General features: G+C 42.1%; 3 protein-coding genes across 3 annotated transcripts; 1 reads left to right on the top strand and 2 right to left on the bottom strand.

Moving 5' to 3' along the window:
• Window positions 1-39,192: 39,192 nt before the first annotated feature.
• On the bottom strand, window positions 39,193-46,077 carry LOC122921325 (embryonic protein UVS.2-like). Its single transcript, XM_044271302.1, has 10 exons — window positions 46,002-46,077; window positions 44,823-44,957; window positions 44,618-44,732; window positions 42,520-42,698; window positions 42,234-42,315; window positions 41,962-42,089; window positions 41,761-41,876; window positions 40,809-41,034; window positions 39,662-39,780; window positions 39,193-39,414 (listed from the first exon to the last, which is right to left on the bottom strand). Exons 1-10 carry the CDS (start codon window positions 46,075-46,077, stop codon window positions 39,193-39,195), a joined length of 1,398 nt encoding a protein of 465 aa, XP_044127237.1.
• Window positions 46,078-46,304: 227 nt separating this feature from the next.
• On the bottom strand, window positions 46,305-88,490 carry LOC122921324 (embryonic protein UVS.2-like). The gene is made up of 17 exons (XM_044271301.1): window positions 88,360-88,490; window positions 87,250-87,418; window positions 82,462-82,489; window positions 80,797-80,862; window positions 78,515-78,649; window positions 78,310-78,427; window positions 77,228-77,406; window positions 69,350-69,431; window positions 69,070-69,197; window positions 68,869-68,984; window positions 67,711-67,936; window positions 67,064-67,182; window positions 66,593-66,803; window positions 49,274-49,318; window positions 48,015-48,080; window positions 46,891-46,956; window positions 46,305-46,399 (listed from the first exon to the last, which is right to left on the bottom strand). The coding sequence occupies exons 1-17, from the start codon at window positions 88,488-88,490 to the stop codon at window positions 46,305-46,307; spliced, it is 1,980 nt and encodes a 659-aa protein (XP_044127236.1).
• A 6,617-nt stretch (window positions 88,491-95,107) lies between these two features.
• On the top strand, window positions 95,108-109,965 carry LOC122921323 (embryonic protein UVS.2-like). The gene is made up of 13 exons (XM_044271300.1): window positions 95,108-95,173; window positions 98,658-98,685; window positions 100,542-100,607; window positions 103,685-103,819; window positions 103,909-104,026; window positions 104,931-105,109; window positions 105,260-105,341; window positions 105,494-105,621; window positions 105,707-105,822; window positions 106,921-107,146; window positions 107,770-107,888; window positions 108,148-108,358; window positions 109,961-109,965. Exons 1-13 carry the CDS (start codon window positions 95,108-95,110, stop codon window positions 109,963-109,965), a joined length of 1,479 nt encoding a protein of 492 aa, XP_044127235.1.
• The last annotated feature ends 2,723 nt before the right edge of the window (window positions 109,966-112,688 follow it).

Below are 112,688 nucleotides of genomic sequence, written 5' to 3'. Positions count from 1 at the left end.
GTATACAAGTTATTCAGCACTAGTTTCTAAACAACCCAAAACACACTGAATGAGGAATGAATGATCACCACTATAAATGTTTGTCAGCTATTATGTTTCCACATTGTTGGCAGCAGATCCGCAGTGCACACAAGACCATGCCATGTACTTTCAGTTAAAGATGCGATCACCCAACAAACTATCTTTTTTAGTTCCTGATAGTTGACTTGCATAAAGGTGCCCTAGGAATGCAGGCAGTACGCTTATACAATTTGGAGCCAATGCTGGTACCTCCAAGAATTAGCTGTTAAATGTGAGATAATACAGCAGAAAAAGTTCCATTCTCTATACCACAACTGCTAAACAGCATTTAAGGGGTTAGCAACTGGATCCTCCAGAAGAATAGATTATATTTATACTGGTTTTCTGGCCAGAACAAGGTTCTGGTGACATCTCATTCCTCTCTTATTTCTGATTGTGTAAATCTATTCTTAATATACGTTGGGAAAACCCTAGAGTTAATCTCCTATAAATAAAAATGCTTCTCATTTGTCATTTTCTTATTACTCCATTGGTTTTCTAATCAGTATTTACAATGAATACGGTGAATTAAATGTTATATATCTGTTACTTTAATCCATCCTTTTGTCTCTCTGCAGTGTAAAAGGAGATCAGACCCCAAAATACAATGAAGTTCTACCAGTTTACTCTACATCATCATCATCATCATCAGTATTTGATATTCTTGATTTTTTTTTTACTTGCATTTATTTATAGTACACACAGAGATTCAGAGTCATTCCAATAAAGTTTCTAACTGCATCATCTAAAATGATTTATAGTCAATTATTTTGAGTGTATTTATATGTGTGTGATAATGTGAAGATACGGTATGTGACAATTTCTGCTGTATCAATGCCTGTCTGATAATGAATCCTGAGGAAAGCACCAGTCCAGTGCTACAAAACATCGTTTTTAATAAAAATAATTTGTTATAGGATCCATCTTTCCCTCATTATGGTATCTTGCTGTTGGGGACTGGGAGGAATAGTGGTACCACCAGGTTAGTTCCAAAGGGTTCTTGTTGAGCTGCATATCTACTGCCATTCATTACTTAGTTGATTGAATGGTTTATGAAAGAAAAATACTGACCTTCTCTATGGCTTCAACTAGTGTTGAGCTAATTGACCCAAATCTCCTGGACCTTCATGGTAACAAATCCATTTTTCCTGAAATGGTAGTAAATCAGGAAAAAAAAACAAAAGCATGCAAGCAAATGGGCAGGCCCATCACCTTCTGGAGTAGATAAGGGATATAAAAACTATTTATTCAAATATATATATAGACCATAAAACGGGATCATACACGTGGGAAAATACACCTAGTAAAATACAAGACTGAATGAACTAAGAAATAAAATCACGCAAATTAATCATCACATAAATCCACTGGTTGAGGATGTATAGAAAATGGCTGTTGCTTCTAGATAGAGGGTGATGAATGTTCACCAAAAAGCATAGATGTTATCCAGGAGACCTTAAAGACTCAATGTCACATGGAAAAAAAGTTCTCAATGTTGGAAACACAGCATTATGTATAGAGAACAAGTCACAATTTTAGAGACCCAGTAACTTGTGTAGGAACACAGCACAGTGTATATAAGTGCACAGTAATTCAGCAATTCAGAGTTGCCTCACTGAGGCTCTTACCGCTCTGTTGATATTACAGTGTCCATTCTGTGTAGGGGCATAAAAGCCAACTCACTGTCAAGGAACCATGAACCAGATGTACAACAGAGATGAGTGGAAATAAGAAGGCTTTATTGGAAATCAAGCCGTAGCAAAAGTCCAAACGGATGGCTAAACCGAAGCAGGGTCTTGCGTAGACAGTGGTCAGGAACCAGGAGGGTGGTCAGACGAAGCCAGGATCAGGAACCAACGGGGTAGTCAGACGAAGCCAGGATCAGGAACCAACGGGGTAGTCAGACGAAGCCAGGATCAGGAACCAACGGGGTAGTCAGACGAGGCCAGGATCAGGAACCAGAAGCAGCAGCAGTCTTAGAAGCATGTGAACACAGGAGGACCAAGCAAGGAACTGAAGCCACAGACCTTCTATATATATGAGCTAGGCATCCAGCTCCTCCCAGTGGGAAGGAGGAGCCGCAGGGCGGGAGGCTACAAGAAACCCAGAAACCAAGATGGCCGCCAGCACATGTCAAACGAAGGAGAACAGTGAGAAGGTAAGACCATGACAGTACCTCCCCCTCAAGGGCCCCTCCTCCGCGGAGTAAGGAACGGTTTCAGAGGGAAGCGTGCGTGGAAGGCTCGGAGCAACGCAGGAGCATGGACATCTGCGGAGGGAACCCAGGAACGCTCCTCTGGACCATAACCATGCCAATGGACCAAAAACTGCAACCGACCGCGGACCAGGCGTGAGTCCAGGATATTGCTCACCTCATATTCCTCACGATTGCCCACTTGGACCGGACGGGGCCGAGTAACCGAGGAAGTGAAACGATTACACACCAATGGCTTCAACAGGGAGACATGAAACACGTTGGAGATCCGCATGCCAGGAGGAAGCGCAAGGGCATAGGCTACCGGGTTTACCCTGTGAAGCACTCGGAAGGGACCAACAAAGCGAGGCGCCAGCTTGGGAGTGGGCACTCGAAGGTTGAGGTTGCGGGTGGACAACCATACACGGTCTCCGACCTGGTAGGAAGGAGCGGGCGCTCGTCTGCGATTAGCCTGGAGTCTCTGGCGTTGCGAAGAGACCTCAAGGGACCTCTGGATCTGTACCCAAGAAGTACGTAGGACGGAAAGGTGATCCTCCACAGCCGGAGTATCCTGGGGAGAGAATACCTCCGGTAACACGGCAGGTTGGAACCCATAATTGGCCATGAAGGGAGACGTCCCAGAGGAAGAGTTCACCGCCGTGTTCCTGGCAAACTCAGCCCAAGGCAGGAGGTCAACCCAATTGTCTTGGTGATCGGAGACATAGCAACGAAGGAATTGCTCCAAGGCCTGATTGGATCGTTCTGCGGCCCCATTGGACTGAGGGTGGTAGGCCGAGGAGAAAGAGAGATGAATCCCCAACTGGAAGCAAAAGGCGCGCCAGAACCTGGACACAAACTGACTCCCCCGATCCGACACAATCTCCTTGGGCAAACCGTGCAACCGGAAGACCTCCCTGGCAAAAATCGAGGCCAACTCTTGTGCAGAGGGTAACTTCTTGAGAGGAACACAGTGGCACATTTTGGAAAACCGATCCACAATCATGAGAATGACCGTATGGCCTCGGGATGCAGGGAGGTCCACAATGAAATCCATCCCCAGGTGTGACCATGGACGCTCCCCGGTGGCTATGGGTTGCAAAAGGCCCAACGGAAGGTGCCGAGGGGACTTACTCTGGGCACAAACAGAGCATGCCGCTACATATGCGGCGATGTCGGAACGTAGAGAAGGCCACCAGAACAGACGTGAAACCGCCCAGGACAGCTGATTCTTTCCAGGGTGCCCCGCGGCCTTGGAGTTATGGTAGGTTCGCAACAACCGAGTGCGCAACTCCTCAGGCACAAAACATCTGCCGTTGGGTCTCCCAGAGGGAGCACCAGATTGAGCCGCCAAAATCTGCTCACCCAGACGAGAGGTCAGGCTGGTGCGAATAGCGGCCAGGATCTGATTCGGGGGTATGACCGTAGTCGGAATCGACTCCTCCCCGGACAGCTCGGAGTACTGCCGTGATAAGGCATCCGCTCTGATGTTCTTGGAGCCGGGTAGGTAGGAGACCACGTAATTAAAACGTGACAAGAACAGAGCCCATCTGGCCTGACGTGGTGTCAATCTCTTGGCCTCAGAGAGGTAGGTCAGATTCTTGTGGTCCGTCAGGATGAGAACCGGAACCACCGAGCCCTCGAGCAAGTGCCTCCATTCTTTAAGGGCCTGCACGATGGCCAATAACTCCCTGTCACCAATCTGATAGTTGCACTCCGCGGAAGACAGTTTCCGGGAGTAAAACCCACAAGGAAGCAGAGGACCCTCTGGTGTTCTACGCTGAGACAGGAGGGCGCCTACTCCCGTCTCAGACGCGTCCACCTCGAGGGCAAAAGGCAACCCAGGGTTGGGATGCGACAGAATCGGAGCCGACACAAAGGCGGACTTTAGAGCCTCAAAAGCTCGGATGGCCTCGAGCGGCCAGACCTGAGGATTACTGCCCTTCCTGGTCAGATCCGTGAGAGGCTTGGCTAGCATGGAAAAGTCCCTGATGAACTTCCGATAATAATTGGCGAAGCCCAAAAAGCGCTGCAGGGCACGAAGCCCACTGGGCTGGGGCCACTGTAAGACAGCCGAAACCTTCTCAGGATCCATGGAGAACCCCTCAGCGGAAATGATGTAACCTAAGAAGGTTACCTGGGATCGGTGAAATTCGCATTTCTCAAGCTTACCGAACAGCTTGTTCTCTCGTAAGCGTTGCAACACTCGTCTGACATCCAGAATGTGGGCCTCCATGGATGCAGAATATACCAAGATGTCATCCAAATAGACCACCACACACTGCTGCAACAGGTCACGGAAAACATCGTTGATGAATTCCTGGAAGACTGCGGGCGCATTGCACAACCCAAAGGGCATAACCAAGGATTCATAATGACCGGTCCTGGTGTTAAACGCGGTCTTCCACTCATCGCCCGCCTTGATCCTTACCAGGTTATATGCCGCCCTCAGGTCGAGTTTGGTAAAGACCGTGGCTAGAGTTGAGCGAACACCTGGATGTTCGGGTTCGAGAAGTTCGGCCGAACATCCCGGAAATGTTCGGGTTCGGGATCCGAACCCGATCCGAACTTCGTCCCGAACCCGAACCCCATTGAAGTCAATGGGGACCCGAACTTTTCGGCACTAAAACGGCTGTAAAACAGCCCAGGAAAGGGCTAGAGGGCTGCAAAAGGCAGCAACATGTAGGTAAATCCCCTGCAAACAAATGTGGATAGGGAAATTAATTAAAATAAAAATTAAATAAATAAAAATTAACCAAAATCAATTGGAGAGAGGTTCCATAGCAGAGAATCTGGCTTCCCATCACCCACCACTGGAACAGTCCATTCTCAGATATTTAGGCCCCGGCACCCAGGCAGAGGAGAGAGGTCCCGTAACAGACAATCTGGCTTCATGTCAGCAGAGAATCAGTCTTCATGTCATAGCAGAGAATCAGGCTTCACGTCACCCACCACTGTAAGAGTCCATTTTCATAAATTTAGGCCCAGCACCCAGGCAGAGGAGAGAGGTCCCGTAACAGAGGATCTGGCTTCATGTCAGCAGAGAATCAGTCTGCATGTCATAGCAGAGAATGAGGCTTCACGTCACCCACCATGTCCGACCATGTCCACGACCATGTCCACGTCCGCGTCCCTTACTAGATGTTTTTCTCATTGTTATGGTTCACCACAACAACAAATATATTATTTGGCCCAATGTATTGTATTCAAATTCAGCGGGATATAAATTTGAGGCCTAGTATTTAGGCGCTGGGTGACCGGTATGGATTTAGTGACAGAATTAGACTTGGAAATGCACAGAAGCGTGTGTGTGTGAAGTTATTCTGAATGACCCAATGTGCACCTTGAATATTATATACCCTTTTAGGGATAGATTTCAAATAGCTCTGATATAGCAGAAACCACTAAATTATGAAATTGCTAAATTGGGAATTGTATTTCAACCCAGAACAAAAAATGTGCTTTGACGGACACTAAATAACTTTCCCAGCCACAACAGGACAGCGGTAACGAGAGATTTAGCAGGATATAAATTTGAGGCCTAGTATTTAGGCGCTGGGTGACAGGTATGGGTTTAGTGCCAGAATTAGACTTGGAAATACACAGTAGCGGGTGTGTGTGAAGTTATTCTGAATGACCCAATGTGCACCTTGAATATTATATACCCTTTTAGGGATAGATTTCAAATAGCTCTGATATAGCAGAAACCACTAAATTATGAAATTGCTAAATTGGGAATTGTATTTCAACCCAGAACAAGAAATGTGCTTGAACGGACACTAAATAACTCGCCCAGCTACAGCACTAGGGACAGATTTAGCGGGATATAAATTTGAGGCCTAGTATTTAGGCGCTGGGTGACAGGTATGGGTTTAGTGCCAGAATTAGACTTGGAAATACACAGTAGCGGGTGTGTGTGAAGTTATTCTGAATGACCCAATGTGCACCTTGAATATTATATACCCTTTTAGGGATAGATTTCAAATAGCTCTGATATAGCAGAAACCACTAAATTATGAAATTGCTAAATTGGGAATTGTATTTCAACCCAGAACAAGAAATGTGCTTTGACGGACACTAAATAACTTTCCCAGCCACAACAGGACAGCGGTAACGAGAGATTTAGCAGGATATAAATTTGAGGCCTAGTATTTAGGCGCTGGGTGACAGGTATGGGTTTAGTGCCAGAATTAGACTTGGAAATACACAGTAGCGGGTGTGTGTGAAGTTATTCTGAATGACCCAATGTGCACCTTGAATATTATATACCCTTTTAGGGATAGATTTCAAATAGCTCTGATATAGCAGAAACCACTAAATTATGAAATTGCTAAATTGGGAATTGTATTTCAACCCAGAACAAGAAATGTGCTTGAACGGACACTAAATAACTCGCCCAGCTACAGCACTAGGGACAGATTTAGCGGGATATAAATTTGAGGCCTAGTATTTAGGCGCTGGGTGACAGGTATGGGTTTAGTGCCAGAATTAGACTTGGAAATACACAGTAGCGGGTGTGTGTGAAGTTATTCTGAATGACCCAATGTGCACCTTGAATATTATATACCCTTTTAGGGATAGATTTCAAATAGCTCTGATATAGCAGAAACCACTAAATTATGAAATTGCTAAATTGGGAATTGTATTTCAACCCAGAACAAGAAATGTGCTTGAACGGACACTAAATAACTCGCCCAGCTACAGCACTAAGGACAGATTTAGCGGGATATAAATTTGAGGCCTAGTATTTAGGCGCTGGGTGACAGGTATGGGTTTAGTGCCAGAATTAGACTTGGAAATACACAGTAGCGGGTGTGTGTGAAGTTATTCTGAATGACCCAATGTGCACCTTGAATATTATATACCCTTTTAGGGATAGATTTCAAATAGCTCTGATATAGCAGAAACCACTAAATTATGAAATTGCTAAATTGGGAATTGTATTTCAACCCAGAACAAGAAATGTGCTTGAACGGACACTAAATAACTCGCCCAGCTACAGCACTAAGGACAGCTTTAGCGGGATATAAATTTGAGGCCTAGTATTTAGGCGCTGGGTGACCGGTATGGATTTAGTGACAGAATTAGACTGGGATATGGCCAAAAAATAAACAGACTATTGCTGGTTAAATGCACTTGGTGTGACAGCTTCACCCTGATGTAGGCTTTAGCCAAAAAACAACCACACCATTGAGGGTTAAATGCACTTGGTGACAGGCGCAGCTTGCCCCTGATTTAGTATATGGCCAAAAAATCAACAGACTATTGCTGGTTAAATGCACTTGGTGTGACAGCTTCACCCTGATGTAGGCTTTAGCCAAAAAACAACCACACCATTGAGGGTTAAATGCACTTGGTGACAGGCGCAGCTTGCCCCTGATTTTGTATATGGCCAAAAAATGAACAGACTATTGCTGGTTAAATGCACTTGGTGTGACAGCTTCACCCTGATGTAGGCTTTAGCCAAAAAACAACCACACCATTGAGGGTTAAATGCACTTGGTCGCAGCTTGTGCTGGCGCACCACAAGACACAAAATGGCCGCCGATCACCCCAGAAAAATGTGACTGACAAACGGTCTGGGCAGCCTAAAAACAGTGAGCAATTGAGGATCAGCAGCTCAATGATCCACAGCTGCAGATCGATCAGTTAATCAAGTCCTTTGGAGGAGTTAATCTGCCTAATCTCGCCCTACTGTCGCAGCCGCAACCTCTCCCTACGCTAATCAGAGCAGAGTGACGGGCGGCGCTATGTGACTCCAGCTTAAATAGAGACTGGGTCACATGGTGCTCTGGCCAATCACAGCCATGCCAATAGTAGGCATGGCTGTGATGGCCTCTTGGGGCAAGTAGTATGACGCTTGTTGATTGGCTGCTTTGCAGCCTTTCAAAAAGCGCCAAGAAAGCGTCACAAAAGCGCGAAGAAAGCGACGAACACCGAACCCGAACCCGGACTTTTACGAAAATGTCCGGGTTCGGGTCCGTGTCACGGACACCCCAAAATTCGGTACGAACCCGAACTATACAGTTCGAGTTCGCTCATCCCTAACCGTGGCCCCTTTGAGGCGATCGAACAGCTCGGAAATCAAGGGTATCGGGTAAGCGTTCTTGATCGTGATGCGATTGAGACCCCTGTAATCGATGCAAGGCCTCAACTCGCCGCCCTTCTTTTTCACAAAGAAAAATCCAGCCCCTGCCGGGGACGAGGATTTGCGAATGTGTCCGCGTGAAAGCGCCTCCCTCACGTACTCCTCCATGGCCTCATTCTCCGCTACCGACAGTGGATAGACTTTGCCACGAGGAGGAACGGCACCGTATTGTAACTCTATGGCACAATCGTATGGGCGGTGCGTAGGTAGGGCAACCGCGCGCACCTTATCGAATACATCCCGGTACTCTTCGTATTCAGGAGGCAACAGAGAGTCCGAGGAAGTACACAGCAACTTGACAGGCCCATGGATGCAACTAGCCCCACACTGCGGTGACCACGAGAGGATCTCGACCGATCTCCAATCGAAAGTCGGATTATGCTTCTGGAGCCAGGGGTACCCCAAGACCACCGAGTAGTGTGGAGACGAAATAACCTGGAGACAGACCGACTCTCTGTGAACGGCACCAATGGCTATCCCCACTGGAAGGGTCTCATGAGTCACGTGTGGCGGCAGAAGGGGTCTGCCGTCTATCGCCTCAAGAGCCAGTGGGGAACCTCGAGGCTGCAGAGGAATGGAATTGGCGGCAACGAACACTCTATCAATGAACAAACCACCAGCACCAGAGTCCACCAACGCCTGGGTCGTCACCGAGCCCCCGACCCAGGAGAGGACAACCGTGATCAGTGGTTTTTCAACACGGGAAACCGGGGACGAGGAGACTCCACCCAAGATCTGCCCCCGACAGGACCTCAGGTGCGAGCGTTCTCCCGGACGGTTCGGACATGCCAACCGAAAATGCCCACCGAGACCACAGTACATGCATCGGCCCTCGCGTCTCCGGAGTACCCTCTCCCCCTCAGACAGGCGAGCAAACCCCCGCTGCATGGGTTCACCCCCAGACAAGTCATCCCCAGGAGGCGTGGGAGGAGAGGGAGGCACGGGTGGGACAGCAAACGTAGGCGCCAATCTGTTAGGAGACCTCCGCAGGCTCTCCTTAAAGGAAGGTCTCTCCCTGAGTCTGGTGTCAATCAAAATCAGGAAAGAAATAAGAGACTCGAGCTCCACTGGTAGGTCCTTAGCTGCAACCTCATCCTTCAAGGCATCCGAGAGACCATGAGAGAAAGCAGCGACCAGAGCCTCATTATTCCAGCCCACCTCTGCTGCCAGGGTACGAAACTCAATGGCGTATTCAGCTACGGATCGTGAACCCTGTCTGATGGACATAAGGAGCTTCGCAGCAGAGGCAGCACGAGCCGGCACATCGAATACCTTCCGAAGAGAAGCAACAAAACCGGAAAACTTGGCAACCACCGGATTGTTGTTCTCCCATAAAGGGCTGGCCCAGGCCAAGGCCTTGTCCGAGAGCAGCGAGATCAAGAAGCCCACCTTTGATCTCTCAGTAGGAAAGGCATGTGGCAGCAACTCGAAATAAATGCCCACCTGGTTAAGGAAACCTCGGCACTGAGTTGGCTCTCCCCCAAAGCGCTGTGGAAGGGGGGCAGAACCGGTCATACCCCGAGACACCGCAGGCGCAGCAACAGGTGTCGGGGTAGACTCTGGCGCAACAACCGGAGCAGCAGTAGGAGCGGGCCCAGGAGCGACAACCGACCCATCGGCAACGGAAGCGAAATGAGCTGTGCGTTCAAGCAGGGTTTGCAACGCCACAGCGAACCGACCCAACAGGTGATCCTGCTGATCAAGTCTGGCAACCAGCGTAGGTAGCGAGGATGGCCCTGTACCGTCAGAATTCATGGCTTGGTCCTAATGTCAAGGAACCATGAACCAGATGTACAACAGAGATGAGTGGAAATAAGAAGGCTTTATTGGAAATCAAGCCGTAGCAAAAGTCCAAACGGATGGCTAAACCGAAGCAGGGTCTTGCGTAGACAGTGGTCAGGAACCAGGAGGGTGGTCAGACGAAGCCAGGATCAGGAACCAACGGGGTAGTCAGACGAAGCCAGGATCAGGAACCAACTGGGTAGTCAGACGAAGCCAGGATCAGGAACCAACGGGGTAGTCAGACGAGGCCAGGATCAGGAACCAGAAGCAGCAGCAGTCTTAGAAGCATGTGAACACAGGAGGACCAAGCAAGGAACTGAAGCCACAGACCTTCTATATATATGAGCTAGGCATCCAGCTCCTCCCAGTGGGAAGGAGGAGCCGCAGGGTGGGAGGCTACAAGAAACCCAGAAACCAAGATGGCCGCCAGCACATGTCAAACGAAGGAGAACAGTGAGAAGGTAAGACCATGACACTCACATGTAGGTTCGGGCACTAGTTCCAGGAGACGAAAGGTGAAAAGACTCTGTGTGAATAATTTGCTTAGAACGCTAACTCCACATGGTAGGAGCGCTTGTTTCCGACACTTAGTTGGCGTGTATAAATGTGACTTCACGCTGTTAAGGAGGTCAGATGATCCGGTCAGCTGGCATGTTCATCAGTTAGCTGCTGCGGTCATGTGACTCGCAGGTCCTGTCGGTCACAGGTCCTATATAGAGATTCTTGGAAAATGCTGTATTTAGATGAGAACAAAGGTAATAAAGTTTTTCTTCCTTCTGGTCCGGACCAGCAAAGAGTATGGAAAAAACACAGACTGTCAGATTAGTTTTGAGGTAACTTGCCTCTTCCTCAGTGGCTACAAGACTGCGTTCCTCCAGAGATCTTTTATAGGCCTCATAATTATGGAACAAATAAAACATGGATTGGATTTAGAGGTGTTGCCTATGAGTAGGAGAGCTCTCAGGAAATTTAAATGTGAATCCAATTAAAATGCACATGTGTTGTATTCATTTGAACAAAAACATAAACAAAGATAAAAAAAAATATACATTAGAATAATAAAAATATGCATGATATTAGCCCTTCAATTATACTTGTCAATATATTCGTAGGACAACTTTAAATCCCTACATGTACAGTTGATGTGTTATCCATTCATTATATACTAATGTTGTTAATGCGTTTTTATCTTTTTCTTTATTTTGCATTTCTTTTTCTCAGTTTTTCCTTACTATGGGAGAATATTTCAAGGATTTCAAGTGAGGGAGAATATTTAGGGCCTCACCTCAAAAACATACTCACCTCATCCATTTGAACATGGAGATGGCCATCTTGATTCAAGAAAATGCACCAATTATCGTGCACGCTGATGTGTGACGTCACCATGCTGGGCCGGTGTGGTGATGCTATCAGTGATGACATCACAGTGCCCGCCCAGCATGACAACGTGGTGACATGTCAGCGCTCGAGAATTTACATGTTTTCTTCAATCAAGATGCCGCGACAGCCTCTGTGCAATCGAATGGTTGAGGTAAGTATTTTTTTATTTTAACACCAAATTAACCATGATAGGCTGCATGTGACTCTCAGCTGCTACAATCAGCATAGAAAGCAGCATTTAAGGGATCATTGTGCCCTGTCCATAAAATGGAATACAATTTGCTACTAAGTATTTTGTAACGAGGCGTGTCGGCGTGATGACGTGAGCGACGCGTCTCGCTCTCCCTCTTCGCCAGCCTCCTCCCTCCTCGCCAGCGTCCTCCCTCCACGCTCCTCTGCCGAAACAGCTGATGAGCTGATGCCCTGTATGCGGTGACGCCGTGACTCGGTGCGGCTCACCTTCTTCTCTGCTGGCTCGGCTGTCGGCCGCTCCGTCTGCTGCTGGCTGGGACTGCTGTCGGTGTGTGATCTCCCGGTCTGTGGTTCTGGCCGGCCCTGAGGATCTCCGGGCTTTTTCCTCCAGCGATCTCTGCTTCTCTGCCCTGGTGTGCAGCGCTTGCCGGCGCTTGTTTCGAGTCAGCTGCTCCTTGGCATGCTCGTTGCCTGCCCTCTACTGGTGACTTTTGGGACTTCATTCCTTTCATCCTTCCCTGCTGCCTTCTCTTTGCTGGTCCGGGTCTTTACTCTGTGGCTAGAGGCAGGACCTGGATTCGTGGATTTTTTGGCCCATTTACTATCCGGGCGACCAGCAACTTACTATCCGGGTGACCAGCGAAAGATTCCTCGCCTCCTCTTTTTCGGCCGGCCCTGGACTTTCTGCCTGGTTCGTGGCGTATATTGGGACTGCGAGCATACTGGACACATGAGAACATTGTTACCCGTTATTTGTGACTTTATTTTTGCTTTGTTGAGCTTCCTGCTAAACTGGAGCAGAATTTTTCTGGTCTTGCCCCTTTCCTCTCGCGTAGCTTGGAAAGGAGGGGATAGAGGGTTGATAAAGAAAGGGAAGGGAGAAAAAGGGGAAGAAAGAGGATAAGAGGAGGGAAAAAATAAAGGAGGAAAGAGAAAGAAAGAAAAAGAGGAAAAAAAAGGGGGGAAGGAAAAAAGGGCATGGATGCATTAAAGAGATATCTTCCAGCAATCATTTGCATGGTAGAAACTCATCTCACTAAAGAAACCGTGTTCCGCCTGACAACGGGATGGTATTCTCAATCTTATCACTCCACTTTTAATAGTTCCTCTAGGGGCGTCTCAGTTCTGATTCATAATTCTGTGGACTTCACTCTCATAGAATCTTATATAGATGACCAGGGTAGGTTTGTCTTTTTGCATGTTAAGCTGCATGGTTGCAGCTACATTCTCGCTTTCTTTTATATACCTCCGCCTTTCTCAATGTACCCACTGATCCAGTTAACAAGTTTCTCTGAAGGGAGATCAGAATGCCGGCTAGTTGTGATGGGGGACTTTAATGCGGTCATGGACCCCAATAAAGATAGATTCACACTAGATGCAGAACGGGTGAGAAATGTATGTAATTCCCCGCTGTCACAGTTCTGCTCGGAGGTTGGACTGGTGGATATATGGGAATACAGTTAAGGGGGCCCTGACCAAATTCTTTAGTCCTCCCCCTCTTGGATGGACCCCTTCTTGGTCAGGGCCCCAATGCTGCCACTTCCCCTACTTCCCATATAGCTATGCCCCTGGTCTGAAATAATCTGAAGGTGACCATCATACAGCTCCACAGATTGTTTCCATCTGCATCGTTCTAAACAATCTGTGGCCCTAGTCTTTTATCCAGACTCAGTCATTGTGCCACTATGTGGCCTCCTTATGCTGCCACCTCCACAGTATGTCACCTTGCCACTCATTGTTATCACCATGCTGCTGCTGATGCTGCTTAAAAGGCCTTAAAGTGATCACCAGGACCACAATTTAATTAAAGGGGTTCTGCATTTTGTTTTAACTGATGATCTATCCTCTGGATAGATCATCAGCATCTGATCAGCGGGGGTCTGACACCTGGGACACCCGCCGATCAGCTGTTTGAGAAGGCAGCGACGCTCCAGCAGCGACGTGGCCTTCTCACTGTTTACCGCTGGCCCAGTAACGTCACGACTAGTATCAACTAGCGTGGGCGGGGCTAAGCTCTGTTCACTTGAATAAAGCTTAGCCCCGCCCAGGCTAGTTGATACCAGTCGTGACGTCACTGGGCCAGCGGTAAACAGTGAGAAGGCCGCGGCGCTACTGGATAGCCGCTGCCTTATCAAACAGCTGATCGGCGGGGGTCCCGGATGTCAGACCCCCGCCGATTGGATGCTGATGATCTATCCAGAGGATAGATCATCAGTTAAAACAAAGTGCAAAACCCCTTTAAGGTTTTGGAATTGATAAACCCAAATTGCTTTTGTCCGCTGCATCAGTGGCATAGCTAGAAATGACTGGGCCCCACAGCAAATATTTGAATGAGGCTCTATCCCACAGTAAATTTTTGTGACCGCTTCCATTCATGCCACCCGCATTCCTGTGGATAGTAAAGATCGCTCTCTCAGACCAGGGCCGGCAGCTGTTTAATCCATTTTATGCACTGTCTATACTGTCACTGTATATAATTTTCTTGTGAAATACTGTTGAAGGGGCCCTGACCAAATCTTTTAGTCCTCCTTACTCCTCGATAGGCCCCTGCTTCCCCTATAACTACGCCCCTGGTCAGCATTAATGTGTAGGTGACCATCATACAGCTCCACAAATTGTTTCCATCTGCATCTTTCTAAACAATATGTGGCCTTAGTCTTTTATCCAAACTAAGTCATTGTGCCACTATGTGGCCTCCTCATGCTGCCATCTCCACAGTATGTCACCTTGCCACTCATTTTTACCACCATGCTGCTGATGATGCTGCCTAAAAGGCCTTAAACTAATCTTTAGGCCCACATTCTAAATAAGGTTTTACGCACAAAACCAAAGTAAAAAAAATTATTGAAAACATTATTTCCTATATATTTACTTGTATATGAAGTGCAAGTGCTGCCAAAAATTACAAGGAAGAGGCACTCCAATACAAACTGTATATCACATAAAGGAGGGCCTCCTTTACATTGGGTTGCAGGTCTGCAGGTGAGCTGACCCTGTAAAATATTCGAGTTGCGGGCCTACAAGGGAGCTGACTCTGTAAAGGATTTGAGTTCTGGGCCTACTGGTGAGCTGACCCTGTAAAAGATTTGAGTTGAGGGCCTGTAGGTGAGCGGACCCTGTAAAAAATTAGATGTGAGGGCCTGCTGGTGAGCTGACCCTGTCAAAAATTAAATGTGAGGGCCTGCTGGTGAGTGGACCCTGTAAAAAATTTAATGTGAGGGCCTGCTGGTGAGCGGACCCTGTAAAAATTAGTTGTGAGGGCCTGCTGGTGAGTGGACCCTGTAAAAAATTATATGTGAGGGCCTGTTGGTGAGCGGACCCTCTAAAAAATTATATCCGAAGTCCATATATGAGAGGGCATTATATGTGACGAATAAGCAATGCATGTTGATAGGATGGAAGAGGAGAAGAAGGATGAGAAAAGAAAGATTAAACCATATACCCTTGTTTGTGGTGTAAGGGGTGTATAGGACTACAGTCTATTAACTACATTAAAAACAACACATATAAAGTGCCTTTATGTTCATCAGCATTCCTCTGGTGGAGTCGAGAAGTCATGGTAAATCCAGGCCTTGTTCATTTTTATATGAGTCATCCTGTCAGCATTTTCAGTTGACAGGCAGATATGCTTATCTCTTATAATGCCACCAGCAACACACTCAGACAAAACGCTGGCGGCAGGGCAGGCTAGTTTCTCCATAACACAGAGCACCAGTTCATTCCATGTGTCTAGCTTGGACACCCAGTAGTTGTAAGGCACTGAGGGATCATTGAGGATGCTGACATGGTCAGCTATGTACTCTTTCACCATCTTCCCAAAAATTTCTCTCCTTGTGGCAGTAGGCCGCACATCAGGGTGAGGGTGCTGGCGGGGTATTATGAAACTGTCCCAGGCTTTGAAGAGTGTTGCCCGGCCTCTCTTGGAACTGCTGTGTGTTCATCTTGTCTCCCCTCCTTGGTTGGCCAGGAAAGTACGTATTCTGCCACCAGCATTGTCAGATGGAAACTTTTGGAGCAATTTTCATAAAAAGATCTTCTGGCATTGCATCATTTTGCTCGTTCTCTCCACCAGAGGAATGAGAGATGAGAAGTTCTCTTTGTAGCGAGGGTCGAGAATGGTGAACAACCAGTAATTCGTGTAGCGGAAAAGGCAGCCTAACATGAAATCAGACACATGTGCCAGAATACCAAAACTTCGCTGTCGTCATCAGGAGGATCACTCCTAATCTCCTCTTCTGCCCACCCATACAGAACAGATGGAATTAAACTTCCATGGGTACTACCCTCCTTAGCTGAGGCAACTGTCTCCTGCTCCTCCTCTTCAGCCCCCAATTAGTGCTGAGATGGCGAACTGAGGGTGGTCTGGCTATCATCATCCTGTGTAATGTCTTCCCCCATTTCCACCTCTTCCACATGCACAGTGTCATCCTTAATTGTGAGCAGCAAGCATTTCAGAAGACACAGAAGTGGGACGGTGATGCTGATAATATAGTTATCGCCGCTCACCATCTGTGTTGCTTCCTCAAAGTTGTGTAAAACCTCACAGAGGTCAGACATCCCTGCCCACTCCTCACTTGTGAATAGTGGAAGCTGACTGAAAAGGCGACAACCATGTTGCAGCTGGTATTCCACAACTGCCCTCTTCTGCTCACAAATCCTGGCCAAAATGTGAAACGTGGAGTTCCAGTGCGTGCTCATGTCGCACAACAGATGGTGAGCTGGCAATTTAAAGGAATGCTGCATCGTTGACAGACCAGCTGCAGCTGTCGGTGACTTGCAGAAAGGTGCACACACGTGGCGGACCTTCACCAGTAGCTCAGGCAAATTGGGGTAGGTTTAGAGAAACCGCTAAACCACAAGGTAGATTATGTGGGCAAGGCATGAGTTGTGTCTAAGGTTTCCCAGCTCCAAAGCCGCCACCAAGTTACAGCCATTATCAGACACAACCATGCCTGGTTCTAGGTTGAGTGGCGAGAGCCACAGCTCAGTCTGGTCTCTAATCCCCTGCCACAGCTCTGCAGAGGTGTGCTGTTAGTCAACTAGGCAGATCAGCTTCAGCAAGGCCTGTGATGCTTCCCCACTGCAGTGCTACCCTACTTCCAGCTACCGACTGATGACTGACTGGTGCTGCACGAGGATAAATCGGAGGAGGAAGTGGAGGAGGAGAATTGGGGGTTGGAGCCACTAATGTAGGTGCTGGCGGAAACCCTGATGTAGGTAGGGCCCGAAATCCTTGGCGTCGGTAGCACCTGTTCCATTTCAGGGTACAAGTCACTCCCGGCCTCCACAACATTCACCAAGTGTGCCATCAGGGAAATGTAGCGTCCCCTGGCTGAAAGCACTTGTCCATGTGTCTGTGGTTAAGTGGACCTTCCCAGTAACTATGTTGGTCAGGGAACGTGTGATGTTAAGGCACACATGTTGGTGTAAGGCTGGTATGGCACACCTTTAAAAATAGTGGTGCCTGGGGACTGCGTAACGAGGGACGGCCGCCGACATAAGCCTTTGGAAGGCCCCAGTGTCCACAAGCCTAAATAGCAACATTTCCATGTCCAGAAATTTGGAAAGCTGTGCATTTAGTGCTATGGCCTTGTGGGTGGGTGGCTGGGTATTTGCTCTTGTGTTCAAATGCCTGGGGTACTGACAAATTTGACGCTGCACTGGGACAGGGAAGTGGATGTGGTCGCTGATGGTGCTTACGAAGAACCAGGTGCAGGGCGGGAGGCATGGCCTGTGCCTCGGACAGGGGATTGGCCAGCAAGTAACACAGGGGAAGAGGAGGCAGTGGTGTGACCTGCAGACACAGATTGTGGACCCAGGCATTAGGCCCACATATTAGGGTGCTTCGATGCCATGTGGCGGATCATGCTGGTGGTGGTGAGGTTGCTAGTGTTCAAGGCCCGGCTCTTTTTGGTGTGCCACAAGTGTGTTGCACAGGTTGCAAACTCTTATTCTTTTGTCATCCGCACTTTTCTCCAAAAAGCACCATACTGCTTGCCGTGCAGGTGTGACAATTCACTGCAGGCACCGTTTAAAGGGAAAGTGTGGATAAATTCTGCAAAAAATATATTTGTGGTCAATAATATTTTTTTCCCAATATCTGCCATGACACACGCACTCGCAGTGCAGATTTGACAGTTCACTGCAGGACCTGTTATAGGCAAAGTGTGGATAAATTATGGAAAATATATATTTGTTGTCAGTAATATTTTTCCCAATATCTGGCCCTGATACACGCTATTGCAGCGCAGATGTGACAATTCACTGCAGACACCGTTTATAGGCAAATTGTGGTTAAATTATTGAAAACATATATACAGTTGCAAGAAAAAGTATGTGAACCCTTTGGAATAATATGGATTTCTGCACAAATTGGTCATAAAATGTGATCTGATCTTCATCTAAGTCTCAACAATAGACAATCACAGTCTGCTTAAACTAATAACACACAAAGAATAAATGTTACCATGTTTTTATTGAACACACCATGTAAACATTCACAGTGCAGGTGAAAAAAGTATGTGAACCCTTGGATTTAATAACTGGTTGAACCTCTTTTGACAGCAATAACTTCAACCAAACGTTTCCTGTAGTTGCAGATCAGACATGCACAACGGTCAGGAGTAATTCTTGACCATTCCTCTTTACAGAACTGTTTCAGTTCAGCAATATTCTTGGGATGTCTGGTGTGAATTGCTTTCTTGAGGTCATGCCACAGCATCTCAATCGGGTGAGGTTAGGACTCTGACTGGGCCACTCCAGAAGGCGTATTTTCTTCTGTTTAAGCCATTCTGTTGTTGATTTACTTCTATGCTTTGGGTCGTTGTCCTGTTGCAACACCTATATTCTGTTGAGCTTCAGCTGGTGGACAGATGGCGTTAAGCTCTCCTGCAAAATGTCCTGATAAACTTGGGAATTGATTTTTCCTTTGATGATAGCAATTAGTCCAGGCCCTGGTGCAGCAAAGCAGCACCAAACCATGATGCCCCCACCACCATACTTCATGAGGTTTTGATGTTGGTGTGCTGTGCCTCTTTTTCTCCACACATAGTGTTGTGTGTTTCTTCCAAACAATTCAACTTTGGTTTCATATGTCCACAGAATATTTTGCCAGTACTGCTGTGGAACATCCAGGTGCTCTTGTGCAAACTGTAAACGTGCAGCAATGTTTTTTTTGGACAGCAGTGGCTTCCAAACCCAGAACTGGTGTGTTTTTTTATAGGGCAGGGCAGCTGTAACCAACACCTCCAATCTCATCTCATTGATTGGACTCCAGTTGGCTGACACCTCACTCCAATTAGCACATACTTTTTCGACCTGCACTGTGAATGTTTACATGGTGTGTTCAATAAAAACATGGTAACACTTAATTATTTGTGTGTTATTAGTTTAAGCAGACTGTGGTTGTCTATTGTTGTGACTTAGATGAAGATCAGATCACATTTTATGACCAATTTGTGCAGAAATCCATATCATTCCAAAGGGTTCACATACTTTTTCTTGCAACTGTATTTGTTGTCAGTAATATTTTTCAAGGTATTGCAGCACAGATGTCACAAGTCACTGCAGACACCCTTTATCGAAAAAGTATTGTAATGAATTGGAAAAAAAAATGCTGGCTAAATTATATTGCTGCCAGCCTGCCACCAAACACAATAGTCCTTAAGAGGACTTTAGGGTCTTTGAAAAGATTTTATATCAAATATTTTGCGGTCAGGCTCCCAAAACTATCTGTCACTTCCTACGCGCAGCACTCCCTGACTCACAATGAGCCGAATCCGTGTCATCGGATGCTTTATAGCACCCGATGACGCGTTTTGGCCAGCCAATCACTGCAATGCCAGTAGCCAGCATGGCTACTGGCATTACAGTGATGGCAGTACTTACCTGCACATTTATTGGCTGCTTAGCAGCCGCAAAACTTGCATGGAGGAGTCTCGAGCATGGTGCTCTAGCACATGCGGTACTTGGCCCAGTACCGCCATGTGCCGAGCATAGCAATGCTCGAGTCGAACAGGTATTTGACCGAACATGATTACTCAACACTAGAATATGAGCATCTCATGCCCCAGGCTGGAAGAGGCCTATGATGAGAATCTCCAGCAGGCCATAAACAACATTATTCCACAGCCATAATAAATAGGTATGTACTGTAAAAAGGCACCAATAGATGTTAACCCTTGACCCCAATTTCCTAAGACAGCATCAAGTCACAATGTTAGAATAAAACATCAGTGATGTTCAGTTCGCAGTGTTCACCAGCAAACACATGCGGGCTGCCATCTTGACTCAACCATCCGGCGATGCACAGGTAAGCCCTTACCAGTGCCCGTGCCGGAAGCCGGTCTGAAATCAAATGCAGTCACCGGGAGCAGGCAGTTCTGAGAACAGCCGCCGGGGGCCTTCATCGGGCTGGTCTGAGAACTGCCTGCTCCCAGTGACCGCATTTGATTTCAGACTGGCTCTCAGCACAGACATAGGTAAGGGCTTACCTGTTCAACGCCGTACGGGAGAGTCAAGATGGCAGCCCTCATGTGTTCGCTGCCGAACACTGTGAACTGACCATTACTGTAAAACAATACTAAAAATGATTAATAAAATTAGTAATCAATAACAGGCAATTGTACTACAAAGGAAACATGACCCATTCTCTGAATGATTAGCCCCTTGATGACCACCAATACGCCTTTTTATGGCAGTCATTAAGGGGCATTATTCTAGGCTGCCGTCTTTTTGGGGGGCCTAGTAGAAGAGCTGCATGAGATTCTCGAGCAACGAAGATTAGGAGCTCGGCTCTCTCTTGATAGCCAGGCTCCTGCTCTAAAAGCCTGGATTGGTAGAAGTGGGAATCTCAGCCCTTTAACCCCTAGGATGTTGTGGTCATTAGCAACTGCAGCATTTAAGTGGTTTTAGAGGGAGGGGGATTCCTCTGAGATTGTGAAGTGCCGTTGTCTGTACATTGCAGCAAGTGGCCCAATAAAGGACCCCATAACTTCCTTGTGTGTATGCTCTATTAGGCTGTGCCTAATAGCTTGTCTGGTGGTTTAAAACTGACCGCATAATGCACTGCACTACATAAGCAGTACAGTGTATTACAGAAGCAATCAAAAGATCTCATGTCAATGTTCTCTTGTAGGACTTAGTGCTCTTTCACACAAGCAAGTTTTCTGTCTGCATGTGATGCATACAACAAACGCGTAGCATCCAGACGGAATCTGGCTCTTCCACTTCAATAGGTCTGTATACTTAAGCATAGTTTTTCATGCATCATCTTTGCATTCTGAAAAAAAAGCAGCTTGTTCTACATTGTGAGTTTTTCACGCAACTCTGGCTCCATAGAACTGAATGGTACTTGCGTAAAAACGGAATGCACCCAGATTAAATCTGGATGCAATTTTTTTTTTCATGGTTTGTTTACTAGTAGATGTTGAGTGTTAGTCTTCAGTTTTTCTTCACAAGCATGACAAACACATGTACTCTGAATACAATCTGGACCAAACAAAAAGATTGAATTTGTTTGCAAAATCATAGTTTTTTTTACTAAAAAGATCCTGATACAATCTGTCACACTCATGTAAAAGAGCCCTAATAAGTAGGGATGAGCGAACCCGAACTGTATAGTTCGGGTTCGTACCGAATTTTGGGGTGTCCGGGTTCGGTGTTCGTCGCTTTCTTGGCGCTTTTTGAAAGGCTGCAAAGCAGCCAATCAACGAGTGTCATACTACTTGCCCCAAGAGGCCGTCACAGCCATGCCTACTATTGGCATGGCTGTGATTGGCCAGAGCACCATGTGACCCAGCCTCTATTTAAGCTGGAGTCACATAGCGCCGCCCGTCACTCTGCTCTGATTAGCGTAGGGAGAGGTTGCAGCTGCGACAGTAGGGCGAGATTAGGCTGATTAACTCCTCCAAAAGACTCCATCCATTGATCGATCTGCAGCTGTGGATGATTGAACTGCTGCTATTGAATTGCTCACTGTTTTTAGGCTGCCCAGAGTGTTTTTCAGTCACTTTTTTCTGGAGTGATCGGTGGCCATTTTGTGTCTTGTGTTGCGCCAGCACAAGCTGCCACCAAGTGCATTTAACCCTCAATGGTGTGGTTGTTTTTTGGCTAAAGCCTACATCAGGGTCAAGCTGTCACACCAAGTGCATTTAACCAGCAATAGTCTGTTTATTTTTTGGCCATATACTACATCAGGGGCAAGCTGCGCCTGTCACCAAGTGCATTTAACCCTCAATGGTGTGGTTGTTTTTTGGCTAAATCCTACATCAGGGTGAAGCTGTCACACCAAGTGCATTTAACCAGCAATAGTCTGTTTATTTTTTGGCTTCAGATTCAAGGTGCACATAGGGTCATTCTGAATAACTTCACACACACGCTACTGTGCATTTCCAAGTCTAATTCTGTCAGTAAATCTATACCTGTCACCCAGCGCCTAAATACTAGGCCTCAAATTTATATCCAGCTAAATCTGTCGTTACTGCTGTACTGTTGTGGCTGGGCAAGTTATTTAGTGTCCGTCAAAGCAAATTTTTTGTTCTGGGTTGAAATACAATTCCCAATTTAGCAATTTCCTAATTTAGTGGTTTCTGCTGTATCAGGCCTACTTTAAATACATCCCTAAAAGGGTATATCAGAATCAAGGTGCTAATAGGGTCATTCTCAATAACTTCACACACACGCTACTGTGCATATCCCAGTCTAATTATGTCCGTAAAACGTATACCTGTCACCCAGCACCTAAATACTAGGCCTCAAATTCATAGTCAGCTAAATCTGTGGTTACTGCTGTGCCTGTATTAGTGTAATACGGTACCTAAATAGATAGCCAGATAGTATTAAGTGTCTGTAAAAAAAGGCCTGAATTTGAATTCAATACATTGGGCCAAATAATATTTTTGTTGTTGTGGTGAACGATAACAATGAGGAAAACATCTAGTAAGGGACGCGGACGTGGACATGGTCGTGGTGGTGTTAGTGGACCCTCTGGTGCTGGGAGAGGACGTGGCCGTTCTGACACATCCACACGTCCTAGTGTACCAACTACCTCAGGTCCCAGTAGCCGCCAGAATTTACAGCGATATGTGGTGGGGCCCAATGCCGTTCTAAGGATGGTAAGGCCTGAGCAGGTACAGGCATTAGTCAATTGGGTGGCCGACAGTGGATCCAGCACGTTCACATTATCTCCCACCCAGTCTTCTGCAAAAAGCGCACAGATAGCGCCTGAAAACCAACCCCATCAGTCTGTCACATCACCCCCATGCATATCAGGGAAACTGTCTGAGCCTCAAGTTATGCAGCAGTCTTTTATGCTGTTTGAAGACTCTGCTGGCAGGGTTTCCCAAGGGCATCCACCTAGCCCTTCCCCAGCGGTGGAAGACATAGAATGCATTGACGCACAACCACTTATGTTTCCTGATGATGAGGACATGGGAATACCACCTCAGCATGTCTCTGATGATGACGAAACACAGGTGCCAACTGCTGCGTCTTTCTGCAGTGTGCAGACTGAACAGGAGGTCAGGGATCAAGACTGGGTGGAAGACGATGCAGGGGACGATGAGGTCCTAGACCCCACATGGAATGAAGGTCGTGCCACTGACTTTCACAGTTCGGAGGAAGAGGCAGTGGTGAGACCGAGCCAACAGCGTAGCAAAAGAGGGAGCAGTGGGCAAACGCAGAACACCCGCCGCCAAGAGACTCCGCCTGCTACTGACCGCCGCCATCTGGGACCGAGCACCCCAAAGGCAGCTTCAAGGAGTTCCCTGGCATGGCACTTCTTCAAACAATGTGCTGACGACAAGACCCGAGTGGTTTGCACGCTGTGCCATCAGAGCCTGAAGCGAGGCATTAACGTTCTGAACCTTAGTACAACCTGCATGACCAGGCACCTGCATGCAAAGCATGAACTGCAGTGGAGTAAACACCTTAAAAACAAGGAAGTCACTCAGGCTCCCCCTGCTACCTCTTCTGCTGCTGCCGCCTCGGCCTCTTCTGCTGCTGCCACCTCAACCTCTTCTGCTGCTGCCGCCTCGGCCTCTTCCTCCGCCTCTGGAGGAACGTTGGCACCTGCCGCCCAGCAAACAGGGGATGTACCACCAACACCACCACCACCTCCGTCACCAAGCATCTCAACCATGTCACACAGCAGCGTTCAGCTCTCCATCTCACAAACATTTAAGAGAAAGCTTAAATTCCCACCTAGCCACCCTCGATCCCTGGCCCTGAATGCCAGCATTTCTAAACTACTGGCCTATGAAATGCTGTCATTTAGGCTAGTGGACACAGACAGCTTCAAACAGCTCATGTCGCTTGCTGTCCCACAGTATGTTGTTCCCAGCCGCCACTACTTCTCCAAGAGAGCCGTGCCTTCCCTGCACAACCAAGTATCCGATAAAATCAAGTGTGCACTGCGCAACGCCATCTGTAGCAAGGTCCACCCAACCACAGATACGTGGACCAGTAAGCACGGCCAGGGACGCTATATCTCCCTAACTGCACACTGGGTAAATGTAGTGGCAGCTGGGCCCCAGGCGGAGAGCTGTTTGGCGCACGTCCTTCCGCCGCCAAGGATCGCAGGGCAACATTCTTTGCCTCCTGTTGCCACCTCCTCCTTCTCGGCTTCCTCCTCCTCTTCTTCCACCTGCTCATCCAGTCAGCCACACACCTTCACCACCAACTTCAGCACAGCCCGGGGTAAACGTCAGCAGGCCATTCTGAAACTCATATGTTTGGGGGACAGGCCCAACACCGCACAGGAGTTGTGGCGTAGTATAGAACAACAGACCGACGAGTGGTTGCTGCCGGTGAGCCTCAAGCCCGGCCTGGTGGTGTGCGATAATGGGCGAAATCTCGTTGCAGCTCTGGGACTAGCCGGTTTGACGCACATCCCTTGCCTGGCGCATGTGCTGAATTTGGTGGTGCAGAAGTTCATTCACAACTACCCCGACATGTCAGAGCTGCTGCATAAAGTGCGGGCCGTCTATTCGCGCTTCCGGCGTTCACATCCTGCCGCTGCTCGCCTGTCTGCGCTACAGCGTAACTTCGGCCTTCCCGCTCACCGCCTCATATGCGACGTGCCCACCAGGTGGAACTCCACCTTGCACATGCTGGACAGACTGTGCGAGCAGCAGCAGGCCATAGTGGAGTTTCAGCTGCAGCACGCACGGGTCAGTCGCACTGCGGAACAGCACCACTTTACCACCAATGACAGGGCCTCCATGCGAGACCTGTGTGCCCTGTTGCGCTGTTTCGAGTACTCCACCAACATGGCCAGTGGCGATGATGCCGTTATCAGCGTTACAATACCACTTCTATGTCTCCTTGAGAAAACACTAAGGGGGATGATGGAAGAGGAGGTGGCCCATGAGGAGGAGGAGGAGGAGGAGGAGGAAGAGGGGTCATTTTTAGCACTTTCAGGCCAGTCTCTTCGAAGTGACTCAGAGGGAGGTTTTGTGCAACAGCAGAGGCCAGGTACAAATGTGGCCAGCCAGGGCCCACTACTGGAGGACGAGGAGGACGAGGATGGGGATGAGGATGAAGCATGGTCACAGCGGGGTGGCACCCAACGCAGCTCGGGCCCATCACTGGTGCGTGGCTAGGGGGAAAGGCAGGACGATGACGATACACCTCCCACAGAGGACAGCTTGTCCTTACCCCTGGGCAGCCTGGCACACGTGAGCGACTACATGCTGCAGTGCCTGCGCAACGACAGCAGAGTTGCCCACATTTTAACATGTGCGGACTACTGGGTTGCCACCCTGCTGGATCCACGGTACAAAGACAATGTTCCCACCTTACTTCCTGAACTGGAGCATTGTAGGAAGATGCACGAGTACAAGCGCACGTTGGTAGACGCGCTACTGAGAGCATTCCCAAATGTCACCGGGGAACAAGTGGAAGCCCAAGGCCAAGGCAGAGGAGGAGCAAGAGGTCGCCAAGGCAGCTGTGTCACGGCCAGCTCCTCTGAGGGCAGGGTTTGCATGGCAGAGATGTGGAAAAGTTTTGTCAACACGCCACAGCTAACTGCACCACCACCTGATACGCAACGTGTTAGCAGGAGGCAACATTTCACTAATATGGTGGAACAGTACGTGTGCACACCCCTCCACGTACTGACTGATGGTTCGGCCCCATTCAACTTCTGGGTCTCTAAATTGTCCACGTGGCCAGAGCTAGCCTTTTATGCCTTGGAGGTGCTGGCCTGCCCGGCGGCCAGCGTTTTGTCTGAACGTGTATTCAGCACGGCAGGGGGCGTCATTACAGACAAACGCAGCCGCCTGTCTACAGCCAATGTGGACAAGCTGACGTTCATAAAAATGAACCTGGCATGGATCCCACAGGACCTGTCCATCCCTTGTGCAGATTAGACATTAACTACCTCCCCTTAACCATATATTATTGTACTCCAGGGCACTTCCTCATTCAATCCTATTTTTATTTTCATTTTACCATTATATTGCGAGGCTACCCAAAGTTGAATGAACCTCTCCTCTGTCTGGGTGCCGGGGCCTAAATATATGCCAATGGACTGTTCCAATGTTGGGTGACGTGAAGCCTGATTCTCTGCTATGACATGCAGACTGATTCTCTTCTGACATGAAGACAGATTCTCTGTTATGGGGCCTCTCTCCTCTGCCTGGGTGCTGGGCCTAAATATATGCCAATGGACTGTTGTAGTAGTGGCTGACGTGAAGCCTGATTCTCTGCTATGACATGCAGACTGATTCTCTTCTGACATGAAGACAGATTCTCTGTTATGGGGCCTCTCTCCTCTGCCTGGGTGCTGGGCCTAAATATATGCCAATGGACTGTTGTAGTGGTGGGTGGCGTGAAGCCTGATTCTCTGCTATGACATGCAAACTGATTCTTTGCTGACATTAAGACAGATTTTCTGTTACGGGACCTCTCTCCTCTGCCTGGGTGCCTGGGCCTAAATATATGCCAATGGACTGTTGCAGTGGTGGCTGACGTGAAGCCTGATTCTCTGCTATGACATGCAAACTGATTCTCTGCTGACATGAAGACAGATTCTCTGTTACGGGACCTCTCTCCTCTGCCTGGGTCTAAATATATGCCAATGGACTGTTCCAATGTTGGGTGACGTGAAGCCTGATTCTCTGCTATGACATGCAGACTGATTCTCTGCTGACATGAAGACAGATTCTCTGTTACGAGACCTCTCTCCTCTGCCTGGGTGCTGGGCCTAAAGATATGCCAATGGACTGTTGCAGTGGTGGCTGACGTGAAGCCTGATTCTCTGCTATGACATGCAGACTGATTTTCTGCTGACATGAAGACATATTCTCTGTTACGGGACCTCTCTCCTCTGCCTGGGTGCTGGGCCTAAATATATGACAATGGACTGTTGCAGTGGTGGCTGACGTGAAGCCTGATTCTCTGCTATGACATGCAGACTGATTCTCTACTGACATGAAGCCAGATTGTCTGTTACAGGACCTCTCTCCTCTGCCTGGGTGCTGGGCCTAAATATATGACAATGGACTGTTGCAGTGGTGGCTGACGTGAAGCCTGATTCTCTGCTATGACATGCAGACTGATTCTCTGCTGACATGAAGCCAGATTCTCTGTTACGGGACCTCTCTCCTCTGCCTGGGTGCCGGGGCCTAAATATCTGAAAATGGACTGTTCCAGTGGTGGGTGACGTGAAGCCAGATTCTCTGCTATGGGACCTCTCTCCAATTGATATTGGTTTATTTTTATTTATTGTATTTTTATTTTTATTCATTTCCCTATCCATGGGATTTACCTACATGTTGCTGCCTTTTGCAGCCCTCTAGCCCTTTCCTGGGCTGTTTTACAGCCTTTTTAGTGCCGAAAAGTTCGGGTCCCCATTGACTTCAATGGGGTTCGGGACGAAGTTCGGATCGGGTTCGGATCCCGAACCCGAACATTTCCGGGAAGTTCGGCCGAACTTCTCGAAACCGAACATCCAGGTGTCCGCTCAACTCTACTTATTAGGGCTCTTTTACATGAGTGTGACGGATTGTTTTAGGATCTTTTTAGTGAAAAAAATATGATTTTGCACACAAATTCAAACATTTTTGTTTAGTCCAGATTGTATTCAGAGTACATGTGTTTGTCATGCTTGTAAAGAAAAACTGAAGACTAACTCTCAACATCTACTAGTAAACAAACTATGAAAAAAATATTGTATCCAGATTGAATTTGGGTGCATTTCGTTTTTTACTCATGCACCATTCACTTCTATGGAGCCAGAGTTGCGTGAAAAACTCACAATGTAGAACAAGCTGCTGCTTTTTTTCCCCTGAATGCAAAGATGATGCGTGAAAAACTATGCTTATGTATACAGACCCATTGAAGTAGATGAGCCAGATTAAGTCTTGATGCTACGCGTTTGCTGCATGCATCACATGCGGACAGATAACTCGCTTGTGTGAAGCACTAAGTCCCACAAGAGGACTATGACATGAGATCTTTTGATTGCTTCTGTAATATACTGTACTACTTATGTAGTGCAGTGCATTATGCGATCAGTTTTAAACCACCAGACACGCTATGAGGCACAGCCTAATAGACAATACACACAGGGCAGTTATGGGGGCCTTTATTTGGACACCAGCTGCAATGTACAGACAATGGCACTTCACAATCTCAGAGGAATCCCCCTCCCTTTAAAACCACTTAGATGCCACATTTGCTATTGACTGCAACATCCTAGGGGTTAAAAGGCTGAGATTCCTACTGCTAGCAATCCAGGCCTTTAGAGCGGGAGCCTGGCTATCATTAGAGAGCCGAGCTCCTTCTCTTCGTTGTATAAGAAACTTATGCAGCTCTTCTACTAGGCCTCCAAATAAAGGACACCGCAGGCTGCACGTGCAGAAGCGCTACTACACCAGGACACTGCTATTCCCTTGATAAGGGATTTCCACAGGAGTGCCCCTCAGTAAACCTACGGTGACAAAGATGCAGACTTGATAAAGTGGTCCTGTGTACCCCAAAACGCTTCGTCTTTGTTAAATAAAAATACTTTGTATCCACAATTGGGTTGTTAACTGCGCCTTGTGTCCATGCGCTCGCCACACGAAGCCAGTGCAGACAAGCTCCCTTTTATACTCCAAAAAAAGCCTAGAATAAGGCCCCTTAATGACTGCCATAAAAAGGCGTATTGGTGGTCATCAAGGGGCTAATCATTCACAGAATGTTTCCTTTGTAGTATAATTGCCTGTTATTGATGACTAACTTTATTAATCATTTTTAGTATTGTTTTATTCTAACATTGTGACTTGATGTTGTCTTAGTAAATTGGGGTCAAGGGCTAATATCTATTGGCGCCTTTTTACAGTACATATTTATTATGGCTGTGGATTAATGTTGTTTATGGCCTGATGGCGATGCTGATCATAGGTTTCGTCTAGCCTGGGACATGAGATGCCTTTATTCTAGTGTTAAGCGAGCATGCTCGGCCTGTTCGACTCGAGCATCGCTATACTCGACACATGGCGCCATGCTCGAGACTCCTCCCCACAAGTTTTGCTGCTGCTAAGCAGCCAATAAACATGCAGGTAAGTACTGCCATCACTGTAGTGCCAGTAGCCATGTTGGCTACTGGCATTAAAGTGATTGGCTGGCCGGAACGTGCCATCGGGTGCTATATAGTCAGAGTCGGGGAGAGCTGCGCTTAGGAAGGGGCAAATAGTTTGGGGAGTCTGATCGCAATATATTCGATAGAAAAACGTTTCAAAGACCCAAAAGTCCTCTTAAGGACTATTGTGTATGGTGGCAGGCTGGCAGCAATATAATTTAGCCAGCAATTTTTTTTTTTCAATACATTACAGTACTTTTTTCGATAGAGGGTGTCTGCAGTGACTTGTGACATCTGTGCTGCAAAACCTTGAAAAATATTACTAATAACAAATATATATATTTTTTTCATAATTTATCCACAATTTGCCTATAACCGGTGTCTGCAGTGAATTGTCACATCTGTGCCAAAATAGCGTGTATTAGGGCGAGATTTTGGGAAAAATATTACTGACAACAAATATATTTTTTCAATAATTTATCCACACTTTGCCTATAAACGGTGTCTGCAGTGAAAAGTCACATCTGCGCTGCAAGAGCGTCTGTCAAGGCAGATATTGGGAAAAATATTACTAACAACAATTAAATATTTTTCATATTTTATCCACACTGTGCCTTTAAACGGTGTCTGCAGTGAATTATGGAAAAAATATATTTGTGTTGTCAGTAATATTTTTCTTAATATCTGGCCTTGACACACACACAAGCTTGCAGTGCAGATTTGACAAATATATATTTTCCATAATTTATCTACACTTTGCCTATAAACGGTGCCTGCAGTGAATTGTCACACCTGCGCTGCAAGCAGTATGGCGCTTTTTTGAGGAAAGTGCGGACGACAAAAGAATAGTAGTTTGCAACATGTGCCACACCAAAATGAGCTGGGGTGTGAACACTAGCAACCTCACCACAAACAGCATGATCCGCCACATGGCATCAAAGCACCATAATAGGTGGGCCGAATGCCTGGGTCAACAATCTGTGTCTGCGGGTCACACCACTACCTCCTCTTCCGCTGTGTTACTTGCTGGCCAATAAAAGACACAGGATATGCCTCCCGCTCTGCACCAGGACCTTTGCAAGCACCATCAGCGACCACATCCTCTTCCCTGTCCCAGCGCAGCGTCCAAATGTCATTACCCCAGGCATTTGAACGCAAAAGCTAATACCCAGCCACCCACCCACAGGCCATAGCACTAAATGCACAGCTTTTCAAATTACTGGCCCTGGAAATGTTGCCATTTAGGCTTGTGGACACTGGGGCCTTCTGAAGGCTTATGTCGGCGGCCGTCCCTCGTTATGCAGTCCCCAGCCGCCACTATTTTTCAAGGTGTGTCATGCCAGCCTTACACCAACATGTGTCCCTTAACATCACACGTGCCCTGACCAACAGAGTTACTGGGAAGGTCCACTTAACCACGGACACAAGTGCTTTCGGCCAGGGGGTGCTACATTTCCCTGATGTCACACTGGGTGAATGTTGTGGAGGCCGGGAGTGACTCGTACCCTGGGATGGCACAGGTGCTACCGAGGCCAAGGATTGCGGGCACTACTTCCATCCGCACCTACATTAGTGGCTCCAACCCACAATTCTCCTCTTCTGCCTCCTCCTCCACTTCCACCTCCGTTTTATCCATGTGCAGCACCAGTCGGTAGCTGGAAGAAGTGTAGCACTGCAGTGTGGAAGCAGCAACAGGCCGTGCTGAAGCTGATCTGCCTATGTGTCTAACAGCACACAGCCACAGAGCTGTGGCAGGGGATTAGAGACCAGACTGAGCTGTGGCTCTCACCACTCAACCTAGAACCATGCATGGTTGTGTCTCATAATGGCCGTAACTTGGTGACGGCTTTGGAGCTGGGCAACCTTAGATACATCTCATGCCTTGCCCATATATTCAACCTTGTGGTTTAGTGGTTTCTAAAAACCTACCCCAATTTGCCTGAGCTAATGATGAAGGTACGCCGCATGTGTGCACATTTCCGCAAGTCACACAGCTATGTGTTGTGCGACGTGAGCACGCATTAGAACTCCACATTCCACATTTTGGCCAGGCTTTGTGAACAGCAGAGGGCAGTTGTGGAATACTAGCTGCAACATGGTTGTCGCCTTTCCAGTCAGCTTCCGCTATTCACAAGCAAGAAGTGGGCATGGATGTCTGACCTTTGTGAGGTTTTACACAACTTTGAGGAATTAACACAGATGGTGAGCGGCCATAACGCTATTTTCAGCATCACCATCCCACTTCTGTGTGTTCTCAAACGCTCGCTGCTCACAATTATGGACAACGCTGTGCATGTGGAAGAGGTGGAAATGGGGGAAGATATTACACAGGTTGATGATAGCCAGACCACCCTCACTTCGCCTTCTTAGCGCTAATTGGAGGCGGAAGAGGAGGAGGAGCAAGAGACAGTTGTCTCAGCTACAGAGGGTCGTACCCATGGAAGTTTAATTCCATCTGTTATGCGTGGGTGGGCATAAGAGTAGGAAGAGGATGAGGAGATTGGGAGTGATCCTCCTGATGAGGACAGCGAAGTTTTGCCTTTTGGTACTCTGGAATACATGGCGGACTTCATGTTAGGCTGCCTTTCCAGCGACCCGCGCGTTATACGCGTTTAAAACAACACATATTACTGGTTGTTCACCCTTCTCGGCCCTCGCTACAAAGAAACTACTCATCTCTGGTGGAGAGGACGAGCAAAATGGTGCAATACCAGAAGATCCTTTTATGAAAATTGCTCCCAAATTTTCCATCTGACAACGCTGGTGGCAGAGTCCATACTTCCTTGGCCAACCGAGGAGGGGAGACAAGGGGAACACACAGCAGTTCCAACAGAGGCAGGTCAACACTATAAAAATGAATAAGGCCTGGATTGACAATGACTTCTCGACTTAACCAGAGGAATGCTGATGAACATAAAGGCACTTTACATGTGTTGTTTTTAATATAGTTATTAGACTGTAGTCCCATATAATGCCCTCTCATATATGGACTTTAAATATTATTTTTTAAAGGGGCCGCTTACCAGCAGGCCCTCACATCAAATTTTTTACAGGGTCCGCTCACCAGCAGGCCCTCACATCTAATTTGTTACAGGGACCACTCACCAGCAGGCCCTCACGTCTAATTTTTTACAGGGTCCGCTAACCAGCAGGCCCTCGACATCAAATTTTTTACAGTGTCCACTCACCTGCAGGCCCTCACATGAAATTTTTTACAGGGTCCGCTCACCTACAGACTCTCAACTTAAATCTTTTACAGGGTCAGCTCACCAGTAGGCCACAACTCAAACCTTTTACAGGGTCAGCTCACCTGCAGGCCCGCAACTCAAATCTTTTACAGGGTCAGCTCACCTGCAGACCCAAAACTCAATGTGAAGCAGGCCCTCTTTTATGTAATATACAGGTTGTATCGGAGTGCCTCTTCCTTGTAATTTTTGGCAGCACTTGCACTTTATATACAAGTATATAGGAAAAAAAAATTTCAATCAATTTTTCCTATAATATTTATTTTTTACTTTAGTTTTGTGCGTAAAACCTTAATTAGATTGTGGGCCTGGTGATCAGTTTCAGGCCTTTTAAGCAGCATCATCAAAAATGAGTGGCAAGGTGACATATTGTGGAGATGGCTGCATGAGGAGGCCATATAGTGGCACAATGACTTAGTTTGGATAAAAGACTAAGGCCACAGATTGTTTCGAAAGATGCAGATGGAAACAATCTGTGGAGCTGTATGACGGTCACTATAGTGGAAGCAGTGGAAGCTGTAGCTTTGGGGCCCTGACCCAGAAGGGGCCTATCCAGGAGGAGGAGGACTAAAGAATTTGGTCAGAGCCCCCTTAACATTATCACAAAATGAAATTATATACAGTGCCAGTATAGACAGTGTATAAAACGGATGGAACAGCTGCCGGCCCTGGTCTGAGAGAGCGATCTTTACTATCCACAGGAATAGGGGCGGCATGACAGTAAGGGGGCACTAAAAAATTACTGTGGGATGGAGCCCCATTCAAAAATTTGCTGTGGGGCCCAGTCATTTCTAGCTATGTTACTGATGCAGCCCACAAAAGCAAGTTGAGTTTATCAATTACAAAACTTTAATAAAATTGTGGGCCTGGTGATCAGTTTAACGCCTTTTAAGCAGCATCAGCAGCAGCATGGTGATAAAAAATGAGTGGCAAGGTGACATATCGTGGAGATGGCAGCATGAGGAGGCCACATAGTGGCACAATGACTGAGTCTGTATAAAAGACTAAGGCCACAGATTGTTTAGAAAGATGCAGATGGAAACAATCTGTGGAGCTGTATGACGGTCACCTGCAGATTAATGCAGACCAGGGGCGTAGCTATTGGGGAAGCAGGGTAAGCTGCAGCTTTGGGGCCCTGACCCAAAAGGGGCCCATCCAGGAGGAGGAGGACTAAAGGATTTGGTCAGGGCCCCCTCAACAGTATTAAATAATACAATTATATACAGTGACAGTATAGACAGTGAATAAAATGGTTAGAACAGCTGTCAGAGAGCAATCTTTACTAGCCGCAGGAAAGGGCACGGCATTAAAGGAAGGGGTTGCTTAAAATATACTGTGGGATGGAGCCCCATTCAAAAATTTGCTGTGGAGCCCAGTCTTTTTTAGCTACGCCACTGATGCAGCCCACAAAAGCAAGTTGGGTTTATCAATTCCAAAACCTTAATTAAATAGTGGGCCTGGTCATCGCTTTAAGGCCTTTTAAGCAGCATCAGCAGTAGCATGTTGATACAAATAAGTGGCAAGGTGACATGGTGTGGAGATGGCAGCATGAGGAGGCCTCATAGTGCTACAATGACAGAGTCTGGATAAATTACTGAGGCCACAGATTGTTTAGAAAGATGCAGGTGGAAACAAGTCTGTAGAGCTGTATGACAGTCACCTACAGATTAATGCAGCCATTAAAATCAAGTTGGGTTTGTCAGTTCCACCACAGCTCACCTGCATGCCCGCAACTCAAATCTTTTACAGGGTCAGCTCAGCTGCAGGCCCGTGACTCAAATCTTTTACAGGGTCAGCTCAGGTGCAGGCCCTTGCATATAATGTTTTACAGGGTCAGCTCACCTACAGGCACTTGCATATAATGTTTTACAGGGTCAGATCACCAGCAGGCCCGCGCCTAAAATCTTTTACAGGGTCATCTCACCTGCAACTCAAATCTTTTACAGGGTCAGCTCACCTGCAGGCCCGAAAATCATGCTGCCTGGATTTGAAGTAGTAGCAATAGACGTTTATCAGGCTCCCTCCCTGAAATTGAACAATGATTCCCCGTTACTGGTGGTCAGCATTAAAGGCGCATAAAAGAACATCAAAAGTTGATTAGGAAGATATCCAAATGGATTGTGGACATCACGTGGACGTGCAAACAGACAGAAGTTATCTAGAGTCAACAAAGCAGCAGTAGGGCCTCTCCTATATAAAGTTTTCTCATCCAAAATACTGCAGTGACATTCCCTGTAATTTTTTATTACTCATTCCAATAACAGTTTTAACATTTTCTAATGAACCAGGCACCCTCCCCTCTTCAGACCAGGGGGTAACTGGTTTAATGCTCGGGTTCGTCCATTGACTTCCATTATAGGTGCACATATCACGATGTGTTCGGCCCGAGCCCCTGAGCCCCCAAGCACTACGGTGCTCGATCAACACTCATATTAGCCTATATGTGAATAATATATGAAATGGTTTTGTAAAAGAGTGGATGGTTTTCTGAATATAAGTCAAGATGTGTAATCTACTTCTTGTCTTCTTTCGCTTCCTCTTTGTTTTGACTTTTTGCATTGCAGCCAGTCTCTCAACACTGTCAGACCATCAGTGCAAACAGAGAGACTTCCCCTGTAGTGGCTCCTTCAGATCCTGGTGAATACAACCAGCCATCTCTTTAGGAATTTGTGGTTATGACTGCCACACTTGCTCAATCCTTATAGTTATATTGCAAGAAATATAGGGTGTTGTCTTTTATTTTCAATCTCTACCCAGATATATGTCACCGTCCAAACCTAGATTGTTGAATTTTCAAAAATTTGATTCGGCTGCTTTGCCAAACCCTTGACAAGAAAATCGATTAGTTACAAATTACTTAGTAGCGAATCGCATTTCATTTTATGGACAGGGCACAATGATCCCTTAGATGCTGCTTTCTATGCTGATTGAAGCAGCTGAGAGTCACATTCAGCCATTCATGGTTAATCAGGTGTTAAAATAAAAAACTACTTACGTCAACCATTTGATTGCACAGAGGCTGTCGTGGCATCTTGATTAAAGAAAACATGCAAATTCTCGAGCGCTGACATGTCACCACGTCGTCATGCTGGGCGGGCACTGTGATGTCATCACTGATAGCATCACCACACCGGCCCAGCATGGTGACATTACACGTCAGCGCGCGCGAGAATTGACGCATTTTCTTTAATCAAGATGGCCATCTCCATGATCAAATGGATGAGGTGAGTATGTTTTTTTTTTGTTTGTTTTCTTTACCACCCTTTCAGGACAATTTGATTTGTTACCATGAAGCTCCAGGAAATTTGGATTCACGACAAGTCAAATTTTTCCTGAAATTCCACTTCATTAACATCATCTCGCTTAACACTAGTAGAAGCTATGGAAAAGCTTTAAAGAAGGTTAGTATTTGTCTGTCATAAACCATTCAATCAACTAAGTAATGAATGGCAGTAGATATGCAGCTCAATAAGAACCCTTTAGAAGTAACCTAGTGGTACCACTATTCCTCCCAGTCCCCAACAGCAAGATACCATAATGAGGGAAAAAATAAAATGCTTATTGCCGCTAAAGATGGATCTTATAACAAATTTATTTTATTAAAAACTATGTGTTGTAGCACTGGACTGGTACTTTCCTCAGGATTCCTTATCAGACAGGCATTGATACAGCAGCCATTGTCACATACCGTATCTTCACATTATCACACACATATAAATACACTCAAAATTATTGACTATAAATCATTTTAGATGATGCAGTTAGAAACTTTATTACAATGACTCTGAATCTCTGTGTGTACTATAAATAAATACAAGTAAAAAAATCAAGAATATCAAATACTGATGATGATGATGTAGAGTAAACTGGTAGAACTTCATTGTATTTTGGGGTCTGATCTCCTTTTACACTGCAGAGAGACAAAAGGATGGATTAAAGTAACAGATATATAACATTTAATCCACCGTATTCATTGTAAATACTGATTAGAAAACCAATGGAGTAATAAGAAAATGAAAAATGAGAAGCATTTTTATTTATAGGAGATTAACTCTAGGGTTTTCCCAATGTATATTAAGAATAGTTTTACAAAATCAGAAATAAGAGAGGAATGAGATGTCACCAGAACCTTGTTCTGGCCAGAAAACCAGTATAAAGATCATCTATTTTTCTGGAGGATCCAGTTGTTAACCCCTTGAATTCTATAGAAGTTGTGTAATGCTGTTTAGCAGTTGTGGTATAGAGAATGGAACTTTTTCTGCTGTATTATCTCACATTTAACAGCTAATTCTTGGAGGTACCAAATTGTATAAGCGTACTGCCTGCATTCTTAAAGAGGATCTTTCACAGATTTTTACACTGTGAACTAATTATACAGACATGTAGAGCGGCGCCCGGGGATCTCACTGCACTTACTATTATCCCCGGGCTCCGCTCCGTTCTCCCGCTATGCCCTCCGGTATCTCCGCTCACTAAGTTATAGTAGGCGGAGTCTGCCCTTGTTCTTCTGTAGCGCTGGCCAATCGCATTGCAGAGCTCACAGCCTGGGAGAAAATAACCGCCCAGGCTGTGAGCTCTGAAAATAACCGCCCAACTTTGTGACTGAAATATCCGCCTACTATAACTTAGTGAGCGGAGATAGGTCCTCTTTAAGGGCACCTTTATGCAGGCCAACTATCAGGAACTAAAAAAGATAGTTTGTTGGGTGATCGCATCTTTAACTGAAAGTACATAGCATGGTCTTGTGTGCACTGCGGATCTGCTGCCAACAATGTGGAAACTGAATGGCTGACAAACATTTATAGTGGTGATCATTCATTCCTCATTCAGTGTGTTTTGGGTTGTTTAGAAACTAGCGCTGAATAACTTGTATACCATCAATCAGTTCATGTTTGGGGCAGAGGTTGCTCAGTGAAAGAACCCTAACAAAGAAGGATAGGTTAGGAAAAATAAATTATAATTAAATTTATTTATATAGCGCTACAATATTCCGTAGCGCTTTACAAGTTTATAGGGTTCATATACAAAACAAAAATAACTGGATAGTATGCAACTGAAACACTAGGAGTCAGACCCCTGCTCGCAAGAGCTTACAATCTATGAGGAATTGGGGGGGACACATAAGGTAGTTGATTGTGATAAGTAGGATTTGAGCCATTATTGAACTGACAGGAGTGGTGCCGGACGATCTGCTTCGGGTTTGGGACTACTAGAGGATCGAGTTTAGGCCTGAGGAGTTGGTGGGGGGAGGTTTAGTCGGAAAATAGTCAGTTTACGTAGCTTAATAAGCCTGCCTGAAAAGATGTGTTTTAAAGGCATGTTTGAAGGTGGAGAAGTTTTGAAGCAGCCATCCATGTATATAATCTGTTTTCATTTAGACTTTTAGTGAATTTTAAATGAATAAAATTGGATCCTCAGACTTCTAAGGGCCAAACCCTCATATCAAAAAAGTCTAATAGGTTTTGATTCAGACCTATAGACCCTGGTGTCATTTTTCTTTTTCTCCAAAGGAAGCCAAATTTTTTATTTTCTCTGGACTTGTGGGGCCAACTATGTTATCATAGACCAGGTCCACTGGAGGATCCTCTGGTTTACTGGTGTGCATATCTAATGTTGCCTAAGGCGGTGCTGCAGAGAAACTGAACACTTAGGCACGAGCGTGCCCGGATTAGGTCCGGATGCGTCCCTGTGTATTGCGGCAAACCCGCGCGAGTAGGTACGCAATTGCAAACTCACCTTCTCCTCTTGATCGCGTAGCTGCCGGTCTCTTCTTACTTCTTTAATGATGAGCTGCCAGTTAAATGACCTGTGGTGACGTCAGATCACATGCTCCAAACACATGGTCCATCACCACGGTGATGGATCATGTGATTGGACCATGTGATCTGACGTCACCACAGGTCCTTTAGCGGCAGCTCATCATTAAAGAAGTAAGAAGAGACCGGCAGCTACGCGATCAAGAGGAGAAGGTGAGTTAATTATTTATTTATTTTAACCCTCAATTGACCACCTACTAAGCATTCTGTATTCAGAATGCTATTATTTTCCCTTACAATCATGTTATAAGTGAAAATAATACAGTGAATAGACTGTCACCTAGCAACCATGCGTGAAAATCGCACCGCATCCGAAATTGCGTGCGGATGCTTGCGATTTTCACTCAACCCCGTTCACTTCTATGGGGCCTGCGTTGCGTGATAAACGCACAATGTAAAACATGCTGCGATTTTCACGCAACGCATAAGTGATGCGTGAAAATCACAGCTCATGTGCACAGCCCCATAGAAATGAATGGGTCCAGATTCAGTGCAGGTGCAATGCGTTCACCGCACGCTTTGCACCCGCGCGGAAATCTCGCCCGTGTGAACTCAGCCTTACTGTCAGGTTTCCTCACTGATTAAAGCAAATTGTAGAGGAATGTTTTGTGATCTTTATATCATCAAGTGAGTCTAACGAGTAGACATTGTACAAGACATTGTAGGGGTTGTTCTCACATGCAATAGCATCTCATGTTATTTAACCATATTCTCTTTTCTGGATGATAACATAATTAATATGATTGCCCTTGTTTTGTTGACCTTTAGATATAATGTCTTAGGTATTATTAAGGACATATAAATACGAGGCTTTAGTACTCACCAAATTTATATGATGCCTGGAAGCCTTTAAACTGAATGCTGCCATCACTAACAAATCTCAGCCACAGTGAATTGCCTTGAGAGGTAAAGGAAGGGATTTTATAGTTCCCACAGAATGGACCCTTCCAGTTGGACCCATCCTGGATCTCTAAATAGTCATAGATGCAGTACTGACTAGCCTCTGTCTGAAAATCAGCAACCTTGAAGGAAATCTGTAAAGATCAGAAGCATAGATTGAAATATCAAGTGGGTCAGACTACAACATATGAATCATTACTGAGAAGTTCACAAGACAAAATTATCATTTGTGTAGGTTGTAAAAATTAGGTGGAAATATTTTAGAACTTTATTGCTCTAATAAAAATGTTTACAGATTCATTCTACAACGTATAAAATAATAAATTGAAAATATTTTTGTGGGGCTTCAGACAAACTGAAAAACAAAACAAAAAACGTTACCTTCTTTCTAACAGGAGCTGTAATGGTGTAGATGCAATTCATGTTTCGACCGTAGGAATTGGGGTAACCGGGGGATGTAACGTTTCTTTCAGGGGTATAGAATGTTCCTCCACATTGCACTGAGGGAAATACATTTTAATGTCATTATTGAAGTAGAATATTCCTACACAACATATTTTACATTTGCATTTGGTCGTTGTATTTAATATGGTAGTCTGAAGAATTAAAAGAAAAAGAAGTGTAAAACGCTATCTGATATTGCCTTTGTTTTTTGTTTTATAAACTGAATTCTGAGCCCCCTAAAAAAAAAAAGCCAGATAGACTCTAAAAGGGCATTCTAAACTTTTTTTATGCTGATCTATTCGAGGGATAGACAATCAATATTTGATTGGTGCACCCCCACCTTTGGTCTGTTCCTGAGTAGCTCTGGTGCTAGAAGACAAAGCTAGAACCAAATGGCTCCATCCAATATGTTATGGACAGACCTCGTTACTGCAGTAATCACTTCAATGGGAGCAGCGCTTCAGTATCTAGCTCCATCCACTATGCATTTTATGAAGCTGTACAGTTTCAGGGTCATTGTTTTGTTCCAGAGCTACTCATGAAAAGCTGATTGGAAGAGGTGTCAGGTGTCATACTTCCTTGATCAGATATAAATAGTCTATCCTATAGATAGTCCATCAATATTATAATCTTTCATTTTAAATAAGTTTTCCAGTAACATTAAATATCCAACAGCAAAGGCTTATCTCTCTAAAAATAAAAGTCAACTGCCCACTCTTTTTCCTCCTGAAATGTAAAAGCCCCTCCCCCCACACTTACAAATTAATTGGTATACCGCTAAAATTATTGTGATCATGCTTGAAGTAATAATGATATGACTGTTGAAAAATTATCTTCACAGAACAGGAAGACTTGCCATTATCATTACTCAGTGACATCAGCCATAATCTAGGATTTTGTTTGAATATAAATAGTGGCATGGAAAACATAAAAACTTACTAAATTATAAACAAAATAGGTTTAACATACAAACTTGATTTAACCTATAGGACATTTTATGAAGAGGCATTCTCTTTAAACATTGAAATAAAAAAATATAAACTATACCTAGTTAGAATAAAAGATTTAGTACGTAATACTTTACCTGAGCTATATGAGGCTGCAAAGCCTACCCCAGTACCACTGCTGTCACTGGAAAACTCAACCAGTAACTGGTTAGTAGAGGCAATAATTGGAGGGATCAAGACAGTCCCACAAGTTCTGTCCAACACCAGGGGATCTCTCTTAGTGGGACCATCATAAATCCTAATATAGTCAGATATACAATTGGGAGATGACTGGACATCAAAGGCAACAAAGTTCAAAGCAACCTAAAAAAAAATATAGAAAAACAGATTAAATCAGTTGTGTGAACCAGTGCCAATATTAATAATGAAGCCACACAAATATCATGAAAGTAAGACATTAATCTTCATGTAGAAGATTAGATACATTCTGAAGATACTGTATGAAGACTGATACATGATTAGTTCATGGCAAAAATACACTAAAAGCACAAAATATTAGTTCAGTTGACATGAATTCATTGTCAGATTTCAGGCCCAACTAAAATCAATCCAAATTGAAAGTGTCTCATTTGCCTTAAAAATGTATACATGCCAGTCTGTGGTCTTCTAGGACTGTACCAAACCTCTTTCAAACTCTTCAAAGCCAAGACAACATTAGAAATGTCAACTTGACAGTGACATACATGGCTTTGGGTAAACGGATGGTAGCAGGAAGTCACACACCACCGGTCTGTTTTTAATTAAGAAACTATGTAAAACTGTTCCTTTTTTGGTGGCTGATATCTTCTGTCGTGTGCAAACCATTGTAGCCACCGATGCAAAATATATTTAAAAATCTTCGTATTCGCCTGAATTCAGATTTTTGGGGGAAACTTTTTTATAACTTATTCACTTATCTCCACTAATAACAGTTAGATAATTTAGTTCCTGGTATACTAGATATGGAATTTATAAAAAAAATATGGTCTTGTGTCAAAAACTAAAGAGCTTTGGTTCTTTGTCAATAGTTCAGCCTTTTCACTACAGTACCTGATCTGATGGTGTTCTGATCAGCCAAACACAGCTGGCATTATTCGGGTAGGCTGATGGGTAGTTGGCGGAGGTTAGACTTCCATTCTTTTCATTAAGTAAATAGGCACAGACATCTAAAAGGAGAAACACAATTTGATCAAAGACCGTGATGGATCTAGTATACAACTTTCTGAAATCTGTAGACCTGCAATAACTTACCGCATTGATACAATTGGTTGATTTTAGCGACATCTAAAACACTCAGTCCATTAATTTGCCCAATTGGGATGTTTGGGACCGGTATGGTCACAATAGTGGGTTGTCCTGAAGTGTTTGAGAAAGCAAAACTATCAGAAAAAAAAAGTTATAACACATTAGAATGTGACCATATAATACAGCATAGAAAAGAATATTCCAGAATTGTATTTGTTTTAGTCTTAGTCACAGTGGATTATTCATTTTGCCAATAAGTAGTGAGCTAATAACCTTACCTGTCATAATGCATCACTGATCCATAATCATACTCAAGACCAAGGTTATTGGTGTTTTGCATTGCAAAATTTATTGTATTACCTATAAAAGAAAGCATCTCTATAAGGGTATGTTAACATGTGTTGGATTTTATGTAGATTATGGCGTAGATTCAGCACCCGAATTTATGTGAAGTTTGCATCCAATGCAGGTAATGGGGTTTCCACAACCCTGTTCACATGCAATTTATATCTGTAGGACAAAATAAGGAAAAATATGGAAATATATTTACTGAGAAGGAATTACCTGGTGATATGTACTGGTACATGATGGTGACATAGTTATCCCGGTCACTCCTTGAATGCTCATGGTAGAACCCCAGGGCATGGTTTAGCTCATGCTGTACAATTCCTCTGTACATACAGCCAGCCATGTCTACTGCAACCATCTGACCTCCACCTATCCGGCCCACAAATGATGCACATCTGAATATAAATAGGACATTATTATTACTAACATCAAGAAATTGCTCAAAAATGATAAAGCATAAGAAACAAGTAAACAAAACATCAAAGTAATCACTAATATTCTGATTCATATAATCTTGTACAGGAGACAAAATGAGTAATTTTATAGCAAAATAACTATCATTTCATATTATTACTGTGCTACAATTAAGTTTAGGTATTATTGATCATAAATTAGTGAGGGATGGAAAATCCCAAGAGCTTTTAACGAGGAGGCTCAGGAGCTGTATTGTGGTATAATGGAGCCCTTGACACAACAGACTGACAGACTCCATGCAAATACAGACTACGGTGGATTTCTATTATTCTAATGACCGCTTCATAGATTGTCAGCAGTGAATTTCAGTTCCATTCAGCTCTTTCAGCACTATATTCTAAACTGTGACCAAATCTAGTCAACTAATGAGATAAAGAAAATTGGATCAGGTCGCACATTCCTCCAAAAATCCAATCACTCTGGTGTATGGACTAGCTGGGCTGGCTCCCTTCAAATGTTCTTTTATACTGTGCATATTGCATAGCTTTTAACAATAACTTTTATTCTACAAGTCATCTAGGACACATAATGATGATAGAAATCTGGTCTCTACGTGCATGTTTTCAGTCTACCTTTGCTGTTAGTTTGTAATTTCTAAAAGGTATGCTTGAAATTAGTGTTGAGGAAACTGAACTGCAAATTTCTGCATGGCAGCTTATCAACAAACTTTTAAGCTGTGGGCATTTAGAAGCCATCATAGCCATGCCTAGTAATGGCATGGCTGTGATTGGCTGGTGCATCATGTGACCCAGCCTCTATACAAGCTGGATCACGTGTCGCACCACCTATCAGCTCTGAGTAGTGCAGGGACAGGAAGCAGCCAGCTGAACTGAGGGAGAGTGTTAGGAATTTCATCTGGCTATTTACTCTGCGTGTGACCTATAGCGATTTTTGTGGGTGCAATGTACCATCTTTGTACCCCTGACAGAAAAATATAATAATTTGTTAGTTCGGTAGATGACATATACCCATTTTTGATGTTAGGTACACCTGCACTGCATTTATGACAGGGAAATTCATATAGTTAATCAGTCTGTTAAATCGGTGGGTGTCATATTCCCATTTTTCGTGTGAGGTACCCCTGCTCTGCATACATGACAGGGAAATTAATATAGTTGATCTGTCTGTTAGTTCGGTGGGTGATAAATACCCATTTCTGGTGTGAGGTACACCTGCACTGCATACATAACAGGGAAATTAATATAGTTAATCCGTCTGTTAGATCGGTGGCTACCTCCTCCTTCTCCACCGCCGGTTCCACCTACACCACCACGTCCACCGCCTCTTCAACCTCCTACTCCTTTTTCAAGATTATTATTATTATTTCTTTTCTATGTTATTTTAAGTCATTACACTCTCCACATTTGTTTGCAGGGCAATTGTCCTGCTCTTACCACCATTTGTCTTCCTTTTGCAGCCCTCTAGCCCTTACTACGACTATTTTACAGCCATTTTTGTGCAACAAAGTTCGGGTCCTCATTGACTTCAATGGGGTTCGAGTCAAGTTCGGGTCTCGAACTTTGACCCAAAGTTCATTTAAACCCGGGAAACCCGAACATCTACTTATCACTACTTGAACATCCGCTTTCCCTACTTGAAATGTTTAAAATGCATAAGCAAAGATCATATTTTTAACAGTGCTATTGTGTGCCCAAGGTAAAATATGGTTTTTATAGCCAAGTGTCGGGAATTGTTGAGTCTAAAATGATAATTCTTTATGGAATTCATATTTAGCTTAGTATAGGTACACCAAACTTCTCACACAATAGTAGACAAAGGTTTCTATTTCTTCACTTGTTTCACACTTATAATCATAGATTACAATATTATAGATACCTACCCCCTAGACATAATATTGAGGTAGTCATTCTCCGTTGTCCGAGGCACAAACCTCACACAGGTAAGGGTTTCGAATTCCCCCATTGACGTCTGAAACAAGTTGAGGTTCCAACTACCTGGGGTTAAAAGAACATTTATACAATATTAAATCTACTATAAAACTGTTAGGGTAGCCAAGTTAGATATAACATTAACAAAAAACTTACTATAATTGGAGGCAAACGAATAAGGCACATTGACCGTCCCATTGGCAGATTTGGGCCACAAGCACTTTGTGCAGGATGTAGCGCTGCGTCCAGTTGTTTTCAATATGTCACCTTGATATAAGTTCAAGGCATTTTCTAAATAAAGAAGATGGTGACATTTTAAATGCTGTATATACCATTACTTTACAAATCAAATACTCAGGTCACTTAGTTTCATTAATCTAGACTTTTCGACCCATAGACAACACAGAGAGAGGAGTCAATGGTTAAACACGAAGTACAACTCTTCTTGCAAACCAAATGTGTACTCTATCTTATATCCATCTTATATACTACAGTACTACTGCATATCCTATTCCATTATGTTTGATTTCTAAAAACTACTCTATACAGAGACATTATCTCATAGTCTCAATTAGGTTTATTAATATTCTCTTCATATTCTTAATATAATTTATAGATATAAGATATACAGCAAATATATTTTGATGGTAATCGAAAGGGCCTGTTTAAATTGCAAGACCATTTTGAAATCAACTTAGGCGGATAGTATGTACTGCTCATAAGTTACAGCCTAAATTTTAAGTTGAACCCCTAAGGATAGGCCATCGATGTCACAACCAGAAACCTCTTTAGGTTTACACAGTCTTATTATATACTTTTAAGAACTACTCATTGTTTACAAGGAATTATTTTAGAAGACCATTAGTTTGATAAGATACTTGTGGAGCTGAAAATTCAAAGGGGATAGCTGTTGGTCAACTATGAAAGCTATATGACCCTAGGGCTGTGATGGATAACCTCCGGTACTGCAGCTTCGCTCCCAAGATGGGCACTTGCTTTGCTGTTCTCAGAACTCCATATAAATGAATGGGGCATGCTGGGAGTCATAGTTTCACCACAGCTGGAGTGCCGGAAGTTAGCCATTGCCAGGGTCAGTGCAAAATAAGTAATTGTCACTCATTGGTCAGCATACCCTTTAAGCATATAACCCTTTTCTCATGTCAAATACACTATAGAAATTCCAGACCAACAATTGATTTAATGACTAAATAAATTAGATGGCTTTAAGACATTAATCAAATTATTTCTTAATGTAAATGTTTCAGAATTACCTTGTGTGATGTCTATAACTCATCAATTACTGTACATTGACAGGAAACATAACTAAGCTGTTACCTTTGTTGACCTTTATTATCTTGGCAAAGGTTCCTTCAGGTTCTTCTGATGCTTCAGAATCTGTAGCTAAAAGCATATATATATATATATATATATATATATATATACATATATAATGAAGGACGTGTGTCATATATATCAGCAGCCAATAGATATTTGTGAATAAGTTTAATATTATTATTTAATCTGCCATAAATCTTAATACTACCATTCAATTAAACGTTAGAAATTGAATTGTCTTATGCCTTATTCACACATTCAATATTTTAGTTAGTAATTGTGAGCAAAAACCAGGGTTGGAGCCTACACAGACATTAGGTACGGTATAAGGGAAAGATCTACACCAGTTTTTTCTTTAGAGCCACGTCTAGTTTTAGAGCACTGATAGGCTGGGAACTCTTTAAAGAGATATAAAACTTAACTTTTACTTAGTATTGCAAATAAAATAAATAAGGTGCTCAAAAAAATAAGAAGGGTTAGATCAGGTGACATATGGTACAGCTTGGGTGAGGGGTATAATGAATCTTCACTAGTCTCAGCGGTATTGTGGGCTCCAAAATCCAGCCGTATAACTGGTGCCTAGGTACACTATCCCTAATAGACCCTAGTCTGTAGATGGGGAGTACCTATATGGCTGCATTTGGAGCACCCGCACTGAGAAGAGTGACCCCCAGCCTTTGGTACCTCAGACCTATGTAATCCACCCTAATAGAAACAAACCCCTAATGGTCCCAATGCATTTCTCTGGTAATACGGCTCATCAGGGAGCAGCGTTGTGAGTAATTTCAATACTGAGTGGCAGTGACAAGTGAACACTGCCAGACCCTTCCATTTAAACACCTAACTCCGCCCACAGGAAGGACTCATCGGCGCATAACTAAGCTGTTACCTGTGTTGACCTTTATTATCTTGGCAAAGGTTCCTTCAGTTTCTTCTGATGCTTCAGAATCTGTAGCTAAAAGCATATATATAATGATGGACGTGTGTCACATATATCTGCAGCCAATACATATTTGTGAATAAGTTTAATATTATTATAAATTTGCCATAAATCTAAATACTACCATTCAATTAAACCTCAGAAATTGAATCGTCTTATGCCTTATTTACACTTCAATGTTTTAGATAGTAATTGTGAGCAAAAACCAGTGTTGGAGCCTTGACATACATTAGGTACGGTATAAGGGAAAGATCTACACCTGTTTTTTCTTTAGAGCCACGTCTAGTTTTAGAGCACTGACAGGCTGGGAACTCTTTAAAGGGATATAAAACTTAACTTTTACTCAGTATTGCAAATAAAATAAATAAGGTGCTCAAAAAAATAAGAAGGGCTAGATCAGGTGATATATGATACAGATTGGGGAGGGTAAAATGAATCTTCACTAATCTCAGCGGTATTGTGGGCTTCAAAATCCAGCCATGTAACTGGTGCCTAGGTACACTATCCCTAATAGACCTTAGTCTGTAGATGGGGAGTACCTATATGGCTGCATTTGGAGCACCCGCCCTAAGAAGAGCGACCCCCAGCCTTTGGTACCTTGGACCTATGTAATCCACCCTAATAGAAAATAATCCCTAATGGTCCCAACGCATTTTTCTGGTAATACGGCTCATCAGGGAGCAGCGTTGTGGATAATTTAAATACTGAGTGGCAGTGACAAGTGAACAATGCCAGCCCCTTCCTTTTAAACACCTAACTCCGCCCACAGGAAGGACTTGTCGGCGCAGTCGTCCAATAGCAGGCAGAAGGAGGAGACCGGCCATGTCTGCTCAGTCAGCCTCTTTCTCCACCCACTCTGCTTTGGCCAAAGCATCACAGGGACGGGGAGGTTACCATGGGGATCAAAGATGCTTCCTCTACAGGTTCGTCCAAACCGCATCTATATAGAACCTTGGTATAGTATTAGTTTATCTGACACTGTGACTGTGTGTAAATGCTTCAGAATTACCTTGTGTGATGTCTATAACTCATCACTTACTGTACATTGACAGGAAGCATAACTAAGCTGTTACCTTTGTTGACCTTTATTATCTTGGCAAAGGTTCCTTCAGGTTCTTCTGCTGCTTCAGAATCTGCAGCTAAAAGCATATATATAATGATGGACGTGTGTCACATATATCAGCAGCCAATACATATTTGTGAATAAGTTTAATATTATTACAAATTTGCCATAAATCTTAATACTACCATTCAATGAAACCTCATAAATTGAATCGTCTTATGCCTTATTCACACGTCAATGTGTTAGTTAGTAATTGTGAGCAAAAACCAAGGTTGGAGCCTTGACAGACATTAGGTACGGTATAATGGAAAGATCTACACCTGTTTTTTCTTTAGAGCCACATCTAGTTTTAGAGCACTGATAGGCTGGGAACTCTTTAAAGAGATATAAAACATAACTTTTACTTAGTATTGCAAATAAAATAAATAAGGTGCTCCAAAAAATAAGAAGGGCTAGATCAGGTGACATATGGTACAGCTTTCGGGAGGGGCATAATGAAGCTTCACTAATCTCAGCGGTATTGTGGGCTCCAAAATCCAGCCGTGTAACTGGTGCCTAGGTACACTATCCCTAATAGACCCTAGTCTACCTATATGGCTGCATTTGGAGCACCCGCCCTGAGAAGAGTGACCCCTAGCCTTTGGTACTTTGGACCAATGTAATCCACCATATTAGAAATCAATGCCAGCTGCTTCCTTTTAAACACCTAACTCCGCCCACAGGAAGGACTCGTCGGCGCAGTCGGCCAATAGCAGGTGGAGGGAGGAGATCGGCCATGTCTGCTCAGTCAGCCTCTCTCTCCACCCGCTCTGCTTTGGCCAAAGCGTCACAGGGATGGGGAGGTTACCATGGGGATCAAAGACGCTTCCCCTACATATTTTTCCACACCGCATCTATAAATAACCTTGGTATGGCATTAGTTGATCTGACACTGTGACTGTTTTAGATCCAAATAACTGATCGAACACTGACATGATACTGAGGCTTTGTTTTGTATATCAATTAAATTGATACGATTTAAATATAATAATATCCTAATCTGTAATTTATCTCTCTATTACTATACTTCACCCATTTGTTAATTAACAAGGTCACAGATTGGAGGGGGGGATCTGAGACTACGATATACAACTTGAAATTTAGGAAATAATAGTAATCTAAATACCAGATTGTTAGGCCATTTACACTCCAAATCATTTTGATATTCATTGTAATACACCTTTCGTTGAAAATAAATTACAAAATTAATTAAACATGGTATAGTCTTACCTGGGCCTGAATTCGCTATTTTCTTGGCAACATTCAATGTATTTTCTGTTGATATAAATGAGAAGTATATTGATGAGTAAAACAAGAATTCTAGCCTAACCGCTTAGAGTTCTCTTGGCTAGAGTAAAAACGTTTTAAAAATGAAATCAGAATAAAATCACGTCATTTCCAGTATGTATTATACAATATTGTCTACCATTCCACATTATTCTGGTCTACAGAGCTTTTAATAGGTCTGAGATTGAGAAGCAGATTGAGAAATTTTTAATGTGAAAAGATTAACATAAATTTGCAATTTATTTAAAATTGTGCTCCGATCTCAGGACCACCCACTTGGCTACTATCAGTGACCTTCTTCCCCGTATATATGGGTATACAGGTAGAATTGTCATTCAATAGGACTCAGAATGAGAAGAGTTTTAAACTTGACTTGAGAGAACTGATTTGTTAGAATAGATATTCAACCCAAATGTTTTAAATAAAATTCTTTAAATTCATTTGGGTAGAATTTGAGAGATGGTGAGAGAGAGGTTTTACAGATATTTAAGCACTTTTGATTCAGATGGAAATTATTTTTACCCAAAAGAAATTTCTGACAAATGAACCTAAATTTATTTTAAGAAATTTTGTCACCTCTTCTTTAAATGACTAAATTAGAAGTTATGCTAAATCTTTCACTATAATCTATTCAGGACCTTGGACGAGACTACTCGTCCTAACTTGCAGGTACTTAAGACACTAGGACAAACAATCTCGTCCTGCAGTAAAACTGTCACTGTTAGTAAACACACAGTTGATAAGATAAGAGCTACTTGTAATACTCCTTCTCTAGTGCTGAGGAGATCAAAGCTGTGGATTAGCCTGCCCTTTCTCCTCAGCTGCAGAGTTAACCCCTTCAGTACTCCTCACACATCCATAGCCTTTCCTTAGTGCTATGTTTGGGGAGCTGTGTGACCAGTGAATGTCATTTACAAAATGATCCAAAAATGAAGTAGACATATGGGGAATGTAAAGTAAACTATTTAGGAGGTATTACTATCCATTTTAAAAGCAGATACATAGAAATGTAGAAAATTCTTTTTTTCCCCAATTTTTGGCAAATTTTGTATTTGTTTATAAATAAAAATGAAATATTTTAACTCAAATTTACCACTGTCACGAAGTACAATGTGTGACGAGAAAACAATCTCAGAATGGCTTGGATAAGAAAAAAAACGTTCCAAAGCCATTACCATATAAAGTGACACGTTTGCAAAAAATGGCCTGGTCCTTAAGGTGAAAAATGGAAGGGTCCTTCTCATCTTCTCATGCTCTAGAAATTGCTGCTAGCAGATTGTTTCCTTTATAAGGAGTCTGTCACCTCCAAATATAAATGTAGGCATGCTGTCAGGTAGAATTGGTAATCCAGAATATAAAAATACCTTTCATGCAATAATTTGGTTCTCTAGCCTTGTGAAATGTTTTGTTTCTAGGCAAATATAGATTTTGGTGCACTGTGGGTGGGGCTGCTTCTTTCAGTGCACTAGATGTCCCCTATAATGAAAAATAGCTATGCTCAAGTGTGTCCCACTTAATGGAAGCACGGGCCATAAACACAGATACAAAAAAGTGAGCAAAGTCCAGCTTCCCATAAAAAGCGTTGCCTTACTCAAGATGGCATCATATTTTGGTGTCCGAAATGCATAAACTATAATGCTATCTTTCTTTGTATGATTTCAAACTTTTTTCACTTATTTTTTTGGACTAGACTTCCCCTATGTCCCCTATAATTATCTGCTCTGAAATATCAAGTACTGTCAATGACACCAGAGCGGGGAGATACTGGATGGTGTTACTGATGGAGCAATGGTGCACTGAACTGATAAATTCTACCCACAGTGCACTGAAAACCTTAGCTGCATACAAATGAAAATAAGCATTTCTCAGGATTTGAGGCTTTGATTTTCACAAGAAAGAGCTGATTATTATTGTTATGTTTTAAGAATTCACTAGAACAGTAAGTATGGTACTAGTAAAACTAAATCCAGACACCAGAAACACACTTAAAGAATATAGAGTGGCACAAACACTGAAGGACAGCCCAAATAACACTGAGGAGCTCTTACCATGTTCATCTAATCCAGGTATGGAAAGCTGGAGAAGAAATACATGTGATCATTAGTAACACCTTATAACAGAACTGACAATGCCTATGATGAAAAATACGTTTTAAAGTGGATTATACTGGGCTAAAACTCCCATCATGAAAAATAAATGTCTTCATTAATATAAGTTAATAAAACTTCAATCTGAATGGGATCGATTTGATATAAAAGCAAGAATTTCTATACTACCCTTTCATATAAATGGGACAATGGTAGCTGTTTCTTCTGTCCTAAAATGTGCATAGACTGGAATAACATTTGAGAAGATTCTATTTTACTAGAGACATAGGAAATTAACTTACCTGTGATGATGCAGATAGAGGAACACTCGTCACCTGTCCCACCACAAAAAACAGGAGAAGGAGATACATCTTCTCACCCATGCTATGGAGTTATCACCACAGTATTGGAAGATTGTTTCTTTGTCTAGATTACTGCTCAATGTATATGCCTTATATACCTGTAAATTATAGACCTCTACCAATCACAAAGCAGAACTAAATATATATCTCAGGGTCAAAAGAACAGCCTGGAGCCTGGAGCCTATAACAGGTTTAGAATCCTCTCTGCATGTGACCACCAAGGAGATGTTTTCCAATTAGTTGAACCATTCCAGTACATTTTTTTGGTGTAATTTTTATGCCATTGATAATTTTGTGTCTGTGTCAAAGCTAAAGAAGACAACTACATTTTTGCACCTGGTTACTAATTAACTACACATTTTGTGTATTTATTTACAGTTAGATTTATAATGTCTACTTGGGAGGGCAACTATATAATTTACTTATGTAGGGAATTCTAAAAATCTGACACAGCTGTAATAGAGCAGGACATGGCTCAGAGGTTAGCGCTGGGGCCTTGCATCACCGAGGTGCTAGGTTTCAATCTGAACAAGGCCAACATGTCTTACATGACAGGGCTCACAGCCTCAGCAAGTAGTCTGCAGGAAGCTTCTCATACCCCTTTCTGAGTAGGTGCTTGACTAGCTCTGTAAAGCACATGTGATTCTGTTGGTGCCCAGGAGTCTTCCACCATTTAAGTTTTGTCCAAACCATATGACTATATTGGGCTGCAGCCATGCAAAATGTACTTAAAATTATCTGCCAATCATTTACAATGTTTGCTTTGTTCCTGATCTTCAGAAGTACTGTAATTTGTATGATTTAGAATGATGGAGTTTTCAGTAGACAGGAAAAATTTACAGTGAGGGTTTTTGAAGTGGATGGGTGAGGTGAAATAAATTTAATGTCAAACTTTTGAATTTACAGTAATGAGATTGGGCTTGAGGTTTCTACTTTATTGTGTCCGTGTTTTTTAGTTTGTTGTCCAATTCAAATTTGATCTATTTTTGATCTATTGGTCTAACTCCTGTATGTCAGACATATGCAAAAAATAAATAAAAATATATACATATAATGCTGCTTTTGGCTATGGATACACTCTGTCACAGCTGTCAACAACACTAAGAAACCTGGTTGTTTCCCTGTGGTGAATCCAGATCCATGTACAGGGGTTAAAGGGTGAATTCCATGGAACTGCCAGGAGAACACCCTTAGGTTTATTCCAAAGTCAAACAGGTTAGTTGGCACAGTTGGTCCATACCCACTGTCCGTTACAAATATATCAAAGCTCAGGCAGTATGGTTCACCTTTTGTAATATTTACAGATATGTTGAGGATTGATAATCTTAATCTGTCTTCAGATAATAACATGACCTATTTTGTGTTTTACTTCTGTCTGTTTTAAAGGGAATCTGTTAGCTCTGAAACACCCGCTAAACTAGAGTAAGACTGATTTCACACCTCCAGTGTGAAATTCCGGCATGGCGTCATGCAGCGGTTAGTATTCAGCTGGTTCTCCGTCTGTGTACTGATAGCCGCCAGACCTCATTATACTTAATGGGGCCGGCAGACATTCTCACCAGATCCGGGGAATTCTGGCAGGCTGTTCTCTGCTGGTACAGCCTGACAGAATTCAAACCAGACATAAGAAAGTAGACTAAGCGGTGTATAGTGTAAGTGGGTGATGAGTTCAATTATGTAATTTTTATCTTCATACTCCCTTGCATTTCAACGCTATGCTCCCACAAACCAGCAGTAAAATGCACTGAGAGGATTCCTATGCTCACACACATAATGGAGAGGACTTGAAGAAGAGTCCTCTATGCAGTTTTCTGCTGGTTTGTTGGAGCAATGTCGGAATGCAACCGAGTATGAAGATAAAAAATACATATTCTGACTTGGAACCACTTACACTATACACCGCTTAGGCCAAGTTTACACTTAACTTGTTTGGTCAGTTATTACAATCAGTTATTGTGAGCCAAAAGCAGGGGCGTGTAAACACATAGTAGGTGCAAATCTTTACATTACACCTGATCTCTGTTCTGGTTTTGGCTTCCAATAACTGATGGAAATAACTGTGTATGAACTTGACCTTATTCTAGTTCGGGGGGTGTTTTGGAGCTTCAAGATTCTGACTAATGTTACTCCAATTATTAGTTTTGCTTTCCTAAATACATTTTCAGATCGGTGTATTAGCACAGTCAGGTTCTGTACTAAGCTGTCTTTGGCATTCCATTATAGTTCAGTGGAGTGGCAGTGACTGAAGCTCCTTTCAAACTGTAAACATGACACCAAGTTTTTGTGTTCAGGAGGACCCAAACTGATTGTGGAATACTGTCTTCTATGATATCACTTTGGGTCATTCAATACACGATTATTCATTAAATGGCCTTTCTTTTACCAGTTTGTTAGCATTATTTCGGAAAAGATACAGATTTGCCTGAATATATACAACACATTATGACTTTTGAGAAAAAGAATTATCCTCTTCACCTAGCTTTTTTAGGACACTTGCTAGTCTTTAGGTCCATTTTACACAAGCCTATCATTGGCACACATTAGCTGCATTAACATGAGGAAAAGATCATAGATACAGTTGCAAGAAAAAGTATGTGAACCCTTTGAAATGATATGGATTTCTGCACAAATTGGTCATAAAATGTGATCTGATCTTCATCTAAGTCACAACAATAGACAATCACAGTCTGCTTAACCTAATAACACACAAAAAATTAAATGTTACCATGTTTTTATTAAACACACCATGTAAACATTCACAGTGCAGGTGGAAAAAGTATGTGAACCCCTAGACCAGTGATGGCGAACCTATGGCACGGGTGCCAGAGGCGGCACTCAGAGCCCTCTTTGTGGGCACCCGCACTGTGAAAAAAGTCTATGGTGTACCAATATGCCTTAGACTTTTCCTGCCATTTATCAGCGCAGGGTGCACTATGAACAGCACAGGCAGCGCACTGAATGTAGGCAGGCTTTAATAGCTAAATGATAAAGTACATGGAATATATACTATATTGAACTATAGTATTCAGGTTAAATTGCCGTGTTGGCACTTTACGATAAATAAGTGGGTTTTGGTTTGCAGTTTGGGCACTCTGCCTCTAAAAGGTTCGACATCACTGCCCTAGACTAATGACATCTCCAAGAGCTAATTGGAGTGAGGTGTCAGCCGACTGTAGTCCAATCAATGAGATGAGATTGGAGGTGTTGGTTACAGCTGCCCTGCCCTATAATAAACACACACCAGTTCTGGGTTTGCTTTGCACAAGAAGCATTGCCTGATGTGAATGATGTCTCGCACAAAAGAGCTCTCAGAAGACCTACAATTAAGAATTGTTGACTTGCATAAAGCTGGAAAGGGTTATAAAAGTATCTCCAAATGCCTTGCTGTTCATCAGTCCACGGCAAGACAAATTGTCTATAAATGTAGAAAGTTCAGCACTGCTGCTACTCTCCCTAGGAGTGGCCGTCCTGTAAAGAAGTCTGCAAGAGCACAGCGCAGACTGCTCAATGAGGTGAAGAAGAATCCTAGAGTGTCAGCTAAAGACTTACAAAAGTCTCTGGCATATGCTAACATCCCTGTTAGCGAATCTATGATACGTAAAACACTAAACAAGAATGGATTTCATGGGAGCATACCACAGAGGAAGCCACTGCTGTCCCAAAAAAACATTGCTGCACGTTTACAGTTTGCACAAGAGCACCTGGATGTTCCACAGCAGTACTGGCAAAATATTCTGTGGACAGATGAAACCAAAGTTGTTTGGAAGAAACACACAACACTATGTGTGGAGAAAAAGAGCCACAGCACACCAACATCAAAAAATCATCCCAACTGTGAAGTATGGTGGTGGGGGCATCATGGTTTGGGGCTGCTTTGCTGTGTCAGGGCCTGGACGGATTGCTATCATCGAAGGAAAAATTAAGACATTTTGCAGGAGAACTTAAGGCCATCTGTCCACCAGCTGAAGCTCAACTGAAGATGGGTGTTGCAACAGGACAACGACCCAAAGCATAGAAGTAAATCAAAAACAGAATGGCTTAAACAGAAGAAAATCCGCCTTCTGGAGTGGCCCAGTCAGAGTCCTGACCTCAACTCGATTGAGATGCTGTGGCATGACCTCAAGAAAGCGAGTCACACCAGACATCCCAAGAATATTGCTGAACTGAAGCAGTTCTGTAAAGAGGAATGGTCAAGAATTACTTCTGACCGTTGTGCACGTCTGATCTGCAACTACAGGAAACGTTTGGTTGAAGTTATTGCTGCCAAAGGAGGTTCAACCAGTTATTAAATCCAAGGGTTCACATACTTTTTCCACCTGCACTGTGAATGTTTACATGGTGTGTTTAATAAAAACATGGGAACATTTAATTCTTTGTGTGTTATTAGTTTAAGCAGACTGTGATTGTCTATTGTTGTGACTTAGATGAAGATCAGATCACATTTTATGACCAATTTGTGCAGAAAATTCCAAAGGGTTCACATACTTTTTCTTGCAACTGTATATGAGGCTGAAAGATCATTGCTACCATTAGTCATTCTCGTACAGTTTCTTAGTCAGTCCTGTTAAGAATCGCTGGTGATTTTTTTTTTTTTAACAGTTTTTATAAGAATTGTTTTTTCATCCCACATAAAGACTTTAACGTGGGATCATCTGATCTCTAGCATCATACACTACAAAATATATTTTTTGGGTGTATTATGGCTGTCGGTTTAACACTGACAGTCACTGTATTAGGTACTGCCTTTAACTGGCTTAAAGAGGACCTTTCACCTAAAATTTTTTTTTTTAACTAAGACTATAGCGTTACTTACATGCCCCCATGATTTCTTGAACGTTAATTCTTTTTTCATTCTGTGCCCCCGTTTGTCCGCTATGCCCCCCGGAATAATTCCCGCCGTCTATGCTAATGAGCCAGCCTCAAATGGGCTGGCTTTAAAAGTTCTCCCGGTCGTGCCTTCCATCTTCTCCCTGGCACGGAGCGCATCCAATCAGCGCGCTCCACTCTTAGCCAGGGAGAAGACGCTCCAGTTCTCGCGAGACTTCAGAGAACTGGAGCGATTTCGTCTATCACGACCGGGAGAACTTTTAAAGCCAGCCCATTTGAGGCTGGCTCATTAGCATAGATGGCGGGAATTATTCCGGGGGGCATAGCGGACAAACGGTGGCACAGAATGAAAAAAGAATTAACGTTCAAGAAATCATGGGGGCATGTAAGTAACGCTATAGTCTTAGTTTAAATATTTTTTTTTAGGTGAAAGGTCCTCTTTAATAACAGAGTAAAAGATGGTAGAAATGGAGACCTTCGTCAAGCTTCTGGCTGTCATATTAAGATATTTGTACCCGCAGATGGCAGAGCAAGGAAATTATGACTCTGCACTGGCTCTTTACAACCCCCATAGATGTTTTGATCTCCTTTGATCATGGTTTCCGAGAAGTTAAACATCTATTACAGGTATTAAAGCAGAGTGGCTGGAAGTGGCGAAAGGTAGAGAAGGATGAAGAGGGCAATTATTGAAATCATTCAAAAAATGATGTATCCTACAAAATCTATTCAACATAGCAGCAGCAATATGAACTCTTACTAAAGTGGTATACATGGAAGTCTGGCCACACTGAAACCGCATAATCTAAAATGCATTGTGTCCTCCTGCCTGAATACACATGCTCAAAAATTACAGAACATGAGCATGGTATCAAAGCATCCTAGTTGCCGGGGAACTAATCTTTTGCCTCTACACATAGCAATCTCCCAAAACACTCATCTAAAATAGTCTATCTACTATGCAATTAATGAATGAGGAACCAGAGCAGGAAAATCTTTGCCTTCTTTGAGTAAACAACAATTATATAATTGTTCTGCATAATTTACCATTGAGGAAAGAATTAAAGCTATTAAATCTCTAATGCACCTGTAACAGGCAGTAGGTGTGGACGCAAACCTGTTTGACTTAGGCCTATCCCTAAGATCATTATCCTGGTGTTCCCCTGATTTTAAACCTTTAATTCCTATACAGGGATCTGATTGTCACTGCAGGGGAGCCTCCAGGCTTCTATGTACCACTTGAGATAGTCCCAATGTAGTTGGCAGCTAACCCGCGCATGTCAGACACTGGCGCAAAGCACCAAGGGGACAGGCCATAATTGTAGGCCCTGACTCAGGAGACAGGCAAAAGTCAGGGCAGATAGATTTCATGCATATCCATGAAACTTTCGCATGCGCAAATGCACTACACAATACCCAAATGCACTATAAAGAAAGTATATTGGTATATAACACCCCACTTCAATCTGTTTTTTTTGGGGGGGACTGGTATATCACACCAGTAGAAATTATTTGTTCCAATAATGCTTGTCCCTCTATATACCCTGCAGTATCGCAGCAGAACCGCACACAACTGCCGCACAATACAAATGCACTATAATATACTGTCTAACATAGAAAGTATATTATAACACTGTACAAGGAAGGCAATCCATTAGAATATACATGAAGATAAAACGTAACTTTTAATAATTTTACTATGAGGGTCTATTCACACGTCCATAAGTGTTTTGCGGATTTGCTAAACACAGACACCGGCAATGTGCATTCCGCAATTTGTGGACCGCACATCGCCGACACTATAATAGAAAATGCCTAATCTTGTCTGCAATTGCGGACAAGAATAGGACATGTTCTATTTTTGGACGGAAACGGAAGCACAGATGCGGAAGTGAGGATCCGCGGATGAGGACAGCACATTCTGGCACCATTGAAAATAAATGGGTCTACACCCATTCCGCAAAATTGCGGAACGGATGCGGACCTATTTTGCGAACGTGTGAATGGAAAAGATATCCCTCAAAATGAAAATAAATGAAATTATTAAAGTTAACCAAAAAGCATAGATGTGGAAGGCAATAACAAGTGCTCGGCAGCACTAAATCAGGTGCTCGGCGGCACCAAATCAGAAACCATATGTCCTACCACAATCCGGGGGGGGGGGGGGGGGTTCCAGTGCACATCGATGAATCCAGGAGGGAAAGCAAAAAAACATCCATCCCTGTGCTAGATGATGATGTGGTATTGAAGGACAGGGTGGATGAACGAACTGTCCCTGATATTGCCCTACAGGGGGGTGCTATTCTGGCCCTGATAGCCTAACCACAGACCACCCGCCCTGATAAGAGCGACCCCGTCCGAAACCTTATCATATATAGAAATGGCCCTAGTAAGCCCCTAGCCCCTAGGACCCTGACTTCCAGGTGATCACTATATAGATCTATGTGTTTTTGATTATAAAAGTATATTATAAGTATATCGCACCCCTCTGTGTATCACACATATCGATAGCACACCTATATTAGTGCTTAAAATGACTTTTGTGGCCCTATTAGATAGCGTTTGGTGTCCCTAACAGTCTGTCCCTGCTCCACACAGCAACCTCTTCCTACACTGGCAAAACACTGAAGATAAAATGGCAGCCAGATCAGATTTTTTTTATAAGGTAGGGGGTATGTCCATGTGCTGAAATGTCTCAATTGGCTGTCCTGTACCACCTGATGGATGTCAAAAAAACAAGAAATGACCTACAGTGTCCCTGTATAGGGAAAGGGGAGAACAGTGTCTAAACCGATGTAAACCCTAACAGCAGGGACACACAAAGGGTAAGACTCGGTAAAAGCTCAGAGTTAAATAGCGAAAATGAACAGATGGGAGCTCATAATACCAAAAAATATATATGCTTTATTAAGACATGATTAAAATTGACATAAATGGGAATAATGGATAAATAAATATGATGCCATGAACATGATGAAATGGGGGCGGAGGACAAAAAAGAAGAAAACGCCACCCTGGGAAGAAAAAGCACACGGATCACAAAACATGGTACATAGTATATGTATGACATGGGAATCACATGCAGAATAAATAATCAAACCCATGTGCAAAATGCAAAAGCAGTAAGGTACCAGGTGAGACACCTGTCAGCGCATGTCCCCTCAATGAATAAAAGCCAGGTATGCAGACAGAAAATAAAGATGGAAGTATGCTGCAAACCAAAATTCATATGAAATGAATGAATGGAGGAGAATAGCAGAAGACAGGAGCTCACCAAAACAAAAGAGCATAATAAAATATATCCTCAATTTATTGAATTAATAATCAAAAATACTTAATTAAAAAACATAAAACATGGGACAAAATATCAGACACTGTAGTCTAGATGTACCGAATCACTGGCCACTGATTCCAATACACCCGAAAAAGATGTCAAACTGGTAAAATATGGAGGGGGGAAGAGAGCTATATTCTCCTATATCTTGAGGGGTTAAATATTATCATACTCCTAGAAAGTAGCAACATATAGATCATCTCATTTTCAAAAAGAGGGGGGGCGTCCATAAACCCTCAAACTGAATAATAATGATCCAGTCTACATTTTTGTTGATTGTTATGTGGGGAATTATGGATTCAAATCCTGCTGCCACCTGACCTCTGGCCTTGAATTCTTTAGGGACCCCGATTGCATCAATATATATGTGTGGGTCGAAGCTACCTTTTGGGAGGGCACAACGTTGCATATATGTGTGTTGGTATCTTTTTCATTTTCAGTGAAAATGTGTATGTTCATGATGGCTTTAGCAAGGGCACATTCACCTTTACAGGAACCCTCTAGTCTAGATCTTATCTTTCCATCCCCACAGATCCAATATACATCTCCAATCGAGTATACTTGATTCTGTGTGAGGGAGGTATCTGTTTCACTGTAAGTTGCACAGTATCCTTCAGTGAAATTACCCAGGGATCTTCCTTGATCTCCCCTTCTGTGGCAGGTATACAAACCGGATTCCAAAAAAGTTGGGACACTATACAAATCGTGAAAAAAAACTGAATGCAATGATGTGGGATGTGCCAACTTCTAATATTTTATTCAGAATAGAAAATAAATCATGGAACAAAAGTTTAAACTGAGAAAATGTACCATTTTAAGGGGAAAATATGTTGAATCAGAATTTCATGGTGTCAACAAATCCCCAAAAAGTTGGGACAAGGCCATTTTCACCACTGTGTGGCATCTCCCCTTCTTCTTACAACACTCAACAGACATCTGGTGACCGAGGAGACCAGTTTCTCAAGTTTAGAAATAGGAATGCTCTCCCATTCTTGTCTAATACAGGCCTCTAACTGTTCAATCATCTTGGGCCTTCTTTGTTGCATCTTCCTCTTTATGATGCGCCAAATGTTCTCTATAAGTGAAAGATCTGGACTGCAGACTGGCCATTTCAGTACCCGGATCCTTCTCCTACGCAGCCATGATGTTGTGATTGATGCAGAATGTGGTCTGGCATTATCTTGTTGAAAAATGCAGGGTCTTCCCTGAAACAGATGACGTCTGGATGGGAGCATATGTTGTTCTAGAACCTAAATATATATTTTTCTGCATTGATGGTGCCTTTCCAGACATGCAAGCTGCCCATGCCACACGCACTCATGTAACCCCATACCATCAGAGATGCAGGCTTCTGAACTAAGCGTTGATAACAACTTGGGTTGTCCTTGTCCTCTTGAAATATTGACATTTGCCATCTCCACATCATTGCATTCAGTTTTTATTCACAATTTGTTTAGTGTCCCAACTTTTTGGAAATCCGGTTTGAATATAAACCCCTTAATGAGTATTTGCTGTCAGCTGGCATTTCAAACCCCTTCAACAATATCTGTTGAAATCTGATGTATCGCAGGCCTTAATCTACATTTGGAGGAAGCTGGTATATCAATTCTCTCTATCAGTATTTTGTGGAAACAGGTATATACAACACCTTAATGAGTATTTGCTGGAAGCTAATACATCAAACCCCTTAATCAACATTTGGTTGAACCAGTTTATTGCATGCCTCAATCTATAATTGGTGGAAGCTATTATATCGATGCCCTCTGTCAGTATTTTGTGAAAAGAGGTATATAGAACCCCTTAATGAGTATTTGCTGGAAGATGATATATCAAACCCCTTAATCAATATTTGGTGCAAGCCGGTGTATCGCAGGCCTCAATCTGCATTTGGTCGAAGCTGGTATATCAATCCCCTTTATCAGTATTTTGTGGAAACTGGTATATCGAACACCTTAATGAGTATTTGCTTGAAGCTGGTATATCTAACCACTTAATCATTATTTGGTGGAAGCTGGTGTATTGCAGTCCTCAATCAATATTTGGTAGAAGATGGTATATCAATCCCCTCTATAAGAATTTTGTGGAAACAGGTATATAGAACCCCTAAATGAGCATTTGCTGGAAGCTGGTACATCATAGTCCTTAATCAATTTTTGGTGGAAGCCGGTTTATTGCAGTCCTCTATCTATATTTCGTGGAAGCTGGTGTATCAATCCCCTCTATCAATATTTTGTAAAAACAGGAATATAGTACCCCTTAATGAGTATTTGCTGGAAGCCGATATATCAAAACCCTTAATCAATATTTGGTGGAATCCAGTGTATCGCAGGCCTCAATCTATATTTGGTGGAAGACGGTATATCAATCCCCTCTATCAGTATTTTGTGGAAACAGGTATATAGAACCCCTTAATAAGAATTTTCTGGAAGATGTTATATCAAACCCCCTTAATCAATATTTGGTGGAAGCCGTTGTATCGTAGGCCTCAATCTACATTCGGTGGAAGCCGGTATATCAATCTCCTCTATCAGTATTTTGTGGAAACAGGTATATAGAGCCTAATAATGACTATGTGCTAGAAGCTGGTATATCACACCCCATAAACAATATTTGGTGGAAGCTGGTTTATCGCAGGCATCAATCAATATTTGGTAGAAGCCGGTATATAAAACCCAAAAATAAGTATTTGCTAGAAGCAGGTATATCAAACCCCAATATTTGGTGGAAGCTGGTTTATTGCAAGCCTCAAACAATATATGGTGGAAGCTGGTATATCAATCCCCTCTTTCAATATTTAGTGTAAACAGGTATATAGAATTTCTTAATGAGTATTTGCTGGAAGCTGGTATATCAAACCCCTTAATCAATATTTGGTGGTAACCAGTGTATCGCAGGCCTCAATCAGTATTTTGTTAAAGCAGGAATATCAAACCACTTAATGAGTATTTTGTGGAATCAGGTATATTGAGCTCCTTAATTTTTTTTTTTTCGGACAACAGGTTTATCACACCAGTTGCAATTAGTTAATCCAACAACATTTGCCCATCTATATAGCTGTGGTATCTTAGCAGAACTGCACCCAACTGCTGCACAATACAAATGCACTATAATATACTTTCTATCACACCCCTCAGAATATCACACCTTTCTATAGCACACCTATACCAGTCTTCAAATAGACTTAATATAATATACTTTCTATCACAACCCTCAGTATATAACACCTTTCTATAGCACACCTATACTAGTCCTCAAAAATTCCTTTCAGTCTGTCCCTGATCCACATAGCAACCTCTCCCTACAATAACAAAAAACAGAATGTAAAATGGCTGCCAGATCGGGTTTATTTATAGGGTAGGGGTTGTGTCCATGTGCTGAATCGTCTCAAATGGCTGTCCTGTCCCACCTGATGGATGTGTCATGGGTCAAAGTTTGGTACAATGCAAAGGAATATGGCACCGGCGGACATCGCCATATTTTCGCATGTTCTGCGAATGGTGAACTAGCAAAGTTCGCCGCCAAACGACTGCCAGGCGAACCGCAAGTCCATCTCTACTGTTCATGCTGCTGCCAGCTCACCACATTGTCACTGGGCCACTCTGTAGTCTTCTCATGCTGCTGCCACATCACCACTCTGTGGTCTCCTCATGCTACTGCTATCTCAACACTCTGTCATTGGACCACTCTATGATCTCATTATGCTGCTGCTACCTTAACACCACTCTATCACTGGGCCACTCTGTGGTCTCCTCATGCTGATGCCAGCTCACCACTATGTCACTGGGCCACTCTGTGGTTTCCTCATGCTGCTGCCACCTCAACACTCTATGGTCTCCTCATGCTGCTGCCAGCTCACCACTATGTCACTGGGCCACTCTGTGGTTACCTCATGCTGCTGCCACCTCCACACTCTGTTACTGCAAGACTCTATGGTCTCCTCATGCTGCTGCCACCTCACCCTGATCTGTCAGAAGAATGGAACAATGAGACACACAACAGATCCTGTTTATGTAGCAGTGGTAAGGCCTGAATGACATGGTCCGTATTTTGCATCAGAATTGGCTTATGTTTTGGTAGCCAAAAGCAGGAGTGGGTACAAAACACAGAAGACATGAAAATATTCCATTTACGTGTCATCTCTTTTTTAGACCCACTCCTGTTTTTTGGCATTAGCAATACTGACCACATTCTGACCGAGTGAAGGTGAATGCTCCACAGACAGTATCCTTTTTTTTGGAGTTATTGTTCTGGCGGATCAGAGGAAGGGCAAAATAATCTGTGACGTCAACACAAATTTACTGCTGACACCCACTCCACTCTGTCGGGGGCTCTTCTTGTATAAATGTTTAATAGAACAGGCTCTGTAGAAATCTACGTGGAATCAGCTGACGGCGGTGTAAAAGGAGTGCGCTTTTTCACACTATAGCAGGATCTTGTGCCTCTGCACTTTTCTTTATACCTCGCACCAACATTGACCTGTAAGGCTGAGTACACACTTGAGTTATTTGGTCAGTTTTGGCCCCATGAAGTGTGCAGTGATTCTAAGAGCGACGCCTGTCACCTGCGTGTCATACTAACTCACAGTATTGTTTCACTACCACAGCAGACTCCCTATACGTATTTCTGCAAGGAACAGTTTTTTACACCACTATACAGGCTCTCTGCAGCCAGGAAATAGCTGTTTTTAACAAGATTCGCCACAAACAAATTTGGATCAAATCAAATATTTTTGGAGAACATCGGCGAACTGACCGAATCGAATTTTTGAGAAATTCGCTCATCTCTAATATCACACATACATTATTAGTACACATAAAATAACTGTATATTCACCATTATAGATGATGCAATTAGAAACTTTATTAGCAAGACTTTTTTTTTTAGAAGGCATGTATATAATGGACAGAGAAGTCATATGTATTGTCTATACACTACCATTAAGTACAATTTTCTAAAGTAAAAGAAAGTCGAGAGCATCTCTTAGATATATCTTCAGTGAGGAGGTAGAGTAAACTAGTAACACTGCACTGTATTCCGGTGTCTGACGATCCCCAGTTACACTGCAGAGAAAAAGACATGGATTAAGAAAAACAAATAAAAATCTCAAATTCAATCCACTGTATTCATATTACCGATAGAAAATCAATAAAGTGATAAGAAAATGAGAAGTTATTTTTTATTTATAGCACAATGGGGTTTGTCTGATTATATAAAGAATAGTTTTATAAATCAGACATAAAAGAGGAATGGGATGCCATAAGGACCCTCATCTATTAGCCAGTAGAAAACCAGTTCAAATATCATCTTTTTCTGGATTTAGTTATTACACAGAAATCCCACTATATTCAATCAAAACTGTAATGCTTCTTAGCAGCCGTGGAATGGAAAATGTAACATTGTTTACTGTATTACCTCACATTTACCAGCAAATCATTGGAGGTCCCAGCAATGGCTCAAAATGTGATACGCTTACTGCCTGAAGTCCTGGGACCTCTACACAGGCCGATTATCAGGAATAAAAAAATATTGCTTGTAGGGTGATCACATCTTTCACGTACAGTACTTGGCAGCACATGGTTGTGTATACACTGGGGATGTGCTGCCAACAATGTGAAAACTGAATGGGGCAAACAATCATAGTAGCGATCATTTATTCCCTACTAGGTGTGTCTCGGGTTGTTAAGAAGGCAGTGTTGCGCAACTTGCATAGCATCAATCCTTGCATGTGTGGACAGAAGTTGCCTAATGGAAGAGCCCTAACAAAGGATAGGCAAACAAATATATATTTTAAAGAAGCCATCCATATCTGTATTCATATAGATTTTAGTGAATTGTAGAACAAAGAAGGATCCTCTGTGCAGGATTCTCAATTCTTTACCATAATGGGGAGCTTCTGCAAAAACATCCGTATGTCTGGGGGATCTGTTTTATCTTTCATTACACATACAAGCCCTTGAGTTAATGGGTATTGTGTAATGCTTAATATGTCCTATGGTCAGGGTTGGACTAGGAATCCTTGAGCTGACCAAGGAAAACCATTCTTAGGGCCAAACCCTCATAACATCAATAAAGTCAAATAGGTTTTGATTCAAGTAAGTAGACCCTAGTGTGAATATACTGTCTCTAAAAGCAGACAATGGACTTTCAATGGACTTTTGGGGCCCGTTATAGTATGAGAGCTCGGGCCCACTGATATTTCCTCTGGACCAATCTGATACTGTCTATGGTGGCACTACAGAGAAACTAAACACTTACTGTTAGGTTTCCCTACTGATTATAGCTAATTGTAAAGAAATGTTTTGTCATCTGCATCTTAACAAATGAAACTTCTAACAAGTAGACATTGTCCAAAGAGAACATCCTCTATACTTTATTCTAAAAAGAACTATATATCATATCATGCAAGTTGACTAGATGGTCTTTCCTCAAGATAACATTATGTTGATTGCATGACTGTAAAGCACCTTGAAATTCTGCAGATTTTGTTGCAGACTAAAAATCTGTTCAATTCATTTAAATAAAATGTAAACTCTATACAGGGGCATGAAGTTGTTTTTTCAATCTGCAGCATGTGAAGGCATTCTTATAGTCCACCTATAGGTATAATGTCCTGTGAATTGTTAAGAAAATATAAATATGAGGCTTTAGTACTCACCAAATTTATATGATGCCTGGAAGCCTCTAAACTGATTGCTGCCATCACTAACAAATCTCAGCCACAGTGAATTGCCTTGAGAGGTAAAGGAAGGGATTTTATAGTTCCCACAGAATGGACCCTTCCAGTTGGACCCATCCTGGATCTCTAAATAGTCATAGATGCAGTACTGACTAGCCTCTGTCTGAAAATCAGCAACCTTGAAGGAAATCTGTAAAGAGCAAAAGTGTACATTGTAATATCATATCACAAGGTGATCCGACTCCAAGATTTTCCATATCATTTTTATTTATAAAATTTTCATTTCTGTATTTAGTAAAAATTATGTGGAAATATTTCGTAAAATTGTGACACTGATATGTTTTTCTAAATATAGATAAAAAATTGAGAGAGAAATTATAGGATAACTGAAAAAATAAAAAATATATATTTTAGGGGAAGCTTTGGACAAGTTGAAAAAAAATACTTTACCTTCTTTCCAACAGGAGCTGTAATGGTGTAGATGCAATTCATGTTTGGGCGGTAGGAATTGGGGTAACCAGGGGATGTAAAGTTTCTTTCCGGTGCATAGAACGCTCCTCCACATTGCACTGTGGGAAATATCATTTAATATCGTTATTGAAGTAGAATATTCATATACAACTTATTTTATATTTGGTTGTCCATTCCGTTTAAAATGGTAGTCTAAAGAATAAAAAGAGAAATAAATGTAAAACTATATTTGATTTTAGCTGTTGAGAATTTGGAACCTTTTTCAGAAAATCTGAGCCCCATAAAAAATACTTTGTAGCTAAAACCTTACAATGGTACTCTAAGATTTTAGAGATACTTTTTTAGATGTTATTAGGTTCAGTGGGTCCATAAATGCTACTTGTAACCATCACATATTGTAAATTGTGTATCTCTAAGTATTCATAGATAAGTGATATAGTCATTGTAGTCATGCGTGGGTAATAATGAGTTGACTGCTAAAAAATGATCTTCAAAGAACAGGAAGAAGTTCTATATAATTACTTAGTGATAGCTGCATGAATTTGGCTTAATATAGCTTATTGCATGGAAAAAGTTAAAAACAATATACCAAGATAAACTATAAACTCTAGAAAGTAATAGTGTACCTGAGCTGTATGTGGCTTTAAAGCCTACTCCAGCAACACTGCTGTCACTGGAAAACTCAACCAGTAACTGGTTAGTAGAGGCAATAATTTGAGGAATCAACCCAGTCCCACAAGTTCTGTCCAACAACAGGGGATCTTTCTTAGTGGGACCATCATAAATCCTAATATAGTCAGATATACAATTGGGTGACGACTGGACATCAAAGGCAACAAAGTTCAATGTAACCTAAAGAAATAATGAAAGGAAAGGACAATCAAACCAGTTGTGTGAGTCAGCACCAATATTAATAATGAAGAGCTATTTAACCTAATTGTAGATAGACCACAATGACCACACAGTAACTAGAATGCTGAAGGTTGTTAGAACATCGAGGTGAAGAAACACAAACATCATGAAAGTTGGAAAACTACTGGTAATCTTATAGTGAGGGGTCCAAAAAATTAAACACATCTATAGATACAAATTATGACATAGGATTAGTTGATGGTAAAACTACTCATAAAAGGACAAAAGCTGCTAATTTAATAAAAATTTGGTGCTCTGTTCACACAAATTATTAATTTCAGATCCTAATAAAAATAGAATCAAACCGACTCCAAAGTGACTCATATGCCATTAAAAGTTGTGAATAACACTCTGTGGTCTCCTAAGACTGTATCAAATCTCTTTCAAGCTCTTGAAGGCCAAGACAGCATTAGAAATGTCAAATTGATGGTGACATACAAGACTTTGGGTAAATGGATGTTAGCCAGTAATAACAAGCATACTGCTTTTTTTAATTTTTTTTTATTAAGAAATGTATTCTATTTTGAGAGCAGATATCTTTTTTCTTTGTCTTCTGTCCTGTACAATGATGGCCACCATTTTGACCAAGCCATCCAAAATTAGAAAATATTTATATTCTCCTGAACACAGATGTTCTGGGAAATTTTTTTTTTATCGATTCCCTCATCTCTACTAATAACTTTTGGATAATTCATTCTATGTTTGTAACTTAAAATCAATGATTATTCCAGACTGTGGACGACAATTTATCATGGTATAACATCTCCTTCCTTGTATACTAGACATTGAATATTTAAAGGAAAAATGGTCTAATGTAAAATAATAAGGAGCTCTGGTTCTTTGTCAATAGTTGTGCCTTTTCACTACGGTACCTGATCTGATGGTGTTCTGATCAGCCAAACACAGCTAGCATTATTGGGGTAGGCTGATGGGTAGTTGGCGGAGGTTAGACTTCCATTCTTTTCATTAAGTAAATAAGCACAGGCATCTGAAAGGGGAAACACAACACAATCAATGACTGTGTTCGCTCTTGTATGTAACTTTTTGAAATCTGTAGACCTGCAAAAGCTTACTGCATTGATACAACCGGTTGATTTTAGAGACATCTAGAACACTCAGTCCATCTCTTTGCCCAATTGGGATGTTTGGGACCGGTATGGTCACAATGGTGGGTTGTCCTGATGTGTTTGAAAAAGCGAAACTGTCCAAAAAAAAGAACAAATAAAGGTAGAAACATCAAAATTTGTACTGTATCATACATTATAGAAAAGGATATTACAGAATTTTACTATAGTCTTTATAGCTGCCATGTATTATTAATTTTACCAACAAGTAATGAGCTAATGACCTTACCTGTCATAATGCATCACTGATTTATAGTCATACTCAAGCCCAAGGTTGTTGGTGTTTTGTTTATTAAAATTTATAACTTGACCTACAAGACAAAGAATCTCTATAAGTAGAGTTGAGCGAACACCTGGATGTTCGGGTTCGAGAAGTTCGGCCGAACATCCCGGAAATGTTCGGGTTCGGGATCCGAACCCGATCCGAACTTCGTCCCGAACCCGAACCCCATTGAAGTCAATGGGGACCCGAACTTTTCGGCACTAAAAAGGCTGTAAAACAGCCCAGGAAAGAGCTAGAGGGCTGCAAAAGGCAGCAACATGTAGGTAAATCCCCTGCAAACAAATGTGGATAGGGAAATGAATTAAAATAAAAATTAAATAAATAAAAATTAACCAAAATCAATTGGAGAGAGGTTCCATAGCAGAGAATCTGGCTTCCCGTCACCCACCACTGGAACAGTCCATTCTCAGATATTTAGGCCCCGGCACCCAGGCAGAGGAGAGAGGTCCCGTAACAGAGAATCTGTCTTCATGTCAGCAGAGAATTAGTCTGCATGTCATAGCAGAGAATGAGGCTTCACGTCAGCCACCACTGCAACAGTCCATTGGCATATATTTAGGCCCAGCACACACACAGGCAGAGGAGAGAGGTCCCGTAACAGACAATCTGGCTTCATGTCAGCAGAGAATCAGTCTGCATGTCATAGCAGAGAATCAGGCTTCACGTCAGCCACCACTGCAACAGTCCATTGGCATATATTTAGGCCCAGCACACACACAGGCAGAGGAGAGAGGTCCCGTAACAGAGAATCTGGCTTCATGTCAGCAGAGAATCAGTCTGCATGTCATAGCAGAGAATGAGGCTTCACGTCACCCACCACTGCAACAGTCCATTGGCATATATTTAGGCCTAGCACACAGGCAGAGCAGAGAGGTCCCGTAACAGACAATCTGGCTTCATGTCAGCAGAGAATCAGTCTGCATGTCATAGCAGAGAATGAGGCTTCACGTCAGCCACCACTGCAACAGTCCATTGGCATATATTTAGGCCTAGCACACAGGCAGAGCAGAGAGGTCCCGTAACAGACAATCTGGCTTCATGTCAGCAGAGAATCAGTCTGCATGTCATAGCAGAGAATCAGGCTTCACGTCAGCCACCACTGCAACAGTCCATTGTCATAAATTTAGGCCCAGCACCCAGGCAGAGGAGAGAGGTCCCGTAACAGACAATCTGGCTTCATGTCAGCAGAGAATTAGTCTGCATGTCATAGCAGAGAATCAGGCTTCATGTCAGCCACCACTGCAACAGTCCATTGGCATATATTTAGGCCCAGCACCCAGGCAGAGGAGGGAGGTCCCGTAACAGAGAATCTGTCTTCATGTCAGCAGAGAATCAGTCTGCATGTCATAGCAGAGAATGAGGCTTCACGTCACCCACCACTGCAACAGTCCATTGGCATATATTTAGGCCTAGCACACAGGCAGAGCAGAGAGGTCCCGTAACAGACAATCTGGCTTCATGTCAGCAGAGAATCAGTCTGCATGTCATAGCAGAGAATCAGGCTTCACGTCAGCCACCACTGCAACAGTCCATTGGCATATATTTAGGCCTAGCACACAGGCAGAGCAGAGAGGTCCCGTAACAGACAATCTGGCTTCATGTCAGCAGAGAATCAGTCTGCATGTCATAGCAGAGAATGAGGCTTCACGTCAGCCACCACTGCAACAGTCCATTGGCATATATTTAGGCCTAGCACACAGGCAGAGCAGAGAGGTCCCGTAACAGACAATCTGGCTTCATGTCAGCAGAGAATCAGTCTGCATGTCATAGCAGAGAATGAGGCTTCACGTCAGCCACCACTGCAACAGTCCATTGGCATATATTTAGGCCTAGCACACAGGCAGAGGAGAGGTTCATTCAACTTTGGGTAGCCTCGCAATATAATGGTAAAATGAAAATAAAAATAGGATTGAATGAGGAAGTGCCCTGGAGTCCAATAATATATGGTTATGGGGAGGTAGTTAATGTCTAATCTGGACAAGGGACGGACAGGTCCTGTGGGATCCATGCCTGGTTCATTTTTATGAACGTCAGCTTGTCCACATTGGCTGTAGACAGGCGGCTGCGTTTGTCTGTAATGACGCCCCCTGCCGTGCTGAATACACGTTCAGACAAAACGCTGGCTGCCGGGCAGGCCAGCACCTCCAAGGCATAAAAGGCTAGCTCTGGCCACGTGGACAATTTAGAGACCCAGAAGTTGAATGGGGCCGAACCATCAGTCAGTACGTGGAGGGGTGTGCACACGTACTGTTCCACCATGTTAGTGAAATGTTGCCTCCTGCTAACACGTTGCGTATCAGGTGGTGGTGCAGTTAGCTGTGGCGTGTTGACAAAAGTTTTCCACATCTCTGCCATGCTAACCCTGCCCTCAGAGGAGCTGGCCGTGACACAGCTGCCTTGGCGACCTCTTGCTCCTCCTCTGCCTTGGCCTTGGGCTTCCACTTGTTCCCCTGTGACATTTGGGAATGCTCTCAGTAGCGCGTCTACCAACGTGCGCTTGTACTCGCGCATCTTCCTATCACGCTCCAGTGCAGGAAGTAAGGTGGGCACATTGTCTTTGTAGCGTGGATCCAGCAGGGTGGCAACCCAGTAGTCCGCACAGGTTAAAATGTGGGCAACTCTGCTGTCGTTGCGCAGGCACTGCAGCATGTAGTCGCTCATGTGTGCCAGGCTGCCCAGGGGTAAGGACAAGCTGTCCTCTGTGGGAGGCGTATCGTCATCGTCCTGCCTTTCCCCCCAGCCACGCACCAGTGATGGACCCGAGCTGCGTTGGGTGCCACCCCGCTGTGACCATGCTTCATCCTCATCCTCCTCCACCTCCTCCTCATCCTCGTCCTCCTCGTCCTCCAGTAGTGGGCCCTGTCTGGCCACATTTGTACCTGGCCTCTGCTGTTGCCAAAAACCTCCCTCTAAGTCACTTCGAAGAGACTGGCCTGAAAGTGCTAAAAATGACCCCTCTTCCTCCTCCTCCTCCTCCTCCTCCTGGGCCACCTCCTCTTCCATCATCGCCCTAAGTGTTTTCTCAAGGAGACATAGAAGTGGTATTGTAACGCTGATAACGGTGTCATCGCCACTGGCCATGTTGGTGGAGTACTCGAAACAGCGCAACAGGGCACACAGGTCTCGCATGGAGGCCCAGTCATTGGTGGTGAAGTGGTGCTGTTCTGTAGTGCGACTGACCCGTGCGTGCTGCAGCTGAAACTCCACTATGGCCTGCTGCTGCTCGCACAGTCTGTCCAGCATGTGCAAGGTGGAGTTCCACCTGGTGGGCACGTCGCATATGAGGCGGTGAGCGGGAAGGCCGAAGTTACGCTGTAGCGCAGACAGGCGAGCAGCAGCAGGATGTGAACGCCGGAAGCGCGAACAGACGGCCCGCACTTTATGCAGCAGCTCTGACATGTCGGGGTAGTTGTGAATGAACTTCTGCACCACCAAATTCAGCACATGCGCCAAGCAAGGGATGTGCGTCAAATTGGCTAGTCCCAGAGCTGCAACGAGATTTCGCCCATTATCACACACCACCAGGCCGGGCTTGAGGCTCACCGGCAGCAACCACTCGTCGGTCTGTTGTTCTATACCCCGCCACAACTCCTGTGCGGTGTGGGGCCTGTCCCCCAAACATATGAGTTTCAGAATGGCCTGCTGACGTTTACCCCGGGCTGTGCTGAAGTTGGTGGTGAAGGTGTGTGGCTGACTGGATGAGCAGGTGGAAGAAGAGGAGGAGGAAGCCGAGAAGGAGGAGGTGGCAACAGGAGGCAAAGAATGTTGCCCTGCGATCCTTGGCGGCGGAAGGACGTGCGCCAAACAGCTCTCCGCCTGGGGCCCAGCTGCCACTACATTTACCCAGTGTGCAGTTAGGGAGATATAGCGTCCCTGGCCGTGCTTACTGGTCCACGTATCTGTGGTTAGGTGGACCTTGCCACAGATGGCGTTGCGCAGTGCACACTTGATTTTATCGGATACTTGGTTGTGCAGGGAAGGCACGGCTCTCTTGGAGAAGTAGTGCCGGCTGGGAACAACATACTGTGGGACAGCAAGCGACATGAGCTGTTTGAAGCTGTCTGTGTCCACCAGCCTAAATGACAGCATTTCATAGGCCAGTAGTTTAGAAATGCTGGCATTCAGGGCCAGGGATCGAGGGTGGCTAGGTGGGAATTTACGCTTTCTATCAAATGTTTGTGAGATGGAGAGCTGAACGCTGGCGTGTGACATGGTTGAGACGCTTGGTGACGGAGGTGGTGGTGGTGGTGTTGGTGGTACATCCCCTGTTTGCTGGGCGGCAGGTGCCAACGTTCCTCCAGAGGCGGAGGAAGAGGCCGAGGCGGCAGCAGCAGAATAGGCCGAGGCGGCAGCAGCAGAAGAGGTAGCAGGGGGAGCCTGAGTGACTTCCTTGGTTTTAAGGTGTTTACTCCACTGCAGTTCATGCTTTGCATGCAGGTGCCTGGTCATGCAGGTTGTGCTCAGGTTCAGAACGTTAATGCCTCGCTTCAGGCTCTGATGGCACAGCGTGCAAACCACTCGGGTCTTGTCGTCAGCACATTGTTTGAAGAAGTGCCATGCCAGGGAACTCCTTGAAGCTGCCTTTGGGGTGCTCGGTCCCAGATGGCGGCGGTCAGTAGCAGGCGGAGTCTCTTGGCGGCGGGTGTTCTGCTTTTGCCCACTGCTCCCTCTTTTGCTACGCTGTTGGCTCGGTCTCACCACTGCCTCTTCCTCCGAACTGTGAAAGTCAGTGGCACGACCTTCATTCCATGTGGGGTCTAGGACCTCATCGTCCCCTGCATCGTCTTCCACCCAGTCTTGATCCCTGACCTCCTGTTCAGTCTGCACACTGCAGAAAGACGCAGCAGTTGGCACCTGTGTTTCGTCATCATCAGAGACATGCTGAGGTGGTATTCCCATGTCCTCATCATCAGGAAACATAAGTGGTTGTGCGTCAGTGCATTCTATGTCTTTCACCGCTGGGGAAGGGCTAGGTGGATGCCCTTGGGAAACCCTGCCAGCGGAGTCTTCAAACAGCATAAGAGACTGCTGCATAACTTGAGGCTGAGACAGTTTCCCTGGTATGCATGGGGGTGATGTGACAGACTGATGGGGTTGGTTTTCAGGCGCCATCTGTGCGCTTTCTGCAGAAGACTGGGTGGGAGATAATGTGAACGTGCTGGATCCACTGTCGGCCACCCAATTGCCTAATGCCTGTACCTGCTCAGGCCTTACCATCCTTAGAACGGCATTGGGCCCCACCATATATCGCTGTAAATTCTGGCGGCTACTGGGACCTGAGGTAGTTGGTACACTAGGACGTGTGGATGTGGCAGAACGGCCACGTCCTCTCCCAGCACCAGAGGGTCCACTAACACCACCACGACCATGTCCACGTCCGCGTCCCTTACTAGATGTTTTTCTCATTGTTATGGTTCACCACAACAACAAATATATTATTTGGCCCAATGTATTGTATTCAAATTCAGCGGGATATAAATTTGAGGCCTAGTATTTAGGCGCTGGGTGACCGGTATGGATTTAGTGACAGAATTAGACTTGGAAATGCACAGAAGCGTGTGTGTGAAGTTATTCTGAATGACCCTATGTGCACCTTCAATATGATCTACCCTTTTAGGGATAGATTTCAAATAGCTCTGATATAGCAGAAACGACTAAATTATGAAATTGCTAAATTGGGAATTGTATTTCAACCCAGAACAAAAAATGTGCTTTGACGGACACTAAATAACTTTCCCAGCCACAACAGGACAGCGGTAACGAGAGATTTAGCGGGATATAAATTTGAGGCCTAGTATTTAGGCGCTGGGTGACAGGTATGGGTTTAGTGACAGAATTAGATTTGGAAATGCACAGTAGCGGGTGTGTGAAGTTATTCTGAATGACCCTATGTGCACCTTGAATATTATATACCCTTTTAGGGATAGATTTCAAATAGCTCTGATATAGCAGAAACCACTAAATTATGAAATTGCTAAATTGGGAATTGTATTTCAACCCAGAACAAGAAATGTGCTTGCACGGACACTAAATAACTCGCCCAGCTACAGCACTAGGGACAGATTTAGCGGGATATAAATTTGAGGCCTAGTATTTAGGCGCTGGGTGACAGGTATGGGTTTAGTGCCAGAATTAGACTTGGAAATACACAGTAGCGGGTGTGTGTGAAGTTATTCTGAATGACCCAATGTGCACCTTGAATATTATATACCCTTTTAGGGATAGATTTCAAATAGCTCTGATATAGCAGAAACCACTAAATTATGAAATTGCTAAATTGGGAATTGTATTTCAACCCAGAACAAGAAATGTGCTTGAACGGACACTAAATAACTCGCCCAGCTACAGCACTAGGGACAGATTTAGCTGGATATAAATTTGAGGCCTAGTATTTAGGCGCTGGGTGACAGGTATGGGTTTAGTGCCAGAATTAGACTTGGAAATACACAGTAGCGGGTGTGTGTGAAGTTATTCTGAATGACCCAATGTGCACCTTGAATATTATATACCCTTTTAGGGATAGATTTCAAATAGCTCTGATATAGCAGAAACCACTAAATTATGAAATTGCTAAATTGGGAATTGTATTTCAACCCAGAACAAGAAATGTGCTTGAACGGACACTAAATAACTCGCCCAGCTACAGCACTAAGGACAGATTTAGCGGGATATAAATTTGAGGCCTAGTATTTAGGCGCTGGGTGACCGGTATGGATTTAGTGACAGAATTAGACTGGGATATGGCCAAAAAATAAACAGACTATTGCTGGTTAAATGCACTTGGTGTGACAGCTTCACCCTGATGTAGGCTTTAGCCAAAAAACAACCACACCATTGAGGGTTAAATGCACTTGGTGACAGGCGCAGCTTGCCCCTGATTTAGTATATGGCCAAAAAATGAACAGACTATTGCTGGTTAAATGCACTTGGTGTGACAGCTTCACCCTGATGTAGGCTTTAGCCAAAAAACAACCACACCATTGAGGGTTAAATGCACTTGGTGACAGGCGCAGCTTGCCCCTGATTTTGTATATGGCCAAAAAATGAACAGACTATTGCTGGTTAAATGCACTTGGTGTGACAGCTTCACCCTGATGTAGGCTTTAGCCAAAAAACAACCACACCATTGAGGGTTAAATGCACTTGGTCGCAGCTTGTGCTGGCGCACCACAAGACACAAAATGGCCGCCGATCACCCCAGAAAAATGTGACTGACAAACGGTCTGGGCAGCCTAAAAACAGTGAGCAATTGAGGATCAGCAGCTCAATGATCCACAGCTGCAGATCGATCAGTTAATCAAGTCCTTTGGAGGAGTTAATCTGCCTAATCTCGCCCTACTGTCGCAGCCGCAACCTCTCCCTACGCTAATCAGAGCAGAGTGACGGGCGGCGCTATGTGACTCCAGCTTAAATAGAGGCTGGGTCACATGGTGCTCTGGCCAATCACAGCCATGCCAATAGTAGGCATGGCTGTGATGGCCTCTTGGGGCAAGTAGTATGACGCTTGTTGATTGGCTGCTTTGCAGCCTTTCAAAAAGCGCCAAGAAAGCGTCACAAAAGCGCGAAGAAAGCGACGAACACCGAACCCGAACCCGGACTTTTACGAAAATGTCCGGGTTCGGGTCCGTGTCACGGACACCCCAAAATTCGGTACGAACCCGAACTATACAGTTCGAGTTCGCTCATCCCTATCTATAAGGCTTTGTCCATGTGTGTTGGATTTCATTTACAGAATTGACTCTGCACCTAATTCAATGTGAAATCTGCATCCAATGCAGGTAAAGGAAGTTTCCGCAAATAAAAAAATAAAAAATTGGAAATTACCTGGTGATATGTACTGGTACATGATGGTGACATAGTTATCCCGGTCACTCCTTGTATGCTCATGGTAGAACCCCAGGGCATGGTTTAGCTCATGCTGTACAATTCCTCTGTACATACAGCCAGCCATGTCTACTGCAACCATCTGACCTCCACCTATCCGGCCCACAAATGATGCACATCTGAATATAAATAAAACATTTTTATTATTTGTTATAGTATTGACAGATTGGTCAAAATAATAATAACGCATAAGAAATAAAGCTGATATTAATGTAGAAAAACATCAAATTAATTACTGATATTCTGATTCATAGCAAATAAACGTATTGGTTCCCACTATAACAGCGCTACAATTAGGTGTAATTGTGGTTAATATTGATCTATTAGTGAGGGATGTAACATCTCATCAGCTTTTAACACAGAGGCTCACAAACCGTGTTGTAGTATAATACATTCATGACTGTGCAAATACAAACCATAGTTAACTTCTATTATTCTACTGACAACTTCATAGGTCGTCCGCAGTGAGTTTCAGTTTCCTTCAGCTTCATTAATATATTTATAACTGTGACTAAATCTAGTCATCTAATAGGATGAGGAAAATTGGATGAGCTCACTCATTCCTCCAAAAAACCAGTCAATCTGATGCATGGACTAGCTGGGCTGGCTTACTACAATGGGTCTTTAATATAGTATATATTTTATGCCTTGTGTGTCATCACAGACACTCAAAAATAATAGAAATCTGGTTACATGTTTGGAGTCTACCTTTGCTGTTAGCTACTAATATCTAAAAGGTAGACTTGAAATGTTTAAAATCCATGATCAAAGACAATATTTTAAACACTGCTATTGTGCGCCCAAGGTGAAATGCCACGTGCCGTTAAATGTTAAGACTGAAATAATAAGACTCCATTATGGAATTCACTTTTAGGTTAGTATAGGTACACCAAGCTTCACACACAATAGTAGATATTAATTTTCATTTCTTTACTTGTTTCACACTAATAATCATAGATTACATTATTATATAGACACTTCCAGTAAATTAAACTTGAAAAAGCCTAAATAATAGAACCTACCCCCTTGAAGTCATAATATTGAGGTAGTCTTTCTCTGTTGTCCGAGGCACAAACCTCACACAGGTGAGGGTTTCAAATTCCTCCATTGATGTCTTAAACAAGTTGAGGCTCCCAATACCTGGGATTAAAAGAGTATTTATACAATGATGAATCTACGGTAAAACTGTTTAGTTGGCCAAGTTAGATATGACTTGAAAAATCTTACTATAATTGGAGGCAAACGAATAAGGCACATTGACCGTCCCATTGGCAGATTTGGGCCACAAGCACCCTGTGCAGGACGTAGCGCTGCGTCCAGTTGTTTCCAACATGTCACCTTGATGTAAGTTTATGTCATTTTCTAAATAAAGAAGATGGTGACATTTTAAATGCAGTATTTACCCTTACTGTACAAATCAAATATAAAGTTCACTTAGTTGTCTAATCTAGTCTTTTAGACCCATGGACAACACAGAAAGATGAGTCAATGGTTGAACACAAAGTACAGTAAGATTGAAAATGTATAAAAGAACTTGTATCATTTATACTACTGCTGCAGATCTGATTCCGTTATATGTTTAGTTTCTAAAAACTACTCCATACAGAGATATTCTCTCAACATATTCTCAATTAGGTCCATTAATATGCTCTTCATGTTATTAATATACAATATAGTTAAACATAAAATATATATATATATATGATAATGAAAGCAACCAATTTACTTTGGAAGACTGTTTTGAAATCACCTTAGGTGGATACTTTGTGATGATCGTAAATTACAGCCTAAATTATTCTTCATAGCTATATTTAGAATTCTGTCGGCTTCAGAGCCAAACTATTGCCTGTTTAGTTAGTGTTTCTGTTATGGTTTGTTTGGAGACTTAAGGTTTGTGTGGTCCCATTGCATTTTACATAAGTGACATATGAATATTGCATTTTATCAGGTTGTAGAACCCATCCAGATGATTCATTCACTGAAGTTGTAGCAGGTCTATACAGGGATGCACCAGGTAGGTGCAAGAGGGGGGCAGCGGAGGGGACATGGGCAATGATCGCTTTCATTGTGGCAAATGGGTTAGGTTAACAAATTGGCATTAGGGGGGCCCTGTTTCAGTTTTCGCCTCAGGCAACGGAAATGCTAGGTTCAGCCCTGGGTCTACAGTGACCAAATCCATGCTCTACAACAATGGCTGGTGCTCTGTAGTTCCAGCAATACCTCCCAATACCATATCCACTACAGCTATCGCAGGCTTGTTGTGTGTTCGACCCCCGAGTATAGGTCATCAATATTAAAGTGCCAAAAACCCTCATAAGGTTCTGTATCAGATTTAAAAAGTATTCTCCCATTTAGTATGTACTGGTGACTTGTATTTTCCCTTTCCATCTGCATAACAGTACATTTATCAATGTTAAACCTCTTTTATTCCATCTCTGCCTAATCCTATAACTTATCTTCCAGATTCATCTGTAGCAGCATAGTGTCCTCCTACATCATAATTACTTTACACACTTAGTTGTCATCTATAACAATTGATGTTTTACTATGCAGTCCCTCTATGAGATCTTATATAAATATAGTAAAAAGAATAGGACCTGAATCTATCCCCTGTGGTCCCCATGTAGTAATAGTGACCTCTCTAATATTAACCCCTGTGGTACCCATATAGTAATAGTGACCTCTCTAATATTATCCCCTTTGGTACTCATATAATAATTGTGACCTTTAATATACTAACCTGTGTGGTACCCATTTAGTAATAGTGACCTCTACAATACTAACCTCTGTGGTACCCATGTAGTAATAGTGACCTCTCCAATACTAACCCCTGTGGTACCCATATAATAATAGTGACTTCTCCTATACTAACCTCTGTGGTACCCATATAGTAATAGTGACCTTTAAAATACTAACCTCTGTGGTACTCATGTAGTAATAGTGACCTTTCAAATACTAACCCCTGTGATACCCTGATGTTAATGTTGATCTCTCCAATGCTAAGCCCTGTGGTACCCCACTTGTGACAGTGACTCGGTCTCTGTATGTACAATACTATTTACAACTACCTTTTGTATTCTAGGAATGATGTTAGTAGACCACTAGTATGCTAAAATATTTGTACAGCTAAGAGATCACAGGAATGGATGAGTTTAAATGGATAGCTTTTGGCCAAGCCATAGTTTGAATGACAGATAAGTTATGGACATGGCCGTCACAGAGGTCAGTGCAAATGGATTGATGTACTAATGTATAACATTAATTATCTATTTATGGCACAAATCCCATGTAATTGGTAGACATTTTATTTAAGCACATGATTATTGTAACAATAGAATGATTATGGCTTTCCCCATGTCAAATACACTATAGAAATTATAGAACAACAACAGACTAATTATATTAGTGGGTTTTCGTAAAAAAAAAAACATTCCAAAATTATTTCTTAATGTAAATGCGTAATGTCTATAACTCATGACTTTTATTGACCAGGGAAAATAAGCTGTTACCTTTGTTGACCTTGATTATCTTGGCAAAGGTTCCTTCAGGTTCTTCTGATGCCTTAGAATCTGCATCTAAAAGCATTTATATAATGAAGGAATCATGTCATGTATTTATCAGCAATGTATAATATTACTATTCGTTATAATTAGAATGTTACTTTTCGTTAGAATTCTTATATTAATTAGAACACTATCACTCAAGGAAACCTCGGTATTAGAATTTTCTTATTCTGTATTACAATTTATATCAATAGGATTTGAAGTTTAACTTCCTAACAGTCTGTGATTTATCGTTCTATTATTTGCCCCATTTGTTAATTGACTAATAAAGTCACAGAAAAAAAAAACGAAATAATCTGTGACTTTTTAACGTAACTGAAAAATGGGAAAAATAATAGAAATACAAATCCAAGAATGTAAGAGTGTTATACATCCAATCCCTTTGTAATTCATTATAATACACAATAAGACACTTCAGCTTTCATTGAAGATTAATTACCAGATATACTAAACATGACCTCATCTTACCTGGGCCTGATTTTGCAATTTTCTTGATCACATTTAATGTATTTTCTGTTGATTGTAAATGAGAAGTATATTGATGAATAAAATAAGAAAGAAAAAAATAATAATATTGAGTTCTCATGGGCAGAATAATTTTTTTTGGTGTAATTTGCAATATAGTTCTTTTTTTCCAGCCAGGATCAATTAGCCTATACTGCGTATGTGCTGAGATTGAATCCAATAGGGCAAGCATGAAACTACAGGGTCAGGCTATAAGAATATTCAGAATCCTGCAGGCAGGATGTTATAGAGCAGGAGCAGCTGAGCAGATTGGTCGGAAAGGATTTACCAAAATTTATAAATTATTCTTTTAATTCTCTGTTCTGAGCTCAGTAGCCAAGTGGTCAGTCCTTCCAGAGACTGAGAGCCTTCCCTGAATGTGTGTGTATACTGATAATACAAATCACCAATAGGACCATCCACATAGCTACTAAACTCAGAATGAGAAGAGATTTATATAAGAGATAATTAAAACAATTTGTTAGAATAGAAATTGGATCAGAATTTTCTTTTTTTATTCTGACTCATTTGTGTAAACTTTTGAGACAGAGACATTTTTCAGACATTTTAAAACACGTTTGATCTAGTTAAATATGATTTGTACCAGAATCAAATTTCTTAGTCTGTTCTAACAAATTAAACCGAAACAAATTTTAGGAATATCGCTCATCTCTAATTTAAATGAATGAATCAGGAGTGATGCTGAATCTTTAACAAAAAACTATAGTTGATTTCTATGCAACTAAAGTTTTTGGAGCACAGTGGGTGAGGTGACTTCTTTCAGTGCATTTGACTTACCCTGTGTCATAACTACTCTGAAGCCTTAGGGCTTGTCAATTGGACAAGAGAAGGCAACACTGGGTGGTATTACTGATGAATGCACTGAACTGAAAGGCTCCGCCCAAAGTGCACCAAAAACCTTATCTTTATACAAACAAAAATAACAATTTCTCAGGGTTAGGCAATCTGTTTTTTATAAGAAATGCCTGAGTATGTTTTAAGAATTGTATGATACCAGTAAAACTAATACCAGACACTAAAGACACACTTGAAGAATAGTGGTACAGACACTGAAGTATAGCCCAAATAACGCTGAGGAGCTCTTACCATATTCATTTAATCCGGGTATAGACAGCTAGAGAAGAAACACATGCAGTCATTAGTCACACTACAATTCCAATCATGAAAAATATATTTTTTTCTCATTAATATAATAGTATAAAAAGAACATAGGAATGGGACAGTCAAATATGTTTCTTTTGTCCTTCTAACATGTGCAGAGACTGTCAGGACATCTGAGAAGATACTAAATTTACTGGAGACATAAGAAATGACCTTACCTGTAATGATGGAGATAGAGGAACACTCGTCACAGATCCCACCACAAAAAGCAGGATAAGAAGATACATATTCTCAACCATGTTACTGACAGATAGCTACAGTATTGGAAGATTGTTTTCTTGTCTGGATTAGTGCTCAATGTATATGCCTTATATACCTGTAAATTATAGACCTCTACCAATCACAAAGCAGAACAAAACATATCTGTAATGGTCAAAATAACTGCCTGAAGCCCATAACAGGTTTATAATCAACTGTGTGTGTGACCACCAGGTGACTACCAAGGAGATGTTTTTCAATTTGTTCAGCCATTCCAGTAAGTTTTCATGGTGTAATTGTTGTGCCATTGATAATTTTGTGTATGTGTGTCAAATCTTAAAAAATAACAAAAACTATTTTTTATAATATTTAAGATTTAACATTTTTTTTATATATAGTTAGATTTACAACCTCTACTTGAGGGCAACTGTATCATTTACTTCTGTAGGGAATTCTAAAAAAACAACGTATCTATCATAAAGTTGAATATGGCTCAGCTGTTAGCACAAATATAGAAAGAAGTTAAAGCAGCATATACAGGAGAAGATATTCAGCTAGTGGTGTTGCCAGCAGTGATGGGTATCAGCCTGAAGTACCCCCGTTATTGAGAAAGCAAAAGAGAAACCGCAGCACTCTGTAGAAACAACTACAGAGTGCTGCGGTTTCTCTTTTGCTTTGTTCTTGGTAATCAGTGGTATTTTCTATAATTTATATAATGATGGTGTTGCTAGTAAATTGAAATTGAAAATGTATAGTCAGAGGAATAGTAAGCAATGCTCGCGTGGACCGGCATCTCCTCTTCAAACAGCTGTTTGTGGGAGTGCCAGGTGTCGGACCCACGTCGATCATATTTTGATGAAATCTCCTGATGATAGATCATCAATATTTATGGCCTAAACAACCCCTTTAATGTCACTCCAATAATTATTAGCTTTGTTTTCCTCATTTATGTTTTCATTTTGAGTCATAAGTGATAACGTGATGCACTAGGTCGAAATCCGTGTTGGTGCATCTCCAGGCAGTTCAAGTGTTGGTGTAATGAAGAGGGGAAAATAATTGCAAAGTAGGCTGACAACTTCTATTTTACACTAGAGAGAGCATTTTCCTGAATCAGAAAATTGTACTACACTTCCCTGTCTTTAAACCTTTCATGACCAAAGGTCATTGATGCCTCAGTGTTCATGTCAAAATTTACAAATCTGACATGTGTCACTTTATGTGGTAATAGCTTTGGAACACTTTTATTTATCCAAACCATTCTGAGACTGGTTTTTCATGACACATTGTACTTTATGAAAAAATCCCAAATTTACCAAATTTTTAAAAAAATACGCAATTTTCAAAATTTCAATTTCTCTGCTTCTAAAACAGAAAGTGATACCTCATAAAATATTTATCACTTAACATTTCCCATATGTATACGTTATGTTTGCATCATTTTGAAAATGTAATTTAATTTTTTTAGGACGTTACAAGGCTTCGAAGTTTAGAAGCAATTCTTAAAGTTTTTTAGAACATTTCCAAAACACACTTTTACGGACCAGTTTAGGTCTAAAAATCAATTTGTGGGACTTACACAGTGGATACCCCCCATAAATGACCCCATTGTAGAAACTACACCCCTCAAGTTACTAAAAACTGATTTTATAAAAATTTGTTAACCCTTTAGGTGTTCCACAGGAATTAAATAGAAAATGGAGATAAAATTTCAAAATTTCACTTTTTTGGCAGATTTTCTATATTATTCAATTTTTTTCTTTAACACATTGAGGGTTAACAGCCAAACAAAACTCAATATGTATTACCCTGATTCTGCGGTTTACAGAAACACCCCACTTATGGTCATAAAATGATGTAAAGGTACACGGCAGGGCGCAGAAATAAATGACTGCAGCATGGTTTTTGTAAGGCTGATTTTGCTAGACTGGTTTTTAGATGCCATGTCCCATTTAAAGCCCGCCTGATGCACCCTTACAGTAGAAACTCCCAAAAACTGACACTATTTTGGAAACTAGGGGATAAGGTTTCAGTTTTATTTTCTACTATTTTGGGGTACATATGATTTTTAATTGCTCTATATTACGTTTTTTGTGAAGCAGGGTAACAAAAAAATTGCTGTTTTGGCACCGTTTTGTTATTTTTAATTTTTTACAACATTCATCTGACAGAGTAGATCATGGGCTATTTTTATAGAGCAGGTTGTTACAGACGCAGTGATATCAAATATCTCTACCTTGTTTGTTTGTTTCAGTTTTATGTAATAAAGCATTTTTTAAAAATAAATTATGTTTTTGTGTGTCCATTTTCTGAACGTCATATGTTTTTTATTTTTCGACTGATTATCTTCTGCATGGGCTTGTTTTTTGCAGAAAGAGGTGAGGTTTTTATTGGTACCATTTTTGGGTACATATGATGTTTTGATCATTCATTATTACACTTTATGGGGCAAGGTAACCCAAAAATTTGCTGTTTTGGAACAGTTTTCATTTATTTATTTTTACAGCGTTCATCTGAGGGGTTAGTTCATGAGACAGTTTTATAGAGCAGATCGTTACGGACGTGGCAATACCCAATATGTATACTTTTTTTATTTATTTAAGTTTTACACAATAATAGCTTTTCTGAAACCAATACAAATTATGTTTTAGTGTCTCCATAGTCTGAGAGCCATAGCGTTTTTATTTTTTTGGCAATTGTCTTGAATAGGGTATTATTTTTTGTAGGATGAGGTGTCGGTTTGATTGGTACTGTTTTGGGGTGTATACGCCATTTTAATCGCTTGGAGATGCACTTTTTCTGATGTAAGGTGACAAAAATGGCATTTTTTTTACATATTTATTATTATTATTTTTTAATGGTGTTTATTGGACGGGGTTAATCATGTGATATATTTATAGAGACGGTCGTTAAAGACGCAGTGATACCTAATATGTTTTGTTTTTTGTTTTTTTTTTATAGGAAAAGGCAATTCAATTATTTTAAGTTACATTTCTATTTATTTATACTTTTATTATTTTCAATTTTTTTATTAAGTCCCTTTTGGATCTTGAAGATCCAGTGAGGCTGATGGCTGTACTATACTTTGCAATTCTCTTGAATTGCAAAGTATAATACTACCAGATTTCCTGTAGGTGGCAACACCGGACACCTTTGCAAAGCATCCGGTTCCCATGGCAACCAGCGCTGCAGCCCCGATGGTGGAGAGAGGGAGCCCCCTCCCTCTATTAACCCCATGGATGCCGCTGCCGCAGCATTTAAGGGGTTACAGCAGAGTGTCAGCACTCACTGCTGATGGCGGCGGCTGAAGAATGGAGCCGTCGCCATCAAACACAGCAGAGGGACCACATTGGAGGCAGGGGGCACAAATGGGGCAGGACTGGAAATGGGGGGTACATTTAGCATAGAGGGGGCACAGATGGGTGCAGGATGAATGTATTGGGCGAGGAGGGGGCGGACCACATCAGGGGCACGATACATGGATGGGGGGCGGGGACCGCATCGGGGTAGGCAGAGGCAGGGCTCACAGTGGTGGTGGGGGTTTGGAGGTGCACAGGAAGGGGGCACAGATCGGGGGGCTTCAGGACACTACCTGATTTCAGGCTCTGATCTGCAGAGTGCAGATCAGAGTCTAAAACAGGCATTTTATTACTGCTGCAATCTGATTGGTTAGTCTGCACAGACTAACTAATCGGATCGATTGCTGGCAAGGGACCACTCTGATTGGTCCCTTGCTGGCATTACTGCACTGTATGCTGTCCGTGACAGCAGCAGTGCAGGGGCAGAATCTTTAATTCAAGCGTTTTGCAGCGCTTGGATTAAAGAGCTGGCTTGACATTTATACAGGTGCTAGCTGCACTGGGCATGTGCAAATAGCACGTATATAAACAGATCGCAGTAGTGAAGGGGTTAAATTCCAGGAAACAGATTTTCAAACTGTTCCATACTTTACGTGACTGCATACACTTAGGCCAAAAAATTTCAGGAATACGGAAGGACTCCAAATGAAAGACCTAGAGCCAAAATGTGGGTAGTAGCAACAAGTAGTAGTAATAGTCCAAAGTTGTCCCTGTTGGTTTGGGACAAGCGCTCCTCCCTTTTTCCTATGAAGTAACAAACAAACCCCACCATGCCCTACAGCAGACAGTCAAGAGAGTCTCCCTGCTAATGACTTGTCTTCGAGCAGTCATTATTTGGGCTGCACTGAGAAAGAGGTTCAGGAAGTGGGTAAGGACCCCATGCATAGCTGTGTTGACAGTGATAATAGTGGTACCTGTAGCCACAACATTGGCGTTATGGGCAGCAACAGTGGCAGTCAGGGCGATTTCATAGCAAAGTAGGGGGGCCAAAAAGAGTCCATCATGATATCTAGCAGTCTGATAAAAGTGGCAGGGAGGGTTTGGACTCTGAATGTGTGCTGAAAAAGACCTGGGAGTCGGATAGAGGTGCTGAGGAGACAACATCAGAGGAGGAGGGAGATGGTGACAGCAGCAGCAATAAAGTGTAGACACAATTTACCTTCCAAAGAACAGCCACGCCAATGTCTGCTTCAGGATCCGGTGATGCCACTGACAATGTGAGCTCGGTAGGCCCAAAACATTCCATAGCTAAGATAAGCTCAGCTGCTTCTAGCTCTGTGTGAGTAACTTCCGTATAGCGTTTTTCTCCCCAAGGTAGAGTCCAAGATCTGAAGAAATAAAATAAGCTCTAGGCATGCCAACAAAATTATAGATAACGGAGCGCTATTGCAACAAATGAGGTGGCATCATTAAATCCTTTGGGAAAATACAACTGACCAGCATTCCCATTGAGAACAAACCTGTCCTCCTTCTCCTGTTCCTCTTTATTGCACCCAACCGGCATCCCCAAGCAATACACTGCCCTTGTCATCATCATCAGTTTCTTCTTATCATGCTAATATTGCTCCTCGTCCTTGTCCTCCGCTTTATCAAGAGACCTCTATAATGGCCAAGTTTGCCCATGAAAAAACTTTTCTCCACCAGCAATTAGCTTGTCTACCAGCCAAAGCCCCACCTGCTCCATATTGCTGGTGGTGCAGTTGCTGCCATACCATTGTAGCAGTGCCTTGTACTCTCACATGGAGGAGAATATAGCTGGTCTTTGTGGTTTTTGCTGTGTGGCAACCTGGACTCCATGGTGGACTCCTGGAGCAGCTGTTATAGGCAAAGACGCACAATATTTCATTCATGGCCCATTGTGTCAATGGTTTTTTTTCTGGGAGGGGAGAGGCAGCACCCCATGCAACATGGCCATGTCTTTTTGGCACTCGCCCATGATTATATCAGGCTGGTTCACACAGTAGGTACTTATCTGCCTCCTACTCCTCCTCCATGGACAAGCTCCTGTAATTAATAGCAGCAAAGCCCACTCATCCTTCTTCCTGTCAAATGTGTTAAGCCAAGTGTTGCCATGTGGTGTTGGAGCTGATCACCCTGGGCTAGAGTAGTGATACAGACGAACAGTTGCTAAAATACATCGACTAGCAGACTCCAACTAGGCAAGGTGGTCAGCGACAATGGCCGTAACATGGCTGATCTGAACTACATGGCTTATTAAAAAAGTATACTGGGTTGCGCAATATTCCTGGCAATATCCATGAGATAGTACCTCTGTTTAGCCATTTTCATTTGGCGAGGAACACTCTCCTGACTTGCAGTGACAGAAGGGTCTGAAATTACAGAAGGGTCTGAAATTACACCACTCAGTCCACGATGTTCCAACTCTCTGGAATTCAACATTGCTCAAGCTACAGCATCTGTATGAGAAGGAGAGAACCGTGAACAATTTTGTCATGCACCGGACTGCTTCAGAAGGGGGCATGTGTTATTTCCAGGTTGGCAGTGGCAGCTTTTCCCATTCATACAGAAGTTGTCCCTGAGAAAGAAGAGCAAATGCATCTTGCTGTCTGCCCTATAGCTGTTGGGGTCCCACAAGGAGAAACTCCCATTGAGGAGAAAGAAGAAGATGAGGAAAGGAGCGCTCAGTGGAGGAGGAATCAGAGTCAAAGGAGAAAGAGGTTGATGATGGTGATACCGGCCACAACACTTAATTGTCTAAGTTGGGGGACAGAGTTGGAAAGAGCTGGCTCTTTTAGCACACTGGCAAGAATGTTTAGCTGTATAGTCATTTGCTTGCTACTGTGACAGGCATATTATTGACATCAAGCTGTCTGGTGTTTCCTGGATAGCCATGATTTTATATCGTCGCTATTAAAGCAAAATGGGGGAATGTTTTCCTCCCTATGACAGGGATGCCATATTATCTTATAACTAGGAATCACTATGTATGCAGCTTGCCATATCTTTTGTCATGCAGACTCCTGCCAGTGCCACCAACGTGTCTGAAAGGGAGGCCCCTCTCCGCTCCAGAGACACCTCCACCCTCTGGCTTCCACAAGTAACAGAAGCCACAGAAGCAGTAGCAACACCAGCAGCCTGTTCAGTTTTCTCAACATAGATGTTTTTCCTGTGCCACACCAGGCTGAGGCCAATCATCAAGCTGAGACCTCTTGCCTCAGCTCCAAATGTAAGGCCTAACTACACGCTGGCCTGTCTCCGGTGCATACACTGTTCCCTGACCCCATGTATTCCTGGGCAGGCAGACTGAAACAGTGGCCTGAACTGGCATAGCACACTTTGCTTTCTTTTTTGGCTATCCTCCAGTGTCATCCCAGAGAGGGTTTTCAGTGCGCAAGATGTGTGGTAACACCGAAACAGACCGTTGTCCTCCTCTACTGACCAAAACATCACATGAACCAAGCCTTGATTCAAGAGGATTTTCACACTATTCCAGCTGAGGCAGATTACTAGATCTGGCCTTGCTGACAATGTCCCACGTTGCCACTGCATACTGTTCTGTCTACCATCATTTTGCTTGCCTACTATCATGTTCTGTACGGCTGATTATGTCTCCATCATGCCCCTGTCACCTCCACGCCACTGCTGCTGCCTACCCACCATCATGTTCAGTAAGGCTGCGGATGCCTCCATCATCTTGCTGTCATCTTCATGCCACTGCTTTTGACTAACTACCAACATGTACCATTCATCTGATGCCATCGTCATGCTGCAACTGCCTTCATGCCTATTCTGCTGCTTGCTTACCATCATGTCTCGTATGGCTGCTGCTGCCTCCATCATGCCATAGCCGCTGCCTGCCTACCATAAATTTTGTATGGCTGTTGCTGCATTCATCATTCTGCTGCTACCTGCCTACCAACATGTTCCATAAGGTCCCTTTCACACCAGCGTTACGGATTCTTTCAGGATGCGTTCATTGAAACTGATGGAATTTTGCAAGCAAGTTCAGTAAGTTTTGTCAGCAATTGCATTCAGTGTTTAATTTTGTCCACGCCGCTGCAATAAGTTTTGATGCGTTTTTCACGCATGTAAAAAAATTTAAGGTTTACAAACAGTATCTCCTAGGAACTGTTAATGAAAAATGCATTGCACCCGGATTGCATTTTTTACTGAAGCCCTTATCACTTCTATTAGTACTACTTATAGATAAGCAACCTATTACTTTGTATGTTCCATGATATGCTGCTTCTTCTGCCACTACTATTGATACCTTGTGCCTATTATTACCCTACCCTTTCCACAGTCACCCTGCACTGCTGCTGCTCCCAATTATAATGGAGAATTTTATAGGCTTGTTCATAACAAGCCACTTTTTCTTCAGACATCTCTTGTGTGTATCATATGAGCAAGCATTCTGACCCCATCAAGAATTTATGGATACATGATTCCCCAACAAGCCACTGAGATGTGTTTTTAAACACATTGTTTGTTAACGGGGTCAAACATTTGTTTATCCATAGCTATGTATGTATCACTTGGACATGATTTACTATTGCTGTCATTGAGTAAAAGAGTTTATAGATGGGGTGAAGCAAACATTTATAAAAAAACAAATGAACAAAAAAATTAACACATTTTCCAAAATATTCTAGACCGAGGAGACTAGAAGGTGTAATATACCTATTTCCAGGCAATGGGAAAAAAATCTGGTTTAGCCCAAACTGGTTCAGATCCAAACGAAACTTTTTGAAAAATTCGGCCAACCTGAAACAAAACCTCTTCAGCGCTTTAATCCTGATTTTGCAGGGTATCCTGATTGAGGCCTGCGATACACTGGTTACCACCAAATATTGATTAAGGGGTTTGATATACCAGCTTCCAGCAAATACTCATTAAGGAATTCTATATACCTGTTTCCACAAAATATTGAAAGAGGGGATTGATATACCGGCTTCCACCATATATTGTTTGAGGCCTGCAATAAACCGGCTTCCACCAAATATTGGGGTTTGATATACCTGCTTCCAGCAAATACTTATTATTGGGTTTTATATTCCGGCTTCCACCAAATATTGATTGAGGCCTGCGATAAACCAGCTTCCACCAAATATTGATTAAGGGGTGTGATATACCAGCTTCTAGCACATAGTCATTATTAGGTTCTATATACCTGTTTCCACAAAATACTGATAGAGGGGATTGATATACCACCAAATGTAGATTGAGGCCTACGATACAACGGCTTCCACCAAATATTGTTTAAGGGGTTTGATATATCATCTTCCAGAAAATTCTCATAAAGGGGTTCTATACACCTCTAGTCTCCTGTCAGCAAATATTCAATGAAAAAGATAGTCTTACCGGAAAGGTTCTCCTCACCACTTCGCTGCTGAGGAAGGGGCAACCTTAAGCCGCTAGCTCTAACAGGACCCCGAACTTTGAAAGAGTGAGGACCAACAGATAGTGCCGGAACCTCATACCACACTGCTCAACATCACGATAAGGTTAAAGTATAAGGAATCCTTGATAGCCTACAGCAGAGACCGGGCTGCACATGCCAAACTTTTACCTACGTGGGATTTCAACAACCTGACCGCTCAAAAAAGACTGGAGGTAATTTATAAAAACGCGACCCAGCAGAGCGACGGTGTGCAGCGAAGTGGTGAGAAGAACCTTTCATCGAATATTTGCTGACAGGAGACTTAACAAAACTTGAATGCTATTCGCCCAGTGGGACGCTACTGGTTGAATCTAGAGCGGGACGCCGCTATACCTGTTTGTTGTGGGACTATCACGCCACGGTGCCTTTTATAACTGTTACTTTGGAGCTTCAGGACTTTATCAGTGAGTTTGGGAATAACTCACAACAGTGACATTTGTAGTTTTCCCAGTGAACATTCAGCGTCCACGCTATTTATGCGTTTTTTATTGTGTGAATAATTTGTGATTTAGCAATCGATTGTACCATTTTATTGCCGTTTTATTTCAAGAATATGCCATAAAAAGTTAAATCTAGAGCGGGGCGCCGCTATACCTGTTTGTTGTGGGACTATCACGCCACGGTGCATTTTATAACTGTTACTTTGGAGCTACAGAACTTTATCACTGTGAATATTTACATGGTGTGTTCAATAAAAACATGGTAAAATGTCATTCTTTGTGTGTTATTAGTTTAAGCAGACTGTGATTGTCTATTGTTGGGACTTAGAAAAAGATCAGATTACATTTCATAACCAATTTGTGCAGAAATCCATATCCTTCCAAAGGGTTCACATACTTTTCCTTGCAACTGTATATGTGTGTTGCCTTTCCCTATTTGTCATTAGGCCTGAGGGAGTCTCCTGTTCATCCTTCCCTTTGGAGGAACAGGTAGACTCAGTCCTGACATTAATTCCAGGGTCCTATAGGGGGAGATAGGATTCTAGGTATCCGGTGTATGATCTTGCCTACCTTTGGGGCCTATTCATACTAGCAGTTTGTCAGGACTGGAGTTAGAGTTTTCTCTAGCAGGTGTCCTTTTTCCTTCCCTAGTTTCCAGGCCTTATTCAGGTATCACATTTTCCATCCTATGCTCGTTGTGGTGTTTCCCTCCCACACAGGAGCCTTACAATTTTTGCTTGAGTATCTGATGTTATCTGGATAATGGAATTTTTTGGGGTTGTGGCAATGCTGGCCCATGCCCAGTGCTGCCCTGCATCTCTTAATCTACTCTTCATCTTGCCTGTTGTGTGGACCCATGTGCTCTTCTCTACAGCAAGTCTGGATGCCAATGTTCCATGTGCCCACTAAATCCCCACTCCTCTGCTGCAGGCCACAGCCTGTGCTTTCTTTTTAGGTCCTCTGCCCTAGGGAGCACCCACTCCAGGCTCTTAATAGGACAGCGTGCTTGCACCCTTACTATTCCCTTCTTATTGCAGGTAACTTTGGGTTGTTTAAGTTGCCCTTCACTAGAGGAGAATGCCTAAAATTTAGGTTCCTAGATCGCTATTTTTCCAGTGAAGGTGTGCTTATCTGTTTGCCTGCTCCAAGTCAAACAGGTTAGTTGGCACTGTGGGTCCACACCCATTGCCTGTTACAGGTGAATTAGAAACTTCATGGCTTTATCCGTCTCCTCAATGGTAAATTAAACAGAACAATGATATACTTTTGTTTACTCAAAGCAGTCATTGAGTTTTAAAAAGCATTTATTGCCTCCCTTTAGGGCCGGGGAGGTACTGGTGTCATCAATTCATTGATATGTGGAGAATAGACGTGAGCTGGTAAAGATTTCCCTGCACTTGTTTATCATTCATTCATTTCATAGTGAATAGACTGTTTAGATCAGTGTGGAAAAACAGGATTAGTTTCCTGGCTACAAGGAAGCTTTTTTCCCCTGGCCACGTTCTGTAAAATTCGGGCATGCACATTCAGGCATGAGGACACATTCTGTTTTGTAATATGCGGTTTCAATTTATCCAGACTTTTATATATAGAACTTTAGTTAGAGTTGATATTGTTAATTAAATTAATAATTTTTGATGATACACCTTTTTTGTATGATATATAACTTTTTAAAATCATGGTCAACAGACAAAATGGCATCTAAGGTGTTGTTTAGAGTCAGTGACCCATCAAAAGTCCCCTATTCTGTCATATGTCTTGATGAAGATCTCCTTGTCTGCCATCTTTGGTCAATTATTAGGCAAGTCCGAGGCAGTACCTAATACAATGTCAAACTGACAGCCATAATACCATGCAGAATCAGTATTGAAGTGCTAAAGAGGTTTTTTTCAGGTTGGCAACATTTTTCAAAAGGTTTGAATTGGACCTGAACCATTTTGGGCCAAACTAGATTGGCTACAATTGCTCAGAAATTTGTATTTTACACCTTCTAGTCTCCTAGGAGTCTGAATATTTAGACAAATGTGTTATTTATTTTTGATCATTTTTATTTATTTTTAAAGATGTTTGCTTCCCCCTATCCCTAAGCTCTTGAACGCAATAACAGCAATAGTAAATCATGTCCAAGTGATACTCATATACATAGCTATGGGTAAAGACTTGTTTGACTGCTTTAACAAACAGTGTGTTAAAAAACACATTTCGTTAGCTTGTTGGGGGATAAAGTATCCAAAAATTCTGGATGGGGTCAGAATGCTGGCTCATATGATACACACAAGAGATGTCTGAAGAAAAAGTGGCTTGTTATGAACAAGCCTATAACATTCTTACTTTTAATTGAGAGCAGCAGCAGTGCAGGGTGGATTGGGAAAGGGTAGGGTAATAAGAGGCACAAGGCCACAATGGTAGTGGCAGCAGAAGCAGCATTTCATGGAACCTTCAAAGCAGTAGGTTGCTTATCTATGAGTAGTACTAATATTAGTGGTAGTACTAGCAGATGCATAGCATTAATAATGTTGGTAGTAGCAGATTAGCAGCGAGGAACAGCAGTTAAAGTTACAGCAGCAGCCTTAAGCCCCTTTTAGACGAGCGAGTTTTCCCCACGGATGTGATGTATTGAAGTGAACACATAGCAACCGCACTGAATCCTAACCCATTTATTTCAAAGGGTCTGTGCACATAAGCATTGCTTTTCATGCATCATTTCTGCGTCACCTGAGAATCGAAGCATGGTTTATATTCTGCGTTTTATACGCAGCCATGGCTCCATAACAGTGATAGGGGCTTCATTGAAAAATGCATTCCATCTGAATGTAATCTGGATACAGTCCGGGTGCAATGCATTTTTCATTGATGTTTGCTAGGAGATGTTGTTTGTAAACCTTCAATTTTTTTCACATGCATGAAAAACGCATGCATCCAAACTGATTGCACTGGCATGGAAAAAACTGAAACACTGTACGCAATTGCTACCAACACTCACTAAACTTGCTTGCGAAATCGCGTCAGTTTCAATAAATCCTGAGACATTCCACAATGCTCGTGTGAAAGGGACCTTATGTAACATGTTGGTAGGCAGGTAGTAGCAGCTTCAGATGTATGGAATATGTTGGTAGGCAGGCAGCAAATGTGGTATGATGGAGGCAGCAGAAGCTGTATGAGACATGATGGTAAGCATGTATCAGGATAGGCATGAAGGCAGCAGCGGCATGACGATGGCATCAGATGTACAGAACATGTTGGTAGGTGGAATGAAGACAACAGCAAGATGATGGAGGCATCTGCAGCCTTACTGAACATGATGGTGGGTAGGCAGCAGCAGTGGAATGAAGGCAACAGGGGCATGATGGAGGCATCAGCAGCCATACAGAACATGATAGAAGGCAGCCAACATAATGGTAGGCAGTACAGAATGCAGTGGCCAGGTGGGACATTGTCAGCAAGGCCAGATCTAGTAATCTGCCTGAGCTGAAGGAGTGTAAAACTCCTCTTGAATCCAGGCTTAGTTTATGTTGAGAATAGTGATGTTTTGGTCACTGGTGAAGGACAACGGTCCGTTTGCGTGCCGCTACTCATCCTGCAGCACTGAAAACCCTCTCTGGGATGACACTGGAGGATAGCCAAGAAAGAAGGAAGAGCTGTGCTATGCCAGTTCAGGCCACTGTTTCAGTCTGCCTGCCTGAAATACATGGGGTCAGGGAACAGTGTATGCACCGGAGACAGGCCAGTGTGTAGTTAGGCCTTAAATATGGAGCTGAGACAAGAGGTCTCAACTTGTTGACTAGCCTCAGCCTGGTGTGGCACAGGAAAAAAAATAAAAATCTACATATGTTGAGAAGACTGAACAGACTGCTGGTGCTGCTACTGCTTCTGTGGCTTCTGCTGCTTGTGGCAGCCAGAAGTAGGGGTGGGGTGAGGGGTGGGGGTGGCTCTGTGGAGAGCGGAGACATGGCCATGTTGCTGGGTGTGCTGAATCTCCGACTCCTACTAGAAACATTGACCCAATGCCCCATGAATTAAATATTGTGCGTCTCTGCCTATAACAGCTGCTCCAGGTGTCCACCGTGGAGTGTAGATCACAAAGACCTGCCGGATTCTCCTCCACGTGAGAGTACAAGGCACTGCTACAATGGTTTGGCAGCGATTACTCCACCAGCAACGTGTTTAGGTGGGGGTTTGGCTTGTAGAAAAGCTAATTCTTGATGGAGAAAGTTTTTTCATGGCCAAACTTGGCAGTTATAGAGGTCTCACAATGAAGCAGAGGACAAGGAAGAGGAGAAATATTAGCATGAGTAGAAGAAACTAATGATGATGAGGACAAGGGCATTGTATTGCTTGTGGATGCTGGTTGGCTGCCACACAGTGGAACAGGAGAAGGAGGACAGACTTGTTCTCAATTGGAATGCTCGTCAGTTTGCTGCAATTTGTGGCAATAGAGCTCTGTTATCTGTGATTTTGTTGGCATGAATACAGCCTATTTTATTCCTGCAGATCTTGGACTCTACCTTGTGGAGAAAAACGCTATATGGAAGTTACTCACACAGAAATAGAAGCAACTGAACTTATCCTAGCTATGGCATGTTTTGGGCCTAACGAGTCCACAGTGTCAGTGGTATCAACGGATCCTGAAGCAGACATTGGCCTGCCTGGCCGTTCTTTGGAAGGTACATTGGGTCTACACTTTATTGCTGCTGCTGTCACCATCTCCCTCCCCCTCTGATGTTGTCTCCTTAGCACCTCTATCCAACGCCCAGGTCTTGTCCAGCACACATTCGGAGTCCACACCCTCCCTGCCATTTTTATTAGACTGTGAGATATCATGATGGGCTCTTTTTGGCCCCCTCTCCTGCTATGAATTTTCCCTGACTGCCACTGTCGCTGCCTATAACACCAATGTTGTGGCTAAAGGTGCCACTATTACCACTGTCAACACAGCTATGCATGGGGTCCCTAGCTTCCTCCTGAACTTCTTTCTCACTGCAGCGTAAATGATGACTTCTCGAAGACAAGTCATTAGCAGGGAAACTCTCTTGACTGTCTGCTGTAGAGCGTGGTGCGGTTTATTTGTTACTTACTAGGAAAAAGGAAGGAGCCCCACAAGGAAGGGGTAATGTTGCGCTTTTCCCAAACCAACAGGGACAACTGTGTACTTCTACTACTACTTATGCGGCTACTACCAACATTATGGCCCTAGGTCTTTCATTTGGAATCCTTCCGTATTCCTGACCGTTTTTGGGCCTAAGTGTATGCAGTCACACAAAGTATGGAACAGTTTGAAAATCTGTTTTCTGGAACTTAAAGACAGGGAAGTGTAGTACAAATTCCAGATTAAGGAAAATGCTCTCTCTAGTGTAAAATAAAAGTTGTCAGCCTGCTATGTGATTATTTTCCCCTCATCATCACACCAACACTTGAACTGCTTGTAGATGCACCAACACGGATTGCGGACTAGTACATCACGTTATCACTTATGACTCAAAATGAAAACATAAATGAGGAAAACAAAACTAATAATAATTGGAGTGACATTTAAGGGGTTGTGTAGGCCAGAAATATTGATGCTCTATCATCAGGAGAGGTCATCAAAATCTGATTGACGAGGGTCCGACACCCGGCACTCCCAGAAACAGCTGTTTGAAGAGTATATGTAGGTCCACGCGAGTATTGCTATCTATTCTTCTCACTATAACATTTAAATTTCAATTTACTAGCAACACCATCATTAAATAAATTATACAAATTACCACTGGATATCAAGAACAAAGCAAACAACTACAGAGTGCTGCGGTTTCTCTTTTGCTTTCTCAATAACGAGGGTACTACAGGCTGGTACTCATCACTTCTGGCACCACCACTAGCATAATATCTTCTCCTGTATATGCTGCTTTAACTACTTTCTATTTTTGTGCTAACAACTGAGCCACATTCAACTCTATGATAGATCTGTCTGTTGTTTTAGAATTCCCTACAGAAGTAAATGATACAGTTGCCCTTCCAAGCAGAGGTTGCAAATCTAACTATAAAAACAAAACAAAAAAATAATTCTTAAATGTTAGTAGGTGTAAATTTGTATTTTTTTATTTATTTTTTAAGGTTAGACACACATACACAAAATTATCAATGGCATAACAATTACACCATGAAAACTTACTGGAATGGCTGAACAAATTGAAAAACATCTCCTTGGTAGTCACCTGGTGGTCACACACACAGATGATTCTAAACCTGTTATGGGCTTCAGGCTGTTATTTTGACCATTACAGATATGTTTTGTTCTGCTTTGTGATTGGTAGAGGTCTATAATTTACAGGTATATAAGGCATATACATTGAGCACTAATCTAGACAAGAAAACAATCTTCCAATACTGTAGCTATCTCTCAGTAACATGGCTGAGAAGATTTCTCTTCTTCTCCTGCTTTTTGTGGTGGGATCCGTGACGAGTGTTCCTCTATCTCCATCATTACAGGTAAGGTCATTTCTTAAGTCTCCAGTAAAATTAGTGTCTTCTCAGATGTCCTGACAGTCTCTGCACATGTTAGAAGGACAGAAGAAACGTATTTTACTGTCCCATTCCTATGGAAGGATTTAGCAGAAATCTATGAAATGCTGTCAAATTAACCCCAATCAGATTGTATTCTTTTTATACTATTATATTAATGAAGCTATATATTTTTCATGATTGGAATTGTAGTGTTACTAATGACTGCATGTGTTTCTTCTCCAGCTTTCCATACCTGGATTAAATGAATATGGTAAGAGCTCCTCAGCGTTATTTGGGCTATACTTCAGTGTCTGTACCACTATTCTTCAAGTGTGTCTTTAGTGTCTGGTATTAGTTTAATTAAAATCATACTTATTTTTCTAGTAAATTCTTAGAACATAGTCTTATAAAATAAAAAAAACAGATTGCCTAACCCTGAGAAATGGTTATTTTCGTTTGTATGAAGATAAGGTTTTTGGTGCACTTTGGGCGGAGCCTTTCAGTTCAGTGCATTATTGCTACATCAGTAATGCCTCCCAGTGTTGCCTTCTCTAGTCCAATTGACAAGCCCTAAGACTTCAGAGTGGTTAGCGATGACACAGGGTAAGTCAAACGGACTGAAAGAAGTCGCCTCACCCACAGTGCACCAAAAACGTCAGTTGCATAGAAATTAACTATAGTTTTTTGCTAAAGATTCAGCATCACTCCTGATTCATTCATTAGATTAGAGATGAGCAATTTTCCTAAAATTAGTTTTGGTTTCATTTGTTAGATCAGACTAAGAAATTAGATTCTGGTACAAACCCTATTTACATGGATCAAACATGTTTTAAAATGTCTGGAAAATGTATTTGTCTAGAAATTTTACCCAACTGAATCTGAAATTTTAAAAAAATCTGATCAAATTTCTATTCTAATAAATTGTTTAGATTATCTCTAATTTAAATCTGTGCTCATTCTGAGTTTAGTAGCTATGTGGATGGTCCTATTGGTGATTGATATCTCTGTATACACACTTATACAGGGAAGGCTCTCAGTCACTGATAGGACTGACCACTTGGCTATTGAGCTCCGATCACAGAATTAAAAGAATAAATTACAATTTTTTATAAATCTTTTCCGACCAATCTGCTCAGCCGCTCCTGCTCTATAACATCCTGCCTGCAGATTGCTTTCAGAAGCCAAGACCAGGCTTCTAAATCTTCTTATAGCCCGACCCTGTAGTTTCATGCTTGCCCTATTGGCTTCAATCTCAGCGCATGCGCAGTATAGACTAATTGATCCTGGCTGGCCATAAATAACTGTATTGCAATCGCGCAGATTACATCATGTTTCACCTGAAAGTGAAAAGTCTTGACATTGTAGGTACTGGAATCAGAGACCAGATTTTTCACTTCCCACTACACTTAGAAGTGAAAAGACTTGGCATCTGGTCTCTAATTCCAGTACATACAATGTCAAGACTTTTTACTTCTAGGTGTAGCAGAACATAAACAGAGCATGCACAGTATTGTTTTTTTATTCTCAAATTTCGCAAAATTTTTTCTTAATACTGCCCCATGAGAACTCAATAGCTTTATTTATTTCTTATTTTATTCATCAATATACTTCTCATTTCCAATCAACAGAAAATACATTAAATGTGATCAAGAAAATTGCAAAATCAGGCCCAGGTAAGATGAGGTCATGTTTAGTATATCTGGTAATTAATCATCAATGAAAGCTGAAGTGTCTTATTGTTTATTATAATGTATGACAAAGGGATTGGATGTATAACACTCTTACATTTTGGGATTTATATTTCTATTATTTTCCCATTTTTCAGTTACGTCTTAAAGTCACAGATGATTTATTTTATTTTTTCTGTGACTTTATTAGTCAATTAACAAATGGGGCAAATAATAGAAAGAAAATCACAGACTGTTAGGAAGTTGAAATTCGAATCCCATTAAAATAAATTGCAATACAGAATAAGAAAATCCAAATTCCGAGGTTTTATTGAGGGATAGTATTCTAATTAATATAAGAATTATAATGAATAGTAACATTCTAATTATAACAAATAGTAACATTATACATTGCTGATAAATACATGACATGATTCCTTCATTATATACATGCTTTTAGTTACAGATTCTAAGGCATCAGAAGAACCTGAAGGAACCTTTGCCAAGATAATCAAGGTCAACAAAGGTAACAGATTATTTTCCCTGGTCAATAAAAGTCATGAGTTATAGACATTACGCATTTACATTAAGAAATAATTTTAGAATGTTTTTTAAAGAAAACCTTCTAATATAATTTCTATAGTGTATTTGACATAGTGAAAGCCATAATCATTCCATTGTTACAAGAATCATGTGCTTAAAGAGTATGTCCACCAATTACTAGGGATTAGTGCCATACATAGATAATTAATGTTATACATGAATACATTAATCCATTTGCACTGACCCCTGTGATGGCCATGTCCATTACTTAGCTATCATTCAAACTATGGCTTGGCCAACAGCTATCCATTTAAATGTATACACTATTTAAACGTCACTATTACTATATGGGTACCACAGGGGTTAGTATTGTAGAGGTCACTATTACTATATGGGTACCACAGGGGTTAGTATTGGAGAGGTCACTATTACTACATGGGTACCACAGAGGTTAGTATTGTAGAGGTCACTATTACTATATGGGTACCACAGGGGTTAGAATTGGAGAGGTCACTATTATTATATGGGTATCACAGGGGTTAGTATTGGAGAGGTCACTATTACTATATGGGTTCCACAGAGGTTAGTGTAGGAGAAGTCACTATTATTATATGGGTACCACAGGGGTTAGTATTGGAGAGGTCACTATTACTACATGGGTACCACAGAGGTTAGTATTGTAGAGGTCACTATTACTATATGGGTACCACAGGGGTTAGTATTGGAGAGGTCACTATTACTATATGGGTACCACAGGGGTTAATATTAGAGAGGTCACTATTACTACATGGGGACCACAGGGGATAGATTCAGGTCCTATTCTTTTTACTATATTTATATAAGATCTCATAGAGGGACTGCATAGTAAAACATCAATTGTTATAGATGACAACTAAGTGTGTAAAGTAATTATGATGTAGGAGGACACTATACTGCTACAGATGAAACTGGAAGATAAGTTATAGGATTAGTCAGAGATGGAATAAAAGAGGTTTAACATTGATAAATGTACTGTTATGCAGATGGAAAGGGAAAATACAAGTCACCAGTACATACTAAATGGGAGAATACTTTTTAAATCTGATACAGAACCTTAAGAGGGTTTTTGGCACTTTAATATTGATGACCTATCCTCGGGGGTCGAACACACAACAAGCCTGCGATAGCTGTAGTGGATATGGTATTAGGAGGTATTGCTGGAACTACAGAGCACCAGCCATTGTTGTAGTGCATGGATCTGGTCACTGTAGACCCAGGGCTGAACCTAGCATTTCCGTTGCCTGAGGCGAAAACTGAAACAGGGCCCCCCTAATGCCAATTTGTTAACCTAACCCATTTGCCACAATGAAAGCGATCATTGCCCATGTCCCCTCCGCTGCCCCCCTCTTGCCCCTACCTGGTGCTGCCTGAGGCCTCACCTGGCAACATTGGTGGTGCATCCCTGTATAGACCTGCTACAACTTCAGTGAATGAATCATCTGGATGGGTTCTACAACCTGATAAAATGCAATATTCCTATGTCACTTATGTAAAATGCAATAGGACCACACAAACCTTAAGTCTCCAAACAAACCATAACAGAAACACTAACTAAACAGGCAATAGTTTGGTTCTGAAGCCGACAGAATTCTAAATATAGCTATAAAGTATAACTTCGGCTGTAATTTACGATCATCACAAAGTATCCACCTAAGATGATTGCAAAACAGTCTTCCAAAGTAAATTGGTTCTTTTCACCATCATATATATATATATTTAATGTTTTTACTATATTGTATATTAATAACATGAAGAGCATATTAATGGACCTAATTGAGAATATGTTGAGAGAATATCTCTGTATGGAGTAGTTTTTAGAAACTAAACATATAACGGAATCAGATCTGCAGCAGTAGTATAAATGATACAAGTTCTTTTATACATTTTCAATCTTACTGTACTTTATAAAAACACAGAAATAGTGGCAAATCTGGGGGAGCTGCTCAACCCCTAACACTGTAGCGTGTTTTTCATTGGGGGAGCAGCCCCACCGCATGTGGACCGCAGCAAACGACTATCCCCAGCAAAAAATATTTTGCATACGGTGGAGGATGTCGGCGCGGTCCACATGCACCACAAAGGCATCCTACACAAAATGGAGCATTGTGCGGATGAAAATATAATCATAAATCACAGAAAAAATGCACCACACGGATATGCCACTGACTATACTGGCTAGTCATAAATGCAGATATTAAAAGCTGAGACTTTTGCCAATATATTCCTGTCAGGAAGATATCGGAGCCCCAAGCACCACGTCACGGTTCTCAGCATGGCAAGGGGTCCTACCACTACGCTACCTATGGTGTGAACAAGGTCTGAAGGTGATGTAATCCAGCTCACAGCCAAGCTTCCACACAACCGCCCAGCAGGACAACTAGTGCAATGTGAACAAAGCCAGACTGTAAGCCACACCCATATCAGACCATGTAATGGAGGCTACCAGGTGCAAAGAGTGTTTGAATGCCAGGTGAAGGCACATACACTACATGTAAAACAAGACAAAAACACAGAAATAGTGGCAAATCTGGGGGAGCTGCTCAACCCCTAACACTGTAGCGTGTTTTTCATTGGGGGAGCAGCCCCACCGCATGTGGACCGCAGCAAACGACTATCCCCAGCAAAAAATATTTTGCATACGGTGGAGGATGTCGGCGCGGTCCACATGCACCACAAAGGCATCCTACACAAAATGGAGCATTGTGCGGATGAAAATATAATCATAAATCACAGAAAAAATGCACCACACGGATATGCCACTGACTATACTGGCTAGTCATAAATGCAGATATTAAAAGCTGAGACTTTTGCCAATATATTCCTGTCAGGAAGATATCGGAGCCCCAAGCACCACGTCACGGTTTATAGAAAAAGTTTAACTTTATGTTCAACCATTGACTCATCTTTCTGTGTTGTCCATGGGTCTAAAAGACTAGATTAGACAACTAAGTGAACTGGATATTTCATTTGTACAGTAAGGGTAAATACTGCATTTAAAATGTCACCATCTTCTTTATTTAGAAAATGACATAAACTTACATCAAGGTGACATGTTGGAAACAACTGGACGCAGTGCTACGTCCTGCACAGGGTGCTTGTGGCCCAAATCTGCCAATGGGACGGTCAATGTGCCTTATTCGTTTGCCTCCAATTATAGTAAGTTTTTTTTCATGTCATATCTAACTTGGCCACCCTAACTGTTTTACCGTAGATTCATCATTGTATAAATACTCTTTTAACCCCAGGTATTGGAAGCCTCAACTTGTTTAAGACATCAATGGAGGAATTTGAAACCCTTACCTGTGTGAGGTTTGTGCCTCGGACAACGGAGAAAGACTACCTCAATATTATGACTTCAAGGGGGTAGGTTCTAGTATTTAGGCTTTTTCGAGTTTAATTTACTGGAAGTGTCTATATAATAATGTAATCTATGATTATTAGTGTGAAACAAGTAAAGAAATGAAATTAATATCTACTATTGTGTGTGAAGCTTGGTGTACCTATACTAACCTAAAAGTGAATTCCATAATGGAGTCTTATTATTTCAGTCTTAACATTTCCCGGCACGTGGCATTTCACCTTGGGCGCACAATAGCAGTGTTTAAAATATTGTCTTTGATCATGGATTTTAAACATTTCAAGTCTACCTTTTAGATATTAGTAGCTAACAGCAAAGGTAGACTCCAAACATGTAACCAGATTTCTATTATTTTTGAGTGTCTGTGATGACACACAAGGCATAAAATATATACTATATTAAAGACCCATTGTAGTAAGCCAGCCCAGCTAGTCCATGCATCAGATTGACTGTTTTTTTGGAGGAATGAGTGAGCTCATCCAATTTTCCTCATCCTATTAGATGACTAGATTTAGTCACAGTTATAAATATATTAATGAAGCTGAAGGAAACTGAAACTCACTGCGGACGACCTATGAAGTTGTCAGTAGAATAATAGAAGTTAACTATGGTTTGTATTTGCACATAGTCATGAATGTATTACATTACAACACGGTTTGTGAGCCTCTGTGTTAAAAGCTGATGAGATGTTACATCCCTCACTAATAGATCAATATTAACCACAATTACACCTAATTGTAGCGCTGTTATAGTGGGAACCAATACGTTTATTTGCTATGAATCAGAATATCAGTAATTAATTTGATGTTTTTCTACATTAATATCAGCTTTATTTCTTATGCGTTATTATTATTTTGACCAATCTGTCAATACTATAACAAATAATAAAAATGTTTTATTTATATTCAGATGTGCATCATTTGTGGGCCGGATAGGTGGAGGTCAGATGGTTGCAGTAGACATGGCTGGCTGTATGTACAGAGGAATTGTACAGCATGAGCTAAACCATGCCCTGGGGTTCTACCATGAGCATACAAGGAGTGACCGGGATAACTATGTCACCATCATGTACCAGTACATATCACCAGGTAATTTCCAATTTTTTATTTTTTTATTTGCGGAAACTTCCTTTACCTGCATTGGATGCAGATTTCACATTGAATTAGGTGCAGAGTCAATTCTGTAAATGAAATCCAACACACATGGACAAAGCCTTATAGAGATTCTTTGTCTTGTAGGTCAAGTTATAAATTTTAATAAACAAAACACCAACAACCTTGGGCTTGAGTATGACTATAAATCAGTGATGCATTATGACAGGTAAGGTCATTAGCTCATTACTTGTTGGTAAAATTAATAATACATGGCAGCTATAAAGACTATAGTAAAATTCTGTAATATCCTTTTCTATAATGTATGATACAGTACAAATTTTGATGTTTCTACCTTTATTTGTTCTTTTTTTTGGACAGTTTCGCTTTTTCAAACACATCAGGACAACCCACCATTGTGACCATACCGGTCCCAAACATCCCAATTGGGCAAAGAGATGGACTGAGTGTTCTAGATGTCTCTAAAATCAACCGGTTGTATCAATGCAGTAAGCTTTTGCAGGTCTACAGATTTAAAAAAGTTACATACAAGAGCCATCACAGTCATTGATTGTGTTGTGTTTCCCCTTTCAGATGCCTGTGCTTATTTACTTAATGAAAAGAATGGAAGTCTAACCTCCGCCAACTACCCATCAGCATACCCGAATAATGCTAGCTGTGTTTGGCTGATCAGAACACCATCAGATCAGGTACCGTAGTGAAAAGGCACAACTATTGACAAAGAACCAGAGCTCCTAATTTTTTTTACATTAGACCATTTTTCCTTTAAATATTCAATGTCTAGTATACAAGGAAGGAGATGTTATACCATGATAAATTGTCGTCTACAGTCTGGAATAATCATTGATGTTAAGTTACAAACATAGAATGAATTATCCAACAGTTATTAGTAGAGATGAGGGAATCGATAATAACAAATTTCCCAGAACATCTGTGTTCAGGAGAATAGAAATATTTTCTAATTTTGGATGGCTCGGTCAAAATGGTGGCCATCATTGTACAGGACAGAAGACAGAGAAAAACGATATCTACTCTCAAAATAGAATACATTTCTTAATAAAAAAAACAATAAAAAAGCAGTATGCTTGTTATTACTGGCTAACATCCATTTACCCAAAGTCTTGTATGTCACCATCAATTTGACATTTCTAATGCTGTCTTGACCTTCAAGAGCTTGAAAGAGATTTGATACAGTCTTAGGAGACCACAGAGTGTTATTCACAACTTTTAATGGCATATGAGGCACTTTGGAATCGGTTTGATTCTATTTTATTTGGATCTGAAATTAATAATTTGTGTGAACAGAGCACCAAATTTTATTAAATAAGCAGCTATTGTCCTTTTATGAGAAGTTTTACCATCAACTAATCCTATGTCATTATTTGTATCTATAGATGTGTTTAATTTTTTTGACCCCTCACTATAAAATTACCAGTAGTTTTCCAACTTTCATGATGTTTGTGTTTCTTCACCTCGATGTTCTAACAACCTTCAGCATTCTAGCTACTGTGAACCTTCAACTCCCAGCATGCAAAAATGCTTGGCTGTTCCCACAACTTCCATAGAAGTGACTGGAGCTTTCTGGGAGTTGTAGTTTCAGAACATCTGGCGTGCCGGAAGTTGCTGATCCCTGCTTTAACACTTTAAAGTTTCATTGCTTTGACAAATCAACAGACATCGGGTCATTGTGGTCTATCTACAATTAGGTTAAATAGCTCTTCATTATTAATATTGGTGCTGACTCACACAACTGGTTTGATTGTCCTTTCCTTTCATTATTTCTTTAGGTTACATTGAACTTTGTTGCCTTTGATGTCCAGTCGTCACCCAATTGTATATCTGACTATATTAGGATTTATGATGGTCCCACTAAGAAAGATCCCCTGTTGTTGGACAGAACTTGTGGGACTGGGTTGATTCCTCAAATTATTGCCTCTACTAACCAGTTACTGGTTGAGTTTTCCAGTGACAGCAGTGTTGCTGGAGTAGGCTTTAAAGCCACATACAGCACAGGTACACTATTACTTTCTAGAGTTTATAGTTTATCTTGGTATATTGTTTTTAACTTTTAATTTTAAAACTTAAAGTGGATACTTAATCAGAAAATGGCCTAATGTTTGAAGTTTATTTGTTAATTTTTTTTATAAATTTTAGTAGCTTTTTTTTCCATGCCACAAGCTATATTAAGCCAAAATCATGCAGCTATCACTAAGTAATCATATAGAACTTCTTCCTGTTCTTTGAAGATCATTTTTTAGCACTCAACTCATTATTACCCACGCATGACTACAATGACTATATCACTTATCTATGAATACTTCGAGATACACAATTTACAATATGTGATGGTTACAAGTAGCATTTATGGACCCACTGAACCTAATAACACATAAAAAAGTATCTAAAAAATCTTAGAGTACCATTGTAAGGTTTTAGCTACAAAGTAATTTTTTATGGGGCTCCGATTTTCTGAAAAAGGCTCCAAATTCTCAACAGCTAAAATCAAATATAGTTTTACATTTATTTCTCTTTTTATTCTTTAGACTACGATTTTAAACGGAATGGACAACAAATATAAAATAAGTTGTATATGAATATTCTACTTCAATAACGATATTAAATTATATTTTCCACAGTGCAATGTGGAGGAGCGTTCTATGCACCGGAAAGAAACTTTACATCCCCTGGTTACCCCAATTCCTACCGCCCAAACATGAATTGCATCTACACCATTACAGCTCCTGTTGGAAAGAAGGTAAAGTATTGTTTTCAACTTGTCCAAAGCTTCCCCTAAAATATATATTTTTTTATTATTTCAGTTATCCTAGAATTTCTCTCTCTATTTTTATCTATATTTCGAAAAACATATCAGTGTCACAATTTTACGAAATATTTCCACATAATTTTTACTAAATACAGAAATAAAAATTTGATAAATAAAAATGATATGGAAAATGTTGGAGTCGGATCACCTTGTGATATGATATTACAATGTACACTTTTGCTCTTTATAGATTTCCTTCAAGGTTGCTGATTTTCAGACAGAGGCTAGTCAGTACTGCATCTATGACTATTTAGAGATCCAGGATGGGTCCAACTGGAAGGGTCCATTCTGTGGGAACTATAAAATCCCTTCCTTTACCTCTCAAGGGAATTCACTGTGGCTGAGATTTGTTAGTGATGGCAGCAATCAGTTTAGAGGCTTCCAGGCATCATATAAATTTGGTGAGTACTAAAGCCTCATATTTATATTTTCTTAACAATTCACAGGACATTATACTTATAGGTGGACTATAAGAATGCCTTCACATGCTGCAGATTGAAAAAACAACTTCATGCCCCTGTATAGAGTTTACATTTTATTTAAATGAATTGAACAGATTTTTAGTCTGCAACAAAATCTGCAGAATTTCAAGGTGCTTTAAAAGTACAGTCATGCAATCAACATAATGTTATCTTGAGGAAAGACCATCTAGTCAACTTGCATGATATGTCATATAGTTCTTTTTAGAATAAACTATAGAGGATGTTCTCTTTGGACAATGTCTACTTGTCAGAAGTTTCACTTGTTAAGATGCAGATGACAAAACATTCCTCTACAATTAGCTATAATCAGTTGGGAAACCTAACAGTATGTGTTTAGTTTCTCTGTAGTGCCACCATAGACAGTATCAGATTGGTCCAGAGGAAATGTCAGTGGGCCCGAGCTCTCATACTATAACGGGCCCCAAAAGTCCATTGAAAGTCCATTGTCTGCTTTTAGCGACAGTAAATTCACACTAGGGTCTACTTACTTGAATCAAAACCTATTTGACTTTATTGATGTTATGAGGGTTTGGCCCTAAGAATGGTTTTCCTTGGTCAGCTCAAGGAGTCCTAGTCCAACCCTGACCATAGGACATATTGAGCATTAAACAATACCCATTAACTCAAGGGCTTGTATGTGTAATGAAAGATAAAACAGATCCCCCAGACATACGGATGTTTTTGCAAAAGCTCCCATTATGGTAAAGAATTGAGAATCCTGCACAGAGGATCCTTCTTTGTTCTACAATTCACTAAAATCTATATGAATACAGATATGGATGGCTTCTTTAAAATATATATATTTTTTTGCCTAACCTTTGTTAGGGTTCTTCCATTAGGCAACTTCTGTCCACACATGCAAGGATTGATGCTATGCAAGTTGCTCAACACTGCCTTCTTAACAACCCGAGACACACCTAGTAGGGAATAAATGATCGCTACTATGATTGTTTGCCCCATTCAGTTTTCACATTGTTGGCAGCACAACCCCAGTTTATACACGACCATGTGCTGCCAAGTACTGTACGTGAAAGATGTGATCACCCTACAAGCAATATTTTTATATTCCTGATAATCGGCCTGTGTAGAGGTCCCCAGGACTTCAGGCAGTAAGCGTACCACATTTTGAGCCATTGCTGGGACCTCCAATGATTTGCTGGTAAATGTGAGGTAATACAGAAAACAATGTTACATTTTCCATTCCACGGCTGCTAAGAAGCATTACAGTTTTGATTGAATACAGTGGGATTTCTGTGTAATAACTAAATGCAGAAAAAGATGATATTTGAACTGGTTTTCTACTGGCTAATAGATGAGGGTCCTTATGGCATCCCATTCCTCTTTTATGTCTGATTTTTTAAACTATTCTTTATATAATCAGACAAACCCCATTGTGCTATAAATAAAAATTAACTTCTCATTTTTTATCACTTCATTGCTTTTCTATCGGTAATATGAATACAGTGGATTGAATTTGACATTTTTATTTGTTTTTCTTAATCCATGTCTTTTTCTCTGCAGTGTAACTGGGGATCGTCAGACACCGGAATACAGTGCAGTGTTACTAGTTTACTCTACCTCCTCACTGAAGTTATATCTAAGGGATGTTCTTGACTTTCTTTTACTTTAGAAAATTGTTCTTAATGGTAGTGTATAGACAATACATATGACTTCTCTGTCCATTATATACATGCCTTCTAAAAAAATAAAGTCTTGCTAATAAAGTTTCTAATTGCATCATCTATAATGGTGAATATACAGTTATTTTATGTGTACTAATAATGTATGTGTGATATTAGAGATGAACGAATTTCTCAAAAATTCGATTCGGTCAGTTCGCCGAAGTTCTCCAAAAATATTTGATTTGATCCAAAATCCGCAAGAGTAGAGATGGACTTGCGGTTCGCCCGGCAGTCGTTGGCAGCGAACTTTGCTCACTCGCGGTTTGCAGAACATGCAAACATATGGCGATGTCCGCCGGCGCCATATTCTTTTGCATTGTACCAAACTTTGACCCATGACACATCCATCAGGTGGGACAGGACAGCAATTTTAGACTATACAGCACATGGACACAACCCCTACCCTATAAATAACCCGATCTGGCAGCCATTTTACATTCAGTTTTTTTGTTTTTGTAGGGAGAGGTTGCTATGTGGACCAGGGACAGACTGAAAAGTATTTTTGAGGACTAGTATAGGTGTGCTATAGAAAGGTGTTATACTTTCTATCACAACCCTAAGTATATAACACCTTTCTATAGCACACCTATACCAGTCCTCAAAAAGACTTAATATAATATACTTTCTATCACAACCCTAAGTATATATTATATTATTTTTTATTTTTTATATATTTATTTTTTGAGGACTGGTATAGGTGTGCTATAGAAAGGTGTTATATACTTAGGGTTGTGATGGAAAGTATATTATATTAAGTCTTTTTGAGGACTGGTATAGGTGTGCTATAGAAAGGTGTGATATACTGAGGGGTGTGATAGAAAATATATTATAGTGCATTTGTATTGTACAGCAGTTAGGTGCAGTTCTGCTCAGATACCACAGCTAGATAGACGGACAAATGTTTTTGGATAAACTAATTGCAACTGGTGTGATAAACCTGTTGTCCCAAAAAAAAAAAAAATGATTACGGTGCTCGATATACCTGAATCCACAAAATACTCATTAAGGGGTTTGATATTCCTGCTATAACAAAATACTGATTGAGGCCTGCGATACACTGGTTACCACCAAATATTGATTAAGGGGTTTGATATACCAGCTTCCAGCAAATACTCATTAAGGAATTCTATATACCTGTTTCCACAAAATATTGAAAGAGGGGATTTATATACCGGCTTCCACCATATATTGTTTGAGGCCTGCAATAAACCGGCTTCCACCAAATATTGGGGATTGATATTCCTGCTTCTAGCAAATACTTATTTTTGGGTTTTATATACCGGCTTCTACCAAATATTGATTGAGGCCTGCGATAAACCAGCTTCCACCAAATATTGATTAAGGGGTGTGATATACCAGCTTCTAGCACATAGTCATTATTAGGCTCTATATACCTGTTTCCATAAAATACTGATAGAGGGGATTCATACATTTATCAATGTAGATTGAGGCCTACGATATAACGGCTTCCACCAAATATTGATTAATGGGTTTGATATAACATCTTCCAGCAAATACTCATTAGGTGGCTCTATATACCTGTTTTCACAAAATACTGATAGAGGGGATTGATATAAAAGTTTCCACCAAATATAGATTGAGGCCTGCGATACACTGGATTCCACTAAATATTGATTAAGGGTTTTGATAAATCAGCTTTCAGCAAATACTCATTAAGGGTTTCTAGATACCTGTTTCCACAAAATACTGATAAAGGGGATTGATATACCAGCTTCGACCAAATGTAGATTGAGGACTGCGATACACCAGTTGCACCAAATATTGATTAAGGGGTTTGATATATCAGCTTCCAACAATACTCATTAAGGGGTTCTATATACCTCTTTCCACCAAAATACTGACAGAGGAGATTGATATAAAGCTTCAACCAAATATAGATTGAGGCATGCAATAAACTGGTTCAACCAAATGTTGATTGAGGGGTTTGATGTATCAGCTTCCAGCAAATACTCATTAAGGGGTTGTATATACCTGTTTCCACAAAATACTGATATAGAGAATTGATATACCAGCTTCCACCAAATATTGATTGAGGCCTGCGATACACCGGATTTCAACAAATATTGATTAAGGGGTTTGATATGCCAGCTTCCAGTCATTATTAGGCTCTATATACCTGTTTCCACAAAATACTGATAGAGGGGATTCATATATCGGCTTCCACCAAATGTAGATTGAGGCCTACTATACAATGTCTTCCACCAAATATTGATTAAGGGTTTTGATATATCATCTTCCAAAAAATTCTCATTAAGGTGGTCTATATACCTGTTTCCACAAAATATTGATAAGAGGGGTTAGATATTCCAGCTTGCAGCAAATTCTCATTAAGGGGTTTTATATACCTGTTTCCACAAAATACTGATAGAGGGGATTGATTACCAGCTTCCACCAAATATTCATTGAGGCCTACGATACATCAGCTTCCAACAAATATTGATTAAGGGGTTTGATAAATCAGCTTCCAGCAAATACTCATTAGGTGGTTCTATATACCTGTTTCCACAAAATACTGATAGAGGGGATTGATATAAAAGTTTCCACCA

This window comes from Bufo gargarizans, chromosome 11 (genome assembly GCF_014858855.1).
Source record: "Bufo gargarizans isolate SCDJY-AF-19 chromosome 11, ASM1485885v1, whole genome shotgun sequence".
In the NCBI taxonomy this organism is placed as follows: Eukaryota; Metazoa; Chordata; class Amphibia; order Anura; family Bufonidae; genus Bufo; species Bufo gargarizans.
Note: the sequence above shows the minus strand (reverse complement) of the source record. Positions and strands in the feature narration are given on the sequence as shown.

Coding starts and splice junctions, on each gene's coding strand:
- LOC122921325 (XM_044271302.1), bottom strand. CDS start 46,077: ATGCTTTTAGCTACAGATTCTGAAGCATCAGAAGAACCTGAAGGAACC. Junction 39,781..40,808: donor TGCAGCCTCATATAGCTCAG/GTAAAGTATTAC, acceptor TATTTCCCTCAG/TGCAATGTGGAGGAACATTC. Junction 39,415..39,661: donor CAGCTCCTGTTAGAAAGAAG/GTAACGTTTTTT, acceptor TGATCTTTACAG/ATTTCCTTCAAGGTTGCTGA.
- LOC122921324 (XM_044271301.1), bottom strand. CDS start 88,490: ATGTTGAATTCCAGAGAGTTGGAACATCGTGGACTGAGTGGTGTAATT. Junction 77,407..78,309: donor AATATTATGACTTCAAGGGG/GTAGGTTCTATT, acceptor ATTTATATTCAG/ATGTGCATCATTTGTGGGCC. Junction 48,081..49,273: donor AATAGCGAATTCAGGCCCAG/GTAAGACTATAC, acceptor ATATGCTTTTAG/CTGCAGATTCTGAAGCAGCA.
- LOC122921323 (XM_044271300.1), top strand. CDS start 95,108: ATGTATCAGGATAGGCATGAAGGCAGCAGCGGCATGACGATGGCATCA. Junction 105,342..105,493: donor TCAGTGATGCATTATGACAG/GTAAGGTCATTA, acceptor TTTTTTGGACAG/TTTCGCTTTTTCAAACACAT. Junction 105,823..106,920: donor TCAGAACACCATCAGATCAG/GTACCGTAGTGA, acceptor TTATTTCTTTAG/GTTACATTGAACTTTGTTGC.